Source organism: Lotus japonicus, chromosome 1 (assembly GCF_012489685.1).
Source record: "Lotus japonicus ecotype B-129 chromosome 1, LjGifu_v1.2".
NCBI lineage: Eukaryota > Viridiplantae > Streptophyta > Magnoliopsida > Fabales > Fabaceae > Lotus > Lotus japonicus.
Genome location: NC_080041.1, coordinates 120,200,384 through 120,336,649, shown reverse-complemented (window position 1 = coordinate 120,336,649; position 136,266 = coordinate 120,200,384). Strand labels below are relative to the sequence as shown.

The following is a 136,266-nucleotide window of genomic DNA, read 5'->3' as shown; positions in this document are numbered from 1 at the left end:
AAAAATAAGATTTGGTTATTTCAAAACAACTGAATAAGGCCAAGTCGTGTGAGTAGTGCATGACCAGACATGTTGTTCATAAGTGCATAATTTACCTAATTTTTCATAGTAATTTAGGCACTTATCATGAGAAATTTCTATCAAATTGACTCTCCTTTAATTAGATTTGGTATATATATAGTTTTAGTTGTAATATGTTTAATATAGTTAGAATATGCTTTATAATTGTTTTGACTGTGAGCTTTTGATGTAGGAAAAGAGTTAGAGAAAATCCAAGCCAAGAAAAGGGTATTTTGAAGAGAAGAGTTTCGCTTAGCCATGATATATGTCGCTTAGCAAAGGAAGCAAACCTTCCCATGAAGGAAAAGGATTTCGCTAAGGCTCGCTAAGCAAAAGTAAGGCGGTTCAAAGGAGATTATCAGGATTTCGCTTAGCGATCAAATATTTGCTAAGCGAAAATCCACGACTCTGGTTCATTTAAATAGCAAAAGCTCTTCACTTTTTGGACGATTGGAACTTTTTAGAGAGAAACTTCAGAGAGAACGAAGAGGGAAGCTGAGCACATGGATTCTTGACCCTCCGACGAGCTGGACACAGTTCACAGATGTCACGGATCATCACTGTCATCTTAGTTCTTCTCTTGTAAGCTTGAAGGAATCCATGAGAATGAGTTTCTAAGTTTCTCTTGTTGGATTTGGATGTAACCTTTAACTATGATGTGTTCTTCTTGATTTCTATATGTAATATAGTTTCTATCACATGATTCAATGGTTGTCTCATGTTCTTAATGCTATGTTTTAGTTTGCGCACCTAGAACATATCTCTTGATTCGGCGTAAGAGCGGAAGCTACGACGTCTAAAGTCCGACCTAGGATTAACCATCTAATAAACCTAATGTCTTGGAATGGAATTAGACTTGTTAGTCATTTAAACACCTAAGCTTAAAGATATCTTAGTTTTTCTATGCATGTGAGGAATCAATGTTTAGGAAAGTGAGTTATATATATCCACTCATGTGAGGAATCAATGAAGTAGGGTAGAAATGGTGTAGATGCATCATAGATAGGAATGAATTTTCATATAGAATCATAGGACCCTAGTAGTTAAACGGTGAACTCCAATTCCAACAGCTTTCTCATCTTGATATCCAATCGCTTTTTATTCTCGCTTTGTTTAATTTACATTACATTAGCATTTGATCACTAAAATCATCAACCTTTTGGAAATCCATTGCTTGAGTAATTTTACTAGAGAACGACATTTGTATTAGCAATTCTCTGCGGATACGACAAACCCTATGCTATACTACAATTGAATCTTGAGGATTTTAAAAGTAGTATCGGTATAGAAAAATCACTCAACAGCTGTGTAGCAGCACTATTTTGGGAAATACAATAAACTGATTGTTTCAAGTAAATTTAATTAGTGGTCTTAGATTAAACAAAACACGATTGATATGTTTTCTTCGTTAATGTATTTTTGCAGTCGGTAGTTATGAAACTAATCTTTCGTTACACTATCAGCACACTAAGTAGTAAGAAGTTGACGAATGAGCTTTTTCCACACAATTGATATTCTAATTTTTTACGAAGTAGCTTTGCTAGGGTTTCAAAATCCCTATTAGGACGCCTAGTTTGGGGCGTGGAGTAGCGCCGACATGCCATGGGCATGAGCAAGAAGAGGGAGGTGGCGACAGAGGATAACATAGGACGACGATGAAGGAATGGTTTTAGGTCAAGGGGAGGGAGGATCTTCTAGAGTCTCGTTGCCTTTACCATGCTCAATGGCGGGTGGTCGTGTAAACGATGTCCTTGGGCGCGGTGGCCAAGGTTTCCAAAAAATGGTGACGATTTTCTCTAGTCTCATCGATATGAGCCCTTTGTTCTTGAGATGTGTTTCGAGCAGCGTATAGTACTTCGCAATGATGCTTCGTCGTGGTGGTTGCCTCTGGTCATGGAGCCTATCTTGCAGGACGAATCAGGGTCGAGGACGGAAAATATGGGTTGGTTGACTCCCTTGCGTCATTGTCGGACATCTATACAGACTTTGTTTTATGGTGGCTTCTTTTTGTGAGGTTGTGAAGTGGCATTTGGAGCTGCCTAAATCTATTGAAAGGTGTTGGTGTAGTTGGGACCGATTTGTGTTTCCCCCTTTACGCTGGCGATGCATGTCTAAGTAGGTGGTCCTGCGCCCAAGAGCATTTGCAAAGGTAGTCAGGTGTCATTTCTCAGCGGGTGTTCAAGTGGAAGAAGATATGGGTCCATCCAAGAAATATAGGGAGCGAGAGCAAGGATGATTGAAAAATATAGTAAGGAATCCCCATCGATAGCGGATTCTATGCTCTTGTAATCGTCTAAACCTTAAAGGACAAGAAACTTCAATGTTTTCACTGAAAAGTGAAGGAAAAATGAAAATGAAAGAGGTATACTTGAAGAAGGGGAGAGTCTTGAGAAATATGATAAAAGCCTTTACAAAAAGAGAGCAAGAGCCACCACGCTCTCACGCGTGTCGCAACTGAGCGTCGTTGCAAAGTTCCAGAAGAATGATAGTCCGGATTCTATAAATAACAAACAATATGGTTGGTTTCTCCTCAAAATAAACTAAATAAATAAATTTCATCAAAGGACACACACCCTTTAAACAAGTTACAACATGAATTATTATTTTGTCAACCACGCATGTAAAGGCAATAATATAAGTCGAACCCCAACGAAATATTCTGTTAGGAGAAACTTTCACAGTTTGCGGAACGAACTTACATGAAAGAAGATAGGAATATATGTAGGGGGTAAGCGGGTACAGTCCAATCCGTGAATCCGATCAAACCGTTCTGAACCGAACACATTATGGTGGTTTGGATTGGATCATTGGTTTGATTCGAATTTTTTTTACTGCATCCGATCACCATCGGTTCGAGTATCAGATTTGAGGATTAAAAAATCGATCCATTCGAACCAACCTTATGAATTGAGAATTGTTATTTATATTCAGCCCACACACTCTAGCCCATTACATTACATATTTATAGTTGTATTGGAAATGTTGATTTTATTTGGATTATATGGATTGTCATTATCAAATATTTTGTTCTTTGGAAATGTTGGATATTTCTACATTTTTATAATTTTTTGCGTTTTTAGAATAATTTTCGTGTAAAATTCTAACTAATATTTTTTATTTCAAAACCGACCATCCGATCCAAACCAATACAATTGAGAATGAGTTGGTTTTGTTTGGGTTTAGAAACATTAATCAGGAAATCCGAAACAACCCAAACTAAACATTTTTTATTGGTGCGGATATTTAAAACACCATAAATCCGAAACAATTCGGTCTGATTACACCCCTAAATATCTGGTAAAGATTTAAAAAACAAATAATATTGAAATATCTTGTCGGAAATAAGCATATAAGTATTTTAACACCTCCCTTTTGTTTCTTGAAAATGCTTGACTATGGCATTGTCAAGAAAAAAAAATGCTTGTCAATTAAATATATTTTTGTCTTGTCATGACTACTATTATTTTTTTGGTGCATATGACTACTATTATTAAATGTATTAATCTTAAATAAAATAAATTTCAAATATTACGTGCAAACTTTGCTTTGAATTTCTAATTGACACATGACATGACCACCTATTTTGTAGTAAGTGCAGATTCGCCCACGCATCGACAACAATCCTCCAATACTGAAAAATTATTTTACGCCACTTTACATGATTAAAATTTAAAATTAACAGATCAGTGATTTGAAAAAATATTTCCAAACAACAAAAAAGAAAAATCAAATCGAATATAGTTTTGAAACCCTAATACATGGGTGGGGATCTCTCAATTTTATTTCTCTCAATTTTCTTCATTAGACATTTGTAACGGTTTCTAACAGCTACAAAATGTTGCTAGACGGACACAAATATTGCTGCAAAATATTAGTAATATCTGTGGAGCGTTTTTCAATATTTGTGGCGAATAGAAATCGTCACAAATGTCCACGGCAAGAGTAAATAAAATTGAGAGATCCGCTCCCCTAATACATGAAGTTATATCTTAATTAATCTTTAAATAGTGCATAAGGTACTTATTATTACTCATTGATTCTGGATTACGTGGCATTGAAATTCCACCTACCCCTGCATTTGCATGACAAACAAAGGCACCTTTACACCTACCAAAGCCGCCATTTTAGGACAAACAGAAGGGTAATATGGGTATTGAATCATAATTAATTAATTATACGAATTAAATAATAATTAACTACATGAGAAAAATACAATCTAAATTGAAAATTCTAAACAAGCATCGTGCTAACAAGTTTGGACCATGGGGCTCACCACCAATTCCCCACCACCACCAACTTTCATTACCAACCCTCATGGCCCCACCCTACTTCCCAAACACTCACACTTCTTTTGGTGAAAACCAAACACTCACATCCCATTATTTAATATATTTATAATAAATGTTATTTATTTATTTATATGAGAAGAGAAATAAAATCAATTAAAACTAAAACGTGGAGATAACTTGAAAGATAGGAAACAAATGAAAATTAGAGAAAAATGTTAGGGTATTTTTGTTATGAGAAAATATTTTTTGTTTCTAGTTTTTTATTTTCATTTTTTAAAAATACCTTTCATTCCCAAAGTTACCTTTTATTTTCACTTTCACTATCGCCGCTACTATCAACCTCCAACATCACCACTTTTCATCTCACTGGGTGGTAGTAACAGCAGTGATAACCTGTGGTAGTGACGAAGATGGTAATGAATAATGACAGTAATAATGGCAGCGGCAACAATAACAACAATAGTGATGGTGGTCAGGGTGTGACCATGGAAGTGATGCATGTAGTAATCTTTTTCAACAACTGAATTTTCAGATTTCATACCAAGACATTATGTTTGATAATTAAGAGTGATTATTCGTATTCAAATTTTTGTCGATGAGACTGAGGAGTGTCGTTTACTAAGCGTGATGCTACATTGCCACAACCCATCCGATTGGTGGTTTGTGAACGTGTATAACAGATGTAGCAGTTTTTTTGGAGGATCACCATCCGTGAATTGGAGGAAAACGAAGTGTCGTTAACACATGTCATGCACCTAGCGGAGGAACTAAGTAAGAAAGTACTAACTTGATAAGGTGCTACTACATATTTCTAGTTAAATAATCATGTAGTAAGAAATGACAACAGTGCATAAAAGTGATAAATGATAAATACTGATATTTTGCTTTATACAGTAGTTGAATTGTAGTAATTGGTAGCTTATAATTTTTGTAAATTTCTTATTTTGTTTTAACTGTTAGCAACGAACATATATAACGAGCATTTTTATGTGTCTAATAATAGAAGAGAACAAACAGGTAACGGCTATAACAACCTTTGCCCTTTAATTTGGAAGTTCAAGCTTCTAATATCAATAGATGTATAATTAAAAGTTAGTTTATTTGCAATGTGATGAAATAAATATATGACCTTAAAAGAGATAAATTAAACATGATTTAATATAAAGTGTGTTGTAATTTTAACAATAGTTATGATGACATTTGTAACCAGAAAAAAAGTTATGATAACATTAATTAATTTCACATTTTGGTATATATTAATTAAAATTTAAAAATGATTCCATAATAATATATTTAATGCACAAAGTGGAAATAAGACTTATATACTAGGTTGACCGAAGTGTTACATAAAATGAAATTACACAAATTATTTTTAAATCTCAACTTTTTATAAAAAACAATTCTTGGTCATATAATGAACTTTGTTTAACTTTATCACTTCACTCTCAAATTAAATGTCAATGCTAATTAACAAGTACTACTAAGAAGTAAAAGAAGCTTTTACCAAAAAAATAATAAAATAAATTAGTGCTTATGTAACATTAGCTGAATCCCGCATGTTCAAGGTTTGAACCTAGGGGTGCACATGGGTTGGGTTGGATAGATTTTGGTCAAAATAAAATCCGAATCGATCAAAATTGGCTGGGTTGGGTTGGGTTGGATTTCACAAATTTCTTCTTCGGACCCGATCCGAACCAACCCGACGAAGTTTGGATTGGGTTGGATGAATTTATTGGGTCACTATATTAAAATAATAATATATCTGAAATATTAAAAAATCTTGTAAAAATTATTATAAATTCAGAAAAAGTTATAAAAAATACTAAATATGTTATAATACTAAATATCATGAAAAAGACACAAAAAATTATATAAATAATACAACATAAATGACATATAGCCAAATATCATGAAAACATAAAATTTCATTATCAAATGACATGAAACAATCTAATATAAATAGTATCTAAAAAGTGAAAAACAACACTAAATGTCATGTCATGACACTTATAACTTAGATGTCTCCAACATGCCAAATAACTACATATAAACATGTAACAAATAACTACGAACAAATACTCTAAGTTCAAATATGACAAATAACTACAAATACTTAAGTCTCAAAGTTTCAAAAAGTCATCACTCCGATACTAGCACTCCAAGTATGAGTAAAATTATAAAAATTATTATTATATATATGGATTCTGGGTTGAGTTGGATGGATTTGAGCTGAATCCGAAATCCGATCCGAACTTGGTTGGGTTGTAGTAAAATCCATCCGACTAACCCGATTGCCCGATCCAACCCGCATTTTTTCTATTGGATCGAATTGGGTTGGGCGGGTTCATTGGATTTACCCGGCCCATGTTCACCCCTGTTTGAACCCCCTCAACTTTTTTTGTTGTTGAAGGGTTTCAATTTAATATTTAAAATTTAAATAAATATACATGAGTTTGGGTTCGATCCCCTCTGAGGTAAAAAATAATACCTTTGTGGCAAGGGACATGACTACCGTATCCCGAGCCAGATTAGTCACGTGGGGCCCCTTTCCCCGTGGAGACTGGTGGCCAAAGGACAAAAAAATATACATAAGTTTACATCATTATTATTATTATTATTATTATTATTATTATTATTATTATTATTAAATTACTTGGTTCAATTGACAAAGACTTATTTTGGCACCTAAGTTTTAGGTATGAATTATCTCCACTCATATTTTATAAAATGATGAATTTTACATTAGAGATTAAATTGGCCGATGTTTGTCACTGATAAAATTATGAATTTTACATTAAGGACTAAATTAATCATGTCAATATTTAACAACAATATTACCTTTTTTAGCTGACCGAAATTGACGTAGGGACCAAATTTGATTTACATCCTTCTACTTTCGAGGACTATAAGAGCTATTTTAATCCGGGATCAACTTATGCCAGTTAAGGACCAAAATCCTAATTGACTATTTATCCAAAAGTGAATGAAATGAGATAGAAGAGAAAATGAAATGTTGTCGAGTCATTATACTTAATAAAAAAAACCCTCAAAATATCTTCAATATTTTTTTTCACATCTCCAAATCCATGACCGTACATGAATTAAAAAAAAAGCAAAAAAGGTAAAAACAAAACAAAATTCCAATATTCTATTTCTAAAAGGCAAATTCATTATTAATTAATTAATAAAAGAAAAGAAAACATGGAGAGAGAGTTGGTGTGATCTAATTCATTTTCATTCTCACTCACTCAGATTCAGATCTAGACCAAACGGCTATAAATAACCCGAAAACCTCTCCTTACAACTCGCCTTCTGTTCTCTGCTTCAATCTCTCCATAAGGAAGAACGACCGCAGAAAACTGGTCTCATACCCCTCTAACCACCGTAACTCAGGTGCGAGACTCTCTCTCTCTCTCTCTCTTTCTCTCTCCTCGCCGTCTTTCTCTCTCCTCCATCCATTCCTCTCCCTCTCTCTCCTCCTCGATAAATATCATCACCCTTCCCACACTTCTCATTTTCCTCTCATTTCAATTCTTCTCGCTCCCTCCCTCCCTCCCTCCTTAGATCTATTCTTCAACGTAATTCTCCCTTTCCAGATCTGGATCTGAAACTTCACAATCTTCCTCCACCATTTTCCTTCAATTTTCAAGATCCTGTGTTGAATCCCTTTGATTTTGCTATTATCGTGAAAATTGAGTGTTGATTTGTTGTTGTTTTCAGAGAAATGGCGTCGCATATTGTTGGATACCCACGAATGGGACCCAAGAGGGAGCTGAAGTTCGCTCTGGAATCATTCTGGGATGGGAAGACCAGTGCTGATGATTTGAAGAAGGTTTCTGCTGATCTCAGAGCATCCATCTGGAAGCAGATGGCTGGTGCTGGGATCAAGTATATCCCTAGCAACACTTTCTCTTACTATGATGGTGTGCTTGACGCCACCGCCACTCTCGGTGCCGTTCCTCCCAGGTACGGCTGGACCGGTGGCGAGATTGGCTTTGACACCTACTTCTCCATGGCTAGGGGTAACGCTACCGTTCCCGCTATGGAGATGACCAAGTGGTTCGACACCAACTAGTAAGTAACTGTGATTGATTGCTTGGTAATGATGCTTTTGTTGTTGTGGTGTGATGAATTGAATTGAATTGAATCTGATTGTTGATGATGCTTTGTGTTGATTGATCCAGCCACTTTATCGTCCCTGAGCTTGGACCTGAGGTGAAATTCGCTTACTCTTCTCACAAGGCTGTTGATGAGTACAAGGAGGCCAAGGCGGTATGTGTTTATTTTTGGTATATCTATAGCATTTAGCTCAGTGTGTGATCTTTCTATTTAGATCAGGGTTCAAGTTTGGAAGATCTTTGATTACTGGGTACCCTTTTGGAAATGATTGTCTGTTTGTATTGATTTGCCTTTTGTTTGAGCGTTTTGTATTTATTGTGGCCAAATCAGTGCTTGAAAGGGTAGACAGGGTAGTGTTTTGTTAATGGTAGTTGTGTCTGCATGAGGTACTGTGTGGATCATTATGATCAAAAGGGTTATTAATGATTAGCCGTTTATCTATGTTGATGTTATCATTGAGTATTTGATTTGTCCTGCAGCTTGGAGTAGATACCGTTCCAGTCCTCGTTGGCCCAGTGTCATACTTGTTGCTCTCCAAGCCTGCCAAGGGTGTTGAGAAATCCTTTTCTCTCCTCTCCCTGCTCCCCAAGGTCCTTGCTGTCTACAAGTAAGGATTTTGTATTGTTTTCGGCTATTATTATTGTATTCCGTGCGTATTCGTGTTATCTGACGTGCTTTAAACTGTAAACTCAGGGAGGTTATTGCTGATCTTAAGGCAGCTGGTGCTTCATGGATTCAATTTGATGAACCTACACTTGTTTTGGACCTTGACTCTCACAAGCTTGCAGCATTTACTGAGGCATACTCAGAACTTGCATCTTCTTTGTCTGGTTTGAATGTTCTCGTTGAGACCTACTTTGCTGACATCCCTGCCGAGGCATTCAAGACCCTCACATCTTTGAGCGGTGTCACCGCTTATGGTTTGGATTTAGTCCGTGGAACTAAGACTCTTGATTTGGTCAAGGGTGGATTCCCCAGTGGAAAGTACCTCTTTGCTGGTGTGGTTGATGGAAGGAACATCTGGGCTAACGATCTTGCTTCTTCTCTTAACACACTAGCGGCTCTTGAGGGCATTGTTGGCAAAGGTATTCATAAATATTCATTTAGTAGGAAATTTTGGTAGGGTTTTGCAATTACTATTGTCATTTGATGTATCTACATTTTAAACCGTATGCAGACAAACTTGTTGTGTCCACCTCTTGCTCACTTCTTCACACTGCTGTTGATCTTGTTAATGAGACCAAGTTGGACGATGAGATCAAGTCATGGTTAGCTTTTGCTGCCCAAAAAATTGTGGAAGTGAATGCATTGGCTACTGCATTGTCTGGCAAGAAGGACGAGGTAGTATATATTCTTTTAGTTGTTTTCACATTTGATGAAATATTTTGTTCAAATAATTTGTTCGTGTTCATACCGAGAAACAATTATGCTATCTTAATTTAGTTGGGGGAAATTTATGGATGATAAAAGTAAGTTTTCATTAAAATAGTTGATGTAAATATTGATTAAAAAGTTACGATTAGTCTATTATATCGGTATATACTATAACTATATATTGTATTAACAAAGTAATTGAAAAGTTTAGTTATTTTATGAAGTGATGAAAAGTTTAATAGTTGATCCAATGTATGCATGAATAATTTCAGAACCATCGGCTCTGGTCATGGACAATTTTAGAACCATGGGAACAAAATTTAGTTTGTGATTTTTTGAGGGTTTCTGATGGAGTTCTCATGAAAATGCAAATTCCTGTTTGTTTCATTACATAATTCACTGACTCAATGTTTTCTGGGTTCATTTTCAGGCCTTCTTCTCTGCTAATGCTGCAGCTCTGGCTTCAAGAAAGTCCTCTCCAAGAGTGAATAATGAGGCTGTTCAGAAGGCTGTGAGTGCTTATTTTTTCTTGTCTATGTTCAAGTGCTAACTATATGTTGTCAAAATTATTCTGCAGTTGCTCATGGCTTCTTTCCTTTTCCCTCGCAGGCTGCTGCATTGAAGGGTTCTGACCATCGCCGTGCTACCAATGTCAGTGCCAGGTTGGATGCTCAACAAAAGAAGCTTAACCTTCCAATCCTCCCAACCACCACCATTGGATCCTTCCCTCAGACTGTTGAACTGAGGAGGGTGCGCCGTGAGTTCAAGGCTAACAAGTAAGAAAATGCCAAGACTGCTAGTCTCTGCTTTGTTTACTTGAAATTGTGCCTTCCTTTATTTGACCTTGATGTTGTTTTGTTCAGGATCTCTGAGGAAGAGTATATTAAGCAAATTAAGGAGGAAATCCGCAAAGTTGTTGAACTTCAAGAAGAGCTTGATATTGATGTCCTGGTGCACGGAGAGCCTGAGGTGAGCTCTCCTATTCTCATTATGACTAACTATTAGTATGTTGAAGTTAAGATAGTATTAATGCTCTTGCCAGATTTTCTTCCTTACTGTGAGATTTCTGATCCTAATAACTGTACTTCCAACTAATAACTGTGAATGCCTTACATTGCAGAGGAATGATATGGTTGAGTACTTTGGCGAGCAGTTGTCAGGCTTTGCCTTTACAGTTAATGGGTGGGTGCAATCCTATGGATCTCGTTGTGTGAAGCCACCAATCATCTACGGTGATGTGAGCCGCCCCAAGCCAATGACTGTCTTCTGGTCATCTCTTGCACAGAGCTTTACCAAGCGCCCAATGAAGGGAATGCTTACCGGCCCTGTCACCATTCTCAACTGGTCTTTTGTTAGAAATGACCAGCCTAGGTATAAACTCAAAGCCCCTTATAATGTGTTGTGAAAACATAAATATTAATGAGCCAACAAGAGAAATTACCAATGTTCACCGCAAATTCATATCTAACCTGGTGTATCAATCTATTTGTAGGTCTGAGACCACCTATCAGATTGCTTTGGCCATTAAGGACGAGGTAGAGGACCTTGAGAAGGGTGGCATTAATGTTATCCAGATTGATGAGGCTGCATTGAGAGAGGGGCTCCCACTAAGGAAGTCAGAGCAAGCTCACTACTTGGACTGGGCTGTTCACTCCTTCAGAATCACCAATGTTGGTGTTCAGGACACCACTCAGGTATCTTGAATTACAAATCATCGCGTTACAATTTCTTTCCTTCTTCATTTTTATACATGTTATAATAAACTTTGGTATTGACAGATCCACACTCACATGTGCTACTCCAACTTCAACGACATCATCCACTCCATCATTGATATGGATGCTGATGTTATCACCATTGAGAACTCTCGCTCCGACGAGAAGCTTCTGTCAGTGTTCCGTGAAGGAGTGAAGTATGGTGCTGGAATTGGCCCTGGTGTCTACGACATCCACTCCCCAAGAATCCCACCTACTGATGAAATTGCTGACAGGATCAACAAGATGCTTGCAGTGCTTGAGAAGAACGTCTTGTGGGTGAACCCTGACTGTGGTCTCAAGACCCGTAAGTACACCGAGGTGAAGCCAGCCCTCACCAACATGGTTGCTGCAGCAAAACAAATCCGCAACGAGCTCGCCAAGTGAAATGGTATAAGAAAGTAGAAGAATCCCAGCAGTCATATTGGCCCTGCTTGATTTACACAAAAAGGAATATTTTGTATTTTGGTTGTTTCAATAACTGTGTGTGGAAAATTTAGGTGTTTAGCATGCTCTATGAGCCATTGAAACCCCCCTCCCCCCTCTTTTTCCCCTGTTTTCTTAATTGTCTATCTTTGTGGCACTGCCTCAATCCTTATTGATATGCAATTTTTGCCAGTTTTGTGCAAATATCCACCGAGTATTGTACTATTTTTATAAGCGATATTGTTGCCTCTCCGGGAACCGCAGTCCTTATTACCGGTTAAATCTAACAAAGAACAATAAATATTTGAAGCCAAGTACCTATACTAAACAAGCTTCGATATAAGTTTAATTGATGACATATACCGATTTTGATTCATCTAATTATTTAAAAAACACAAGAGGAAGTTAATATAAAAAATTAGAAACGAAATTGCATGGGAAATATTATAAAATCCTTACGAGAAAAACAGTGACAGAAAATATTATCTACTCATTAAGTCAAGCCAATTAGGTTCGACTGCTAGTGTTGTGACAAGACAGGCCTCCAACGTATCCAGACCGTCAACCCAAAGTCCCAAAGCAACAAAATAAACACTAGGAGGACTATGATATCCGCTGCTAGGTTTTAATAACGGAAATGATCAGAAGGCATACGATTTTGGTTGACCACCATTTAATGCATAATTTTGCTAATATTTGCGACGGTTCAAAATTATCATTAAAATGTATGATTATTGGGTGTCTAGTAAAAATGGATGCCTATATCATCACTCTAATGATGATATCCTCCTATCCAAATTCCTACTGCAACTATGTTCTTGCACTGAAGTTTTCTAACTTAATTTTAATAATACTGATTTTGATTAAAAGTAGATTTGACTGAATTGATTATATAACAATATTTATTTAAAAAGTAAGACTTTTCATAAAAATAGATTTGACTAAATAACATAAATTTTATTCACATCAAAATTGACAAAATAATACTTTCACAAGTTTAAAGGGTTATATTTACTTCAAAAAAAGGGTTATAATCATGTCTAGATTCAAAATTAAATTTAAATCAACAATAATAACATGTTCTGCAATGTTGAAAGCAAAGTTTACTCTTTAAATAGGATTTAGGATTTCCTCTTCCCTTATCACAAGCCAATTCGTATAGGGCTTTTGTAAAAACCACACCAATGTTTTCTGAATTTTTATCACAAGCTAGATATGGGTTTGATCGAGGACAGAAGAGGCTGAGCTTGTTCATTTTTCTACGGTCTGGAAATTCTGGTTTGAGTCTTAAGAAAAACTCAAAGATGATGCCTTGATTGAAGGTTAGGGATTTTGGAAATCTGAAAAAAAAAAATTGATTTTTTTGTTTTTGTTTTGAAGAAATCGGATTTTATGGAAAAAAAATTAAAGAATATGATGAAGATGATGGAAGGGGTGTACGGAGAAGATGAAGAAGTGGATGAATTTTCTTGAAAATCCAGAAAACGTTAGTTTTTTTGATGGAAACGTGAGGAGGGACCAAAAAAAATTAACGGAAGGTAACGTCGGAGAGACATTATGCTATTTTTTAAGTTTAGGTACCATATTTGCACACAACGCATTTGTGAGGACCAAAAGTGCTTTTAAGCCAATATATTAATTACAATTATTTTAATAAATTATTATTATTAATTAACCTTGTATATAAATTAATTTTAAGATTCTAACATTTTAACAATTATATTTAATTGAAATATCATTAAATGCTTTCACAAGTTTTAGCTCAAGTCAAAATTTGTTTTATAATTTTTAAAAAGGTTTTAACATTAACACTTGATGATTTCTTAATAAGACAATCCTTTCAGATTGTGATAAGAGATGTAAAGCCCTACACATTGATGGACAAGGGTCTTGTGACTTAGGTCTGTGCTCTTGTTATTACACTTGTGGGCCTCCATCTCCAAGCCCACCAGTAACTCCTAAAACGTGCACTGCTGATCTTGGAGTTTGCAGCTTCCAGTGCAGTGATAACTCAATCAGGGTACCGGATTTTGCAACAAAGTTGGTCCATATACCAACTTGTGCACTTGTCAATATCCATGTGGAGTGGCATGAGTTTTATGGCACATCAATATCAATATCAATATATATTAGAAAAGAACAACTTATAGCATGACGTGTCGCTCTCACAGGGCAAGTTAGTGATGTGTCGCTCCCAGATTAATTCTCACCTAATATTTTACATGTAAGCTCTTTCTCCTTGGCCCCACTTGCCACATGTGCCCTGATTTTTCCTTACCTTATTTCTCCTTAATAAAAAAAATACATTTTTAAATTTTAGATTTGATTAGGATTTAGGTTTTTTATTTCTTGATTTTATCTTAATTTATTTTTGATTTATTTTTAGAGTATTAATTAATTTTTATGGTATTTTTATTGAATTTTCGGATTTTTAATTAATTCCGGATTTTATGAGTTTTTATTGTGATTTGCTAGATTTTGATAGTTTTTATCTATTTTTATTTAGTACATTTTTAAATTTTAGATTTGATTAGGATTTATGTTGTTTATTTTTGTATTTTATCTTAATTTATATTATTATTTATTTTTAGAGTATTAATTATTTTTTATGGTATTTTTATTGAATTTTTGGATTTTTAATTAATTCCGGATTTTATGAGTTTTTATTGTGATTTGCTAGATTTTGATAGTTTTTATCTATTTTTATTTAGTACATTTTTAAATTTTAGATTTGATTAGGATTTAGGTTGTTTATTTCATGATTTTATCTTAATATAAAATCTGTGATAAGTGATTTAAATCAATAATACATCCCATCAGCAAAAACCCTCTTAAAACCCTGCCTACCTCCACTATCTCCTCCATGGAATTCATCTCCTCTATGCAATTTTCATCTCATCTCTCCACTGAACGGAACCACCCCCACAAAATCGTCTCATCTCTCAACGGAACCACTTTGCCATCGACTTGCAATCGCATCCCTCCGATTTGCTGCCTTGGACTGATTGGGAAGTTTGCAGATGGAGGTTTCAAATTATTTTCTTCCTTTGCTTGCATAATGTGTTATGGTTTTTTTCAATTTTATTTTACTTTACCTTTAACTTTCATTCACTCATGTTTGACTTCAAGGTTAATTTCGTTCATCACTTGTCATGCTCAATTTCGTTCATCACTTGCCATGCTAATTTCAAATTCTTTTCTTCAGGTTTTTTTTTATAGATATTCCACCAAAAGAGATTCTTTGGAAGCCATGGATGGTGAGTCCATTTTATATTCTATATGGAATTTTGCAATATTTTAATTTGTTTTTTATGTTTTCTGATTCTCCTTTGTATGTGATTCTATTTTATTCGTTTTTCTTAATTTGCATCTAAAATTTGTGTCCTATGTTATAGGAGGTGAAACATTGATTTGTGTATGTTTTGATTAACCTAATCATTGTCAGTGAAGTGGATTGAGGGAGTGAAAGAATTGAGGGGAGAGAAAGGAGAAGTTGTAGATTTTTTTCCTTGCAACTTTTTTATTTGGTAATTTTTTCTTTTTGCCTACTTCTTGCACCGAGGAAATTAATTATTATTGTTGGTGCTTGCCGTTACAACTACAGAACTACATATCATGGATGAGATTTTACTGCTTATCTTTGTTCGCTCAAGCTATACTATTGAGGTTAGACTTTTAAAACTGGTGCTATCCTTTCTAATATGCTAAACGCCTAAACCAATGTTCTAACAATAAATTGATTTCCTTGGCTTCCTTGGAAACATTTGACATGAATTTATCCGTAGGTACAGAACGACAATGAGGTGCATACCTCTTTCTGACTACACTCTCTGATTCTCAGCTAGCTGAAGATGAAACATGATTGATGACTCAAGATCTTATCTTGCTCTCATTTCAAGTAAGCCACGAAACATGCGAGACCAGTACTCATGAATGTTTTTCTCAGTCCATTATATGTATATATTCACTAGATAAGAGATAGAGATGTGTGTTTGGTGTTGCACTACTGTGATGCATATGTATATATTCACCAGATAAGAGATAGAGATGTGTGTTTGGTGTTGCACTACTGTGATGCATATATAGTTTTACTGACTTAATTCATCAATTCTACATCTATCTATCATCATTACATATATTAAAAGTCACTTTTCGAAGGCAATATTAGATTTTATAATTAATCATTGTTCTACTATGGTTCAATTAATCAAACTTTAGTGTGATTGAAAGCCTTGCTTGCATGAGTGTGTAATTATCACATTACGATTTAGTATCAGCATATGTTTTTGATTTGGTTATTGTACTTTCAACAACAGTGCTACATAAAGCAAAGAGTTGTTTTAGCCGTTCAACAAATATAATGGGTCTAAAATTTCTAGAGGGGTTTTCTTCCATTCATCTTCTTTAGTAGCATGTGATTAGTTTCCCCTTACAAATAGATCTGATTGGTTATGGAAACCACTGGAAGGCCATAGCCAAAAAGTGGCTTCAATTCATTCTTTGGCTTTCATATCTGTCTAGATCTGCAAATTTGATTGCTATCTTTGCACTATCATAGCTAGATTGATGTTGCACATATTGTTATTATGTTTGGTGGTCTTTAGTCTATCCTACTCTAACATGTCTATCAATCTCACTTCATGAGTTCTTGATTTTCTGTTACTTAGAATGCAGATACGGCTGGAAGCTGCTGATTTGGAAGCAAGTTTCATTTGAATTAGCATGAGTTCATATTAATTCATGTTAAAGTTGGACAACAATCAGGAATAGCACCTAGGATTGCTGCTGATTTGGAAGCAAGTTTCATTTGATTTTTTAATTAGAAATAAATATTTTAATGATTTAAATTAAAAATGTGATACCTTCTTACTTTATGAAGTGCTTTTTTATGCCAGAGAACAGACTCTGGTTGCAGTGAAAACAAAATTTGCATATGATGTTAGGTACTGTGTGGAATTTGTGAGTGTGTTTGTAGATAATTTATAAGAAAAACGGTGGTGATAGTGAGGTAGAGAAATCTGAGAGAGATTTTGATGTAAATGGAGATTTTTCTTTCTTATGAGATTGGACTTTTAACCCTTATCCACACCATTCGAAATTTCCATTACTATTATTTTTGACACTTATGTCACTGACAAATAATAATTAGGTTCTGATGTAATGTATATTCTTTGTAATGGAGAATTAAGTAGTTGTTTTTAAGAGTCTTTTATATATAATTCAGATGCAAACAGTATGCACTCAGCTATCACTTGAGCACTAGAGCAAGTAAAGGGAGCATACTACGACTGCTTTACTATTCTGAATTTTTTTATCGCAGAAATGCTCCGGTAAGTACAACAAGCTCAAAAGCAGAATAACATGATGAAACTACTAGATATTATTAATGAACCAAACCTTTCAGTTCCAAACTGTCAAGACCTTCGCTAGAAATTTGTTCTAAAGTACGCCCATTAGTACTACTATAAGAGCAAAGCAACATGCTTCTTATATTGGGAGATAGACAAAAGCAGAGGTTGCCTTAGTAAGCTTTCTCACCTGGATCAACAGAAAAAGCAACTGAAACTCGATCGATGAAAGTTGGAATGGCAAGGTTTACTCTTAAAGTCTTCGGCAGGAGGAGGATACAAGAGATCGGCCTTGAAGCAAGCAAGGTATGGTGGGTGTCATCATCTTCATCGATATTACCCACCAGATAGACTTGAGAAAAGACTTTCAGGCATCCTGAGAGTAAGGAGAAGCTGGATCTAAATGTATTAGAAAGAGCCTAAAAGCTTTTACATATAGGAAGAATATTTTACATGAAAATACTTCTACATAAAAATAAATGTTAATAAGATTTCATCGAATTTTTTTTTGTTACAAGAAAAACATAATATAATATAGTTTGATGTTAATTTTTTACTACATAATAATATTGTCCACTTTAATTTTTTTGTACAAATTATTATAGGAGTTAAATTCTCCTACGGGAAGAAATATATTTTAACAAGAAAGTACCTTCATTAAGTATTAATTAATGTATCAAATACAATAACAAATTTCGCGGTACATTCTTTTTGCGCTTAATACATCAGAAGACCCCTGAAATTGTAAAGGGAATCAGTTCCAGGGCCTGAAAAAATTTCGCATCAAATTGGGTCCCTAAGAATTTTTTTTTAATTCAATTAAGGACAAATGTTGCCAGACTTCAATTTTAGCCTAGTCAGCAATTCCACGTGGCTTTTTTTTATTTATTTTTAAATTATAAAAATTATTAAAAATTTATTTTTAATTCCAGTTCATTTATTAAGTCAGAAAAAAAATTTAAAAAACTTAATAAAATCCTAATCTAATAATCTCTTAACAAAACAATTACATAATCTAAATAATAAACTAACCTAATAATCTAATTATAACCAATCCCTGATTAAATCCTTTCATCCCCAAATTGAACCCATTTACAAAACTTCCCCATCCCCAAATTGAACCCAGACAAGAAACCAAGTTCTCCTTCCTCCTCCATCACTAAGAACAACAACCAAAAATAAAATTCCAGCAAGAAACCAAAAATACCCAGACAATACTCAATCTCTCCTTCCTCCTCCATCACCAAGAACAACAACCAATCTCAAAAAACCCAAAGCAAAGGTGGGTTCTGGAGTTTGCGATGGAAGGTGCAAGGCATGGTGGTGGTCCACCGTCTCTCGATCTCGCTTCGCTGTCTCTCGGCTCCTCGCACCGCGCCCCTCTATCCCCCCTCCGTCTCGATCTCGATGGAGGTTGGGGTGTGAGGTTTCTATCGGGGGTTCTCTGTCTCTCTCGATCTCTTTCCCTGGATCCCTCCTTCTCCTTCTCTTGTCTGTTTTTCTGGGCTCTGTAGAAAGGGTGAAGGTTGTGGGTTGTGGTGGTGGAGGCTGTTGTTGCTGTCTGTGTTCATGAAGGTTGTAAGGTTGTTGTGTTGCTGGGTTTAGGGTAAAGATTGGAGATGCAACCGTAAACTTTGGATCTACGAGAAACCCTTGCCTCTGCTGTTTCTGCTACTCTCTACCGTGGGTTGCTGCAAAGGAAAGATGGAATTGGAGCTTGGCTGTGATGAAGCTTCGATAGTGGAGGAGGGGTTTTCTTGTGCTTTTGTTAAAGAAATCCTCCGTTTAGATTAGGGATTGATGGAAGAGAGAAGAGGAGGTGGTGGTGGTTCTGGATTGCTGGGTTTGATGGAAGAAGAGGAAGTGGAAGATGAACAGAATGAAGATGAAGATGTGGGTGGAAAATAAATTTTGGGGTTAGATGAGTTAATTAGGGCTGGATTGATTTATTAAGTTTTTAATTTTTTTCTGATTATTTAATTGAGCTGGAAATAAAAATAATTTTTTATTATTTTTGTAATTAAAAAATAATAATAAAAGCCACGTGGAATTGATGATTGGGATAAAATAGTCTGCTGACACACTTTGGCCTTAATTGAATTAAAAAAAAATTTGTAGGGACCCAATTTGATGCAAAAATTTTTTAGGCCCTGAATTTGATTCCCTTTACAATTACAGGGGCCTTCTGATGTATTAAGCCTTCTTTTTTTTCTAAGATTAAAATGTGTTCTGAATGCTTTATTGGTGATTCTTCATATCTATAATTTGTGTTATTATCTTTAGGCTCATGAATAATGTGAAACGACTTCATGTTGATATGGGTCAAACTTAGTTTATTTTATTGTGTAAAAAATGAACTCGCATAATCACGTACATAAATAATCTTTTCTCTTTTTTTCACTGTAGATTAAATCAGCTATTGTTTATTAGCCATCATTAAACCACACCCCCTAATATGTTTTGCATAATTTGAGATTTGGTTAACTAATTTTTTTATTAGTTATTCAATTGTACGAAGTTCAATCTATGCAACAAGGGTTTTAATTTAAGACTTTTTGTCCACTTTGCTCATCATTTCATACTCTTCTATTTCATCAGTTGTTTATTATATTTTTAATGATCAAGGTATTAATTGACCTATCAAATATAATAGATGTATTCCCCGTGCAACGCGCGGGTAAAAAACACTAGTCATATATTCGTCAAATTTCTTCCTAGCATTGTATCCACCTCTAAGATAATTAATATATTGTTATGGATAGGTTAAGATAAAACTTTATCCTTCTTTTAAAAAAGTATTTATGGAATTCCAAATTTACCCAAGTTTACGTATTTTTGTTTAACTTTGGATTTAAATTCGTTAATAAATTCTTACAAGTGAAATAAATCTGGGTTAAAAAACTATATATACGAGTGTTGCGAGTGAAAATAGAGAATGTAAGCGGGGCTCTAAGAGATTAGTGTAAAAGTTAAATTGAAGAAATGTTAAATATTTGGAAAAACACTTTACAAACATGGGTGTTCGGACACCACTAATAATTCATATATCACCGTTAAAAAAAAAGTACATGAATGTTGTCAAAGAACATATATATATATATATATATTATATTTAGCGCATCTTATTATGATATTCAAAGCTAGACTATATTGGCGGCAAGAGTGCATCATCAACTAATTCACGTATATATGCATATAGATTTTTCATCTTTGATATAATAATAAAATAAAGTGTTAGAGAAATAAGAAAAAAAAAGTTGAATTAAAAAATATACGGTAGGTGAGTTTGTGTATTGTCCATGATTCAAACTGAAAGAACTCTTGCGTGAGAAAATTTTTTAATACAATTTTATGGTCCTTACCTAACAGTTTAAATTGGTATTTTTTTTATGGTTCGTATTCCGGATTGGGATCATCCCTGGGTTTCGTTGATTAATTTGGCGTTTACTCTTATGAATTAATAGGAGGCGCGCGGTTTCATACATAAAAAATTGCTCATTGTTTTTTCTAGACAGGCGGACTGGTTCGATAATAAAAATTCCTTTTTCTATAAATTCTTTTTTTTTTCTTTTCTGAATCCTGTAGTTAGCAACTCCAGCTCTGTATCAAGGTTACGGTCGATATCGTCACTATCATTACTATCATCAATATCGTCAATATCGTCACTATCATCAATAAGAAAACCCTTAGGCTTGTTATCCAGGAACTTGTTCAGAAATACTCTAATGAAAGGTCCTTCAAAATTCAAACTTGATACAGATTTCCTTGAAAATTTAGTGATTATTAAGTTAAAAAAAAATAATGTCAGTTAGGGACCTTAGCTGGTGATCTGGGCTGTTTCCCTCTCGACGATGAAGCTTATCCCTCATCGTCTCACTGGCCGACCTTGACCCTTATTATTTTCAGGTCATATCTAGTATTCAGAGTTTGCCTCGATTTGGTACCGCTCTCGCGGCTCAGAAATATTACCATATATAACATAAAACTTCTCCGCCGATTTTTTCTAATCGAGCCTCTCGATCTGTTATTATACCCCTCGAAGTAGAAAGAATTACAGTCCCCATACCTCCTAAAATTCTAGGAATTTTTTGATAGTTATAATAGATTCGTAGACCGGGGTTGCATGACATATATGATGACTAAGATTAAATGAGTAAAATGACTAAAATACCTATAATCTTAACTCATCCTTTATCCTTCCCTTGGGGAGATATATAACTTTAAGGTAATGTTTTGCATGTAATATTTGAGTGTTAAGTTTTCTTTAAAGTGTTCATGTGTTTATTGTTAAAATGGGCTATGAAGATATTTGATGAATAAAATCACTAAAATACCCACTAACCTTAACTCATTCTTTCTCTTTCTCCCCTTATGGAGATATATACTTTTAAGGTGTTATTTTGCATGTATTTGAGTCTTAAGTTTTCTTTAGGATGTTAATCTCGGAGTCCTTTATTGTTAAAATGGATGTCTTTGTCATACTTTGAGAATGAGTAGTTCTCAATTTTTCAATATTGGGAATTGTTAGAGTCTCACATTAGCTAGAGATATGACCAATTAAGTGTTTATAAAAGGTAGAGCATCCCTCAACTCTTAAGATAGCTTTTAGGTTGAGTTAGACCTCCCTAATTCTAATATGGTATCAGAGTCTATCATAGATCCATTTGTTGTGGAAACCTTTCATATTTGGGCCACCCGTTGATGTTCATTCCACGCTCCAGATGTCTAGCCCTGGGCATGAGGGGTGTGTAAGAGTCCCACATTGGCTAGAGATATGGTTAATCAAGTGCTTATAAAGAGTAGAATAACCTTCAACTCTTGAGATAACTTTTGGGTTGAGTTAAGCCTCCCTAATTCTAATATGAATAAATCGTATTTTGTATTAAAAAAACAATAGATCATCATTAACTTATCTCGATTACTGCAATACTATTGGGTAGACTCACTAATTCTACATCAGAACTTGGTGTCTTTTTTGCTAATTCGAAGACTGCTTTATGTAATGAGTATTTGTTTGGTCTGCATGACACAAGCCATGAATGGGGAATCCTTTATATTTCAACACAAGCCATGAATGGGGGATCCTTTATATTTCTACCGTAGGGTTCTCGACCTCAATGAAGAAGGAGTTACATTGGCATTGACAAGCTAAGTTCAGAAAAATTCCCAAAATAATTGGTAAAAAAATGTGTTGGAGGTGGAAAAGTTCCAAAATTTAGAGTGATGTATCATTCGCAGTGGAAGATGGATCAGGGATCGAAAAAAACAACAAAAGCATATAGGCCGATATTAAGAGTAACTTTTTTTATAGGCAAATGTTAGTTGTTAATTGTTAGTAAGTTAGTTCCTTCGCCGGGATTTGAACCATGGTCATTCACCCTGCAAATCCCTTCATTAATATTTGCAAGATTGTCTACTATATATCTACATAACAATGACATTAATGGTAAGAGCTAGGAGACATATGATTTGGGATGAGAGAGGTTCGGGGATCAATTTCTAGATGGTACAATTTATCTTTCCGATGTACTAAAAAAAACAATGACATTAATTCAATCTCTGAAAACTTTAGAAGCCAAAGAAATTTTATTAGAGTTTGAAATTTAATATGAAAGGTAAGCTCTGTTAAATGAAGCTTATAGTTTCTAATGAATTTAAAAAAAGGAGAACCTAATATGCACCATTTTTAGGTGGTGTAATTTTACACCACCTACTTTGACCGGGTATAGCAGATCAACACATTATTTTTTTTAAGAAAAAATATCAATAAAAATTTGTCATATATTAAATTTCTTTAAAAAAAGATGTGTTGACCTGTTATAGCAGGTTAAAAAAAGTGGTCTAAAATTAGACCACTTTAAAAGTGGTCCACATTAGGGGTCACCTTAAAAAAAATGATTAAACCTTGTTTTCCTAAGTTGTATTTGCTAATCACTTAATTTAGATGAAGCTTTTTTTTAGATGAAGTTTGAGATGGTTAATAGCTGAACTTTTAATGGGCCTCACATGTTACTGGGCCAGATATTAAAGTTTACTATATTTAGTTATATTTCGTGTTAGTTATTCATTTCCATGTTCTAGAAACTTCCTTTTATTAAAATGGTGCCTCATGACATGTATGACCCTCATTAGTTATATGGTTAAGTATTCTAACCTATTTCAATAATTCTTTTTTTGGTTACATACCTATTTCAACAATTGACAAAATATGAACAGGGAGCCTTATAATTATTATTAGGTACCAAGAAAATGAAAGGAAGTGGATAGTTTGGTTCTGTACAAGACTGCAACACCAATCGCCAAAAATTTTAAACGACTAACTTTCAACTCTACTTTCATATATGAAACTCATTTCAAAAAAAAAAACTTTCATATATGAAACCGGTTGCATTGTATGATGCTCTTCATTTTCCATTTAAAGTACTTAAAAAGTGCAACTCATCAATGCAATTTTCACTCAATTTTTAAAATGTTCTGCTCAAAACTTCTGACTAGAAAGTAGAAACATCACCAATGCATTTACCTCAGCTTTATAAAATTAAGGCCTTTACCGAAGTAATATTACATATTCTTGCTGCTATGCATATTTGACTATCACTATTTGAACACAATGCTGATTCAAAAGGATATCCAGAAGAATGATTTAAATAAATTTTGACACTGCTATAAGCTACAAAATTGGGTGTTATTTAAAATTCACACTCACATCAGAATCCCTTCCATATTATTAAGAGCTCTTCTTGCCAACTTAAATTTTTGAGTTAGAGCTTTATTAGTTTTCACAATGTACTCCTTAATGAAAAACTCAATGCCTTGACGAAGACCTTCAAGTTCAGGGGTCACAGCTGCACGAGTGAATATATTCCATACCAAGCTCTCAGGATACTCAAAAATGGCCTCAAACAGTATGCGGAAATGCATAATCCTTTTTGGTGTTAACAGGCTGATATCACTCAGATCCAGTCTTCAAAGCTGCAAGGGAGAGAGTGAAAGAGGAAACCATTTCGGCCACGAACTTTGCAAGGTGCATTGACCTCAGAAGTGGCATTGATTCCAGCCGCTTAAAAAGTGGTCCCACAGGCAAAACTGCAAATCAAAAGGCACAAACAAAATTAATATTCTAAAAACCTGCGAACCAAGTTCCCCTTTCAAAGCAAGGATTGTAAAGAAATAATAGGACATGAGAACATGCTCCAGTAGTTGAAAAGCCAATATATCCATATACAATTTGGAGGTGTTGAGAAATCTCACATCGACTAGAGATATGGCCAAATAAGTCCTTATAAAGGGTGGAGCAACCCTCACCTCTAAGCTAGCTTTTTGGATAGAGTTAGGTCTAACCTGAATTCTAAGGGTGCAATGTCACAATTTTTATTTAGAAGTTTCTTCCCTCCTATCTTTCCTTTTGGAACATTGGACGTGCAAGCACTTGCTTAAGATGTAATTATAAACTTACAATTCAATAGTTATCATGCATCATATTTCTAATAATAAGTCCTCTTGTCATATTTTCCCTCAATATAAGTAACAAAAATGTAACTAATTTGACTCATAAGGTGAATATTACCCAAACCGACTTCAAATGACAAATTACTCATCTCAATCCCACAACAAGGAGTGAGAAAACATTACCTGCAGAGTGAACTTATGATTTTTGTCATGCTCGCACAACTTCACAGCCAGCACTGTATAATACTTGTTAAAAACTTTCTCTTGCAAGCAACACTCCACAAACCCTCATTATATCTCTGTCCTGTAGCACATGAAGGAAAAATATATCACGAGATGGAAGGCCTCATAATTGGAAGAAGACATTATTAAACTGGAAAAGAGGCTGACCTGCTTGCCTGGTAATTCCAATCTTAGAAGCTTCTCAAATGCATCAAGATAGTCCTCCCCGCTCATTATAATACAAAAGATTGCCCTTCTGGCATCAGTGTTCATCTTTTGAGCAGCAGCAAGCTCCAGCATTCTTTGTGTTTCAAGAACATCTTTGTCTATTCTGCCAGCAACTTCTTCAACATTATCGGCTGCAGAAGCTACATCTCCAGACAACCACCATTGGCCCTTCTTATCAGGATCAAGCAACTTGCTCCATTTGAGCCCTCTAATCATAATGTCAACAGCTCTTATCTGGAAACAAAATTTAAATTAAGAATTTGAGGGGCATATGAATGCCTTTTGAATAACAGAGAAAATCAAAGCAATCCTGAAGATGAATTGCCTTTTCAATAATAAATGTGCTAAGTAAACGGACAAAAGACATAACAACTAGAATATTCATAAAGCAATATCAGAGCTGCTAGGCAGAGGAAATCCAACAAAATTAGTAAATAAGAACATCTTTAAAAAAAGAGGATGATTTTGTCAAGAAAAAACCAACACCCTTGAAAGTTATTCAAAATCGTCTGTTTTAAAATTACCCACATCATAAGAATTAAACTCATTGCCTTGTCTCTCAATAAGCAATGAGCTTCAACAAAATCCTAGAGCCATAGAAAGAAAGCTCAGAACTTCAATTATATATGTTCGAATAATTCCATAAAATAAAATGCATAATTGGGTCTTATAAAACAAGGATGATCAATCATGTAGGAACATCATTTCTGAGCTGATCGTCTTGTTTAACTACACAAAACAGCACACTTATCAATGTGGGAAATGCCAATATTAAAACCTATCATAAGAAAGTTGGCAAACTAGCTAAGTACCAACTACACAATTTTTTTTTGTTCAATTAAGGAATCCATTTTCTTTTGAAAATAAGCTGTAATTGAACAATAACAAGTAATATCTTCGCAGAAAGGAACTTCAAGAACAAAAAAGCCGTAAAATATTGGTACCTTCTGTAACCACTTCTTAATCCGAGTATGATGTGCAGGGTCCTCTTTTGCCCTGCTCTTGTTGTTCTTGATGTCACATATGGTTTCAAGCATGAACTCCATCTACAAGTGTTACCAAGTAATTAGTGCTGTATTATGTATGTGCAGAAAAACTACAGTTTTCTGATAAATAAACATAGCATGCTCACTCTTTTACTGTATTTCTTTTCATGGTCATCTCCAGAGGAAGGCTTCAACTTATTTGACGTATTCTGAACACTAAGAATGAAATTTTTCATGGAAGTTGGATCATCAGCCCTTATTTTCATCCCACAACCTATCAAGACAAATACAATAAAAAGTCAAAGGATGTGATAGAGGCCCAGTTATTAAAAGGGTGTATACTAAGAAGAATAGGCGCAATGCACAGGAACATAGCCGTTATAGCCCTATAACTAAATTGTAATGTGTTGCGCATACACTCATGACACGGGGGCAGGGAAATTATATTATGAGGGAGAGGGAGAGTGAGAGAACAGGAAAGGATTGGACTAGACTTGAGGAGAGTTCAGGGTCTCTCGAATACCCTGAGTTTTGTTCTCTTTTTTTCTTAGTTAATCCAATAATTAATTTTCATAATTTCTCTTTGCTTTCTTCAGTTTTTCCACTGTTACTGATTTGAGTCTATCAGGAAGGTTCAATACTTTGGCTAATTATTTAGCGAAATACAGCCATGGTACTGTAATTACATGGAATTATCTGTTCACACAGCAATGGCAAAATAGTGATAAAAGCAGAAGAGTTATATATAATCTCGCCCTTTCAGCTGCTGATATCATCTGGATCCAGACCTGGCTAGGTAGGTCACTGCATTGTACCCACTCCGTCCATTTTTTTGACAAAGCAAAGCATTTTTGCTTTGTGTCATGATCCGGTTATGCATGCTAGAACTGAACACATGGAGTTGGATGTTTTTTTTGTCCAAGAGAAGCTAAGTCACTAAGGGCCTCTTTGTTTTTCTTCCTTTTTCCATTTCCACTAGAACAAAGTGTGTTAACATGCATCCTAACATGTGCTATCCTATTTGTTTATTTTTCTGTTAAGAGTGTGGTTTCAAAATTCAAACATTAAAAAGTGTTCAGAAAAAGTATGTTCATAGATATTTTTCCTTCTAGTAAAAGTGTGTTAAGTGTTATTTTACAAGATTGCCCTTTTTGAGACTTCACGTTTATAGTATGAGTGCGCTTGTTTAAGATTATTAAAAAATGATTTTTAGCTGTCTTAAAAAAGAGTTTTTTATGAAAAACAAGCTTATTTGTGTTTGGTTACTAATAAGAAACATTTTACTTCAATTTTTATTTTCTGTCTCATTTATCGCAATAGCTCTGCTTGATAAGCTAGTGAAAGTAGCTTTTTCAAATAATCTTATTTCAGCTTTTTTGGAATAATGAATATTTTTAAAACCTAAAACAAACAAGTGAAAAGTTGAAAAAAAATGATTTTCTAAGAACAGGCTGAAACAAACGAACCAGTGATTCTCATGTTCCAACACATGAAAAACGGCAGATATTCATACTAAAGCTCTTATAAGCAAGTTTTGAGAACTAAGACATAAACAAAGGTCTAACTAAATACGGGAGTGAGAGATGTTTACTCGGCACACTTCATCTTAAAGTTTATTAGTTTGCTTCAGTTAATAATTGCTTCTTTAGTTAGTTTTTTGCATTGTTAAGAACTTAAGATTGATATGACAGCTCCCATAGCAGACTGAACTAAGTTAGTGTTTAGGCTGGTGGAATAGCTTCTAGCTGAAGCATGCTGTTAGGCCAGATCCTAAAGCTTTTCCTCAGTAGATATTACCCTTACATTCTAATCTATCTAATGCATTCATAAAGGAACCTGGCATTTTATTGAAAAGAGTAAGGAAAAACCTCTTAATTTACAGAACAGAACTCTGAAGAAGCTTTGCACCTCCCTTCCCCTCACATCATTTATATCCTCGTATTCCTCTCACTTACTAACTAACTCTAAGTAGTTAACTAATAGTGGGGACTCCTAACAAGACTCCCCCCCTTAACAGTCACCTTAAAAAGTAGAAATTTAAACATTCAGCTCCTTAATGTCAAAGTTGCCCCATCCAAACCCAACAAAACAAAATGCATATGAGATCAACGAAGTAGAAAAAGACAGAATACTTTGGGTGAAGACATGAACATTTTATATTATATTTCTAACAACCTTTACAATTTACACCAGTGGAAGCTCTAATTAGAACTGAATAAAACCAAACACATAATTAAAAAGACAAAATACTTACATTGTAACACCGCCAAAATGATAGAAACATCCATCTCAGCTAACCGCTTGCTCAGCATTATTAGAAAGTCATATATTAAATCACTGAAAAGCATTAAAAAGAGGTATTATTTTAAAAAGCACTTTAAAAAGTTGTTATACAAGTGCTCTGTGCATTACGCTATACCCACCTAGAACAGACTCCAAATATACATAGATAGGATAGGAGAAGAGTAAGATTCCGCAAAGAGAGATTGTCTTCTTTATGGTACTCATCCTGTGTCAAAAACATATGAAGATTATAATTTCTGTAGTCTTCAAACACTGCCTTGAGAGCAAATGCTTATCTGGAGAAGAAACTAAAACTGAAAAAGGAAACAAATAAAAAACACTTCGATAAACTAGACTTTAGTTTATTTGTTCACAAGCTATACCTCAAAGCATTTAGCAAAGGAAGCCATAAACTTTGCACTGAAGTCAATACCAACCAAACAGGCCATTCCTGCAACAAATGCAGCAAACACAGCAGCATACCTTCACAAGAAAAAAATTATCAGTTCCCATGAACACTACGTAAAAAGGCCAGAAAGATGGACACCAGAATAATTCACAGGAGTTGGTATTGGGGACAACACACAATACTCAGAGTTATTTCAGAGAGAGAATATGAAATATCCCAGGACAAGCAATACTCTGAATCTCTAGACTTCACAAAAGGAACAATAACACTCACACTCAAGATTAGTTATTCTAAACTAAATAGAATCCTGCATAACAATATCTTTAGCCATTCAATCATATTAAATACATATTTTCTCAGATAAGTTTTATTTAACCATTCCCTTTTCGTTTTGACAAAGAATGTTCTGAACATCTTGCTTTTCCTATGTTTTCATTCTTGTGAAATTTAACTCCTCCGGCAATCTGCATCTAAGTATTTAGTTTATAACTAAACTAGAAATCACTATACAATCAACTTTTAATGGCTTAACCATTTACTATTTGAGACTACAACTAAAATTGATTGATTATCTTTATTAGTGTTCTGGCTTGGTCATCATTGTTATTTGTTAAGGCTTGGTTGTTGTTTTTGAATCTTTATTTATTTTCTGACCTTCCCATACCACCACAATGATGCAAACTTAGCAACTTCACAGAGGAAGGTAGGAGTAAAATAGGAAGGAAAAGAAACTTACTGTTCATTGCCACGGGGGCCACTATAACATGATGCTAAAATCTCTTCAATCGTAATCCGAGATGCAACACTACGAGCAACAGACTGCATAGAGATTACATCTTAGAAGTTGCTGTTATAATTCCAAAAGAAACAAACTGTTTTTGTTTAACAGAAGCAACTAGTCTACAAAAAGTAAAGAATAATGCTACCAACACTCATGTTAACACTCTCTTTCCAACACTCAATCTTTTATTGGTTGAAATTCATGTGGGCCCACTAAAAATATGGGTCCCACTTCCAATTTAATGAATTTCAACAAATAAAAGAGTGTTGAAGTGAGTGTTACTAGAACTCCTCAAAAGTAAAGCTTCACAAACATAGGCATATATCAAAAAGTTGGCAGAGAAATGTCTGCTTCACCAACATAGGCATCTATCAAGAAAGTTGGTAAATAAATGTCTCAAGCCCACAAGTCAAGTAGTTGGACTAAAAGTTAAATACAAAGTTAATAGGAATGAAAAAAAAATGTGCAAGACTCCATATAGTCATTTACATTATCTTTGTCACCTCTTCTTTATCCATTTCAAAAGGAGATAATATATGTTAGATAACACAAAATCAGTCAAGAATCCATATTGGTCAATTGTCACACAATTATAGGAGTTGCATACCTGAAAGATCAAGGACAATTCTCCAGTAATTGATTCAACATTAGATTCAGAAAGCCTGTTAAGAAGGCCTGCAGAAACAATTTGGAAGAAAAACTATTAATGGTACGCAGTTAAATATGTGAAGTCAAAACAAAGTCGCTGCTCCAGTGCTCCTTACCGCGCACACGTCTTCGAATTTGAGTATGCTCTTCAGGTTTATTGCCAGCGCGAGCTCTCAAGTGAGGTGCTATATATTTTTCTTTGGCTTTCTTCACCAGAACTTCAGCAGGAGCAACCTGTGATGTCACCTCCGTCCCACAGGATTCTGGAGGCTTGGACATGTCACCAGCACCATGCTCGACGCCATCTTCCAGCAGTTCATCTGGAGATTTTCTTTTCTTATGGTTCTTCCTCGAAGGTACACTGTCAGGAACTTCTGATGCTACGTCTTGATTATAAGTTTACAGGCCCTGATGCACCATCTAATAATTGTGCTTCAACCTTTTCCTTTGACAACTTATGCTTCTTACTCGACAAGCTCTTCTTCTTCAACCGCTTCACAGGTAATTCATCGGTACCAGAATCCTCCCCTTCTCCCATTAAATCAGCAAACGACGACATTCCTTCAAGTAACACATTCAGCCCGTCATCCATCCCTCTCAATTTTCCTTCCTTCACCTTGAGCTTCTTGGAAAGTTTTCTTTCCAATTCTATATCCTTATTGTCATCTACAGAAACATCCATCACACTCAACTTAGCCCTCTTCTTCCTTAAACTTCTTTGAGCATCCTAGCTCATTTTCTTCGGTACAGAGCCACAAATTTCCTCTGGCACATTGTATTCTTTAGCAGCCTCATGTTTCCCAGAAAAAGACTCCAACTTCACAACTTGCTTTTCATGGGGATTTGGACTAACTGACCGGTCTAATTCACTTTTAGTTTTTAACTCTGAATCATGGTTTCCTCCTTTAATAGCAGCTCTAGATTTCTATAAAACAAAAAAAAAATCAATTTTTTTGTCATTACTTTGATGAGAGAACAAAGCTAAAAAAAAAATGAGTGCTTGTGCAAGTGTTTGGGAGAGCTTATGTAAAAAGTTTGAGCTTATTTTCATAAGCTACTCAGGATAGCTTATGAAAACGAGCTTATGCTTATATACAGCTTATTTTCAATTTAATTTAATAATTTTTTTTAAAATAGCTTATGAATAAGCGTTGATGTCATAAGTGCTTATGGACTTAAGCTGTTTTCCCAAACGGGGCCTAAGATTACCTGGTGGTTGAGCCAAGATTGGTGCTTTGATGCATTTTTCGCCAAGCGGGACTCTTTCCTTCGCTCTCGGCGTGATTTCCCAGCAGCTTGTTCCTCTGAAAACAGGAGAAACAAAAAAGTTGAAGTCTGTTAAGATTCAATGCAAAACTCAAAACTCAAAAAAAAAAAAAAATTTCCGAAGAATGAGGATTACCCATGTTTCCAATCCAAGGTTCACAGAGAGAAGCAGTAAGGATCAAACGAGAGAGTGCAACTGGAACAGGGAATCTAAAGCTGAAGAAGCAACGAAGAGAAGCGGTTTAGTGGCGGTGGGTATGCGAGACGAATCGACGGTGGCAGCGGAGAGGAAGAGAGTTAGGGCTCGTTCCTTGACAACAATGTTTTTTGTCCAGCCCCTCATGCAGCAATCTTGACCATTAGATGTATCTTATGGTTCAAAAAATTATAGTACTGAAAATATGCTAATTACATTTTGAAAATTAATCTCAACTGTGAGATCAATCTAAAGGTTGAAATCAAATAGGGTTTAATTAATGAAAAATCCCAAGCCTCAAGTTCTTTCTCCCTCACCCTACCACTGTTTGGTAGAGGGAGGTTTGGATAGAGACAGATGGAGAAGAGAGAGTTAGGAGGAAGTATATGTGTTTGGTAGGTGAGAGGAGGGAGATAGAGGGGAGGTCCCACCACTTTTTTGGTCTCTCCAAATTGAAGAGAGATTGAAGAGAGATGAGTGAAGGCTTGATTTACACTATGTTTGGGGTCTCTCTCTTCTCTTTAAATCTACTCTATTTCTCACTTATTTCTCTCTACTCAACTTCTCTCTTCTCTACTCTCTTTTCTCTATCTCTCTCTTCTCTACCAAACAGAGTGTAGACCCTCCTCCGTTGTTGGTGGTCGATACTTGATAGCAGGGCCGGCCCTGGGCCTGTGCAAGCAGGCCCACAGCCCAGGGCCTCCAAAAATAAGGGGCAAAAAAAAAATTATCATTAAACTTTCCCCTAAAATAAAATTTAGTTATAATAATTAATGTTCAAGATGTTATTAATGACTTGAGTTAGTGGTTACTAACTGTGTATGTTACGCGTTGCTTGGATTCGAACACGCGACCCCTGACGGGCTGCAAGAGGCCAGTTGCCAAATGAACCAACATAATGGTTCTGATGAAATTTCGAACGTTAAAATTATTAGGGGTCTATTTTTATTATTTGCCCAGGACCTCCAAAATGTCGGGACCGGCCCTGCTTGATAATTTTTATTCCCCTCTGTCATATTACATGTGTATTGTTTATCCATTATCTTCTTTGTATTCTTAGCTAAGATCTGGTACCTGCAACGTTACTTTTTTCTTGCACTTTTTTTTTTACAGACAGAGAACCATAAGCTTATGAATGCAATTGTAATAATTGGAATTGGTAAATTTCGACAAATTGTGTCAATTGATTTGGAACTGATACTTGCATGAGGCACAGCAAAAAATTAAAAGCAGAGGAGTCCTTGGCGCGCACAGATGTGAGGGAGAAGGAAACGTGAATACAATTTTCATTTCTTACTGGCTTAATGTATACTTCAATTTTCAGAGTTAAAAATAGGGTTACAAAGGATATTTTGGTTATTTTAATATTTAATCTTAATTATCAAGTATTTTACTTATTAACAGCCAGCATGCAAATTCAGTATGAAAGCTCTCATTTGAAAGAGAAAAAAAAAAAGCAATAGCAAATATTCCATGAACTTCTTTTATGTGTCACAGTTCCGGGTAGAAATAATAGATAAAGGGTAGTGAAAAAATAGCTTTCCTAGGAGCATATATATCACAACTTTATTTTGATTGTTAAACAAAAGTTGACAATAGTAAACTCCTAGTGCAAAGTTCTTCATCTCCTCATAAACAGTCATCAACAATCAAAAGTTGACAATAGTAAACTCCTAGTGCAAAGTTCTTCATCTCCTCATAAACAGTCATCTTCAACCTTCATTCTTGTTTAAGTCTTCCAATTCACCATTTGATGGGTATCTACAAGCAACCATTTTGATATTTAAGAGACATACACATAACAGAAGACAGCACACGAGATTTCACACTTTATTTCTTAAAGAAATGCAAATTATAGTCTACTATATTATATGTAACAAGTAATTCCCACGGAAGACATAACCATAACCGAAGACAATATGCAGAAGCACAATAGTTCAAAATCAAATAATTTTTTTATAAAAAATGTACCCGGAATTGAAGACTTGTTATTGTAGATTTCAATAGATTATCTCCAACTATCAACCTCAGCTCCTTCACAAAATCATCACGGGAAATGTGTTTTGCCTGAACGAGAATGACATGATATATTAGAGACATTTCATCAATGGAGGCATTCATTCATCGATCACAAATTAGAGTTACTATACATACCTTGTATAGTTCATAATGTGTTTTGATAAGATTCATATTACTGGGAGGAACCATGTCACAGATAGCAGATATAAGGATAGGAAAAGGCAACCAAGGAGATTTCGGAATTTTTGGAGTGCTTGCAACTCCACTAATAGCTATTCCCTGAGATCTCACAGTAAAAAAAGTTATTCATATGAGCATTAAAGAAGAACATTATAGGATTTAAAACTAGAAGGTGAATCTAAAAATCACAAAGCTCCTGCTAGTTGTACATGAATACATGAATATATTTATCAAGAAACCAACCTAACACATAACACTAGACTAAAAAAATGAGTTTATAAAACAATGATGACTTAAAGAGGTACCCAATTGACAACAATTTGCTGGTTCCACACAAAAACTCTTCCACAAAATAAAGGTATATCGGGCTAACCACTTTTGATTTTCTTAACAATAGAACAACCACATCATCTTTATCATCAAGAGAAACTAAAACTATAGAAATGATATTTAAAATACAAGGTGAAGAGGTGAAATTCTTAGATGAAAACAACTTTTAAAAAATTGCTATTAAAATTGGCTTTCACATAGAAACCATGGAACAACTTCAAATAAAAAATTCATATCAAGTAACATACATTATCCGCTAAAGAGGATGACTCTAATAGGTCACCAGAACCATGAATAGCTGAATTGTTCCCATAAACATAATCCTCGCCCGCAATTCCACAAAAATGGCCTGTAAAAAAGCATCATGTATTACCATTTATCTTAGCAGTAAAAATGGATGGTTATTTCGTTGAACCATAATGGAGAGATCAATATGTTAAATAATATAAGCACAATCAGATAATTAAAAAATTATGGATGAAGCCTTACTTTCCAATACGAAAATTATTAATTAGAATGTTTTTCGTCCAAAAGGAAATAATATATATATATATATATATATATCAATTATTTTGCCATTGATCAACCCATTGAGTACTAATTAGATATAATATGAAATATACAACTTTTTTTTTTTTTTTTGGGATAAGCATGAAATGTACAACTTATTTTTGTTAGGAAAACATATGTATGTCAATGACATATGTTAATATCAAACAAATAAAAAAACTAAAACAGCAATGTATATTACCTTTAACATCCCCAATGACCTTGAAACTAACAACAAAGTCCGAATGAATGTGAGTGTTTATATTCATATTCCATACTATATAGTATCTTGGGCATTGGATGTCATCCACCCCATTATCATATTCACAGTTGCTGGGTTGGAATTGGTCAGTGTTGGTGCTAAAGACAGGATGGAGAAGTTCCATGTTCCCCATTATTACACGACAAAGGACCAAGTATTGAACACAATTTTCATCAATATCACAATAACGCGCACTGTAAATATAAAAAATTTAAATGTTATTATTAGTACGTAAAAGATATCACTTTTCAAAGTTTATCATATGAAAACCAACCTAGCATAAGGGCAGGTAACAGCTGCAAAATGAACACCAACATTATATGTGCATTTGTTTGTAGATAGTCCACAATGCCCTACTCCATACTCCATCATTATAGATAAATCTCCTTTAGAAGAAGGAAGCCAAGCATACCGAACATTAGCATCCCCATGAAATTCTTTTGTAATTTCAGCTTGTTTCTGGAATAGTTGCAACCTAGCTTGCATTGATGCCCCTAAGCAGCCATATATCTGAACTATCTCAAAATCAATATTGCCAAAACTACCCATTCCATTTAGGAACAACTCTCGTACAAAATTGAAATTTAGTTTTCCATGTACAAAGTCAGTGTAGGGAACTAAACCCAACTCTTGGTTTTGTTCAATGTCTTCACTAACATTTCCATATTTCATTATGTTCATCCTATTTCCAACTTTTAATTGAGCACCCTTAATTAAATAATTGGACTCCCCAAAACTCTCCCTCAACTTAGACTCATCAACCCCATTCACTTCGATTTCAATATGTAGTTTCATGGTCTCTTGTTTAAAGAAATTATAAGATTCTTCATCCGAAGCAGAACAGACTTCAGGGAAAAAGCAGCACCCGACCTCATCAATCCAAGCAATGGGTTGTTGGGAACCAGTTTTCAAGTCCACTTGACACATGTGTAAAAAATCTAGCACAAGATCTCTATCATAGATCCTTATCTGATGGCACCCGCGCGGGGCGGGGAGTTGCCCCCCATCCCCGTCCCCGCATCTCTCTTTTGTCACCGTCCCCATCCCCATTCCCCACGGCGGGGTAAATTTTCACCCCATCCCCAATCCCCACCTCTCCACGGGTCCCCACGGGTCCCCATGGGGACCATTAACACATCATTAAAAATATAATAAAACTAAATTAAATATAAAAAATACACAAATTTCTTCCTGGACCACAAATGTATAGAAACCACGGATGAGAATAGAACATGTCAAATTCCATGAAAATGTATATTGAAGTTCAAATAACATTGATCAAAATTCATAACATTAAGTCTACAAATAAGAAAATTGACATATAAATTTATTACCTATATAATTTTTTTGAACTCTATATAATTGGCTATGATACTTTATATTTTTTATTACCTACTTGACTTTGATTACTAAAGGTATTATCAATTTTTTACATATATATATACGGGGCGGGGTCCCCGCGGGGCGGGGAGGGTGATCCCCATACCCAAATTTGTTTCGGGGGGATTTTTGTCCCCATCCCCACCCCCACAGGGAAAAATTCCCCAGGATCGGGGCCCCAAACGGGGCAGTCCCCACGGAGATCCCCATATACAGGTGGAAATTGCCATCCCTAAGTCTTATCTTCACTAGTGCATTTTTTATTTCATAATCTTTCTTAACCAAGTCAGCATTGTCTTTAGGATAGTCCAACCATTCGCCATTCTTGTAGAACATTACATGATTAGGTCTTCCACTCTTCTTATAGTTTGAATAATACTTAAGATAGGATTGTCCACTACAAGGACCAACAATTGTCCCTATGCTTTCATAATCATCTAATCTCATGTTTTTGACAACATTGGTTGTTAGTGATGCAAATGATGGTTGTTGAGATATCACTGGTTGTGAAGCTTCCTTAAGATGTGCAACACATCGAGCAACCCTCTTTTGCTTTAGTGGATTCGTAGCTTCCATTTTTGTATCATAGATGAATACTATAAACACGCTCGAATGTAAAAGTTCAAATGCAACAGTCAAATAGAACCCTAGAGCTTGAGTATGCTTAAAGATATTGTGGTAGCGATATGGTGAAGACAATGAGAATTGAATTCTGGGCAGTAGTTCCTGGATGTTTAAAACTTTTGAGAATAATCATAATATATAATATCATGAATAAAGTTAAGAAAATGAATAATGAGGAGTTAATTAAAATAAACAAATTCTCTGTATCACAAAACAAGTAATTTGAAACACTAGCACATATGTAATATTGAAAAATTACCATATCCAAAAAGATATGAAAAAAACAAAATAGCTACCTTATAAAATGGACAAAAGTGCAATTAATATTTAATAGCATCCAAGTTCTATGTTAATTTTAACTTTCAAAGCTTAAAACATGAACAATTTCAATGAACATGATAATAGTTTGTTTGAGTAGAAAAAGAAATGAAAGAAATTTGAGGGAAATGAATGAAAAACCAAGTTCATCGATCCTATTTATCCCTTCATCTAAAAAAGGCTAACAAAAAAACTTAGGACTATTTTAATACAGTAAGTACCTGTAATTGCAGTCTTAACTCTTTTCCTCTGTTTTCCTCAAAAATAGTGAAAAGCAAAATTTGATTCCCATATGTTGAACTTGAGCCCTACATCGAAAAATAAAACATATATACATTTTCTTTTTTGCAAAAGACATGAAGTCACTCAAATTCTAAATGAAAAAAACAAGGAATAGAAAATATGAGAGAAGAATTTAGAATTATACCTGAAAACCTTGAAAACCTTTCACCACTCTTTTACTAACTGGTTTCAAAGTAGAGGATCCTATGTATGAACTAAAACCTTAAGGGAGACGTCAAAAAATAAGTCAGATATGCAAGCAACTAAGACTGAAAATGAATATGGTGGTTTATATAGAGTGCTAGCTATTTCCCTCTGTTTTTTATTTTTGAATTTTAATTTGCTTTCTCTATTTTAAGAAAAAGTCAACAAAGTCACAAATTTATTACTTTTTCATTTTTCCCTTAATGTGTGTTTTTATTTTTTATTCCTCGAATAGGAATATATTAAGTGCACAATATTTATTCTTATGTTATGTTTTAAATGTAATTCTCTATTTCATAATTTATCTATTTTCAAATTTTTCCTTTAGTCATAAATTTATTTACACATATACGACTTTTCTTTTGGTAACTAAAAAAAATTTGTTTACATATACGACTATCATAATGAATTTCGTTTACGCTAAAAAAAAGTTTATAACAAGCCATGATTTGCTTTAAAATTTTCTAAAATATAGCAATATATTTTGACAATAAAATTTCTTTTCTCTAAACTAGACAAAGTCAAATATTGATTTATTAAAATTTTTGTTTTCTCTAAATTAGACAAAGTCAAAGTCATCTATTTGTTTCAAATAATGCTATTCCAAGCAATATTTTTTTGACTTTTTCTTAATTTAGAGAAAGCAAATTAAAATTCAATTGTCAAAATATATTTCTATATTATAAAAAATTGAAAAACCAATCATGGTTGTTGTTATGATTTGAAATACTTGTAGAGCACTTTCCGATGAAGCAAAAAAAAAAAACAAATACTTGTAGAGGTAATACATAAATTAATGAAATTTTTGAAAAAAAGATTGAAAAATAAAAAATTAATGTGAAACTTTTTTAAAATAGAGCATATATTAAAAAAATAATATAAGAATAAGATTGTCCACTTAATATATTATTATTTTATGAATGAAGATAAAAAAATACCCAAAGGTAAAAAACGTAATAATTTTGAAAACAAATCATGATTGTGTTGTGGATTGAAATAGTCGTTTAAATAAAAATAAAAATAACATAAAAACATACATAAAGGTAGAAACTTAAATGGAACAAATTTCAAAATATAGCATAAAACTAAAAAACATGATTTAATTATAAAAGAGTAAACATAATTAATATAGAATAATAATGGAGTATGGACTTAATAAAAAACTTATGAAAAATAAAATGAAAATTGAATAATTTAATAACATGAAATTTATAAAATATATTTTTCATTTAATATATAATGCTTCACGGAATAATATTTAAAGCATTAGATCTTTTACTAGATAAGTATTTGGCTTTTCAAATTTTATTGAAAGAAAACTTCGATTTTCAAATTTTATTAGTAATATTATAAACATTTTAAAAGCCAATCATGGTTGTTGTTATGAAATACTTGTAGAGGTAAAGAACTAAATACAATTTATGAACAAGCTGTCAAAAAAAAAACAAAAAATACAATTTATGAACAAGAATAAAAAGGAAAAATATGAAAATGAATATATTATAAAATAGAGTATAAAATTTAAAACTTAACATAAGAATAAAAATTGTGCAGTTAATATATTCTTATTTTATGAATAAAAATAAAATATACTTTAAGGTAAAAGGTAAAAGGTAATAAATTTCAAAATAATATTAAAAACAAATAATGGTTGTATTATAGATTGAAATAGTCTCTGAAATAAACAACTTTATAACTTATGAACAATAATGAAAAGGGAGATAAAATACTAATTTTGTTGGAAATTTCAAATAAAAATATTTTATAAATAAATTTATTTGATATTTTAAGAATAATTAAATTTATTACAAATTTAATTTTCTAAAACAACTTTTAATTATTTAAATTTATATTCACTAGTGTTTTTTACCCGCGCGTTGCACGGGGAATACATCTATTATATTTGATAGGTTAATTAATACCTTGATCATTAAAAATATAATAAACAACTGATGAAATAGAAGAGTATGAAATGATGAGTAAAGTGGACAAAAAGTCTTAAATTAAAACCCTTGTTGCATAGATTGAACTTCGTACAATTGAATAACTAATAAAAAAAAATATAGATAAAAATGTACTAAATAAATATACTAAATAAATATAGATAAAAACTATCAAAATCTAGCAAATCACAATAAAAACTCATAAAATCCGGAATTAATTAAAAATCCGAAAATTCAATAAAAATACCATAAAAAATAATTAATACTTAAAAATAAATAATAATATAAATTAAGATAAAATACATAAATAAACAACATAAATCCTAATCAAATCTAAAATTTAAAAATGTACTAAATAAAAATAGATAAAAACTATCAAAATCTAGCAAATCACAATAAAATCTCATAAAATCCAGAATTAATTTAAAATCCGAAAATTCAATAAAAAATACCATAAAAATTAATTAATACTCTAAAAATAAATCAAAAATAAATTAAGATAAAATCAAGAAATAAAAAACCTAAATCCTAATCAAATCTAAAATTTAAAAATGTATTTTTTTATTAAGGAGAAATAAGGTAAGGAAAAATCAGGGCACATGTGGCAAGTGGGGCCAAGGAGAAAGAGCTTACATGTAAAATATTAGGTGAGAATTAATCTGGGAGCGACACGTCACTAACTTGGCCTGTGAGAGCGACACGTCATACTAGAAGTTGTTCTTTTCTAATATATATATATATTGAATATATATTGATTGATTCTAATATGGCTTGGAATTGAAATTTTCAATATGATTTTACTCTCAATTTAAAATTTATTTTAAGGTTTGATTTGAAATGAGTGATTATTTTTTTTTGGTGCAAGAATCAATACGTTTTTAAAATGTATTATAATTTATTGACATGAAGTATACTTATTGTTTAAGATTTATATTAACATGTATTTATTTTTGGAAAAAAAAACTAGTATTTTATCACGTGCAAGATACGTGCAATTTTTTTCCTTTTTATTGTTGTTCATAAAATTTCATGAATTTATTTATGTCTAAGACTATAATTTGGGTCCAAACATTCATGATTTGTTTTCAAAATCAATTTGAACTTTATTACATTTTAAAATTTACCTTGCACAATTTTTTTTTCTTATATTATGTTTTACACATTTATTGCTATATTTTGTATTTTAGTTACATAATCAGCATATTTACATCTCTACCTTTTACTTTTTAGTTTATTATCTTGCTACCTTTTAGTTTGTGATCTTAATTTCTATAAACAAGCTAGCTTATTCACATATCTCTACAAGCTAGCTTGTTGATGAGCAATATTTTACCCATTTTACATAGCCTTAATTTGTCATTATTAATGATTATTCGTAATTAATTGACCTTGCTTGACAATGATTTCTATTATTTGGTCTAATTATATTTATTCTTATTTTCAGGTCTTATTTGACATCAAGGGCATTTTGGAGAATTGCGGAATGAAGATTTAATTGTGCTGGAGTGAAGATTGTATTTTAGGAAATATTAGGATTTAGTTTCGGAATAAATTAAGTTTGTTATCTTTAAGATTCAAACTTATTTAGGTTGTTATTTTAAAACTCTATCTTTAGGATTTATTAGGATTTATTGTTATCTTTTAGGATTTGATTTTGATTAGGATTTGTGATCTCAGCTCTTATTTAAGGGTTTGTGCTTAGAGAAACAATTACCTTAGACCTTCTGCTTATTATTCAATATAATTTCGTTTTTCAGTAGTTATTAGAGCTCTGCTAGGGTTTATGCTTTCTCTACTTCCTCCAATTTAATTGCTGAATTCGCCCCATCCATGGAAGGCTAATTCCCTTCGAACGAACTCCTTTGCAAAGTATATCGTGCTCTTGAGGTATAGTGCTTAATAGAATTCGCCTGATTAGTTTTCTTCATCTCTACTTCTGACTTAGGTTTGCTTAATTCCTTATGATTAGAAATAGAAGATGATACATGTTCGCTTAGTCATGTTAGGTCGTAACCGGTTCTTAATCGCTTAGTTTAGGAATCTGTGAATTAGTTATCGCTTAGTTAATTAATTCTCACGATCTAGGAAACTAATTACAAGAATTGATCTTTAGATACCCATGATTGAGCAGCGATATACTGAACAAAGGGATTCGTCCGTCTTTACTTGATTATATTAATTTGTTTTTACTCTCTGCTAGTCTTTGAAACTGAATCACAAAACCCCCTTGAGTGTGTGTGCGTTTGTGCGTTTTTAATATTGAATCGGTGTCGAAACATAATCCTTGGGAAACGACCTAGGAGTCACTTCCTAGTTACTACAGTTTTCTTAATTAATTATTTGTATCGGGTACGGCCTCGATCAGTTGTTTATAGAAATATATTTATTTATTATAATTTAGCCCGTTTGCAAGTAAGTCTAGTCTCTTTATAAATAGATTGTTGGCATATGTAAAAGTCTTATTATGAAACATGCTTTTATATATGATATCATGGCAAACCTTACTTTCCTGAATGTCAGGCTAAATCCGATTGAAAAACAACCTGACGGTTTAGGCATAAATTTTTTTAAGTTGGTCAGACTTGTTTATATAAAGTCTAGCTGGACCCAACATATTCTTGTCCTTTTTTCGCTAGATTTCTCTTGCACCCCCTTTTTTTCCAAATCAAAGTTTAGATGTGAAATTAAGATCACATTAGGACTGTTCTCTCTGCCTTGCCTTCTTATGTCATGCAAACAAATTTGTTATTTATCTCCCTTTGCAGACTGCAGTAGTATTGATAGGAAAAGCAGGGATTTCCTGTGGGGTGATAGCTCTAATAGTAGGAAGGTTCATCTTGAGACAAGGTGTGTTCTCCTACTCTTAAAGGTGGACCGAGTATTATTAGAGTTACCAGTAGGGGTGTACAAGACCCGACCCTACCCGCCAACCCGTTCCGGCCCAAGTCTTTAGGAGTTAAAAGAGACCGGGTTCGGGTTGATATTTGAGTTACCCGACTTCGGGTAGGGTCGGGTTCGGGTTGATACTCGGATCACCCTGCCCGTCCCACATATATATTTTATAAAATTTTAATTTGTTATAATGATTAAAATGTGATACATGGTGCTCAAATTTATCTTCCATGTAGATGAAATTAAAATGTTTAACATTTACCTTATGAATTAAATAAACGTTGCTCAAACTATTGACACTTTCATGCTCAAACAAGAGAAAATCATGTGTGTGTATTATGCATATGTGGGACAAGTGAAGAAATGATCAAACAAAATGTAAACCTCTCAAGTGCAATAGATTATGAAAGAATTGGATTCTTTCAAGTTATTTCTTCTAAAAAATAGTTCCAACTTATAACTCTTTTAGTATGTTATTATCTTTAAATTTTACAATTAGTATCAAATAGTCTTAAACTTATTGTCCCTCGGGCCAACCCGGTCCCGTCCTACATAGACCCGTCCTAAATTGGACCCGCATAATGTCGGGTTGCTTCGGGTCTAGGGACGGGTTAGGGTCTATGAATTGACCCGATCAATATTTAGGGTCGGGTTAGAGTTAACCAAAACCCGTCCCTTGTACACCCCTAGTTACCAGGTTAGCAAACAAGGCTTTTATGATGAAAGTGTGTTAGGGTATATACAAGAATCCTGAATACAAATTTGGTAACAAGTGCTTAGATCTAAATACAAATTTGGTAGTTGTCCAATATAATTCATTCTCTTTGACATCCATTTTCTAAGAAATCTTGCTAGAAAATAAAATGTTACTTAAAATTGTTTTGCATGTTTAAACATGCCAATAAGTGAAACACTGACTAGTTGGCACTTGTTTAAAAGCAGCAAAATCATTCATTCAATCAGATATTGAGTGGTTCTTCTTCTCTCCCCAAGGAAGAGAGTACTCAAATGGTTCCTAACAACTGAACGTGGTGTTGAGAATTTTCAAGTGTGAGTAAGTCCCACATTGGAAGCTAAGGATAAGTTTGAGTGGTTTATAAGTGTGAGGACCCATACACCCATTGCCTTAAGGTTTTGGGTGAAAGATGTGGTGTCTGATCCACTTATGGTTTGCTCTTTATAGCCCAATGTGGAGTTTTATCCCCCAATTTTAACCATCTCCTCTGTTTGAGTCTTTCTTTGGCCCAAGTGGTATCAAAGCCTAATGTGGCACTTGTTGGGGAGACAGGGGAGCCATGGGCCGAGGAGCAAGACACCAAGAGATCTCGACGCAACATCTTAACCCAAAACCTTAAGGCATTAGGTTTATGGGTCCATCTCCTTATAAAGTCTTATCCTCACCCAAACTTAACCAATGTGGGACTCCAACTCCGCACTTGAATTCTCAACAATCTCCCCCTCAAGTGCGAGTCACCTCCACATTATCATGGCCCCACATTATCATGGCCCCCCTCCGCGGAAGCTTATCCACTCTTGCACCGCCGTTCGCTTCACCGCATCAACGGAACCCGCCGCCTAGCCACACCGCTAGGAAGACTTTCGACATAAGGAGCCGTAACTATGGCTACACCAACCATCGGCTCTGATACCACTTGTTGGGGAGACAGGGGAGCCCATGGGCCGAGGAGCAAGACACCAAGAGATCTCGACGCCACATCTTAACCCAAAACATTAAGGCATTAGGTTTATGGGTCCATCTCCTTATAAAGTCTTATCCTCACCCAAACTTAACCAATGTGGGACTCCAACTCCGCACTTGAATTCTCAACACGTGGCTAGTGGAAGGCCAAGGGAAAAGAAGGCAGTGTAAAACCAGGTTCTATATCTTATATAGGCACAAAGCAGACTATGTATTCCACTTGAGGCGTGCACCTAAACGGGATATGACTGAATGGATTATGCACGAGTAATGCTACAATGACAAGTAGAAAAGAAGATAGAGTCTCATATAGCAACAATGCCATGCTTTTTGTATCATTATTTCCTGTATAAATTAAAGTTTAGATGTGATATTAAGATCGAACTAAAATAAAATCATCATAATTCATGAACAAGCTTAAAAAAATGTGGCAACATCAACATCTCGCCAATGAGTTAGCGGAAACTCTTGTTTTTAAAACCAAATTAAGCTTGAAAATTGGCATTGTCTCTCATTCAAAGATAATTGTGATGGCAGCCGTAAGTGACATGATGATGACCCCAAAGACAGATGATAGCACAGAGTGAGCAGTAGAAGAAGGAGCAGGTGCAGCTTGTGCTTCAACATTGATCACAAACTTCATTTGACGAGCAATGCAGTGATCAGCCTTCCCACAAATGTACCATTTCCTTCCTTCAGTTGTCAGTGGAATGATGTCCTTTCCAGTGGAGAGTGCTTCATTTGCTGGTGGAATGGTGCAATCTTTGAAAGATGCACCACTCACTTTGAACACATTGTGCTTCGCATTGTCATAATTGAACACTGCACAAATATAATTAAATCATAAATTAATTGTTTCAAAACAAAGACACTAAGAACATGAATTCAACTACTGCACAATAAAACAAGTTGCTAGAAGTAGTGATTGTTCTGTTTTAGTTACATACCAAGGTTGTCACCAACATGGAAAACCTTGTCCTGAGTCCACTTAGTGTAGTTGAAGTCCACAGTCCAGCCCTTGTCATCACCCACCATATGATCAGTTGCTATGGCAATTGAGGAAACCAAAATCATTGAAATGGCAAAGAAGGCTACGTGAGAAGAACCCATTTGATTTGAACTGATCGATGAGAGTTAATCTAATTAACAAGGACTACTAGCTTGCAAGTTTTATTGCTTAGATCAATTTGCATTTCAACATTCATCTATAAGCATATTTATTGGACTTGTAAATTGATTTAATCAAGACAAATGGATATGGAAACATAGCAAGATGAGAGATAAGGTCGGCTACTGCAGATCTTTTAATTGAACAATTCTTTTGACTAAGTCATTGAAGTGGACTGTTATAAGTACAAATTGTTTTTAGTTTTTACAATACTATATACTTTTGTGCAATTTTCAAGTACTAACAAGTAAGCTTCATTTGTTTTAAGTATGGCGAGTTCTACAACATATATTCCATGTTGGAAGGTGTCAAAGGGAAATATAGGAAACATGTAAATTTGTTCCAATGGCCTGCCTTAGCTCTGGAGTACTGTCGTGTTTCTGCCTCCAGTTGATTCGCAGGCTTGCAAAAGTTCATGAACAAAATGTGTAAACACCACTTTCAACAGCATTGTTGTGGAGTTGTGGACGAAAATGACAACAGGTTTGGCGGGTAGAATGTAGGGTGATAATAGGCTTGACCGAGTTAATCTTTGTCTAAATAGGTCTGCCTTATTTAAAGGTTTTAAGATTTAAGTCTGGTCTGGTTTGTTAGATGTCATACATTTTTTTAGGTTTGAGGGACCTTCTTGAATATTGTTTTTTTACTATATCATTCTTTAATAAGACAAAAGCTTCGATGATCCAAGTAATTTACCAAGACATAAAAGAAGAAATGACACTCTTTTGGATACTTTTCAAAGTTTTTAGAAGTCCAAATTTTACCAGCATTGTACAACCTGAGCCATGATGCTAATAGGCCATGCATTTTAAGTTTTTTAATTTTTTTTTACTCTCATGGCATTTAAGAAGAAAATGAAGAATGAAGAGCGTAAGGATTTGAACATGATTTATTGCACATTTTGAGTAGAAGGTGAGAATGTTCTCAACACTTAGTTGAATCATTCTTTTCATTTATTACAGAGTATTCCTAACATTTATTTCTCAATCATTTGAGATAGGAATTTTGTAAAACTTTCTCAAAGCTAAACTTCTACGACCCATCCTCAATTATTAAGTTGGACAAGTTCGAGATAGATTAAAACTTGTAGAAGTTTGTATCTACAAAACCAAATATTTGAGATAGTTTGAAGAGGCTGCTAAAATTATTGTGTTAGTCTGAAGAGGCAGTGTCAGTACTTATAATTCGTCAGAAGTTAGTGGAAAATCCCCAAAAAGAGTTATGAGACTGAACATTTTTTTTTTGAAACTGAGTTATGAGACTGAACATAATTCACGTGATTTGTCGAATCACGATAAATATCATTTGTGATCTTCTATCCATTTATATTTGATATATTTTGTTGAGCTAACTTGAATTGAGAGCTGAATTAAGTTTACAAATGATCACTTTGATTTATTATACAACTTATTTCCGCTTTAGAACTTCTAATGTCGCATTCATGTGTTGAACCTTATAAGTACGTGTCACAATATCAAAGCACATTCTATCTTATAGCACATACTTGGTGTTTTTTATAAACAAGGGTCTTCAACTATCTTTTGAAGAGATTTTCATAAAAACAGTTCAATCCTCATTCTTATGTTACTTTGGTTATTTGAATCGGTATTTGAGCTCAGCCTATACGGTTGAACATCTGACCACTACAAGAAAAACACATACTATTGACAGCCACAACCTTTCGGTAACTACCCTAAATCTTTGGTAAAGCCATTTTACCGATGGTAAAAAATTTATCGATATTGGGCTTGTCCTGAATTTCTACCTACAAATTACTGATGACTCTGAATGCTAGTGCATTGACGGCAGTTTCAACCATAGGTACCTCACTGTCACTGATAATCAAAGTCGTTGGTAATTTCTCACATATTTTTAATTAAATGATGAAAGTCACTTCTTAGGTTGGAAATAATATAGTTTACTGAAATTGTCTACATGCACAACAATAGAAAAAACACTTATCATAATGTGATAATATACATTTGCACGAAACACAAACATTCACTACCCAGTTTACCATCATGCTCCACATGCCCTTCATTTATCTTCCTAGACCTTAATCATGGTGACAAAGACTAATGATAAATAAGATTAGCCTAAATAATCCAATCTCATTTTATTACTAGACACGAAAATGAATACAACCCCAATCTAAGAAATACAACAACTTTATTAAATCATAATTTATCATTAGCAAACCTTACAAATGCCATCAATCAAAGTGATGGCTTTTATGAAATAAATAATATCTCAGTAATGTCAATACATGCACTCGCTAATACAAACAAAAGTGAAGGGGAAAATTATTATAGTAACTAGAAAAATAACACCTCTCATGGAAACAGAACACATCAACTAATTAAGATCCAATCCCAGACAGCTACTGAATTTTACTGAAACAATTTGAACAGATTCTTTGGCTTCCATCCAGTAGGAGTCCATGGTGCAGGTGCAGGTGCAGGTGTGAGTACTACTTCAACGGGTTTTGATGATGGTGCAGGTGCAGGTGTGAGTACTATTTCAATGGGTTTTGATGATGGTGATGGTGAACGTGAAGCAAAGGGGGAAGGTGTTGGAGACCACCATGTTCCTTGTGGTGGCAGCACATTTATGAACAGCTTTTGGCCAGATTTGCAGTGATTAGCAGCACCAGAAATGTACCATCTTCTCCCTGGGCTAGTCAACAAAATTGTATCATGTCCACTATTCCACACTTGTGCTGTTTTTGGAACAGAGCAGCTTATGAAGTCACTTCCATTCACTCTGATCACATTGTCCTTCCAAGCAGAGTACTTGAATGCTGCAAATTAATCAAGTTAATTAAAGTTTAATTTATACACATAGACAAATTAAACATGTTTAAGTACTTATTGACCAAGGTAGAAATTGAATTGAATTGAATGAGCTTACTCAGTGTGTCGCCAACACGAAAGACCTTGTTTGCAGTCCAAGTTTTATAATCAAACCAAGTTGTCCAACCATTGTGATCACCAACTATGAAATCTTCTGCCACAGCCATGGTCGAGAAGATAGAAGCTATGAGAGCAACAAGGATGAGGGCACGAGAAAGAGCCATGCTTGATAATTCAATGTATGAAGTATTAATTATAGCTCTTGTTCTGTTTTTGTGACATATGATGCAGATTCAATACCAATATATATAGACTTGTCCTAAGGGCGAGGTTCGCCACGTACAGCTACAGATTTGCATTGTAACAGGTGGCTAAGGACGGCATGGCAGAATTATTTTTTGGCAAATTCTAGCTAGGGTGCCACCTTCTGAGAAAGTGCAACAATGCCTCTCTTACATGTCCAATAGAGAAAGAATAATAGTTTGTTACTTTGTTTACACCCCTTTTCCACCTCCACCATGATAAAATACTCAGAAATAAGTTATCAATAGGAATGCTCACTCAAATATATATAAAGATAAAAGAGTGAAAAAAAGATAAAAAATAAAGTGATGTGTGAATGAATCATTACTTATTTTGAGAAATGAGTAGTGTATTTTTTTAACAGGTCATCAATTTTACTAAAAAAAAATCTGCTTCTCATTTTTAATCCCGATACTTATTACAAATTCTCATTTTTAGTCCCAGACTTTTTTAAGATTAATTATCATGTAATTTTTTTTACATTGTTTTAGAAAATCAAAATTCAATACCCTACCCATCGTCGTTGCTGTTCATCTTCTCCCCCACCACCAGAGTTCCCCCTTGAGCATCTAAACTCTTATTTTTTTCCTTATCTAAGGTATTTCATAATCGGTGGGCGTCAAATAATCTCTAGTCCCTTTTGTCCCAGAGTCAGCGCACTATGTGATAGAGACTGATCGAAGACTTCTTTTCCATTCACAAAGTTGAGAATCAAACCCATAGCCAATTGTTTAAGAGATGAAGTGCTAAATCACTACCTCAATCTATATGGATGACACGGTAGAATTTGAATATTTTTCTTAAACAAACGACATATATTAAGAAAAAGAGAGTCAACATTATCACTACGACGCACAAACTAAACAACGACAATCGCCAATAATAGAGTCAAGGTAAAATGCTCCCCAAGATGTTCGCATCCACCTCTAAAAAAGTTGGAGACAGTAAGTCTCAAGACAAACAAAATGAAAACTCAACTCTGTGGACAAAACAAGAGCTCATCCCAAAGCCTCCACAGGGAAGAGGTCGTCGAAGCCAAAACCAAGTCATCACCATAACGTGCAACATAACCTAGACATGCAATCCGAGAAGAAGAGAGTGAAGTGTCGAAATTGACCTTCACAATATCCCCATCAGGTCGAGACCAAACGCAAGGAAGAGAAGCTGTGGAGGCAACCACTGTAGCTTGCATCATCGCCGAGGGCAACAACATCTGGACTCGGGTCAGTACATACCCAAGGGTCGACGGGTCACAACGGAACAAGCAAACATTCCTAGCTTCCCAAACACAATACAAGATAGACCCGAATAGGCCAACCACAACAACATCAGCCTCCTCCAAAAACACCCGCAAGAACTTAGAAAGATTACCTCCTAGATCCCACTACAAACCGAGGGCCGAAGTGAACCACAACCGCTGGACCTTTGGGCCAAGGTTAAGTGCATGGTAGATGGACTCCGGATAATTTAATCACTAATAGTATATTACGTAATATAATAAGGTAAATAATTATGTTGTTTGTACATTTTGTTCATGAACTTTTGCAAGCCTGCGAATCAGATAGAGGCAGTAAAAAATCTATACTTTTCATATTTCACTTTGACATTTTCCACATGGCAACGACAGTCCGGTTCATGAGTATAATTCTATTCGATCCATGAGTACTTACAAGTTACAAGTTGATTACAGCAGTCCAGTTCATGACTAAGTCAAAAAATTGTTTAATTAAAAAATCTGCAGAACTGCAAATTCATTATATTTCAAAAAGCCGACCTTATCTGATACCCCTCATCTTGCTATGCTTCTATGCCCATTTGTCTTGATAAAATCAATTTACAAGTTCTATATGTATGCATATAGATGAATGTTGAAATGCAAATTGGTGTGAGTTAACATTAATTCATCTAAGCAATAACACTTGCTTGCTAGCTAGTAGTCCATGTTAATTAGATTAACTCTCATCAATCAGTTCAAATCATCAAATGGGTTCTTCTCACGTAGCCTTCTTTGCCATTTCAATGATTTTGGTTTCCTCAATTGCCATGGCAACTGATCATGTTGTGGGTGATGACAAGGGCTGGACTGTGGACTTCAACTACACTCAATGGACTCAGGACAAGGTTTTCCATGTCGGTGACAACCTTGGTATGTAACAAAAACAGAACAATCACTACTCCTACTTGTTTTATTGTGCAGTTGATGTTCTTTGTATCTTTGTTTTGTATGACTTCATATTTGTGTAGTGTTCAATTATGACAATGCGAAGCACAATGTGTTCAAAGTGAGTGGAGCATCTTTCAAAGACTGCACCCTTCCACCCGCAAATGAAGCACTCTCCACTGGAAAGGACATCATTCCACTGACAACTGAAGGAAGAAAATGGTACCTTTGTGGAAAAGCTGATCACTGCATTGCTCGTCAAATGAAGTTTGTGATCAATGTTGAAGCACAAGCTGCACCTGCCCCTTCTTCTGCTGCTTACTCTGTTCTATCATCTGTGTTTGGTGTCACTGTCATCATCATGTCACTCATTACAACTATCTTTGCATGAGATCATGAGACAATGCTACTTTTCTCTAGCTTTATTTTCTTTTAGAAGAACAAGAGTTAATTTATGCTAACTCATTGGCGAGATGCTTCCATGTTTCTATTAGCTTGTTGAATGAATATTAATTCTGATGATTTATTTCTATACTTTTGTACTGTGATTACAATATAGCATCCAAAACATAACTTGGAAAAAAGGATGGTGAGAGTACAAAAAGCATCAAAAGCCTCATTGATTCATTTTTTATTCTACAAAAAGTCATTTAATTGAGTAAATAAACCGAAGTTTACGGTAGATGCCAATTCGTGTGTTTTAGGAGGATCAATAACAACTTTAGATGGAGCATGGTTTTTGTTGTGATGATCAGACAAAGTCTAACCAAACACTTAGAGAAGTGTTTAACTTATTTGATGGGGAACGATGAAAACTGATCTATAGTGCTTTTGGGCTTTACTTTGATCTAGATGGTCTTCGCTTCGTGGTGTAGACCTTCTATCAGTGTTACCTTCGAGGGGCTCTAACACTCAAGTTACTAAGGGATGTGTTGAATGATGAAATTAATCCAAGATCAGAAGATGTCTGGTGGCGTTCTAGCTACCTCGTTCCTTTAAGGTGACATAGGTCGAAGGGGTTGAGGTAACAATGAAATCTTTGGTTGTCTAGAGTGTGGCTTGTTCCTCGGTCATCCCTCTAATCGTCTCATTAGCAAGATTTCGGATGGTGAGGATTCCTTCGGTTTCTGTTCGGGGGTTAAGGTAATGTCAATGTCACTTTATTTCCTTTGCACACACGCATTGCAGTCAACCGTCCAATCTCCTGTGCTTGTCATGGTATCAGGGGAAATGAATGGCAATCTGGTGTCAGTCCATCCTCAAGTTTGGGAAGCAGTCTCGTGCATTATGACGTTGACTTGTTTTGAGCGGGAAGGATTTTTAAGGGGCTTTAGCGTGTCTTATCCTACTCATGAGATTTGGTTTGGGGTTTGGCCAGGTGCTACAAATTGCTAAACTAGTTATGTGGTAGTGTGATATTTAACTTAGTGTTGTTAGGTCAGTTTATGCTCACAACTTTATTCTAGGGTGTGGGCCGCCCTACCACTCATGAGTCGGTTTAGTGCTTTATTTCTCGGAGTAGTGAGATATATCATCTTTTGGGAAAATTGTCTCAAATGTGTAAGTTGAATATTTTATGTCTTTTATGATTATCTCGAGTGTTTATATGTATGAGTCAACCAATCTGATTATCTCGAAGATTTTATGTATAAGTTGGTTGCCATGTGATTAGGGTTGACGTTATATAGGTTGAGTCATTCAATGGGAAAATTAGGTTTATTGACTATATCAGGAACATCTTTGATCAACTTCAATTGTTGGTGTCAGTGTGGCCTACACTCAATTAGGGTGTGTTAAAGGTATCTGAGAAAGTAGTCTCCTAGCCCTGGCCAACAATGTTGCAGTTGGTCGGAGCTAGATTAGCTAAAGAGATTTGAGACATACGAAGTAGTAGTCCCCTAGTTGTGGCCTGCAATGTTAGTGTTGATCAAAGTTAGATGAAGAGTGCCGACTTGAAGAGATTTGAGACATACGAAAAAGTAGTCCCTTAGTCGCGCAAAAAACGTCGTTCTTTGTCGGCAGAGTTTTATCCTTCCTAATAGTGTGAAACGATCTAATCCCTTCCTGATATCAGTCCTGGATTACAAGAGTAAAGGTCTTTGAGGCCACCCGATTGGATAAAATTCAGCAATCAATGTTATAATGTTAAAGAAAATTAATTATGAATAATGATATTTAAGTCAACATATGGCCTACGAGAAAATCATTGGTTTGCCATCATCATCAAAAACATTCTCCTTTGCCCTGTAATGCTGAGGACCTCTCTATTGAGCTCCTTAGAATCCTAAATTTCATATTCACCATGGTCATTAATACCATTATAGATGTCATCTAGTGATGGAGTTGAGTCAAGTACGTGTGATGAGGGCCATGTTATTGTCAGACACTTGCCTTCAAATCAATCATGCTCTCCTCATATACAAGTATGTTGAATAAGACATACCAGAACACCTCAATTTCCTTGAACCAGAGAGACTATTTTGGACATTGGCAACCTAAGTATCCTCATACCTCAGATACTTGGTATGGGGGGGAGGGGGACTTTTTCCGAATAATATTGTAGGCTCATTACATTGACTCAATTAGAAGAGGTTCTTCATAACTAATGTAATAAACATTACTAATTTAGGTAATATCTACTATCACTTGCTATATTTGTTACGAGATTACAACATATTTGGCATGATCGTCACTAGGTTTACAACAATCCTACGTATATATACGTAAAAGAGAAACATTTCTCCAGTACACACTTATTATATCCTCATCTTAAGTCTCTCAATCTTCCTAGCTAACTTAAACATTGAAGTGTCTTATAGATTTTGGCATCCAACGCCTATCGCCATCGCTTTGGATACTAGAAGAATGAGACTTTGCACATAGGAGCATTCCAGTTTGTAGGATGCAGAGTCTTGATCACAATCAATATAAAGTCTTGATCACAATTAATATAAGATTCGATATTTCTAACCCGCACAATAGGGTAAACTAGTTGTTTTGGGAGCTATGAATTATTCACACTCTCATTTCATTTCCACATTCATTTTTTATCCATCTCTCTTATATTTCAATTAAATTACCTATCACATCTTTACTTTCGAGTTATGATATGTTAAGGGAATTGTTATTCAGACCCCCCCGATAGCTATTTGAACCCTGTTAAATTCGTAAAATCCGAAAAAGCCCTTTCTAAATTTTTTTCGCTCGCACTTTCAAAGTGCGTCCGTCTCGGACTTTCAAAGTGCGTCCATCACACACTTTGTAAGTGCGTTTTGGTCGTACTTTCACAGTGCGAGCGGAACGCACAAATTTCTTTCTTTTTTTCCTGTTTAATTCCTAGAAGAAATTTGAGACTGAAACTTCTTGGTAAAGATAATAGGACCATTCTGAACTCAAATATGCAGTCAGAATCTCCAAAATCCTACACCTTCTAGTAGTCGCTTCACAATCAGGAGGGGTGCGATTTGGAAAAGTAGACAGTTTTTGGTGTCGGATGCTCAGGCGACCAATTGCAAAGTTCAAGAGAAAAATCAAACGATCATACCTTAGCACCTTCTTCGAAAGTCCTAAGATTTGTGTAATTTAGCCAAATTCCTTCATCTAGTATTTTATTTTGAATTTTAAATTTTTTTTATTCTACCATAAATCTCCAAATATTCTATCTTAATTTACTATGTAGTCTCATAATTTTTAAAAATCATTTGATATCAGTTATGTACAAATTTGCAGCAATTCGCTTTTTAAAAGTGCGTTCACTTCGCACGTTTAAAGTACGTGCACTTTTAAAGTGCGTGAGTGACGTACTTTAAAAGTGTGTGCGTAACGCACTTCTAAAGTGCGCTTATTTGCAGAAAAAAATTAAAAACGACAAAAACAACTCTCTACAGTTGGAAGTTTTCAAAAACGACAGAAGATTGAGGTGGTGGTGGTGGTAGCATCGGTGGTGGTTGTGGCGGCGGCAGTGGTGGCGGCGGCGGTGGTGGTGGTGGGTGGAGGTGGTGGGTGGAAGAAAGAGGAAAGAGGTAAGGAGAGAGGAAAGAGGAGAGGGAATGTGAGGTGAGGATTTTTTTATATTTTTTTTCCATTAAGGGTATTTTAGTATTTTTACACTTTTTCAGGGGTCCAAATAGCTATCGAGGGGGGGTCTGAATAACAATTCCCTATGTTCAAACTCCACTTTCGCTTATAATTCATTTTCACCCACGTTTTTTCATGTCTTTCTACTGTTTCTATCATATCACGTGTCATATCATGAATTTCTCTCTCTTCATCCCTATATCTCTAAAAGCATAGAGATGAAAGATGTTAACAAAACTTAATTCTCTTTCTTTTCTTCCTATTTTTCTCCACTCTATTTTCACTTATGTGGAAGTTTAAGTAAAACTTATATCTTATCCTTGTTTTGGTGTTTGTACATTTTGTCCATGTACTTGTGCAAGCCAACGCGAATCAACCAAAGACATTATATAACACTTGAGTTTTGATTCATTCACACTCCACTTTATCTTTCATCTCATTTTTACTTATTTCTCTTCTTTCCCCATAACATTACTCATCATATCTCATATTTCACTCCCTTTTCTTCATCCTCGACTGATAGCTCAAGTGGTAAGAGCTATAAGACATATGAGTTGGGTGAAGAAGGTCCAGAGATCGATCTTTGAAGAATGCGATTTATCTTTATGATAAAAAAAAACTCTCTTCTCTTAATATTTCTACTTAGTAGAGAGGGATGGTTTGTGAAAATTTTATTGTTAACACTTACACAACAACGCAGAAATAAAGGCAGGCCTAGGCCACAAATCTAGCCTCTTAATTTCTTCCTTCCCTTTGACACGTTCCACATGAAACGTATTGAGAGGTGATTTAAAGGTATCGAGACATATTTGTTATATTGAACTTCATGATTAAATATAGGTTCAGTTCTGCATTGCAAATTAACTCAGAATATATATAATTACTTAATTAGAAAAGCCGACCAGATCCGATTACGCGGCTTCCAAGTTCCATCTATCTCGATAAAATCAATTTACAAGTCCTATATATATATATATTGCCCAAGGTGAAATGCAAACATGTATAACAATTCATCTAAATAAGCAATAACACTTGCTAACTATAGTCCTTGTTAATTAGATTACTTATATAGCTTTAAATCTCCACCATGGGTTATGCTGCCTTCTTTGCTGTTTCAATGATTTTGGTTTCCTCAGTTGCTATGGCTACTGATCATATTGTGGGTGATGATGATGGCTGGACTCTTGACTTTGACTACACTCAGTGGGCTCAGGACAGAGTTTTCCGTGTTGGCGACAATCTTGGTATGTAAAAACTAAAAACACAAATAGTTGCAACTTGCTCAGAATTTGAACTGCATCTAGCTATTTGCATAGGGAAAATGATTTATAAACTCTAAACATTCAATCGACATATGCGAGTTTTAACTTTGTAAAACTGTCGGTAACATTTAAAGTTATAAACACTACTACTAGAAACTAATTTCTAGAATGTATTTTTGAAAATACATTCGGGAATTCATTACTTGTGACTTATAATAGCAATTAAAAGATGTATAGAGAGAGACGAGTTGGATTTCAAAGGAAATAACCCAATTAGTGTAGTTCAGATAGATATCGGATTCGTGAAATACAAACCCTTAAACCCGATCCAAACCAATCATAGGAGAAAAAAGGTAACTTAGGGTTACAATTACATCACCTTTCATTCTAATTTTCCCACATCAAGAAAACGTTGCCACCTTCTCCCTGTCTTCCCCTCTCTCAAGCTTGTGTCTGGTGGTCGTTTTTTACCAAATCGTCTCCGACCCGTGTGCACTCGTATTTTCCAAAACTCTCTACCACATAGTGAGCATAAATCCTCATCGAGCTATATATACATGCATGCTGACTAATACAACTGTAAAAAATGGATGTATATATAATAACATGTAAATTGTTGTTTCTATTTTTTATTTATTTCGAAAGATATTTTTCTTTTCTATATATATAACTTTCAATCTAATACCTCTTTCTCTTTGATCACCTAATTGTGCAGTGTTCATTTATGACAATATCTCACACAATGTTTTCAAAGTGAATGGGACGATGTTTAAGGACTGCACCAACCCACCAGCAAATGAAGCACTTTCCTCCGGACATGACATCATTCCACTCAAAACTGGAGGGAGGAAATGGTACATTTGTGGCGTGGATGATCACTGCGCTCGTGAAATGAAGCTTGTCATTAATGTTCAAGGGGAAGGTTCACCATCTCCTGCTCCTTCTCCTGCTCACGGATAACACCACAACCATCTTTGTGTTAGAGACAATGGCACTTAATTTTCAGCTTTGTTTTTGTTTTATAGATATGAATTTGCATGGACCTATTGGCGGGAGATTGCAATAGTTGTTTGAGTTTGTTCAATGAATAATGATGAATTGTTTTATTCTGATCTAAAAGATGTCTATATTTAATTTGGACGGTGTTTACGTGTTAAGTTTATCCGGGACTATACATGATATATGTTAAGTTAAATGCATTACACTTACACCAATCCCGTGATAAATCCTCTTTGAAGTTGAAGCGGGTCAGCATGCCTTTCTATCTTCACGTTTAGTGGCCCAATGAAACTTGCTAAGCCAGAACTTTGCGAAAGTAGAGATTTCCAATGACCTAGTCGCTTTTATATAAATCGAGCGAGCATCCCTAGTACTAAAATACCTTTTCCTTTTATATGGAAAGGTGTGAAACCCTAAATCTGGTCTCAGATTGGATTCTTGGGCCTCATACAATAATGACCTAAGAGCCCGTAAATACTGTCAACTACACTTGGCCGCCCTAATGAGATCGAAGCCCTACAATAAGGAATCAACCTTAGCTATGCCTTGATCACTGAAGGCTTGCCTTGAGGTCAACTGTCGGGGACCCTTTGCTCACCACGTACAACCACCATTTTGAGAGGGATCGCCTCGCTTAAGCACCATTAAGGTGAGCCTATAATATGAGAAGTTCTTGACCACTCCACAAGTCCATAAGACATCGTGCCTGGAGTATGTCTTCAATGGCTCACACCCTTGTACTTCTTATTAATACATCTTTGGTCTTTCAGAAAAAACTTGGGTTAAATATGTTGGTGGTCCCTGGACTTTAACAAATTATTAGTTTTTTTTTATAAGCAAAGAAATGCATTAATGGGAGTACAAGGGGTACTCAACCCATAATACAACAAAGAGAGTCTAGAAGGAAAAATAAAAACAAACACCAAACCTCAACAGCTACCCCAGCAGATACCTGATACAGTAAAAGCCACAAACAACCCAATTCCGTTGCCTAAACTGATACTCAAAACCAATATCCATGGACTCAACACTGCAAGGCCAGTGACATTACAGTTCCTTCAAACAAATAATGGGGTAAGAAGACCATTCAAATAAAGAACAGCTAAGCCTTCCAGTCTTACGCTTTATCCAAATCCATGATCTCCATTTAATCACTTCCATAATTGTAGGAATATCCAGCACCCCATTCCTAAAAATAAGTTCGTTCCTCATCAACCAAATTGACCACACCACCGCCAACCAAATTGAATCAGCGCCTCTCTGTTGTTTCTGATCCCCGCCAAAATGAAATTGCAATAAATGGTCTCTGGAATTTCTTGGCAGGACTGTACAGATACCCAACCACCGGTAGCACTCCCGCCAAATATCCAAAGAAATTGGGCAAGAGAACAAAAGGTGAGCAGTTGATTCCACCTCCAAAGAGCACAGCTTACAAATCGTTTCTTCTTGAGTCTGTAAAACCTTGCGCTTCCTCAAGTTCAAGAGGCAAGGAATTCTATCCAATAAGAGCCTCCACGAAAAGCCTTCACATTGGATGGTGTAACTGATTTCCAAACCCGGGCAAAAATTTGATCAGTAGGTAATAACATCGGTGCCTGCAAAAAAGAATAGAATGAGTTAACTGTAAAACCACCATCTGTGCCTGGGAGCCAACACCACTTATCAGTGACCCCCTCCATAAGACTAATTATCCCCACTTCAGCTAGCATCATATTTAACCACTGCAATTCTCTCCCCAACAGTGGCCTCCTCCATCTCAACTTCCAACTCCAAGCCCCATCGACCCATTCACCACAATTTTGTACGCTTTCATATTTGAGCCTGGACAAATTATATAATCTATGATACTTAACACAGAGCTTTCCACTAGCAACCCAATCATCATGCCAGAATTTTGTATCATTTCCTCCCCTAACAATCTTTTGAGCTCCCAAATCAAACCAGTCACCATCATCATCACAACACGAAGCCTTCACATCTTTCCACCACAGAGATTCCTTCATAGTTGACATTCCACCATACTTAGCCTTAATAACCTGACACCAAAGGCTCTAAGGCTCAGTAAAAAATCTCCACCTCCACTTGCCCAACAGAGATTTATTAAAAAGGTCCAAATCTTTTATACCAAGACCTGCTGCTTCTTTAGGCTTGCAAATAGAAGACCACTTCACCCAAGCAATCTTCCTCACCTCACCCCCACCTCCCCACAAGAAATCCCGCATGATCTTATTAGTATTTAAATACAACTTTCAAAGAAATCAGTCCCTTAACTTGTTATTGTTTGAGGTTTTCATTCATCCATCCATTTGAGAGTTGATGTGTCACATGCCCGCATGTACGTTTTTAATGACGTGTAATTTTTATTCCTTATATATTAATTTTTTTCTACAAGGAGCATAAAGCGACTAAATTTGTTTTTAGCCATCTCCAATCATCTTCATTCTCTTCCCCCCCCCGTTCATGAAAATGCAGAACCGAGAAATCTAAAAGAAAGAAAAAAAAATCTTTCTTCATTTTGAAAACCTAGCACACGTCTTCGAAATTTCCAGAACCTATCTAAAAGAAATCAAAATTTTGCTATGACAACAAAATCAAAAAATTCAGAGCCATTTTGAAACCCATAACCTATCTCACAAAAATTTCCTTTTAAAAAAATTCGAAAAACCTAGTATATGAAAACCCAAAATCTATCTCCATTTCCTGCTTCTTTATCCTTAATCATCACACAAAAAAAATTCAAATTTTTTTCCCAAAAAACCCACATCTGAATCAATCCATATCGTCACGAATGACTCAAGAGCTGAGTGACCATGTCGCTATTTTAGAGTTACCTAGAGGGACCCCGATCGATCTCACCGGATAAGTGGCAGGTGTGTCGTTGTTTTTGCGAGCATGACATTGAGAAGGAGGAAGGGCACATTTTAGGGAAAGAACAGGAAGGAAAAGGAAAAATTGAGCCTCCTAGGTCTTTCTCTAAGGTTGTGTAATATTTTTTTAGAGAGAGATAGAGGAGGAAGTTGACGGATGCGCAAAGGAGAGAAGATTTAGGGGAGAAAGTATTTTAAAGGTTAGGAAAGGGTGACGAGACTGATTCAGGTGTACGTTTTTAATAGAAAGGAAAGGTGTTTTAAAATGAAGGAGAAGAATTGAATATTTTCTAGGTTTCATTTTCAAATGAGAAAGATGAACAAAGATGAATTCAGCATTAGGAAAAATTAGGGGTTTTTTAATAAAAAAATAAATAATTATTTTCTTGGATTAGAAATATCTCTCGAATTATTTTTTAAGTTTAAGGGTTGAAGATAGAAAAATACGGTGAAAGATAAAGATGATAGATTATGATGAAAAACTATTTTAAAAATAATTATTTTTTGATTTTGGTCCCTATGGGTTCCACGTGAGTATTTTAAAAAATTCACATCATTAAAAACTTACACGCGAGCATGACATTGACATATCAACCTTCAATTGGGTGGAAGGACGAAAACTTCAAACAACAACTTAAAGGATTTATTGCATTGAAAAACAATTAGGGATCTATATTAATAATTCGAGCGGTTTTGGCCATCGCAACATTCACTCAATCGAAGAGCCCGCATGAGGTGGTCCCAAGTGCACTAGAATGAGAGTTAGGATCGAATTCCAGTCGCACAGAATGCGGATCGGCAATGTGCGTCCCAAACGTACAAGAGGGGGATAGATCCCTATTAACCACATGGGGAGTGAAAGTGGGTGTTGCAAATTGCCTGACCTCTCAAAGGTGAGGCAAGCAGGGAGCCAGGATGAGGGTGTCCCACCAGAGCATGATTTGAGGAGTTCTTGGAAGGATCAAGCGAAGGTGAAAAGAGGAAGATGGAGAAGGTATTGACGGGGTTTTGGGAAGAAATTAAAGGATTTTGGCCGTTGGTGAAGAGATTGTGAAGCTGAAGCGGTTGCTAAGCTGGAAAATATGAATGGTGGAAAGGAATACGTGGACAAATTTATGCTTCACATGGGATTTGGAAAGGAAAGCACAAGTGACACGTGAGATTATAGTTGAGGTGGCAAAATTAGTATGAGAATTGTTATTCGGACCCCCCAACAGCTATTTAGACCCTGTTAAATTCGTAAAATCCGAAAAAATCCTTTATAAATTTTTTTTCGCTCGCACTTTGAATGTGCGACCAAAACGCACTTGCAAAGTGCGTCCATCACGCACTTTCACAGTGCAAGCGGAACGCACAATTTTTTTTTCCTGTTTAGTTTTTGGAAGGAATTTGGGACTGGCACTTCTTGGTTAAGGTAACAGGACCATTCCGAGTTCAAATATGCAGTCGGAATCTCCAAATTCCTACACCTTCTAGTAGTCGTTTCACAACCAGGAGGAGTGTGGTTTGGAAAAGTGGACAGTTTTTTGTGTCGGTTGCTCAGGCGACCAACTGCAAAGTTGAAAAGAAAAATCAAATGATCATACCTTAGGCCCTTCGATACCTTCATCGAAGGTCCTAAGATTTGTGTAATTTAGCCAAATTCCTTCATCTGGTATTTTATTTTGAATTTTGAAATTTTTTTATTCCATCATAAATCTCCAAATATTCTATCTTGATTTATCGTGGAGTCTCATAATTTTTAAAAATCATCTGATATCAGTTATGTACAAATTTGCAATAATTCGCCCTTTAAAAGTGCGCTTACTCCGTACGTTAGAAGTGCGTTAACGACGCACTTTATAGCGCGTGATGGACACACCTTTAATGTGTGTGCGTAACGCACTTCTAAAGTACGTTTATTTGTAAAAAAAAATTAAAAACAACAAAAATAACTCCCTACAATTGAAAATTATCAAAAATGACAGAAGATGGAGGTTATGGAGGTTGTGGTGGTGGTGGTGGGTGGAAGAAAGAAGAAAGAGGAAAGAGAATGTGAGGATGGGGATTTTTTTTATATTTTTTCATTAAGGGTATTTTAGTATTTTTACACTTTTTTAGGGGTCTAAATAACTGTGGGGTGGGTCTGAATAACAATTCTCAATCAGTATGTGTCTAAAACGTCAACGTAGCTCGAACCTCAATTTTAATGTATTATAAATAGATTGACGACGATGCTTTATGTAGTTCTTTTGATTGGCTACATTTTGCTCAAAACATGATATGCAACCATATGTTCCAACATCTGGAGCAACATGTTGTGTTTACGTATGTTGGTGGTTCAATCTCTGAAATCAAGATGTTTGTTTGGTTGCTGACTGTATGGGGTTTCAGAAGACTTATCCTATGCTGTGCGTTTTATGCTTTTGTTATCTTCTGAAGGATTGTTTGTTTTTAATCTTGGCTGAAGTAACAAGATTGATAACGTGTGAACCAAGTCTATCTCAAAGTTTGAATTCCGTTTTACTTGGTTCTGTTACTTTATTCTGGTAAGATTTGATTCCTTGAAGATTCTTTCCAGAAGTTTTGTTGTGGACTCCTTTGTTCGTTCAAGCCCATCAAAGACAAGGCTTGAACAACTGATATTTAAGAAGACCTAAACCTAGTTGCTAGGTGTGCCTTTGGTTGGAGAAATTAGGGTTTCATATTCGTGAGTTCACACCGTGTTTCTGTTGTTCTCTCAGCAGCTTTATGTTCTTGTATTAGCTGAGAGTTGTTGCATTAGTTTTTGATCATGAGATCTGTCTTTCAATCTCTTGTGTAAAGGATCGGTCACTGTGCCAGTGATCATTAGGAGTTAGGGGAAGTTTCCTCGTAGCTTAGAGGGAAGGGCTAAGCTAGAATCACTAGTTGTAATAGTAGTAGACATTGAAGAGGCTCTATACTAAGGGTGAGTACTTAGGTATAGGAGGGACTTTCATGTATGACCTGAGAGCTATTACTAAGATAGTGGATTGACTCCTGGATTGGTATCCTCCAGACGTAGGTGATGTTCACCGAACTGGGTTAACAATTCTCTGTGTTTTTTTAGTGATTTATTGTTGCAACTGTGTTGTTTCTACTGTATTAAACGTGTGGCTTAATTTCTGTACTGTTGTGCAATTGTGGAACCGATTGTCCCAACATCGCGTTCGACATCTGTTCTGTGCGAGAACCAGAATTTCACTTTAGTTAAAGAAAAATTGGAGTAGTTTATTAGGTGTTGTTTTTACGTTTTCCTTTGATATTTGAATTGAATTAATTAAAAAGTTCATAAGAGTATAATTAAAAAGATCATAATTAATTTATATTAAGTTAATTTATAAACACATGAATAAAAGCTAAGCATATTCGTCAATGCTATATATTGCTTCAATGTTTAAGTCTATTCGATAAAAACCTTGTACTTCCATTTGTCTCCACTTCCTCACTTAGTCAAAGAATATTTGATTAAACAACTGTTTTGGGCTGCAACTTCATTATCATAGTAAACTGCTAAAAGCCGATCTTATCCGGCACCCCGATACCTTGTGAAGCTTCTCCATATGTATATATTTCGATAAAATCAATGTACGTACAAATCCTATATATAGCTTAATGGGTTGTGAGTTAAAAAATCATCTAAGCAATAACACACAATTTGCATATATAGCATTTGCTATATAACGAGTCCTACAAGTTATTTGAGATTTTAAGTAAGTGACTTTAATTGACAATTATTAGTTCAAATCAAATGGCTTCTTCTTCTGCTCGCGTTGCTTTTCTTGTCATTTCCATGGCTTTGCTTTCCTCCGTTGCAATGGCAACTGATCACATCGTGGGTGGTGACAAGGGTTGGACTCTTGATGTTAACTACACGCAGTGGGCTCAGGAGCAATTTTTCAGAGTTGGTGACAACCTTGGTATGTAAATTACTCCAAAATCATTGAGATAGAGTAGACTTTTATGTCATGTACCAAGAAAATTATTATGTTTGTTTGCAATTTTTAAAAATTGTTTTCTGTTTTTAAAAGTTGTAAAATTTAAAAACTATATATTTTCATAACCTGTTTTCAAAATCAGTTTTTAGAAACAGTTTTAAAATTAAAATCTCAAAACAGGTCAAAAATATGTCCTGAAACATTCAAACAGTTTTATTTTATTTTTGAAAAAAAAAATCAATTTGTTTCTAAAGTCAGATAAAAGTCATAAAACAAGCTTTTTTTTGTTTAGTTATTTTGCGTGACATTTCTTTTTGTCTAAGATGAATTATGAATGATTTATCTTCTACATCTACATTTGGCAGTGTTCAACTACAACAACTCCAGGCACAATGTGTTCAAAGTGAACGGTACATTGTTCCAGAACTGCACTGTTCCACCAGCAAATGAAGCACTTACCAGTGGAAACGATGTGATTCCAATCAAAAGTGAAGGGAGGAAATGGTACATTTGTGGCAAAGCAGACCACTGCAGTGCTCATCAAATGAAGTTTGTAATCCATGTTGACGCAGAAGCTGCACCTGCTCCTTCTCCTACTTCAGCTGCTCACACCTCTGTGGTCTCATCAGTGTTTGGGGTTGCCATGGTAGCCATGGTTACTATTGCCGCCATCTTCGCGTGACAAGCTATGGGAAATTAAATTCTTGTTCTTGAGCTTTAATTTGTATTGCATTTAAAATTACCTATGATGAGTTTGTGTTGGCTACAATGCACGAGAAATTACCTTAATTTTTATGTTTTGTGTTAATGAAATGGATTATATACTATAATTTATTCTTAATGTTGTTGTACTACTATCTCAATAAGATGTTACAAATTTGATTTTGTTGAATTCCTTGTTCTTTTGTTTTCTCTCACCAAATAAAAGGGTTTTTTACTAACCTCAAGCAATTGATGTATTGGAACATAACAGAATCTCGTACCTGATTATTTTGCGAAACTTTTGTGGAAGAAATATAATAACATGATAGATTTGAATTTTTGTTCCCAGTATTAAAATTTACAGAACCACCTTAAACCAGAGCCTCAATTAATTCTGTAAATATGATTGAGCTTGAGCCATGATGCGTTTGCTCATGTCTGCTAGGTAGCTCACAATAAGCAAAATAACAATGATCACAACCATGAATTTGAAGGCAACCTCTCTAGTAGTTTCAAGTGTTAACCCCACATCATTTTCTGCTAACTGGTTGTCTATTGAGCGAGCTGTTTCTTCTGCTACTACTTCTCTGGCTCCATGTCCCATTTTCTGATATGCCTCTTTCTCCTTCTCCTTCTCCTCCTCCTCCTCTTTCTCGTGTTCAAATTCGGGGATTGGTGTTTCATGATCCTCTTGAGGAATTAGTGGAATTTTCTTTGGCAGTACCACAGAAAGAATGTTCTGCATGAAATTGCCATGAACTGCATCTTCATTACAGTATTTTGGTATTTCAAATTCTTTCTTGAAACGTCTCCATCTAGTTCCACTCAAATGATGCTCCCCACTTATTACCAAAAGACCAACATGATTGATCTTGATTCGTACTTGCTCTCTCTTAAACGCTGAAAACAAATTAACATGGACCAAGAAAAATTTAGTTCACAAATTAAAAGAAACAGCTAATACTCATGCAATTTAATTAGACAAATGCAACATGCCTGGAAGATAAAGCTCAATGGTGTCACGGGTCTCTTCTCTACGCCACTTAAACACGGGATCAAAATCCTCATAAGTCCGATTATGTGCATGCTTGGCTTCCATTTAATTGCTAAAGTCAATATAGTGTGTGATTTGGTTTTAGATTGAAGGGGACCAATTAATGTTTGGATGTCTCTCTGAGTTTATTTGATAGAATGTATAGAAGAGATTTGAATGTTGGAATAAGGGGCTTCCAAGTTGCCTTTTGATTAGAGTTCATCACATGAAATGAACAAGAATTATTCCTTGTTAACCTTTCCAAGTATTGTCAGCTTGAGGGTTAGTAATTTGTTTTGGCTTATGTATTTCAATATATGTAATCTTCCTTCGTGTGCTGAGATATATTTATCTGAGAATGTAGGAATGGGATCATTCATTTTGTTCCATTCGTGGTAGCAAGGAATGCAAAGTCTATATGATGAAGCAAGCCCATAGAATTGGTTATTTTTTACACACATTAAGGGAAATACATTAGGCTATGTGATGACGCATGTAACGAAATGAACTAACATTTGCTCTAAAAAGAAAAGGATAAACTATTTCTATTAAAGTGTGGCTAAAAGATGAGGCCCCACACCAAAAAGCTTAATAAGTGACAATAAAGTCAAAAAGTTGTGGTGGAAATGTTTAGTTTTTGTTCACATTTTAGTCACAGAGACTTTAGCTATAAATAATTATGGTTAAGGTCATTTCAAAACACCTCAAAACTCCAAACTCTGAGTTTGGGGGTGTATTGGAAATTGAAATTATCTCAAGCATGATTATTTATAGACAAAGTTCATGATTAAGGTATGGTCCAAAATTACCACAAATTTTTGATTTTATAATAAACACTTATCAAACCTTTGGTGGGGCGGAAAGCGGAATCAACGTCACATCTTTTAGCCACACTTTGATAAATCTCCACCTTGGTGAAAAGATTATTATAGCCACACTCCTTTTCCTCCAGGGTTTTTGAACTCTAATGAAGTACTCCATACAATTTCTAAACTTTTGTCATCATGTTTGTTGGGTCATTTGTAATGGTATCTTCTTAACTCTAACAATTCATTTTCCAAGATATAAAGAAGAACGTTTTGTCCTACTTAGATAAGACTTCATCTCATGTGAAGAACACATCGTCGTAGCTCATATGTGAATACTTTGCCTAAGGGTATGAAAAACATTTCATCTAATACAAGAAGAACACTTCTTCTATGATCCATTTCGTCTTACCAAATACAACCCAAGACCTAAACTTGGTACAAGTCAAGATTGATGGTGAACTTTATGAGAGAACCAGAGGTTGGACGAAGAGCCTACTCATCAAGGTCAACCTTAGACGTTCAAGTACATCATCTTCTAGAAGTCTACTCTTTGTAGATCATATTTGGCAAAAATCAAAGCTAAAACTGCATTGAAGATTTCATTGTACACAAACGACCATATATTAAATGCTTTGCAAAAGTTTGTTTGAAACTTGAAGAGAAGAAAAGACTTAACCCTAATAATAAGACTTAACCACAATGTTCGTATTGGATTGGACAGGTTGATTAGAGCGCTATTATAATAATAATGTGAAATATCCAAAAATAATGAAAATTGGAAAGAAAAAAAAACACACAAATTAGTAAATATACTACCTATAAAAAATAGCAGGAAAATGAAAAAAAAATTAAGATTGGAAAAAATTAATATTATATATCGGGTATTGAGTTGGTTCGAATAGATACATTCGCAAACTCGATGCCCAAACCAGATTTGCTCGGATTGCATCAAATCCATCCGACTAACTCATTTGCCCAATCCAATCCACATTGTTGGGTTGACTTGAATTGTATTTACCCGGCTATGTGTGCCTATTTAATTATAAATAATTTAAAATGTACAAAGAATAGAGGTGAAAAATACCGTAAATGTTTTTTTTTTCATATCATATAGACGACATCGTTTCCAGTGTGTTTGGCAACCTTGTCACGGTGATTAAACCCCGATTTTCGGGGTGTAACGTGGCCTGCAACCGTCTTCGTCGTCGGCGCTAGGGTTTTCAGAGAAACGCGGTGGCGGTTCCGTTCGAAATCGAAACCGGAGAAGAAGCGTAGACACACAGTGAGAGAGAGAGAGAGAGAGAGAGAGAGAGAGAGAGAGATGGAGGAGGAAGAAGTGAATTCGAGGCACAAAATCCGCAACATCTGCATCCTCGCACATGTGGACCACGGCAAGACCACTCTCGCCGATCAGCTCATCGCCGTCGCGAGCGGCGGCATGGTCCACCCCAAGGTAGCGGGTCGGGTCCGCTTCATGGACTACCTTGACGAGGAACAGCGCCGAGCCATCACCATGAAAAGCTCCTCCATCGCCCTCCGCTACAACCACCACACCGTCAACCTCATCGACTCCCCTGGCCATATCGACTTCTGCGGCGAGGTATCCACCGCCGCGCGTCTCTCCGACGGCGCACTCCTCCTCGTTGACGCCGTCGAGGGCGTCCACATCCAGACCCACGCCGTTCTCCGCCAGTGCTGGATCGAGAAACTCTCGCCTTGCCTTGTTCTCAACAAGATTGATCGGTTAATCACCGAGCTCAAGCTTACTCCCTCTGAGGCTTACTCTCGGTTGTTGAGGATTGTTCATGAAGTTAACGGTATCCTCAGTGCGTATAAATCCGAGAAGTACCTCTCCGATGTTGACTCCCTCATTGCCAGCAGCAGCAGTGCCGCCTCCGGCGGCGAGTTTGTCGAGGATGACGACAATGAAGACGTATTTCAGCCACAGAAGGGGAATGTGGTGTTCGCGTGCGCGCTGGATGGTTGGGGTTTTGGGGTTCATGAGTTTGCGGAGTTCTATGCGTCTAAGCTTGGGGCTAGTGTGGGGGCATTGCAGAAAGCGTTGTGGGGGCCGAGGTATTTCAATCCGAAGACGAAGATGATTGTTGGGAAGAAAGGGATTGGTGGTGGTGGTGGTAAGGCTAAGCCTATGTTTGTTCAGTTTGTGTTGGAGCCCTTGTGGCAAGTTTACCAGGGTGCTCTTGAGGGGGATGGAGAGTTGGTTGGTAAGGTTATAAAGGCCTTTAATTTGCAGGTTCCGGCGAGAGAGTTGCAGCATAGGGATCCTAAGGTTGTGCTTCAGGCGGTTATGAGCCGTTGGCTTCCTCTCTCGGATGCCATTTTGTCAATGGTGGTTAAGTGTATGCCAGACCCTGTGGCCGCACAGGCATTTAGGATTTCACGGCTGATTCCTGAGCGTGAGGTGGCTGCTGGGGATGGGGTTGACCCGAGGGTGGTGGAGGAGGCGAAGCTCGTGAGGAAATCTGTGGAGGGGTGTGATTGGGGACCTGAGGTTCCTTGTGTTGCCTTTGTGGCCAAGATGTTTGCTGTCCCTCTTAAAATGATTCCTCTCCAAGGTGGGGAGATTGTGAGTGATGAAGGAGAGGGTGATTCTGATGAGTGTTTCTTGGCGTTTGCTAGGATCTTCAGTGGGGTTTTGTCTGTGGGGCAGAGAGTTTTTGTGCTTTCTGCTTTGTATGACCCCCTAAAAGGGGAGTCAATGCAAAAACATATTCAGGAGGCTGAATTGAAATCCATGTATCTGATGATGGGACAAGGGTTGAAAGTAGTGACATCGGCCAAAGCAGGGGATGTTGTTGCTATTCGAGGCCTTGGCCAGCATATATTGAAAAGTGCTACCCTTTCTTCTACTAGGAACTGTTTGCCTTTTTCAAGTATGGCATTCCAAGTTGCCCCAACATTGAGAGTTGCAATTGAGCCATCTGACCCTGCAGAAATGGGTTTGCTGCTCAAAGGATTGAGACTTCTGAATCGAGCTGATCCGTTTGTTGAGGTCACAGTGTCTGGAAGAGGAGAGCATGTTCTCGCTGCAGCTGGTGAAGTTCATCTAGAGAGATGCATAAAGGACTTGAAGGAGAGATTTGCCAAAATAAGCTTGGAAGTCTCACCGCCCCTTGTGTCCTACAAAGAGACCATTGAGGGAGAGGTGTCCAATGTAATGGAAAATTTGAAGGCTCTTAGTAGGAGCTCAGACTATGTTGAGAAAACAACCCCCAATGGAAGATGTATTATTCGTGTGCAGGTGATGAAACTTTTACCTTCGCTTACAAAGGTGCTTGACGAAAGCTCTGATTTACTTGGAGATGTCATTGGAATAAAGTCCGGACAGACAGTAAAAAATATGGAGACCCGAAGACCTAGTATTCTTGAGGATGATAATTCAGCTGAAGTGCTAAAGAAACGCATAATAGATGCAGTAGAGAGTGATATATTGAGTAGGAATGAGAATGACAAGGACCATGCCGATAAATGTAAATTGAAGTGGCTAAAACTTTTGAGTAGGATATGGGCCCTTGGACCAAGGCAGATTGGTGCTAACATTCTCTTCACTCCTGATATTAAAGCAGAAAGTACTGATAACTCTGTTCTCTTACGAGGTTGTTCTCATGTATCTGAAAGGTTGGGCTTTGTGGCAGATTCTAGTAACAGTAACTCAGTTTCTGAGACATCTTTAGATGACAACGAAGCTTGGTACATGGATGCTGAGCGTCTTGAGAGTAGTGTTATAACTGGGTTCCAACTAGCCACTTCAGCTGGACCCTTGTGTGATGAACCTATGTGGGGTTTGGCATTTGTTGTTGAGGCACGTATATCTCCATTTACAGGGCAGTATGATGAATCTGAAACACACCAGCAATCTGAGCAGTATGGCATCTTTGCGGGGCAGGTAATTACAACTGTCAAAGATGCTTGTAGAGCAGCTGTACTTCAGAATAAGCCACGGCTTGTGGAAGCAATGTACTTCTGTGAGTTGAACACGTCTACTGAATATTTGGGTCCCATGTATGCTGTGCTTTCCCGAAGACGGGCCCGCGTTTTGAAGGAAGAGATGCAGGAAGGTTCATCTATCTTCACTGTGCATGCATATGTTCCTGTTTCTGAGAGCTTTGGTTTTGCGGATGAGCTTAGAAGGTGGACTTCTGGTGCTGCAAGTGCACTTCTTGTCCTTAGCCACTGGGAAGCACTACCTGAAGATCCTTTCTTTGTACCCAAAACAGAAGAGGAAATTGAAGAGTTTGGAGATGGTTCTAGTGTTCCTCCAAATACTGCGAGAAAGTTAATGAACGCAGTCAGACGATGTAAGGGCCTTCCAGTAGAGGAGAAGGTAGTACAGCATGGAACCAAGCAGAGGACACGGGCTCGTAAAGTCTGATGTTTTCCATCATTGTTGTGTACTTAGCTGTGAAGAGAGCATGTAATTGCTGAATGTGAGTGTAGCCCATACTTCATACAGTGTATCATTAGGAACAAATTTTCAGCATTAGTTTCTTTTTATGTAGCATCATTGAAGTTTTGTCACATACAATTAAGTTTTTATACGAACGAGTATGATTGATGACTTGATATTTCTTTGAGAAGAATTCTGACTGGCAGAAGGACTGGAATCCTTCCATGGCTTTCGTTGCAATTCTTGCCCTATATGTTGTTTCAGGTTTCTAAGGTGATAGCCTGATAGGGATGTAGAGATTTCTTTTATCATTTTTATTTTGTGCTTCCCTTTCCTCATCTTCAACCAGGCCCAAAACCCAAGGCTAATAAGCTTGATTTAGAAGGTTTCTGAAATCAGTAACGGAATTGTTACCCACCAATGCAGGATCCACTTTTAGCTAATTGGATCTTAGTTTTGAAGCAGACTAACTACCAAATGATTGATGTTTTGTAAAAGGTATGATATTTTAACACTGCTGCTTCAATTTTGTGCTTCTGAGTTTAATTAATACTAACAATTAGGTTTTTGGTGTCAATCCCCATTTCCCCATTAATGTCATATGTTTTAGTTTGTTTATGTTCTTTGGGTGAACTTGGGGTCCCAAGCTCTAGGGCACAGTCTAAGCTTAGGACCTGTGAATTAGAGCTAGAGTGAGATGATGATTTTCTCCTAGCTTCTTGATCCCTCTTATAGGCTCTTTCTTGCCTCTTAGACTGCTAGAGGTTTCTCTCCATCATTATGCACATTATTGCCTTATAAATATGATGGTTATGGCTTTTATTACTTGACAGCCATTTATTGCTAGAATTATAATGTGAGACGTTGTCAGTTACTGGGGGGTTAATGCCCGGGGAATCCTAAGGGCAACAGGCAACAGCCAATGATTGTTCCGGGGAAGGGTTTCTCGGTAATTCTGCCGAGACAGGGGGTCATATCCCTCCAAGCCCTTAAGTGTGTGCACGTATTGGGCTTTAAGGTCCAAATTCGTTCGGGGCGTCCTATGGCTCGTCTTATATGACGATCATCTTAAGTTGTCGAAGCATGACTCGGCTTATCGCTCGAGTTTGGAAGCATGTGTCTTGTGAGTTTCACTCGGCCTGTGGCTCGAGTTTGGAAGCATGACTCGTCTTGGAAATATGACTCGTCTTGGAAATATTCGCTCTTCCTCTTCGTTTAGATCTGCTGCTCCATTGTATTTTCACATTTCTGATCACAATCACTGGTTTTGTGTGTAAACAGTACAAGGAATTTCTGTACCGTGTAATTAGAATATCCAAAGGTATATTGGGATTTTCGTTGATGCAATTGACAAGCTCATACCAGAAACCACTGATACTGCACAGTTCATGAAGATAAATCCAAACAAGGAAGTTGGTCAATAATTGGTTATATTAGTATTTATGTTAATTGCTTACAGTTTGAGTAATTCTTATTGCTACTATCCATCTACTTTGCAATGGTCCCTGTTAGGATCCTAAATATTAGGGATTTAGTTTATTTGGTATAGGTTATTTCTATCTTTTATTTTAGGACTTTATATTTTATTTTGAGGAGCTATCTTTTGATTTGGTTAGTCTATCTTATTTATTTCTTAGGGGTTAATTTATCATTAATAGGATTAGTTTATTATAAATAGGAGTACCCTCCTCAGGTTAGAGTAAGCATGTGATTATTGATAAAAAGGTTTATACCTTGGAAGAGTTTTCCCTTGTTAAGAAGTTTTCCTTCTTGTGTCTTTTATTTTAATAATTTATCAGCTATTTTATCAGGAAAATCACCCAATTGCCCCTATCTTTTATCTGTTAGGCTGTTAGGGTCTAAGGGAAACACAACCCTAACAGACCCGGAACTTGCATTCCCCTATGTCCAATTGCATTTATATTTAAGGTGTTCACATTCCCATTGTTATTCAGGATGCTAAACTCTAACATGTATTTAACCTTGTGTTATTTTATTTCAAAAGTAGGAAACTCATGAGATTTCATATCCTTCTCATCCAATGTTAGGTACGAAAAACAACCAGAGTAATTGTACTTTCATATCCTTCTATAAGTGGATCACAAAGAAACCCCTCCATTATTTTCCTGTTTGCTTCTTCTAAGAGCTACCTATAAGGGTGTCTAAGCTCATGAATGTTGAATGAACTATATATCATTTTAAAAGCCACTTACTTTTATGTAAAATTTTATTTATCCTCCTATGTAAATCCTAGCATTTATTTCTCCATGAAATGCAGAAATACATGACAACTAGATACATGTCTCCTGAAGTTACTGAATGGTGTAAATATGTGAAACCTTACATTGTTGTCTTTGTACACTATATATTTTCATTTGATGTTATGCTTTCTGCCTTTTAATGATTGGACCATACTTTTTCCCCTTTTTCTCCCACTGTGTTGTTGTATGAGAAATTGTATAAAGATGCAAGTTCCCATGGCTTCTTTTCTGTTTCCTATACTTTTCATAATTATTTGTAAAATGGCTAAATGGTGCCATCCATTTTGTCCTGTCTCAGCTTCCCAGTTTCAATTCTGTCGCTGGGGTGTCTCTACTCTAGCAGCAGCTGTGATGTCCTTTCAAAAAAAAAAAAAGCAGCTGTGATGTCATTGAGGTACTTCTTGATCTCACAATGGTTTTAGGATAATTGTTTCATAACAGTTAAGGATAGTTACTTACTCCTGATTTAGATGGAATATGGACATCCTACAAACGGAGAGGATTTGACAAACAAATTTAGACATGAAGTGTGCAGCAGAACTTGGAAATCATCAAAATAACACAGCATCTCTTTGATATTCTCAAGAATCAAGTTCATGTAGGTTCCTCCTCCCTTAGATGCATACCAAGCATTCACCAAGATCAAGCAATCAGATTCAAACATTACTTTCCTTAACCCATGGTTGATGCATAGAGTTGGAGATGCATCCCACAGCAAGGAGCACAAGCAGATGCAACCAGACGTGCAGCAGAATCACTTTTTTTTTTTATTATTATTATTAGATTTTCTTTCACATAAATGAAGAAGTGATACGTTGTTGTAAGTAAGTTGTTCTTCTTCCACTTGTAATTAAGTTTTTTTCCTTAGTTTTTAAAGAACTTGTAAATATGCCGATTGCTGCTACTAGGCTGAGTAAAAAATCACTCAAAAACAACCTAACATAGTGGGATGAGAGATAGTATTGATTGTTGACTCGTGAAAAAGAAGATGAAGTGGAAATGAGTAGACAATTTCTGGGTGAATGAATTTCTGTGTTAGAATATGATTTTCTAGGTTGGTACTTGGTAGGTTTGGTTATGGAGGAAGAGGAAAAAGAGGGAAGAAGGTGGAAGAGGAGGGGTTAAAAAAATTTACATGGACTAAAACTGATATGAAAAGTCCTTGTGATCAGCCCTCAGTTGATTAGACTAACGTGTATTGTTGGATGATCAAAATTTATGACATGTAGACAGAGTCTATTATAAATAAAATAAATCTATTGCAAAGAAATATTTTATAAGAACCAATTTAGCTTCCTCTTTAAAAGTCAGTGGCTAAAAACATATTTAAATCATTCTTTTATTTAGCATATAGGTCTTGGTCGAGATACAGATTGAGCATAGTTGTACACATCTAGATGTTAAAAATGAGTGAAAAGAAATAACTTTGTTCAAATGAGCTAATCAAGTTTATAAAATTATTCAATATAAGAATATTTTCGTCCTCACACTCTTTTTCAATCAAAGAAAAGGATAAAAGTTTTATATTCTTTCATCCAAATAATATATTAGTTTTCTCAATTTTTTATTTTTTCAATGTGCTTATAGCTTCTTAGGTACCGCTGACTAAAAAAATCTCTCGAAAACAACCTAACATAGAGTTAGGAAGATAGATAATATTGAGTTCAAAAAAAAAAAAAAGAAAAAGGAAGATAGATAATATTGATTGCTGACTGGTAGTTGCACTCGTGGAAAAGCCAACCATTACCAATATGTGAATGTTGTGTGGTGGTTAGACATTCTAAAGCTGTAACCTCTTCCTCTTGATCCAAACCATACAAATGGACAAAACATACCTAAATAATATGAATGTAGATATATATTTATGGAAAAAAATTCCCTAACTAACTCACAAGAGTTATTTAACTCCATCACAATAATAACATTTAAGGTAAGTGAGTTCAATTTTTATAAGGAGTTGTATAAATGAATATGGATAAAGTTTAGATTAAATTATCACGGTTTTATATTGACCAATCATATTTTATTACTTATATCAAATATCATTAATCACTTTAAACTATGGTGTTTTAACTCAAACGAATTAAGAATAGAAGGGAGAGAAATGATAAAATATGATGAATGATGACATGATGTGAATCCGAGGAAAAAAAAAATAATGAAAGTATATGACGAAAAAATGAGTAAAAATGTGACTGAACCCATAAGTGAAGTGTGAATGGATAAAAACATGTAATTAAAAAAAAATTGACAAAATAAGGCCAAGCTTTTTGCTTTTTCATCCTCCTAAAATCTCTCACTTTGCATGTCATATTTAAATTTTAATCAGCCTCCTCCTATTTTCTCTCTTCTTTTTAGTAGGCACATTGGGTTTCTTGGCTATGTCTATACAACCTTCATCCACCTCGACCGTTGAGAGAGATGGACAATCCAAGAATTCCAGGAAACCCAAATGTAATTTCATTAATTTTCTCTCCAATCTTGTTCTTTATTTATTCATTTTATTTTTTGTTTCTGTAAATTTCATGTAGAATTTTGTCCCTGCCAAAACAATGAGCCATTTCCATGCTGTTATAGGGTTTTGGTAATCAACAAGAAAGTTTTACTTTAAACTGGTTCAGGGATGCTTATTATGTTAAGTTTGGATTTTCAATTTGCAAAAAAATTGGTTCATATAGGTTTCTGGAAAGGATTTGAATCCCCTATGATGTTGTTTGATTGAATCCCATATAATGAATGATGTTAATAGTTTTCTTTATAGTCTCTCTATGATTCCAGACTCTCTGTGTGTGTCCTCTATAGCATTTATTTGGCAATGTGACTCATGAATTTTTTATTTTTTTCATGTTAGATTCTAGATTCACCCAGCAAGAACTTCCTGCGTGGCAACCGATTCTAACACCAGGATGGGTATAGCTTCCAACAACATAACTTGTTTAGTTTTACAACAGAAAACTAAACTCTGATTTTCTTACGCTAACTCTGATTTTATTTTTTGTTTTCCAGGTTATTCTAATATTTACAGTTATAGGAGTCATCTTCATCCCTATTGGTCTTGCTTCATTATTTGCGTCGGAGCGTGTAATAATTTGTTTGCATATATATAGTAGTATCACATGGAATTTGGGAAGTACTCAAACTGATTATATATTGAATGAGAATTTTTAACGCAGGTGGTGGAAGTTCCGTTCCGGTACGATGATCAATGCCTTCCACCTGCTTATAGAGACGATGCAGTGGCATACATTAAAGATGATAGCTCTAGCAAAACTTGCATAAAGAAATTGACTGTGAGTACAATTCCTTATCATTAATGTTTTGTGATGAAAATATGTGTTCTCCATTTACTCAGCAGTATTTTTTTCTCCTTGTTTGATATGATATGATAGCTTAAGCTGCAATTGTTGAGAAGTAATTTGCTGCAAACTTTGCAGGTTAAGAATAAAATGAAAGCCCCTGTTTATGTCTATTATCAGCTTGACAACTTTTACCAGAACCATCGCCGGTATGTTCAATTAACTAGCAAAATCTTTTTCCCTTTTTTCTATGTATCAGTGAAATTGATTCGGCATTTTCCCCCCTTTTTTAACTTGAAAGGCCTATTGATTAGAGTAACCAAACATGTTTGTTACTTTCTGATTATTTGTAAGAATTAGGAAAGGATGCATGGATAATATGAATCAAAATGTGAAGCTTGATGTATCTGTCCGATAGAAACAGCAGATCTCTATTAAATACTAGTTTCATTATGTTTCTATACATATACCAGTAGTGGTAGTTTTACATTAATATGAAGAAAAAAAAAAGTTGAAGGGCTTTCAAGCAACGCATTAACTTTAAGAAATGCAACTTTGTAGGGCTTTCAAGCATATGTGGGATAAGTATCATAATTTGAGTTTCACAGGGAAAAAAAAAAGCTCCAGACTCTTTGGTTGAGTTCTCTCTCTTCTTTCCTCTCTAGAGCTCACACAACCTCACTTTCCCTCTCCCTCACCAATCTCTGAATCCTGTAACTAATATCCATTTTTCAATTTCTACAGGCAATGAGTTTTGTCACAGGGTTCTATATTCTTATTTTCACACAAAATCTCTTTGCTCTGTGCCGTTCCCCCCTCCTGCATATTAAAATTAAATCTGACTAGATAATATATTGATTTTATGGTCTTCTATTCATCTTTTACTTTTCTGGTTGGAGCAATAGGGGGGTATTAGTAAGTTTTAGTTCTAAGATTAGGAACTGCTTCAGTTAACTCATTTATCTGTGCAATCTCTTTATCCACAGATATGATCCCGCAAATCTTCTGTCGATCCAAGATGCTTCAGATTAGCATAAAATTCTCCTCGTATTATAATCAGCTGTTTCCTTTATATTTCTCTCTTTTATCTGATAAACTCATCGTCACTTGGACTTGTACAATTCAAATTTTTACGGAGTTCTCAGCTTAATTGAGTGTGTCAATTTTGACGTGAAGTTTTTGGCTCTTTCGGTGTCTTGATCACTTGCAAGTTGTTAGTTACTGCTGATGCAGATCCTTGTTAGTCTTTCGTGCACTCATGTATGAATAGTCAACTTTGTGTCATAATCCTTTTCAAGACAATCTTCAGAATAAACATGGATTTCAGATTCCAAAGTATGATAAAAATGTAGTTTTATTTTATGTCATTTCAGATTTTGTTCATGGTGAATCTTCATCAAGATTGTTATGTTTTATTTATATTCTCCTTCCATATTCCATTATAGAATTTCAAACATTAATATTTGAAAGACCAAGGACTGTAAGATCACAACTATCAATTCTCACTTCAGCTATAACTTTACCTGATAGGCTAATCTTTAAGGTTGAGCTCACTTCAAGGTTTGAGTCATAACACTACTTTGATCTCCATTTCAACCATGTTATGAGGGTTTATAGATACTAAAGGGGAAAGTTCTTTTTCCTCTCTCTTTTGCTTCTACATTCAAAAAGACCACTCATCTGATATCATTTTCCTGAATCTTATGTTTGTATATCTATAGGTCCATTATATCATTGTATCTATGAAAAACTGCAATGCAGTCCATATTTCAGTTCCGGAAATTATATTTCGTAGATTGGGTTTATCTCATACTGTACAAAAGTTCCCAACATATGATGGTAGAAAATATAGTAATTCTCTTTGTGAGTTTGCTTCTTGTAGAACCACTTCTTTTTTCCCTCATTTAGTGCTCAATGTTGAAATTCTTTCCCCTACCTAGATTTTGGATGACATTATTCGCAGATACGTTAAAAGTAGAAGTGACACTCAACTGAGGAGCAAGGCAGCTGAGTATGATGTAAGCTCATGTAGTCCCGAAGACTATACACCAAGCAACTTGGGTCATCAACCAATTGTTCCTTGTGGCCTTATTGCATGGAGTCTGTTCAATGACACATACAGGATTTCAAACAATAATAAGGATTTGGTGATCAACAAAAAGAACATAGCATGGAAGAGTGACCAAAAGGCCAAGTTCGGGTCGGATGTTTACCCAAAAAACTTTCAAGCTGGAGGTTTGATTGGGGGTGCTAAACTTAATCAGAGCATACCTGTAAATATATCTATCTACATTGCTGTTTAAAATTTCTATTGATGTTCACTTTTTTTGTGAAAAATCCTCTTATACTCTTTTTGATATTTAGAGAAATTAATCTTTGTTATCATGTGGCATGCACCAGTTGAGTGAACAAGAGGATCTCATTGTTTGGATGCGAACAGCAGCACTGCCCACTTTCAGAAAACTATATGGGAAGATTGAGAATGACCTTGAAGTTAATGACGAAATAACAATGGTAATAGAGAACAATTATAATACATACGAGTTTGGAGGAAAAAAGAGCCTGGTTCTCTCAACCACAACCTGGATTGGTGGAAGAAATCACTTCCTGGGAATTGCATACATTTTCATTGGGGGGATGTCCTTGTTATTTGCTATAGCTTTCCTTCTTATGTATGTGATGAAGCCAAGGTGAGTAATATATTGAACATTCTCCCTTTCTATACTTAATGGCTAGGCTATGCTTAAATACATTGCAAATTGGCATTAACACTCACTTCGAATCTTTATGTCTATATATTCTGAACTAATAAGCTGAGATTGCTATACATGCAGGCCTCTTGGGGATCCAACATATCTGTCTTGGAACAGAAATCCAGGAAGTTGGACCAGAATATTTCATCTTATGAATTGATTTAACAATTCACTATTTCCCATTTATGAAGAAAGGGATGTCTCAAGGAGGCTTGTACCTGAGTGATCGAGTTGAAGAACTTCAATGTAACATCTGAGTTTTATACACACATAAATGCTATATATATTGAATACCACATGCATACATGTTGGGAAAAACTCTTCAAAAGTGACCTCTGTCTCAAATGAAGACTAAAAGTTTTGTTGACAAACTTGAAAAACTCATCCCAAATGGTTTATTATCCTACAAACTCAAGTCCACTACTTTAGAGTTACAAGGAATAAAAGACTCTCACAAGAGACACTTCCACACTTGCAGCTTGCTTACTTTTCTACATCTTGAATATCTCCACTCTTAACAGACTCTCACAATATTGAATTTCAAGAAATAACAATTCACAGGCATTGCGATTTCTCACTCACATCAATTAAAGGTTGTCAAGCCTACAGAAGAATGTTGGTGGAATAAGCTCTAGAGTAATTTTTATACAAAAAAATTGTCGAATTTAATACTACGGAATAGAATCTCTTAAGTGAACTGATAATGTCAATTGAAGCATTGTGTCTATCTCTCTTTTCATTAAATGTTCAAAGACACAAAAGCTAAATTTGACTTGTTAACATTGACCTACCCGACGCCAAACCGACGTAAAGCTTAAAAAAACTCGTTTAAATGTAGCATTGTCTTTCAGCCAATTAGTGTCGGTTCAAACAAATGCTAAAATCGCTGGTTGAATAACATCAGTTTATGCCTGACGCTATATTCACTAGTCAACTTAGTGTATGTTGACTCCGACACTAACATAACTGCATACGGTCGAATTTACAAGCTCCAATCTCCGCCACTTCTTCAACATAAGCCCTTTCTCATCCTCATTCTTCAAACCCTAACACTCAATCTCTCCCTATATCGTCCTCTCCTCCTCTGCCATCCTCACTGCCGGTCCCTCCCACCTCTCTTGTTCACCCTCTTCTTCTCCCTCGGCCCCTCCCTCCTTCTTTGTCACCCTCACCTTACCCTCCCTCTCCGACAACACCCTCACCCTCAGCCCCTCCCTCCTCCTCCGCCACTCTCAACCTTACCTTATCCCTCTGGCGACGCCACCCTTACCCTAACCCTCGTCCCCTTTCTCCTCCCTTTAGTGCTCGGTCCACTGCGAGGCCGCCTCCCCATTGTCGCGCCACCACACATTGTCACGCAACCGCGTCGTCGCACTACAATTGTTGCCCCATAGTCGTTGCCGCCCACTGGCACTCTCGCCACATTACCTATGTCGCCTCATTGCTGGACCGCCATTATCACTCCACTTCCTCCTTAGTATAGGCACTACTGCTTTTATTTGTGAGTTTTTTTTCTTAAGAGATTTGTCAATGTTGATTTGTGATAGACGTATTCGTAACTTGTATTTGTGAAATAAAATTATTTTTTACTAGTCGCATAGATATCTTTTGAAGAGACTAAGAAAGAGAATTAATGAAGACTCTAATAGAGAAACTGTTGCTGGGGGAGTAGCTAGAAACAACGAGGATCGAGTGAGGTAAGTAGAAGAAACTGCCTATACTCTTGAGAAATGACTTTTGAAGATTTAAATATTTATTCATGAGCTTAAAAGTTAAAGCTGTAAAAAATGATGAAAGTATCGGAATGTTATGGAACAAAATAATATTTGTAGCACGATAGTTAAATGACTAATATAAGCTTATGATTGTTATTGTTGTTTGTTATCGCAATAGTGCCAAATTCATGTTGGAATTGATAATTATTGATCAATTTCATTTCTTGTTTGTTTTTCAGAGGTAGATAGAGCTGAATAATTTTTTAATTTTTATCATTGAAATATATATATATATATATATATATATATAAATGTTTTTTATTTGTCACTAAATACTATACATCAGGGAATTAGGTTTGGCTGGTACAGGCAGCTTGAGAATTTACCATGAGCAGCCGTCGGGGATGTCTTCCGTGTTGTTTTCCGATTGTGCCGGAGTGATGACTCTTAGGAGCTAGTTTTGTTTTCTTTGCTTCTTTGTAGGGTTAATATACTGGCTTGACCCAAAACCGACATAACCGAACAAAAAAGAAGCAATGGGTCGGTCTGGGTCGGTCCAGCGGGTAAGACGGAAAGGTGAAATGGTCTGAAACGAGTGAGAACGGTCGGGTGCGGGTTTGAAGTTCAAAATCCGTCGGTATCTGCACCTACCCGATAATAGATATTCCACCATTAAAAAATTACCTCGAGCTTTGTTGTTTATATATTCAAAGTAGTTTACTTTTTATGTTTGTCTTTATCACCAAGTCCCAAGACTAGTAGCACATGCTTGTCAGACGCAAAGGCACAGCTATGTTTCCAATCCGTCATTCAATTGTCATTGAATGTTTATTTTAAAAAAATTTAAAATGGAAGTAAGATTGATCTTCTCCAAAATACCCATTTTATCTCATCGTTTCTGTCATTTTCTGCAGCCTCCATTTTACATTTCTTCACCTGCATAACACAACTTCCTCCCACTATTTCTCATTTGATCACTTCCTTCTCTTGAATCGAAGACTCCCATTCGTGCCTCCTCTTGTTCATCTCTCTGTTCAGTTCTCTCCTTGTTCATCTCTTTGTTTAGGTCACACATGCGATTGACCTGAAGCTGTGGAGCGGTGAATCTGAAAGTGGCATCAGGTGGTTCTGTTGCTTAGATATGAACAGATGGTGGAAACACGGTGTCATAGATCTGGACCAAAATTGCAAATTTGAGACATGCAATGATGAAATTTGGTTATATCTCTGTATTTTGTTTTGGTTGATGATCTTCTGGTTGATTAACTCTTCATTTGGGGGTGCCCCAACCCGCCCCAACCCACCCGAGCCACCCGTCAACCCGGACCCGACACGCCCGAACTTAATCACGGTCGGAATCAATGTTGAATAAGTTGGATTAAAATCCGCCCAAACCCGACATGCTTCACCCGAGCCCGCCCGAAACCGACCCGTGCTCAGCCCTACTTCTTTGTACCAAAAAAATACTACACATCGTTATTATATATGCTTTGAATTAGATCTTGTAACTTGATCATTTTTTTTGATAAGCCAAAATTGCATTAAAAGGAGTACAAGGGGTCCCACTCACCCATAATACAAAGAAAGAAAGAAAACAAAATAAAAACCACAAAAGCTACCGCAACGATTATTAAAGTTGATTTCGAAAAAGCATACGATTCGATCAGATGGAGTTTCTTATTGTACATGTTGAGAAGACTGAATTTTGGCGAAAAATGGGTGACATGGATTCAAGGTTGTTTACAGTCGACATTTGTTTCTGTGCTAGTAAATGGAAGCCCAACCGGTGAATTCAAGATGGAGAAGGGTATTAGACAAGGGGACCCGCTTGCCCCATTCTTATTTTTAGTGGTGGCTGAAGGATTGAGTGGACTATTAAAGCAGGCAGTAGCGGGGGAGGGGGTGAGTGTGGACTTACTGCAGTTCGCGGATGATGCACTTTTTCTTGGTGAAGCTAGTGCTGAAAATGTGTTAACCTTGAAAAGTGTTTTGAGGAGTTTTGAATTAGTCTCAGGAATGAAGGTCAACTTTCACAAGAGTAAACTAGCGGGCATTTCAATTCCTCAATCCACCACAAACAGGTTTGCAGCAATGCTGAATTGCAAAACTATGGAGGTGCCATTTACATACTTAGGGCTGCCAATTGGAGCCAACCCGAGGCGGATTTCTACATGGTCACCAGTGATATCAAAATTGGAGAAAAGGCTGTCAAGTTGGAAAGGGAAAAATCTCTCCTTTGGTGGGTGAATTTGTTTAGTTAAGAGCGTACTAACTGCTTTACCTCTTTATTTTATCTCTTTTTTTAGGATGCCGAAGGGGATTATTGATCGCTGCAAGCAAATTATGATGCGCTTCTTGTGGGGAGGATCAGTTGAGGTCATCAGGAAGATCGCTTTGGTGTCTTGGGATCTGATATGCAAGCCGAAGGCGGAAGGTGGCCTTGGGGTTAGAGACTTGAAGGATTTCAATTTTGCTCTCCTTGGGAAGTGGAGGTGGCGTCTCCTCCATGAGCGTGACAAGTTGTGGTGCCGCTTACTAGCAGCAAAGTATGGTGTTGGTGCTGGTTCTAAACACTCCATATGGTGGAAGGATCTGCTAGCTTCATGCATAAAGATTGATGGTTCATGGTTTGATAATGCTGTGTGTCGCAGAATTGGAGAGGGCGATGACACGCGGTTTTGGCTTGATAATTGGCATGGAAAAGGTAATTTTAATGAAACATTTGATTCATTATTTCTCCTGTCTGATCAGCAGCAATGTAAAATAAGGGAGATGGGTTACAGCTAGAGGATAATTGGGTTTGGAACCTTAGATGGAAGGGGTTGATCACTGGTGAGGATGTTTTGAAACTTGGGGTGATGAAGCAGATTATTCTTTCTTTTAAGTTGATCAAAGGGAAAAAAGACACATGGGTTTGGATTGGGGAAGGGGATGGTCAATATTCTGTAAAATCTGCTTATGATAGGATATCTGATTTGGACACTACTGTTGGCTTCACAGTATTTAGTAAATTGTGGAAGGCATGTGCACCCTCGAATGCAGTGGCTTTGGGTTGGCGTGTGTTGCTTGATAGAATTCAGACGAAGGAAAATTTAGTACGCAGGCATATTCAAATTGATAATGCTTTCTGCCCTTGGTGTAATTTAGAGTTAGAATCTACAACACATCTATTGTTCACTTGTAGTTTTGCGTGGAAGATGTGTTGGTTTAACCTGTGTTTGGTGCTTGCTGATGGTCCCAGTAATCACTTTTTGCAATTTGTAGAGAGCTGCTCAGTGTCGAAAAGGGGTGGCCTTTCTTCAGTTTGGTTAGCTACTGTTGTGGTGCTCTGGAATGGGAGAAATGGCTTAATATTTAGGGGGGAGACTGCTGAAAGTTCAGATTTGATGGACAAAATAAAATTAAAAGCTTGGAATTGGCTCCGGGCTAGACAAAAGGATTTTAAATACTCTTATTTTGAATGGTACAATGAACCGATGCAGTGCTTATCTTAATTCAATTTGCTGATTACTGATGCTTGTTGGACTATTATTGTGCCCTTTTATTGTGTGAAACAGAGGTTGGCTGATTATGAACTCATGCTGGTTGAGTTTCATGGTTTATGGGACTTGGTGGAGTTGCTGCGGTTATTATATTTTTGTAATGGATTGGTCTGTAGCTTTGGAAATGGAAGGCCCTTGTATTATCATGACTTTGGGGTGGCATTTGAGGTTGGTGATTAAGGTGGAATGTACCAGGTGTACTCTGTTACTTTGTGGAGCTTGGTTTGAAGGCTTGTGTTGGTTTCTTCTTCCTAGTAGTCGTGGAAGGATTTGGGCAGCTGCTGTGTTGTTGATGTATTATGTTCTTGTTGGTTTTACTCCTTGGAAGGGCCGTTTGATCTTAGTTGGAGGTACTCTTTTTCCTTCACTAGGTTTTTCCAAGGGGGTTTTTCCTAGTAAGGTTTTAATGAGGCTTCTTCCTAAGATCTCTCTTCCTTGGAGGGGTTGGGGGTGGGTTAGCATATGTTTCTGTCTATGCATTCTTTGTGCTGCTATTTTCTTGTAATTTTCTTATACTTTCTTCCTTTTTGTATTGAGTTGAAATAGCCCTTGTACTTCTATTCAATATATTAATCTATTACCTATAAAAAAAACAAAAGCTACCGCAACAGATTACAAACGAATACAAGCCAAAGGAAAACATGAAACCCCCCACTGGTAACTTGGTCACTTAATCATTGTTATTTATCTATTCTATGCTGTGTACGTGTCTCCATTCCCTATCTGTTATCACTTTGATTAGTGTCTTAATGACATAAGAAAACTGACGTGGTAAAAAAAGTTTGATTTTGACTTCTCATTAAAACATGTTACATGTCACATCATTTCTGCCTTAACCTAGCATTGACCAATAATATTTCTTACACACATTTTTTTAGGTAAAAGAAGTAGAATAAAAAGAAATAGGAAAAAAATAAAAAGTAAAAAAAAAAAAAATGAGATGTGATATATAATAAGAGAAGAGAGATACAAATAAAAAAATGTGAAAATAAAGTATTTAAAAAATGAGATGTGTATATATCATATTATTTTTTGAAAAGGTGTATATATCATTGTTGAGCAGGAACATCGGGGGTTATTTTTAGATGAGGACTAAAAATATGGTGTTTCTATAAACGCAGGAATGGCAGGATAATCTTGCAACTTTACTCCTATTAGGAATGAAAATCAAAACACACTCTATTATACAGAAATAAAAACTTATTTAATCCAAAATAAAATTATATGGGAGAATTGGCGTCACATACTCCCATCAACTGTAAAGAAGAAAAAGAAAAGAAAAAAAAGGACATTCAGCTATACATTAAGTTCATTTGATTTTTTGTTTGATTTTATTATTAAAACATCATTCAAAGATTGAATTTATTTTCTCCCGTAGAAAAGTTATTGAAGAAATTTCTGACCGCCAGGAGGCAATTTGAATGGTTTAAAATATGGATAATATATTAAATTATATTTTTGGAAAGTGTAATTGTCTCTGTAAAAGTAAGACTTTCTCTGGGTTCGTGACTTCACCTTTATCGTTGAGGGTCTAGTTTGCCTATCACTATAGACTAATACCTTGTAGGAATGATGAATTTAATAAAATATCTTCATTTCGTCTAATATTTAAGAAAAAGTTGTTGACCCACTGTCGGTATAAAATTCTTCTTCTTTTAAGTTTTAAAAAAAAAAGTATAAAATTCTTTTACAAAGATATTTAATATGATCACTGCAAGAATTATGTGTGATTCGAACAACGACGGTAGATCTAATTCTTGACCATAACTTCCCACAACTTCCTTATGCGGAAGTTATTGGTAAGATAGAGATTTTAATTTGGTATGTAGCTGATTAGCTTGCTAGTGCATCTTTGCTTTTCCCTATTGGGGTTCATGTTTTCTCCTCTCCATTTAACGGGTGCAATCATGTTCTTAGGTTAGATATTGGCGAGGATTTATCCTTTTGCCCGTTTAATTTGAGCTAAATGCGAGCTGTAGTTTTTCCTTGACTTTTTTTTTACATCGGTAAGATAAATTGCACTCTTCAGGAATTGATCACTGGACCTCCCCACCCAACTTATATGTCCCCTAACTCTTACCACTTGAGCTATTATTCGGGAATAAGTTTTTCCTTGACTTAGCCCGTCACAAAAAAAAGGACTATTCTTCCTAAATGAGAATCTGCTATGGTATTTAATGAATTTAGGAAGAGGACCTTAATTATTTATTAATTAATTCGTAGATTTTGTAGAATAATTTATTAAGTCTTTAAGTCTTATAAACACGTTCAGAAAAAAGTCTTACTCCTTAATTATTAGCTAGTAAATTACTTTGTAATTTCCAGTGTGAGAGTAGGATCAGGACAGGACAGTGAATAGAAAATTTAAATTTGAATGGGAAGAGAGAAGAATAAATTACAAGAATAACTCTCTAGAAGGTAAACTAAGGAAAAAGAATAAGTTTTGACTAACTATGCAGAGCTTTACATATACTCAAAAGTGAAACTTAGCACAACTTAAAACTGAAAAAACATAAAGAGCAGAATGATTAGAGACGGCAGTTGAATTAGGAATTTTGTGAAGTCTGGACAAATTTTAAAACCGTAAATTCAAATATAACACAATATATAAATAATTATAAACTGAAATAGAAAAAGACTCGTCATTTTACCAATAAAAATATAGTTAACCTGGGTTACATTTCATTTACACGTGACACGTTCAAAAATGACAATACAAGACAAGAAAAATTAACATACCAATAGTACGTGGTAAAACCACGAGGCAAATGTCTTCCTCACTTCGTTTTGAATATTCGGAGCATATTCATCAATTTGTTTCCTACGACCTGGATCACGAACAATTTCATTTGGATTAAACTCATTAACAATATTAACGGCGACTCTACTTTGGATTCTGGTTGCACAACATTCCTAATATACTTGCTTTATCAACCAAAAACTTCATCATCTCTGAAATTTAATGATCTAAAGCTAATAATGAGAGAATTGATATACGCATAAAATTAATAATGATTTAACTTTAAAATGAGAGAATTGATATACCACACATATATACAAATAAAGTTAATAATGATCAAATACAACAAGAAGAAGAACGAGAACAGGACTGCACAGTGCAAAAAGTTAACAATGATCAACTACAACAAGAACACTTTTTTTGTCAAATGTTTCAAGTTTCATAAATAGGTCTGAAAGTACAAAATCAACATTGGTGGCCCATCAAAGCTGGACAAACACAAGCTAATGGGAAAACAAGATAGTCAACAGTCATAGGCATTAAAAAGTTATAACAGAGTGAACAGACAATGAAACAAGCACTAGTGGCCATATAATATAAAGAAATTAAAAAGCTTTTCAGATTGCCACTTGGTGTGAATACCAGAAGAACATTTCGTTTGCCCAAGCAAGCCGGGTGGTATATATTTATTGCCATTTTCGAGATCTTATGCAATCTGATAAAGATGATAGAAACAAGTAACAACCGAGACATTACATAAGAATTAACGAACGGCGGTTGTGTAAGAAGAATGTCATTATTAAAAGTTAAAATCAACTTGCTCCTAATTAAGTGATGATAAAAAAAACTAGTTCCTTAATCTACGGTTCGATTCATAAATCATTCATATGAGAATTTATGGGAAGAGACCTACCGATTTAATATGATTTTCAAATCTTAAGATGATTAATTTCATAATGTATACAATTGTCAGAGAGGAATTACTCTAACGAATTAGTATACTGGCTGCTAAAATAAAATAAAAAATTACATCGATTAAATAGTTCAAAGTTTAAACGGATATACTACGACTTGATGATCATGCATATATTAACATTAGCAATATTAAATTATCTGATCAAGTGAAACACGCGTTTGAACAAGTACGTCGAATTGGAACAGTTTTTAATTTTTAATATGGATATGGATTCCATGCACGAAAGAGTTGAAAACTGAGTTGCACTTCCCTATATATATGGACACATCACTCATGAAATCAAATCAAGCCTAGCGAGCTAAGGAGATACATACTTTCATCAGAGAAATTAATATCATTCTAGCTAGCTAATTGGACTTAATTTGAAACTATGGATAGAGAAATGGTCACGAAGCTTGCAACATCTCTGGCGGTTCCTTCAGTGCAAGAACTTGCAAAGCAACCCATCACCAAAGTTCCTGAACAATATGTTCGTCCAAACCAAGAGCCTCCTGTTATATTCAATACAATCTCTTTACCACAAGTTCCAGTCATTGATTTCAATAAATTGTTTTCTGAGGATGATGGAACTGAGCTAGAGAGGCTTGACCATGCATGCAAAGAATGGGGTTTCTTCCAGGTTTGGATTATTGTTGTTTTTCTTTTTATTGTCATTTGCACTAGTTAAAAAAACGTACAATTCCATCCAAATTAGTTAAGAACAAAATAATATTAAATTATATTTATATGTTACAACTCCTTGTTACACATTATATATTATGATAAGAGACAAAAAAAATCCAAATGCATATTATTGAAAGTTAAATTGTTGTATATCACAAATTTTAACTTTTGTTTGGACTATATGTATTTTACTATTTTTATTCTTAGTCCGGCCCTTTAAAAGTTTTGTAGATTTTTTATAATTTTATTCTGACCCTCAAATGGAAAGATGCTGGAGACGTCCCTGGTGACAGGAAAATTTAAGAGTCAAAGATAATAAAAGAGATAAAGAGTATAATATAATAATAGGTATATAAAAATAAATTAACTCATGAGTATAATAATAGTTAAACGGCTCTAGACTTTTTTTTTTAATAAGCCGCCCTAGACTTTTATATTATATATATATATATATATATATATATATATATATATATATATATATATTTGCGACAGACTATTAGTATGTTTGGATCAACTCTATTTTACTACAATCAATTTAACACTCAGAATCTACCTAGAAACTCTTCCTTGAATTGATTCTGGCTTCATAATTAAAATAGTATCGCCTCATAGTTGCTACAAAAGCTCTCCTCCCATTCGCATACTCACATATTTCACAAAGGAATTTTATTTTATGTTTTGGAATTATTGTCAGCTGATCAATCATGGAGTCAATCCTTCATTGGTGGAAAAAATGAAGATGGATGTTCAAAAGTTCTTCAACCTTCCAAAGGAGGAGAAGAAAGTATTTTCGCAGAAACCAGGGGAGATAGAGGGACTTGGCCAGATGTTCATTGCATCCGAGGAAACCAAATTAGAATGGGCAGATTTATTCTTTATTGTCACTCTCCCACAAAACATAAGAAATCCTCACTTGTTTCCAAATCTTCCTCAGCCATTCAGGTTTGCTTGTTTGCGTGCATGCTAATTGTTTGTCTTAATTACAATATATCATTGATTTCATTTGCAATTAACAAGAAAAAAAATTCCATTGCAGAGATCATCTAGAGAGGTATGCCTTGGAACTGAAAAATCTCTATGTCACAATCCTTGAGTTTATGGCAAAAGCTCTAAAGTTTCAACCAAGTGAATTGCCAGAGCTATTTGAAGAAGGATGTCATCAAGCAATGAGGATGAATTACTACCCTCCATGTCCCCAACCAGAAAAAGTTATGGGACTCAATCCTCATTCTGATAGTTCTATCCTAACCCTCCTTCTCCAAGTTAATGAAATTGTAGGCCTTGAAGTAAGAAAAGATGGAAGGTGGATTCCTGTTAAACCTCTCCCGAATGCTTTTATCATCAATGTTGGAGACTCGTTGGAGGTAACTAGTGCAAACTCATTCACAAGTCCTTTTTCTTTCATGTGACATAAGTAATTATATTTTAGCAATTTAAGGATTTGATTTTAAGGTTTTTTAATTGTTTGGCAGATAATGACTAATGGTATTTATCGAAGCATCGAACATCGAGCAACAGTGAACTCTGAGAAGGAGAGGATTTCCATTGCCACATTTCAGACTCCAAGATTAAATGCATTTATAGGTCCAGCACCGAGCCTTGTCACCCCTGAAAGACCTGCAATGTTCAATAGAATCAGTGTAGAAGATTTCTACAAAAGATACTTTTCAGACATGCTACAGGGGAAATCGCACATTAATGCCTTGAGGAACAAAAATGAGTGATCATGAAACTATGTATGATTGGCTTTCATGGGATGGAAAAATAAAATAAGAACATATGAAATAATCATGTGATTATGTCACGTGTGATTGGTTGTGTATAATAAAGCCACCATGTAAGCTCATTTGAGACAACAAAGTTTCATTCAGTATTGGCTTAAATATGTTGGAGGTCCCTCTAAAATAGAGGTACTTTGGTTTCGGCCCCTACAAAATATTTTTTTTGGAATACATCCCTACTTGAAAAATAATATGGAGTGATAAGCCCGCCACCGTTACAAGAATTGTTAGTTTTTTAACAGAGGATGACGTTGTAGTCACATCATCAGGCCACATCATCAACGTTGCCAAGTAAGCACATGAGCAAATGTTTAAAATAAAAAAAAACCTGGATTCGAACACAGGTCTTGTGGTAAGTATCTTTAATTTTAAGTTGCAGGCCTTGTGTTCGAATCCTGGTTACATATTTTTTTTTATTTTAAACATTTGCTCATGTGCTTACTTGGCAACAATGATGACCTGACCTGGTGATGTGGCTGTCACGTCGTTCTCCGTTAGAAAACTAACGATTCTTGTAACGTGAGGGCTTATCCCTCCATATTATTTTCCAAATAGGGGTGTATTCCCCACACAAAAAATTTGTAGGGGCCTAAACCAAAGTACCCCTATTTTAGAGGGACCTCCAACATATTTAAGCCTTCAGTATTTGTATATACCATTTATAAATTCGGTTTGTAACCATGAATAATAAAATTTATTAAGTAATGACTAAAATTTGTGACTATATCTCATGCTTCTTCCTAGACTTTTTTCATTCTCCATCAATTTTTAGAACTTCAAGGTTGAAAAATTGGACATCACTTTTATAAAATTAGGGTTTAGGGTTTAATCATACTATATCCAAGCAATCCCTCAAATAAGTTTCCAAATCAACAACGGTAAATACTCAATGTGGTTGGCTCTGGCTTTACAATTCTTCACAGTGGAGATGAGGGACTGAAGCCTTCCTGCCGGTAGTACCTGCAAGGACATTCCGACATCCAAGTCAGCAAGGGAAATGAAGATGATTTTAAACCATTTGAAGACTACAGAACATACATTTCTCCCTCTACTTGATCTCTTTAAATAGGACGAGGTCGGGGATGCTGAGGTATTGTCAACGTCTCGCTTTACCTCCCTTATAGAGTCCTTGCTGGAATCCCTTCGATCTTCTTGGGGTTCAGATCGAATGGTGAGGGGCATCTAGATCAGAGTGTATACTAAGGGTGCAGTGGCCGTGTCCATGTCACTCGTTTATTTAAGCGTGGGGTTCGAGGGTGTCGAGGATGTCACCTCGTACCTGTGGGCGGCGCACTTCGCGACTGTCACGTCTCTTCAATCATGCGCGTTCCCCAGGTTCAGGAAAATGGAGGGCGAGGATCTAAATATCAAACATTATATTTTGAGTAATTAATTTTGTTAACTTTTTAAAACATATCATGTGTTTCCTATTTTATCTTTTACATTGTACTTTTTTCTCTCCTCATTTATTATTCTCATAAGGGCATTATATGTAAAAATATCAATTAATACTCCATTGAAATTTTAAGTTGACAGTTATTGTAAAACAAACTTTTTCTCTTTAAGTGGATAGTATGAAACAGAGTGAATATTTTTACATTTGATGAAATTGTTCAAAATTTATTGAGTGTTTGAATCGGTTTACTTTCATTTGTAAAAAACATTTATACATCATTGAATTGTAATGAACAAAATTGTGCATCGGCTACCTGATGAATTTGTCTTAGTATAATTCTACTTTCTCCACTTGGTTTGTTATAATTTGTGTTAGGCGCCCCTTGGAAAAAATGGGATTTGATACTCGAATCTGTTTTTTGTGGAAGGCAGTTGCGGGGGCGATGGAGGCGAAGATGAGGCCAGGGGCGGTGGCAGCACTGTCTCATGTGAGCTTGTTGTAGGTGGTCTTGGGGACGAAAAATAAAGGTGGAGATGAACTCGAAGGGGTTGTCGCACGAGGTTTCTAGGCTTGGGATCGGAGTCCCAAGGACACTATATTATAAAAGTGATATGGTCCTTGAGGCTATATCATTAGGCCGTACAACAACACTTCCACAATTACTATCTTGATCTTGTCCTGAGTCAACTTCGACAAGGGCTATAATTAAAGATTGTGGTTGCTTGCGACGAATGGCTAGAGATGAGCATGACAAATGGATCCCCTCCTCCTGTGCCATGGTAATTTCCTCAGTGATAGAGGAGGTGTACCATGTCACGGCAGAGGGATGATGTCCCCAAGGGTTAGCTCAAATAGTAAGAGTTATGAGACATAACGGTTGGAGGGAATGAAATTTGTAAGAGTCAAGACTGGTGAATGAACTATTTACTAGCATTACTAACAACTAACATTTTCCTATAAAAAAACAGAGGAATGGTGGTGCTGCAAGATGATTGTCATTATGATAGGGGCTAAATTGTAATTAAATAAAATTAAGGATTACTTTTTTACACTTTCAACACGTAAACCAATTAATCCTCTTATACTGATCTTTTTGATATTTGAAAAATTAATCTTTAATTTGTTATCATGTGGCATGCACCAGTTGAGTGAACAAGAGGATCTTATTGTTTGGATGCGAACAGCAGCACTGCCCACTTCCACCAGAAACTATATGGGAAGATTGAGAATGACCTTGAAGTTAATAGAGAACAATTATAATACATACGAGTTTGGAGGAAAAAAGAGTCCGGTTCTCTACCAAAGGTCTCTGTCAGTGGCCTAACCTACTTCCATCTCTACTAAGGATATAGAATTGATGGCATATGTAAGGTTTGCTAATGATAAATTATAAATTAACAAAGTTCTTGTTGTATTTCTGAGATTGGGGTTGTTTTCATTCCTATGAGATTGAGTCATTTATAGCTAATATACGTTATCTACATTTATTTATTATAGTATATAAATTTCAAAGCGCTAACAACTCATCTCTTTAGTCTCACATGAATTTTCCATTTCAAATTTTAGAATGACGTGTGAGCTTTTCCCTTCCTTCACAACTCTTTCTTTGCATCTTTAACCTTTTTACATGTCTTTTTGTCTTCTCAAAACTTGATAATTATCTATTATTGAAATTTATTATCGTCCATCATCCTATCAGTAACGTATTGAAGGGTTAATACTCTATTAATATTTAGTAATAATTACTTAATAAAATGTTTTCTTGTATCAACAGATCTTACTCTATTGCTAGAAGTTTGTTGCGTTAATCTGAACCTTGTCGATGGAGCTGCGAGGAGACATGGACAAAAAGTCTCAGTACAATAAGCATTTGAAGAAATAAAGTCATGTTGATGGACACAAGTCACAATCAGAGTTAGCTGCTATAATATTCAGGAATCCAACCACTCGTGATGCATCTTTGGCTGAAGCGTTACCATTCAAGGCAGGTGCCCATGGCTTTTATAGGTTGTGTCAAGTATGACTTCGTGTCAAACTATGGTGGTGGAAAGACTGCTACAGCTCCTGCCAACAACCTTAATAAGGAACTTATGTGTTAAGCTTGTGTTCTATAAAGTTTAAGTTGGTGCATTGATAGTATTTTGGGTTTGGCTAATGTGTCAAGCTCTCTGCGGAGAAACAATTGAAGGAACATATATGTAAGGCTTAAATAAGTTTTTGGTCCCTAATCTTTATCAAATGCTTGGTTTTCGTCCCTCGCCGGAGCAAAGGTGGGTTTTAGTCCCTAACCTTTGCCAAAAGGTTTGGTTTTCATCTCTTCGGAGCTCTGAGTCAACACCGGAGCTCCGGTGGCCCATGTGGCAATGCCACATAGGATTAATGAGGCCAGGTGTTATTATTATTTAAAAAAAAAACAGATTAAAAATAGGATCCAGATTCAGTGTCTTCCTCCTCCTTCCCCATCTTCAAATCCCACAATCCAACCTCACCCAGCAACAATCCTCTTCACTCGCTCAAATCCCACAAGACCAGCAGCAGCCACTGATTCTTCCTCAAAATCGCATTTTTTAACAACCCATTCCCCCAAATCCAACCTTTTATTCACTGTCAAAACCCATGGCTATGGCATCCTCAGAGCCCCAACCCAGATCCATTCGAAACCCCATCTCTCAAAGCCCCAACCCAGATCTGGAAACTACGGTGGCTGGCCTCCACGAAGATGGTGGTGGCGACGCGATTTCCACTAAAGCTTGCATCACCGCACCAAGCCACCTCGACGTTCGTCTCTTCCTCCGATTTCAGGAACAAGGACGAAATCCTGGATCTTTGTCACAAACATGTTGTTTGGTAGGTTAATGGGTTGTAGGCGAAGATGATGACGCAAAGGCACACCAAAACGCTGCGTTTGGAAGGCCAAATTGTTTGGGTTTTCAAATTGAGGAATAGAAAAATCCATGTGAGGAAACATGGTTGTTCTTGGCTTCACAGAACGAAGGAGAAGGTTAGAGAGAAATTGGTGATGGGGCTTTGTGAGGCACAAGTTGGAGGGAGTCATTAGGAACCAATGAAGGCCTTGGTAAATTGGTACTCATGTGCTGATACAGTGTTCCCCCACCCCCTATTTTGACTATGTTTCTCTTTTATGTTTCTCATTAGCTATGTTTTTCCCCTGTAATTGGTCTTGGCGTTTTCTTCCTTTTCTCTTGAGTCTGTACATTTACTTGGTTTGGCACTTCTTGTGCTTTTTTATATACAAATTGGCTTATCCAAAAAGAAAAATTGCTCTTGTTATTGCTGTTGTTGAAGATTTGGTTTTGGTGTTGTGTTTGGCGTTGAATGATTTGGGAGGAAGGATCTAGAAATATGGGAGGGGTCTGTTGTTGTTGTTGCTGGGTTCAGTAGATGAGGAAGGATGATGATGATGAAGAAATATTGGTGAGGGCTTTAATTAATTAAAAAGGAGGTTAATTAGTGAGTTAAGGGTTTTTAATTACTGAGTTAATTTCCTTTTTTTAAAAAAATAAAATAAAAATAACACCTGGCCTCATTAATCCCATGTGGCATTGCCACATGGGTCACCGGAGCTTCGGCGTTGACCCAAAGCTCCGGAGGGATGAAAACCAAACCTTTTGGCAAAGGTTAGGGACTAAAACCCACCTTTGCTCCGGCAAGGGACGAAAACCAAGCATTTGATAAAGGTTAGGGACCAAAAACTTATTTAAGCCTATATGTAATATTGTGTTGGTTATCTTGAAGAGATAAGCAAGCTTTCAAAGGTGAAAGCTCATATTTTTTATCAAGTTAAAGGTGTCATGATGGAGAATATAGAAAAGGTACTAATAATCTGTTTAGATGCATTTGTTTAAGAGGAATTTTTTTTGTCTGCTATTTTTATTTTTTCGGTTTAGGGTTAATGGTCAAATTAGTCCCTGAGTTTGTAAGTGAGTTTGATTTTAGTCCCTCTTAGCAAAAATGGTGCTTATGACCGTCATTTTTACAATTACTGACGGTTTTTTACTACCACTGACGGTTTTTTACTACCACTAAACGTCATTTTTCTCAAAGAGACTAAAATATAAATCTCCTACAAACTCTGTGACTAATTTGACTATTAACCTTTTTTTTCCATACAAAGCACAACGGAACTTTAACCCTTTAGACAACAACATGTAACTATAAGTGACAATTGATTACTGGACTGGGCGGGACATAAGGATCCCTTATTCCCACCCAAATCAAGCATTTAGATGAACGAAAGCAGCCATGGCGGGGTTTGCGGAACAACATCGAATCCCGCCCTTCCTTTGGACAAGCCCACACGCCAGTTGGAAGATTCCTTTAGATTTGTCTTATATGTATAGAGGCTTGGGCCCCGGTTGTCAGGCCCAAGTACAGTAAAAGTCCACATCATGATCACTCCCTCTATAAAAGGAGAGGTCAACACCTTGTAAAAAGTACCTTTTGAACATTTAATGAGAATATTCCTTTTATGATATTTCTAGTACTCTGCTAGGGTTTACTTTCTGTCAGTCTCTTACGTCAGATCTCCCTAGTACAGAACATTGGCGCCGTCTGTGGGTCTTACCTCGATCTACTACTTGACGTAGAGGGTGAGCTTTAAGATCCATGGAAACCCGTTCGTGTGGTGTGGGCCGCCGCGATCATCGCCGGAGGGGTGGTGGTCGTCACGGCGGCCGCGGCGGCGGACGATACAACAACCATGAAGTACCTCAAGAGCCGGAGCAGGAGGCTTCTTCGGAAGGGGTTCACTCGGTGGCGCAGTCACCGGTGTCGTTGGTGAATGCAGCTCCGGGGAGACCTTCAGATCTGATAGCTAGATTAGATCTAGGAGTCAGGCGACGATCAGCGCCGCCTGAATACGTGAATATGGACGACCTCAAAAACAGCATTCCGAGAAAAGCACCAGAAATAGTGACGAGAATCACTCCGGCGGCCTTGCAACAAATGTTGGATACTTTGCAAAAAGTACAAAGCCAGAACGAGCAGTTGCAAGCCCAGGTGGAGTATTTAACCCAGCGACAAGACTATAAGCAAGAACAACGGCTCGAGGCCGAGGACGTTGTCGAGTTCCAGCCTTTTGTTCCCGCCATCACAAGGGTGGGTATACCAAAGCATCTGCAAACGATGGCTTTGGACGCCTTTTCAGGCGACTCTGACCCCATGGAACACTTGCGTTACTTTAACACAAAAATGGTTATTGGCGGAGCAACAGATGAGGTGAAGTGTAGATTGTTACCGTCAACGTTCAAGGGGATGGCGATGCAATGGTTCATCCGACAAGCGCCCTTTTCCATTGACAATTTTACAGATTTTTCCACGAAATTCTTAACTCAATTCTCCGCCAATAAAACTACCAAGGCAACCATGTTTGACCTTATCAGCATACATCAACAGCCAGGGGAGAAGCTCAAGAACTACATGGCGCGATTCAGTAAAATGGCGGTTCAATTGGAGGAAGACAATCCGGATGTCTGCCTGGCGTCTTTCAAAAATGGCCTCAGGGCGGGTGATTTAAACCGAGATTTGACTAGGCGACCGACTAAGGACATGATGGATCTTCGTGCCCGCGTTCAGGAATTCATTTTGATTGAGCAAGATGATCAAAAGAAGCAAGAAAGGGAGGAGGGGAGAAAACATGTCCAGCCTGGCGGAGTTTCTCAGGAAAAGAACAAGACTGGAAAGGATACACGGGTAGATCAAACTCCTCGTATTCCAAGACCCGGCCCCTATCAAAATACCAAGCCCGGGTTCCAGAATACGTGGCATAGGAATCCCCAAGGTACCGCGGCAGCCCCGGCTGGTCAACAAGGGGGGGCAATGACTTGAATTATCTTCTATACTAGAGCTTTAGCTCCTTAGCAAGTTCAATGATCATGGATTCTCCCTTTTGCAGAATACTCTCGTGCTTTGCATAAGGTGCTGAACAATCTTCGAGGACGCGTTCTTCTCTCATTGAGCGGAAGCCTTGTTTCGCCATTTCATGTGCCATATCGTTCTTAGTTTTGACAGTATGGTGAACCGAAAGCACACTCTTTGCCAACTCCTGTTCCACTTACTAAATTGAATGCCCCTCTAAGCACTATCTTAAAGGCAGTTGCACAAACAAATACGGTGCAATACCCGCCGCCTCCTAGGCGACCACCAGCCAATGTGGATACAAACCGATGGTGTGAGTATCACAAAACGTTGGGGCACACCACAGATAATTGTTGGAACTTGAGGCGGGAGATTGATAGGTTGATCAAGGCTGGCGATCTGGCAAATTTTGTTAAAGAAGCAGCAACATCAGAGGCCACTAAGGTAACTCAGGGGGACAGGGGGAAAGGAAAAGAGATAGTGGAAGAGTTGGGCGACCCTGTTGGGGAATGCTCATCGATTGCAGGAGGATTCGGAGGAGGCGCTATTTCAAGCAAGGCTAGAAAGCGGTACGTGGCGGCTGTTCATTCGGTGCATGAGGTGTATGAGGGCGAGTGCTGGTTGAATCACTCTCCCATCATTTTCACCCCTCAAGATTTTGCACACGTTATTCCTCATGAAAATGATCCGATTGTAGTGACAATCAGGGTCAACAATTACATGACAAAAAAAGTGTTTTTGGATCAAGGATCTTCGACGGACATCATTTATGGGGACGCCTTTGAGCGCCTGGGGTTGAAGGAGTCGAATTTGAAACCTTATACTGGAACCTTGGTGGGGTTTACAGGGGACCGAGTCAGTGTGCGAGGATATGTTGAAATATCGACGGCTTTTGACGAGGGGGATTTTGTCAAAAAAATTCAGGTGAAGTATTTGGTATTGGCATGTAGGGCCAATTACAACGTACTCTTGGGGCGGGACACCCTCAACAAGTTATGTGCTATAATTTCAACAGCGCATTTAACTGTTAAGTACCCGACCTGTAATGGGAAGGTGGGAGTCCTTCGAGTGGATCAAAGTGCAGCAAGGGAGTGTTACCTTCGCAGTGTGGCTCTTTATGGGAAAAAGGCCGCCAAGGAAAGCCACCATATCACGGAGATTTTTCCACATGAAGGATTTAGTTTGGATCCAAGAGATGACGCTGATGATTTCCGCCCACAACCTTTGGAGGAAACAAAATCAGCACAAATCAAGGATAAAGTTCTGAAAATCGGTAGCGGATTAACAAAAGAACAAGAAGAAAGATTGATCACCCTGTTGGGTGAGAATTTAGATCTTTTTGCATGGACAATCAATGACGTGCCAGGAATTGATCCCAACGTAATCACTCATAAGTTGGCGATACGGGCAGGAGCAAAACCAGTCATCCAACCAAGGCGACGGATGAGCGATGAAAAGAACAAGGCGGTTCAAGTAGAAACTGAGAAGTTGATCAAGGCACAATTCATTCGTGAGGTGCAGTACCCAACCTGGCTCGCCAACGTTGTGATGGTCAAGAAAGCTAATGGAAAGTGGAGAATGTGCACGGATTACACAAGCCTGAACAAAGTGTGTCCCAAAGACTCATATCCTCTTCCCAATGTTGATAAGTTGGTAGACGGGGCTTCTGGCAACGAACTTTTAAGTCTCATGGATGCCTATTCTGGCTACAATCAAATCATGATGCATCCTTCGGATGAGGAAAGTACGGCGTTTATGACTAACCAGGCGAATTATTGTTATAAAACAATGCCCTTTGGTTTGAAAAATGCTGGAGCCACCTACCAACGCCTCATGGATAAAATCTTTTCAAAACAAGTTGGAAGAAATATGGAAGTGTATGTAGATGACATGATTGTTAAGTCGTCCAAGTCAAAGGATCATGGCGACGATCTTAAGGAAGCCTTTGCTCAGCTAAGAAAATATCAAATGAAGCTAAATCCTGAGAAATGTTCGTTTGGGATCCAAGGGGGAAAGTTTTTGGGCTTTATGATAACATCAAGGGGGATTGAAGTAAACCCAGATAAAGGCAAGGCGATCTTAGAAATGAAAAGTCCAACAAGCGTCAAGGAAGTGCAGCGATTAACAGGACGCATGGCGGCTTTAGCACGTTTCTTGCCAATGGCGGGAGATAAAGCGACTCCTTTCTTCAATTGTTTAAAAATGAATTCCAAGTTCCAATGGACGGAGGAATGCGAGCAAGCTTTTTCCAAGTTGAAAGAATCATTAGCAACGTTGCCAGTACTATCCAAACCTACGCCAGGCGTTCCTCTGATGCTTTACCTGGCTGTCACGGATAGGGCGGTCAGCACGGTGTTGCTTCAGGAAGAAGGAAAGCAACAGAAGATTATATATTTTGTGAGTCATACCCTGCAAGGCGCTGAATTGCGATACCATAAAATTGAGAAGGCGACCTTGGCAATTTTGAAGACAGCAAGGCGCCTTAGGCCATATTTTCAGAGTTTCCCAATTAAAGTTAAAACTGATGTTCCTTTAAGACAAGTACTCCAAAAGCCTGACTTGTCTGGGCGGTTAGTCAGCTGGTCAGTTGAGTTGTCTGAGTACGATATACAATACGAACCAAGAGGGCAAGTTACAATCCAAAGCCTGATTGACTTCGTTGCGGAATTAACACCCACGGAGGGCGAGAAAAACCAAGGCGAGTGGATCCTGTCTGTTGATGGATCCTCAAACAACACCGGAAGTGGAGCTGGAATAACTATTGAAAGCCCAGATAAGATGGTCATTGAGCAATCTTTGAAATTCGAATTCAAGGCAAGCAACAACCAATCAGAGTATGAGGCTCTGATCGCCGGACTAAGGCTGGCCATTGAGTTAGGAGTTCAAAAATTGTTCATCAAAGGCGACTCACAGCTGGTTGTTAAACAAGTAAATGGCGAGTATCAAGTCAAGGACCCGCAACTTTCAAAATACTTGGAGGTGGTGCGAAGATTAATGATGGAGATAGGGAAGATCAGAATAGAGCACGTTCCCAGAAGTCAAAACGAAAGGGCTGATGTGCTAGCAAAGTTGGCTAGCACGGGGCGATTGGGCAATTACCAAACAATTATTCAGGAAACTCTCCCTCGCCCCAGTATTGACTTGGTGTAAGTGAAGCTAAAAATAGTGAAGTCAGTTATCGAAGGCGAGCCTTCATGGATGGAGCCAATCAAGATTTTCTTGGAAAATCCTTCAAAGGACGACGATTTGAACTTAAGAGCAAAACGCAGGGAGGCCAGTTTTTACACACTAGTGGATGGTGAGTTGTATAGGCGGGGAATTATGTCTCCTATGCTCAAATGTGTTGATACTAAGGATGCCATTGGAATAATGGCGGAAGTCCATGAAGGAGTGTGCTCCAGTCATATCGGTGGGCGATCATTAGCAGTAAAGGTACTGAGGGCAGGATTTTATTGGCCAACAATGAAGAAGGACTGTCTGGCATACGTCAAGAAATGTGAAAAATGTCAAGTCTTTTCTGACTTACATAAGGCTCCACCGGAAGAATTAACAACCATGGTGGCACCTTGGCCATTCGCTATGTGGGGAACAGACATTCTAGGACCATTCCCAGTAGCAAAGGCACAAATGAAGTATATCATCGTGGCGGTTGATTACTTCACCAAATGGATAGAGACTGAAGCAGTGGCGACTATAACAGCCGCCAAGGTCAGGAATTTTCTGTGACGAAGAATTGTGTGCAGATTTGGGGTTCCCATGGCATTAGTAATGGACAATGGGACCCAATTTACAAGTAATGTCACCCGTGAATTTTGCGCGGAAATGGGAATTGAAATGCGATTTGCCTCAGTAGAACATCCACAAACCAATGGACAGGCCGAGTCAGCTAACAAAGTTATCTTGAAGGGCTTAAAAAAGAAGCTGGATGAAGCGAAAGGACTGTGGGCGGAAGAACTACCAGGCGTCCTATGGGCATATAACACCACTGAACAGTCAAGCACAAGGGAAACCCCATATCGTTTAACTTATGGAACTGATGTCATGCTCCCTGTGGAAATAGAAAACCAAAGTTGGCGAGTATCACAGTTTAATGAGAATAACAACGGGGGAAATTTGATAGCAAGTCTGATCATGCTGCCTGAGGAACAACGAGAGGCACACATAAGGAATGAGGCGGGGAAAGTGAAGGTCGCAAGAAAATTCTCAACGAAAGTTGTGCCAAGAATTATGAGGGTAGGAGACTTAGTGCTCCGAAAAAATACTATATCTGACAAACACAACAAACTTTCGCCCAATTGGGGCGGGCCTTACAGGATTGTAGGCGACGTTGGAGGAGGAGCTTATAAATTGGAACAACTTAACGGTCAAAAGGTTCCACGAACATGGAACGCCTCGCATTTGAAGCAGTATTTCAGTTAAAAGGAACAACAAAGGTAAATGAAGCCGCACTCTTTTTCCCTCTCTTTGGAGAGGTTTTTAATGAGGCGGCATATGTAAAGAATGAAGGGACAATTGTTCCCATGTATGAAAGAAATTTAATGAAAAGATCATTTCAACAGAATTGCTTATTTTTTAATTTATATTATGAGTTCATGCAGTGCAAATCGTACCAAGGTATACAATACCGCGAATAAAACTTTCGGAATAAGAAAGTATCGCCATCAAATGTTAAAAGCCTTGGCAATTCTAGTGGCCACTAGAAACCAAGCCTCGTCGAAAAATCGGCTAAGGTATATAAACCCAAATCAAAAGAAAATTTAGTAAACAACAACTTGAGGTAACAACAGTTGCACTTAAACAAATTTCATTAAAGATGAAAAAAGGGCGAAGCCCATACATGACTTGAAACAACAACGAACAAAAGAGCCAAAGGGCAAAGCCCAAAAACAAAATTCTGACTTAAACAAAATAAAAACAATCTAAATTCAAGCCGGATTCTCACTGTTAGCGTTGTTATCCTGGCTTGCAACAGCTTGAGGGTCTTCCTTCCCTTGACCCTCATTCTTGTTCTGGTCATTCCCATCCTCGCCATTCCCTTCCTCCGATTCGCTTTCAGAATCAAACTGAGGAAGAAGGTCGAGGCCAACGTCATCATCGCCAATCACTTGACCATCCTTGATCTCCTTCAGATACCCGATGCGAGAAAGATCGAAGCCCGGTTCAACCACACTTATTTGCTCTTTGGCCGCCAGAAAGCCTTGAGCAAATTGAAGGGAGGTGCGCCCTAAAATGGAAGCATTCAGGCGTTCATACTTCCTCTCCATTTTTTGGCACTTGGCCTGAACAGCAGTGTGTTTTTCATTAATGGCTTCTTTCAGAGACTTGGTCTTCTGAAGGAGCAGGTCAGAGGCTGCCAAGTCATCAGTTAAGTTAGCACACTTCTCCTCAGCAGACTTCAAATTTTTGTTAGCGGTCTCAGCATCGACCTTCGTTCTCTCATATGCAGCCTTATAATCAGCCGCCTTCTTCTCAAAACGATTCTTGGCCGATATCAATTCCTTCACACACTGAGCCATTCCCGCCACAGTGCTGGCGGCAGAAAGTGCATGGAAGATTGCCAAGGAAGCAATGTTGGGGGGACCTTGACCGGAAACATCTTTATGAATCCGGTTGTCAAAGGTGCGGGTCATGAAGTCCAACCCGTTGAAGTGAGGATTAGATAAACTCAGCAAAGGGGGAGGAGCCTCGCCCCCAATGGCTGAGCTAGTGCCAGCCTGGCCAAATGGAGTTGGCGGTCGGTTGATCATCATGCTTGAATCCTGGTTGGGTGGCGGGATATTGTCATGTCCCTTCTTTTTCTCCGCCGGCTGACTTTTGGAAGTCAAACCAGTTGGATCGAGAGTTGACTGGTGAAGAGGTTTACCACCAGCAGCGCCTGAAGTTTTTTGGCGCTTAGGGTCCCTGACGGTATCAGAGCCCGAGGCACCTTCATTCTTTTTCTTCTGTTCAGCCTCGGCGGCCCTTTTCTTCGCCGCCGCAGCAGACTGGGCGAGGTATTCCTTCATCTTCAATGGGTTAGCGTCAACCTTGCTTTTTCCCATCGTAGCTACATGGAAAGTATAAGTTAGACAAGATACATGAACAAAAGAAAAGCAAGTTATGTGCAAAGATTATAAACTTACTAAAAAATTGATTTAAAGTGCCGGATTTCGACGCCTCAATCAAGTCATGGCCAGAGATTACTGGTAGTGTGCGAAGATAATCGACGATACCTTGCTCAGAATCATCCAGGGCGTCATATGAAACGGATATTTTTCGGCGAGGGTTTTTTGTCCAGTAAAAGGGGAAGAGAGGGTTATTATCGGAATCTCGAAATAAGTTATTTATTTCGGGCGACTCCATAACTTTGAAGTATTTTTTCTGCCACACTTTGTAATGGCTTTTAAGGGCGGTGAATCGGCTCATGTTCTTGCGGGCTAAAAGGGGAACCCACTTGACAGATGTAGGTTTTGTGGTGACTGTCTTATAGAAAAGGAAAAACAAGGGATAGGTGGGAGTGAAACTCAAATGTTCACAGAGAATTTCAAAACAGCGGATAAAACCCCAGGCGTTGGGTTGGAGTTGACAAGGCGCCACGTTCAGAAAGGAAAGAACGTGACATATAAAGGGCGAGAATGGAAGTTTGATATTCAAGTCCAAGAAAAAATAACCATAAACAAAAAAGAAATCGGGCGATTCATCGGATGATTCTTTGCTTAAAAGAACACAATCATCCTCGCCACATGGGAGAACATTCAACAGATGATCTACGTTATTAGAGGTGGCGGGATTTATCTTTGTAAACCCTTGGGAAGATATTCGAAGCGAGCTGATGCTCCCAATACTGCCCCAGATGGAACGCCAAAGACATTTATCTTCAACCAAATGTGCGTTTGAACGCCATTCGGGTGAAGACAAATCTCCATTAGAAGAGAGAATAGAATCTACAGAGCCGGCGGGACCGGAATCCTCGTGAGTAGAAGGCGAGGAATGAATTTCAATAACAGTGAGGGCAGAAACTTCCCCAGTGGGGGCAGAAACTTCCCCCTCCGTAGAGGGTGAAGAGAGTTCTAAGGAAGAAATACTGATATTTTACATCGACATACTGGGCAATTTCATAAAAATAAATAGAAGATGAACAGGTTCAAAAAGAAAAAAGAAGAAGACGAACAGTGTCAAGAAAGAGGAAAGAGAAAGGACTCACCGGAGGAAGAAGTGGAGGATTGAGTAAAGAGGATGTCGGCTATGGGAGAGCACCGCGCAATGAAGACGGCCGGGGTGACGGTGATTCACCGGTGTTCGAAAAGGAGGGGGCAAGATTTTCAGAGAAAGTTTCAGAGATAAAGTTGCAGGAAAGTGAAAAGTGAAAAGTGAAATGTGAAATGTGAAAAGGGGTTTTTATAGAGGAAGAAATAGGAGAGAGAATGAGTGGGAAAGATCGTGAAGAGTCGTGGGATTTGAAATTTGAAAAGGTATGGAGTGAAAAGACGCGATTCCTCGAGACGCACACCCGGAAACTGCATTCATGGCAAATGATGATAAAAATCCCGGAAAACAAGGGTCACGTATGTCAGTTGAAAAGACGTGATGGACGGTTGTGATAAAGGGCGACGCATCAACAAAATAAAGATGGCGTGGTAATGAGTAACATAACGGTGGCGTTATATCACGGAAATGGCGACATATCCACAAACAGAAACGCGGCGACATATCACAACCGTGAAGAACGGCGACGCAATTACCAGAAGCACAAAGTAAATGATAAAAGCAGGCGATGAAGTAGCATATAAAGACATTTCGACTCAACTGACCTGAGCCTCATGTCTTGGGGGCATGTGGACTGGGCGGGACATAAGGATCCCTTATTCCCGCCCAAATCAAGCATTTAGATGAACGAAAGCAGCCATGGCGGGGTTTGCGGAACAACATCGAATCCCGCCCTTCCTTTGGACAGGCCCACACGCCAGCTGGAAGATTCCTTTAGATTTGTCTTATATGTATAGAGGCTTGGGCCCCGGTTGTCAGGCCCAAGTACAGTAAAAGTCCACATCATGATCACTCCCTCTATAAAAGGAGAGGTCAACACCTTGTAAAAAGTACATTTTGAACATTTAATGAGAATATTCATTTTATGATATTTCTAGTACTCTGCTAGGGTTTACTTTCTGTCAGTCTCTTACGTCAGATCTCCCTAGTACAGAACAATTACATACAACTTACTTATTAGGTAATTTGAACTCCGCATCTAATCTAGCTTAGTATGTTCATTTAAGAGGATGTTGCCACAGAAACTGAAGAAATTAGATAGTGTAATTACGTTCAACAATCATTTTTGCCAAGAGAAACTATAAATGTGATATTGGTTCCAAAAATAATGAAGACAACATAACAAAGTAAATGTCAAACTCTCTGAGCACATTTTGAACATCACATTATTTCAGTTTGTATTTTATGAAAAGTTCATACATTGTGCTTGTGAAACTTCAATATTTACATGCCCAGCATAGGCATGTCAGATGTTGATTTGACATAAGTACATCCAACGATCCAGATATTATTTTTCATTACATTTTGTAATTATTATAGATGCTTGTGAGCAGTGGCGGAACTTCAGCAAGATTTACGGGGGAGCTCAAATAAATTTAAATATATAAATTTTAAAATATTTTTGTTAACAGAAAAAAAATATTTCATAGAGAATCATGTAAAGTGTTTTAATTTATATATTGATATTTGATATTATATACTAAAATCAAAATCACATAAAGTGTTGCTAACCATAATGAAATAACTAAATTTTCTTACATAAAGTAGCATAATCAAAGCCCAAGTTAAAAAAAATTGGTACTGTGATGTTGACATAAGTTTTATATTTTTTTCTTGTGTATTAAATTGCTCTCACAATTTAAACCCGTGTGTGGTGAAGGTTAAATATATTTTCAAAAGTGGGGCTCCTAAGAATCAAACACTCAATATATAATTTAAACAATAACTTTTTACTACTGCAACTGATACATGTTATGTATTATATATGTGATTTTACATAGTATAATATATATCCTATATACTAAAATATTTTTTTGCCAAATCTCTGAGGGAGCTACAGCTCCCCTATGTCAACCTTAAGGTCCGCCACTGCGTGTGAGCTATAAATTAGGTAGATATTAAGCTTGGTATTGTAAACCAAGACTTACATTTTGTGTTGAAAATATACAAAATGAAACACTCACATCGCTTAGTTGGAGACAAAATCAATTGAATATAAGCTGGAGAGTTGCAATCTCAATTGCCTTAAGGTTTCTAGGTAAAGCTTTTACTCCAGTGTCACAAGTCCACTCTCCCTGATCCAGGCTCGCACGCATCAAGGTTCATCAACAATTGTTATTCTTCTGCATCTTTTCAGGATCATACAATAATAGTCATATAATTAATAGCATAATACAATATACATATAAACTAGAAATTAAACCCGTGCGTTGCACGGGTTTGTTTTTAATTTGTATTTTTTAATTGTAATATTTAAATTTGTAGAAAGGTAAGAAAACTATTATTTAGAAGAATATTTAGAATATATGTATAATTAAATATAATTGAGTTATGATATTCTCACACTTTCTTTCTCTAATAAGGGAAAAAAGGATCAAACAGGTAGATTTTTTTTTTTTTGCTTCATCGGAAGAAAAAATAGGTAGATTTCTATTGAGATTGAAATGAGAGTACTTTTTTTTTGATATAAAAGAAATTTAATTACTTAATTAGATTAGTATTGAAATGAACGTGGTAGTCTACTATTTTTTTCTAATATTGATTTAGTCGTTGCAGTGATGTTATCAGTTGTGCTAATTTTTTTTTATCAAGATTGATGTGGTTGTTTACCATTGCTGGTGGCATAGAAGTTCTTTTAAAATCACTTTCACGAACATAAAAATAGATTCTATCTAACTGCAGGATGGACGTCATTTGTTCCCTTTGAATGATTAAAGTTGCTATTTTTTTTTTCCATAATATGACAATATTGAGGAGTGAAAGATTCTTATTTCTTATCAAGAATATAGTGAGTACAACATTTTACACTTATCTTTCTAGTGCAGTATATAAATTTATGTGGCTCACACTTTGTTACTTATTTGTGTCATATAAATATAGAAATGATGATATATTTGTATGATTTCAATTGAATGAGAAGAATTGTTTAGTAAATTACCATATATGTGAAACTCACAGTTTTATTTTCCAATCATCTGCAACGGGGATATATCACTAAGTAATGTGTGTTTCTTGTTGTTGTTGTTGATGATCTTTCTCCTGCAATAAAGAAATAAGAATGAGAAATTAAAAAAAACAATTTTGAAATTAACTAAAATAATTAAAAATGACATACTTGTTGAAGTAGTTAGAGACAATTGTCATTTTTTTCTCACCAGCAACTGAAGTCTAAGAAATATGAATAATTTGAGTTTGTGAGTTATTTCACTGGTTTGTTTATATAGAGATATAATAGATGCATGGTTCAATATAATACATTTCATTATTTATTTATTTAATGTAGATAGTTGAATATCCTCCTGACATTAACAATTTTATTCAGTTTTTGACACTGGTATTGCCATCATGCCACTATTTTTAATTTAATGTTAGTTTTTCTTCGGAGTTACTATGTTAAGGAATTCTAAAAATTTGTGAGTTTAAGAAAAATAGACATATATTCGTGCAGAAAATTGGACAGCAAACTAAGACCATTGCATATCAAGATTCATTTTTTATTGTTAATAGTTTTTTTTTCTTGGACTAAATTGATATTAGTTTAAAATTAACATTAAATTTGATTTTAATTTAAGGTACTGTGTTAAAACCATTTGCAGATATAACTTTGTGGTCTGTTACACTTTTGGCATGGATGTTACTCTTTTGCTTATACATTTGATATTTATTAAGTTTAAAACTGAAATCATTAGTGCACAAGTTTCCACTACCTGTTCATTCACTCACTAAGTTATCTCATTAAAACACCAATTTTTTTTACTAATGTATGTAGGTTTTCACGTGTATTTGTACTTAATACTTAGCTCAAGTGAGCTTTACTAATATATATAGATAGATAGATATTTTTTTGGGAAAAACCAAATATATATATATATATATATATATAATTACTTTGGGAAATAAGAGTCCCAAGTACAATATAGATAGATATATATTGATAGAAATTTTTTTATTTTAAAAGTATTTTATCTAAATTATTTATTAATAAATATTATTATGATTTTTTAAATTTGTCAAATGCAAAGCTCAAGTCAATTTTAAGTCTGTGAATGTTGTTATTTAATATAAGTAGTTGAATAGGTTTTTATAATACAAATTTTTTTCAGTTTTTAGTTTATTAAATTTTTTATTTTTTAATGTATTTAATATAAAGGTATGTGAGCTTTTATGGTTTAATACATATGTGTATTTGTCTTTAATACTTAGCTCAAGTGAGCTTTACTAATATATATAGATACTAAAAACTGAAAATTATTACCTAAAGTTCATAACATTCATAATAACAATAATAGTCATAAGTTTTAAACCCATAACACCCTAACAATAACCCTAAATTTAATTTTTTTAATATTATTAAAATAGTTAATTGAATATGAAAGAGATTATCTATAAGTATACAGTACGTGAACCTCTTATAAATTATTTTTGTTAGTAATATGTAATATTGTTTTTTATAGAAAAGAGTCCCATACAGTATTGTAATAAATCATATACTAATATAATAAATGATGAATCGTGTAATAAATGATATTTTTATATAAATATGTTATATCACAATTAAATGACATATTATAATATTAATTATTATTTAATATGCTAGATTAGAATATCATTTTATTGTTTTGTTATCTTATTTTATACTATATATTGTTTCTGAAACAAAAAAGTAGCAACTCTGATAAGTGTCACCCCTTATTCTATGTCTTTTTTCATAAATTTTATCTCTCATACTATAATTAGTTTCTAGATATGTTGTAACACCCCCTTTTTCCCATTGTTTTATTTAAAAACGTTTATCAGAGTTTAAAAACATATCAAGGGAGTATTACACACCTTCACGAAAACTCATTAAAATTAACACTGATTGTGTTTTAAAATTTATAAGTTCATATGCTTTCCAAAGAATGAATTATTTCTGCCAATAAAATATCTAAACCAGTCAGATAATCCTAAGATGCATAAAATCACTTATTTAAATAGGTTTATCTTCCTTGATATTCCAATAAAATTCATCATACTCAAAACTGAATTTCATAGGCACTTCGGCCATCAACAGTACGACATCGCCATAATTTAGAAAATTATTCAACAACTTTCATAAGGAGAGATTATAAAATCCTCTCAACAGAAGTGTAAAAGTAACATAAATATCTACCCAGTGTTACATTACAGAGCAAGACACTTACTTTATTATAATAATAATAATAACATAAACTAAGACTCTCCGAAGCTACTCCTCATGAGCCACATCTCTACCTCCAGTACCTGAGCGATGTCGCATAGAACATCATTCCAACAGAAGGGTAAGAACTTACATTGTATAAAATATAGCATAACAAAGAGCAAGTAAACAATTCAGATCCTGCTTTATAAACTCTTCACATTGTCTTTAAAATTTGAGTGATTATAATATTTTCTCTCAAGACAGTTTCACAATTCTTATTAATGTTTCGAAAAATTATAAGCTTAAAGAAGAATAATAATTTGACTTTACCACAACAGCAAAACAATTCACCAACAAATCACCAAACACATAAAACCACTGAAAACGTGAAACTTAGTGTGTGAGACTCTAATGTATGCATGTGGTACCAATTGTTAACCTTAGCGGTATCACCGCGTCCACTCCAGACAGTTAACCACCAATGAAGTCCACTCCAGACTTCCAGAACCACGCCAGTTTTGGGACAAACCTCAGTTTTCCGATGAAAACCGACACGTTGCCTCTTGACTAAATGAAGTGTATTTCGTGCAAAAACTCATAAATTAAAACATGCAATTTGAGACCACTCCAGCCCCAAATATATAACATATTTTCTCACCAAATTCCATAACGGAAATCACACCAAAATTGCACAAGATAACACTTCAATACAATTATCAAATCATTCACTATTCCACTGACAAAATAGCAACACAAAATCATCAAATGTCTCATATCAATTACTAGAATCAGTTTCAGAATCAATCCCAGAAATAAGCAGAAACATAGCAAACTTGCATATAATTCTGGTACTAAATGAGCAGTCCAAAAATTATGAAAATTTTACCAAACATATCCTTATACGTTAGCTTTCATATAAAATTGGTTTCACCCAATTTGGAATTCTGTAGAGAGAGTTATGTTCTCTACAGCACAGGCTGTTAGGGTGTCTGCGAGCAGAAATAGAGTTAACTTGCAGATAATTCTGGTATTGAACCAGCAACCAAAAAATTACAAAAATATTACCCAATATAACCCTATGAGTTAGCTTTCATACGAAATTGGTTTCACTCAATTCGGAATTCTGTAGAGAGAGTTATGCTCTCTATAGCACAGGCTGCTAGGGTGTCTGCGGGCAGAAACAGAGTGAACTTGCAGATAATTATGGTACTCAACCAGCAACCCAAAAATTATGAAAATTTTACCCAACATAAACCTATGAGTTAGCTTTCATACAAAATTGGTTTCACTCAATTCGGAATTCTTTAGAGAGAGTTATGCTCTCTACAACACAGACTGCTAGGGTATCTGCGGCCAGAACAGAACCCAATTCTCCCCATAACCTCAAATTCGTTCAAAATCAATTTTGCTCACCACATATTAACACTCAACACAGTCTCTCAGTTCTGAATTTTCAAAGAAGTTGGGGGTTCCTTCATGTTAAACTCAACCTGTGTTATTCTACAATTATACAAAGTAAATTCAAACCCTTACCTTCTATGACACCGGTACAAAGCCTCCTTGACCCTTTTCTTCTTGAAGATCAAATTCTAGGTTTTCTCCACCTTTTCTCCTCTCCTTCACCTTTCACGTGTTCCTCTGTTCTGCTGCTTCTCTAATCCTAATTTTCTGATTTCTCTCTTTCTAATTCTCTCATAACCCTTAGATAATCTTACAATGGGCCCCACTCCCAACTACTCACTTAAAACCTAAAACCTTATTTATCTATATCACATAATTATTTAATAAAATAAATTAATGACCTTATCATCTAATTAAATCACATAATCACATAATCATCAAATTAAATCACATAAATTATCAAATTACCAGATAACATAATAATTAAAATAAAATAATAAATAACCTAATAACGAAAAGTGGGGTGTTACAACTCTCCCCCACTTAAGAATTTTCGCACTCGAAAATTTTCTTAAGCGAACAACTCGGGACCATTGTCTTGAGAATTCCAAAACAGTATCGATTGTGTCACAAACACATATATCGAATACAAAAGGAATTAAACACGTTAATAAACATGGTGATAATGATAAACCTAGTCTACTGACTGACCATGCTCTGATACCACTAATGTAACACCCCCTTTTTCCCATTGTTTTATTTAAAAACGTTTATCAGAGTTTAAAAACATATCAAGGGAGTATTACACACCTTCACGAAAACTCATTAAAATTAACACTGATTGTGTTTGAAATTTTATAAGTTCATATGATTTCCAAAGAATGAATTATTTATGCCAATAAAATATCTAAACCAGTCAGATAATCCTAAGATGCATAAAATCACTTATTTAAATAGGTTTATCTTCCTTGATATTCCAATAAAATTCATCATACTCAAAACTGAATTTCATAGGCACTTCGGCCATCAACAGTACGACATCGCCATAATTTAGAAAATTATTCAACAACTTTCATAAGGAGAGATTATAAAATCCTCTCAACAGAAGTGTAAAAGTAACATAAATATTTACCCAGTGTTACATTACAGAGCAAGACACTTACTTTATTATAATAATAATAATAACATAAACTAAGACTCTCCGAAGCTACTCCTCATGAGCCACATCTCTACCTCCAGTACCTGAGCGATGTCGCATAGAACATCATTCCAACAGAAGGGTAAGAACTTACATTGTATAAAATATAGCATAACAAAGAGCAAGTAAACAAAATAACGAAAAGTGGGGTGTTACATATATTATATTGATATTTTTTATTTTTTAGTAATTTAAATACTCATTCCGTTCCTATATAACTGGTACTTTAAGGTTGTTGCACAAGTATTAAGAAATAGCAATTAATATTCTTGTTTTACTAAAATTACTATCTAACTTCCAATTACACCATTTATCTCTCTTATTAATTTTAACTTTTCAATTTTTCTACCACCAATAAATAAGGGGTACACTTGGTAAAGTAGAATTAATGCTCTTTTGAAACTTTAAAAGTATCAGTTATATAGGAACAACAAAAGAACCAAAATAGTATCAGTTATTTAGGAACGGAGGGAGTATTAAATAATTTCATATTTTTGAAAATAATTAATGTATTAATATTGCATTTAATAGTTAGGCTAAAAAGCATTTTTTGCCATTGATGTTTCAAGTTTGTACAAATTCTGCCCCTACTCTATTTTTGTCAACGTTTCTACCCCTCATGTTTTCAAACAGTGCACCGTCTACCCCTCCTTCAGTCAGGCTTTCCCATGAGAGGTTCCTGAGTGGATTGGAGAGATGAAGATGAGTATATGAAGTTGATGATGATCAAGGAAATGATATAAATTAAATTTGCTTGATGTATATATCAATTATGTATGTTACTGAACTGGTTAAATGCATGTTTTGCTACTTACAGGTCTTGAGTTTGAATCTTCCATGCCCCATTTTTCCAATTTCACTTGTAATTTTCACGTGGCAGTCAAAAAAATATAAAAAATAAAGTCAAATCAGCTTATTCCGTTATTTTTTTAACGTCTGACCGACGGAGGGGTAGACGGTGCACTGTTTGAAAACACGAGGGGTAGAAACGTTGACAAAAGTAGAGTAGGGGCAGAATTTGCACAAACATGAAACATTAGGGTCCAAAAGTGTTTTTTAGCCTAATAGTTATTAATGACATTAGAATAATTAACAAAAATGAATTGTGAATTTTTTTCAAAAATAACTTATATATTAATTTGACATTCAATGGGTTTTAATGACATTATAATATATTTTTTTGAAAGTGGCATTAGAATAATTAATAAAAGTCAATTGAGACTTTTATATCATTAAGATAAATGCTGACAATTTTTTTAATGATTATGTCTATTTTTTTATATTACAAAATAAAAGGGAAAAAACTTAGATGAAGTTCCTTGTTTCGATTTTATCCATAAAATAATTGAATGGATATTTATATTTTCTAATTTTTTTTAGTACTTTAAATATTAAATAATTTCATATTTTAAAAATAATTAATGTATTAATATTGCATTTATTAGTTATTAATGACATTAGAAAGTCAATTATGATTTTTTTTCTAAATAATTATTGTATTAAATTGGCATTTAATGACTGTAATAATTATTAATGATTTTTAATGATATTAGAAAAGATAATGACCGAATACTTTGAACAAATTTATAAATTTTAATATTTTGACTTATAAATAAAAGTTTCCACTTTCATATTATACAAGGGTCAGACCATTATAAAAACCATTGAAAATGAGTTTTTCAAATCATAATATAATTCACGGCAGATTGTCTAGTAAGGGAGGCCTGCAGGAATGGATCGCTAGTTTGAATGTGGAAGAACCCGCCCTCATTTATTTTTGCATCACTGTTCTTAGATGCTATTAGTTAGTTTTTCTTTGTCGTTAATTTTCCTTCTGAAAAAAAAAAAAAAAAAACTCTCCCTTCATAAATTAAGCTTCTCCTCCAAAGCTATATTTCTGTTCACAAAGGTTAAAGAGACCTCACTAAAGTTCTCCTCAAAAGACATATTCTAGTTCGCAAACCTCTGCCTTTGTTGCACTTTACATTTGGTGAAGAATTGCTCTAAGTCTATTGCGATGTATGTTGCTTCTTTCTCTCTAATTGTGATTTCATGTACACATCTATATCTCTGTTTTCATGTTACGTTTCTGTTTGGTTTCTCTAATTGAGCATGTACTTTTGAATTTTATTTACCACAAAGAATAGTGTCCGGTAGTATTGAGAATGGTGGTAGTGGCGCAATTGTATACATATATTGTGAAACAACCACTTATCCCAAAAGTTTAAGCTATTGGGTAAGGGTCACTTTAATGGTTTTATATTATATTCTAACACGCCCCTCACGCAAGAGCTCTTTGATCTTGAAGCGTGGATAAATGCACAAGCCCACCTACCATGTGCTTAATCAAATTCCAGTTTTTAATTAGAATGTGAGGGGAACAAGGATCGAACTCTAGACCTTTTGACCATAGAGACTCTGATATACCATATCAAACAACTACTCATCCCAAAGGTTTATTGGGTAAGAGCCACTTTAATGGTTTTATATTATATTCTAACATATATTTTCTAGATTTTATAATTTAACTTTGGTCACTACTCACTTGGATTGTTCAATTGAGTTGTTTTTTATTTTGCGTATTTTTGTTTTATGTATGAATTGAAACAATTGTCATTATGAATTTAGAATATGTTGACCAGATTTTTTTTTTCTATTACTACATGATTTTTTTTTCTTTATCTATTATATTTTTTGGTTGTCTAAATGACCCATGATAATGTTTGAGTTAAATAAACCCTAAACCCAAACTTTATCATGAGTCATTTAGACAACTCTTATATTTGCATATGTTTATGTTTAAGTATACTAGTACTCCCTCCAGTTCTTTTTATAATAAAATTTTGAAAAAATCACACAAACCAAGGAAACTAATATTTTTTATAAAATAAATTACTATGTTTAATTTCAATGATGTTTTTCCTTTTCACAAAAACAATCATACTAATTATCATAAATGTTGACAATACCTATTGGGTGCTTGCAATTTCCCTCTAAATTTTTGCATGGAGAATAAATTTCTTTGCATTGGAATGAATTATTTGGCTTAATTTTATAAGAGTGTTTCTTATAAAAATGACAAAAAAAATTTCCCAAAGTGTTTCTTATAAAAAGAAAAAGAACTGGAGGGAGTTTATTTTTAGTATAATCTTACAATTCTATTTACGGTTTATGATTTACAATTTTGCACCTCTCCAATTTCAGTTTTTCACAGCATTGGTTTGTGCTATAATTTCACTGAAAATTTGATTCTTTTATGGATGGCGCAGATTTCCATAATGTGTCAAAGAGTGGAGACTATAGTTTTTCTCAAAGGTTGTTGAAAATTATATAAACATTTCCGAGAAATGTTGAAACTTGGGTTAATTTCTTGAATAACTTTTAATTTGGTATCACTACAAATGGATGTTATTAAGTACTCTGTGTATTTTATAAGTTAAATGTTACTATGTTTTTTCAAATATTTTTTGTGATGGTACTCTTGCAATGTTTCATCTATGCAAGCATCTTAGAATACTTGTTTTATGATCGAAAGAATTCTTTTATTAATTAACTCATCATTATCTATTACAAATTTTGGTGATCTACATGAGCAGCACCATCACCAAGGCACTCATGGAACTGGAGCTAGACGATGATGGAAGAAATCCAAGAACAGGGAATGCTTGGACTGCTACAACGCACATAATAACGGTGGTGATTGGGGCTGGTGTGCTGTCTCTAGCATGGGCATTGGCCCAACTAGGATGGATAGCTGGTATAGCCAGCATACTCATATTTTCATCCATCTCTGTTTTCACTTATAGCCTTGTAGCTGATTGCTACAGATTTCCAGACCCAGTAAATGGCAAGAGAAATTACACTTACATGCAGGCTGTCAATGCATACTTAGGTGGAACGATGCATGTGATATGTGGATTGATTGTATATTTGAAGCTCGCTGGGATCACAGTGGGCTACACAATAACTTCATCAATAAGCTTGGTAGCTATAATGAAAACAATTTGCTTCCACAAAAGAGGACATGCAACTGAGTGCAAATTTTCATATAATCCCTTCATGATTAGTTTTGGGATATTGCAAGTTTTTTTGTCTCAGATCCCAAACTTCCATGAACTCACATGGCTCTCATCAGTAGCTGCTATCACCTCATTTGGTTATGTATTCATTGCAATTGGGCTATGTCTCTCGGTTCTCATCTCAGGAGAAGGAGTTTCAACCAGCATAATTGGAACCAAAATAGGGCCGGAACTGTCTGCAGAAGACAAAATTTGGAGGGTTTTCAGTTCATTGGGAAATATAGCACTCGCTTGCAACTTTGCTACTGTTATTTATGATATAATGGACACACTAAAGTCACATCCATCAGAGAATAAACAAATGAAAAAGGCTAACGTGACAGGGATCACAACAATGACAATATTATTTCTACTATGTGGTTGCCTTGGCTATGCTTCATTTGGTGATCATACACCTGGTAACATTTTTACTGGATTTCATGAGCCCTTTTGGTTGGTCTCCGTGGGAAATGTTTTCATCGTAATCCACATGATTGGAGCATATCAGGTGATGGCTCAACCATTCTTTCGTTTCGTCGAAATGGGGGCTAAGATAGTTTCGCCACATTCGAATTTCATAAACAAGGAATATCCAATCAAGATGGGCAGTGTAACAGTTTATTTCAACCTGTTCAGGCTAATATGGAGGACGATATTTGTGATTTTGGCTACAATTCTTGCCATGGCAATGCCATTTTTCAATGAGGTTCTTTCCCTGCTTGGAGCAATTGGGTTTGGGCCTCTTGTTGTGTTCTTCCCTATACAAATGCACATTGCCCAGAAACGCATACAAAAACTATCAGTGAAGTGGTGTGCACTCCAACTTTTAAACTGCCTCTGCTTCCTTGTTTCATTGGCTGCTGCAGTTGGTTCAGTCCATCAAATAAGCAAGAATCTTCACAAATACAAGATATTCTCGTATAAACAATAGCCCCACATGTAGTGGCGGAGCTTTTGCATGACAGGGGGGAGCCTTGGCTCCCCCAAATGTTTCTAAAAAAATCTTGTTATATGGTAGAAGGATTGATTTGTGAAGTGAAATGAATTTTTTATGGTTGTTACTATGGGCCAATATTTTTACGCTTATCTTCAACTGTGCTGGGAAATATTGACAAGTGTCAAGTAATCTCATAAATTAACATGAGTGAAAAGAATTTAGGTTTCCATAGGTATGTGGTCACGTCGTGGATTTATATTTGGTTCACATCTATTGGTATTGGTTCCAATTAATATAATATCTACATGGAAATGGTGAAGCATGTATCTAGTGCACACCATTTTTTTAGGTGGTTAAATTTTTTGGCGATACATCTGGTTGTGAGTGTTCTTTAATTTAATATGAACTTTCTATTTTGATATTATGTATTGCTATATTTGTTCTAATCTCTCAACAAAGGATGATATCAAAAGAAGTTATATATTTTTTTTCATTTCTTGATGTTGTAATCCAAAGGGTAGTTTGAACATTTAGAGTTCTTTTGGGTTTTTTTAACTGTAACTATCAAGAAACAAGGAAACTTTGTGGTGTAATGAGTTTGGTGTATGTCTTGCTAGCTGGTTTTAGTACTTATGGTTTATAAGCATGGCTCCCCCACATTTTTCGGTCAAGCTCCGCCACTGCCACATGGAACACAATAGCTAGAGTTATATATCATGATTTAGTATGATATATGTTGGAACACGTACTATGTTCTCTACAATACTTTTTTCCTCCTCTATGTTTTTATCCCAAATTGAGTTTTTCCTAGAGCGTTTTATGTCTAGCTTTTCGTAATTTGCATTGTCTATGGTGCTGATTTTATCAATAAATTATCCTTTTAGCTGTAAAAAAAAATTAATACTACCTCTAGCTAGTCATTCCTTATTAGCAGTCATGTAAGATTTGTTTCAGTATTTATACTATACTGCTTTAAATTTAGGGGAAGCTAAAAAAATCTATGAGGAATTTTATACAAGATCTTATATATTAGTCCAATTACCTAAAAAAAAAAATTTAAACATTCACTATAACATTTTTCGCTTTATACCACGCTATTTTGTTCTACGGACAAAAACCTGGGCGCAAAACAAGTATATACGACGGTTTTTTAACCGTAAACATGTTAAACCAAACTTTAAATACGAACGTGTAAACACGTGGCTATACATTTTTAAACCACAATTCAAAAATCGTGGACAAGTTTCGCTCACGGTTTTAACTGTGGGACGTTAACCCAATATTGTTTTTTTATAAGCAAATGAATTATCTTGAAGTGAAGTACAATAGGTACTTCAACCCAATACAAGAAGGAAAGTAACGGCCTGTTTGTTAGAGGAGAGTTTGAGGAGAGGGAGATAACCAAGAGAGAGATAGGGGAGAGGTAGACTTCCCTCCCTTGTTTGGTTCCTCAAAAGTAGAGAAGAGAGGGACTAAAATCATGGGTCCCACGTCCTATTTTCAATCTTCGCAAATCGCGAAGAGAAAGCCAACCACTTCAGTTTTTTATTTTTTTCACTTGTTAACAACTTTGTGGCGGTGCCACACCCTCACTACCTCCAGAAAAAGCTTATGTATATATATATAAAAATGTCTTGTCAACTTTTAAAAGTAATATTTTCTCTCACTTCCACCTCATTATTTCTCACCCCTCTCTCCTTTACCTCTATCATACCAAACAACCTCTAAATCCACTCTATTTCTTATATATTTCTCTCTACTCAACTTCTCTCTTCCCTATTCTCTCTTCTTTATCTCTCTCTTCTCTACCAAACAAAACATAAAGGAAGAAAAAATAACATAACAGCTTATACAAAGCGATAGCAAGATCATTTCCCTAATAAATTAGCCTACTACCCACCACCTCCATTAAAGAATGATTAAGGAAGCATGCCTCATTAAAATCTTATCAAGAAAATCCTCCCTTAGAAAAATTTGGTGAAAAAAAAAGAGTACATCAATTCAATAAAACGTAATCTCCAAGGAACACTATACAAACATAGTTATAAAACTCGGACCGGGCCGGCCGGTTTGACCGGTTGAGCGGGAACCGGACCCTTTACCGGTCCAAGCCGTTAATCAAATCGATCAAGCAATCAAACCGGTATAAACCGGTTTGGACTGGCCGGTTCAAGGGGGTAAACCGACGACTCGGCCGGTTTTTTGATGGACCGGTCAGTCTTTTTTTTTTATTTTGCCTTTTTTTTGTCAAAACTGTGTCATAGTTAGGACTTGAACACAGAACCTAGAGGGAGGAAAGCTAATTCAAATTTTCACTACACCACCTTGCTTCTTGTTAGGAATAATGCATATTATTTTATATATATTATATACTAAGGTTATATTTTAAATTATTATAATTTTTTAATATAAACCGAGTCAAGCAATCGAACCAATGACCTAGTGGTTGAACCATTGACTCATTGACCCAGTGCCTCGACCAAGTCGATCACCAATCCGAGTATGATAACACCGTACTAGTCTGTATACAAGCATATCAATAATCCCACAACCCAATCGTAGCATAAAAGTTTGGGGAAATTGAACCAAACCAACCTCCCTTGAACAGAACTTAACATCGCACACACTACCCCTCTTATTTTGAATATGACACTCGATACCCTTATTTTACTAAACAGTTTACACACAGGAGGTAAAGAAATCTGGTGGGATCGAGGGACGGAGATGATGATGACGGTGCTCCATGGCAGGTTCCGATCTGGTACAGGTTGCGTTGCCTAATATCCAGACGCCGCCACCTCCTTTCCTCCGCTGCTGCTGCTGCAACCCACTATGACCGACTCGGACTCGCTTGCTGCGATATGGAAAGAAATCGAGGTTTCAGAGAGGTAAACTTTGCGATTGCCAAATTGAAATTCACACAGAAACTTGTTACCGCTTCGCTTCTTTCTTATCTTATTTATTGATTCGAAAAAACACAACATGGATTCATTTTTATGTGGTGTTGTTGTTGTTGTTGTTTCAGTTACCTTGTTTGCTCCATGTACGAAGAAGCAGCATCCTTAGCTTCCTCAATTTTGAAACGCTTGTGTGATCCTAGACAAGACATTGCAACTCAAGATATGTTGGAATCAACTGCTATGGTGCTGGTTCAGGCTCTCAACCAACTTGGCAGGTAGGTCAATTACCTTTTTCTTTTCTTTTATTTTTTATTTTCCCCCAATTTGAAAATACATAATAGGATGCAGTTGATTATTACTACTATATATCAGACTAATGATTATGATGAATTTAATTGCTATGGACAAATATTTAAAATGGAACAAATTTGACTGATATGATTGGATGCACGTGTAAAACTTTTTATACTGTCTGTCAGTGCATATAAATTAAATCTTAATTATGAATGTGTGGTGTGCTGCAGGACGCCGGAAATTCTTAATCAACTCAAACTGTATTTCATTTCAGTAAAAGCCTTTCCAGCGCGAGTTCTTCTTACCGGGTATGATTATTGTTGCTTAGCTTTCACTCTGTCTGTGTCTGCTAACTTTGATATCCTTAACATCTTTAGACTAATAACAAAGATGTTATTATATCATCTGTGATTGTCATTTTGCTTGTTTCTTCATGATTCAAACATTTTGGGCTTGCCTGTCTGAGTGTAGGATTTGCTTGCACGCAGCATCCTGGCTGTAGTGTCTGACCTGGGTTAAACTCTTTTTTATGTTATCCATGTAATTATGTCTGCGAACATGGTATTGGAAAGTGACATTATATTCGGATTCAGGAGAGTCGTGTTCACTATTTTCTCCTTTGGTTCAGAGTTTGTTTTCAAATAGCAGAAGGTTCTGCTTCTGGCGTTCGAGAATTTCTTGAGGAGTTTCTTAATGGATGGAGTCTTGTGGATGCACAATATAGAGCTGTCATTGCAGAATCAAATGTAGATCATCAAAGAAGATATGAAACGCAATATGTTCTTGGAATTGAGGAATATTTGGAAATTGTTGAGGTCTATGTCATTACACTTCTTGCAACAGTTCTAAAAGATGTAGACCTCGCAATTTCATGGATAGAGAATGCTTCATTGCCTGAGGAAAATCGACAGGTAAGGGTGATGTCTGCAAGTTAAGTTTTCATGTAATTCTATAAATCAAGATTAAAGACTTTTTAATTAGGCATCCAAACTGGAAATGTGAAAGTTCACAGTGGCATCTTGGTTTGAAATGCTCAATTTACCAGCTGACATGCACTGTGTGAATAGTGTACTAACTGGAATTTCTCTTTATGATACATGTAACTTGAGCAGGTGATGTGGTTGAGTTGTGACTAAACATTAAGTTAACATTATGAATATTCTTGAAGCTGATCACAGCATACATGCTTTGATTTTATATGAATTGCAAGAACTGAATTAAGGAATTTTTAAAAAACTCTCGTTTTTGTTGCTGGCTTGCTGTTGTTGTTCCTTGTCCATATGTCCGTGGAAGGTGGTAAATTGGGTTGAGTTAACTGAACACAAGATTATTTTTGAAAGATGTTATTCTAGGGAAACTAACTGATTCTGACCCTATAACTCATTTTATCTGTATAATTTTTTTACTTAATTCTTATTAGCCTCCCCGGAATATGTCTATAATATCTTACTTACCTTACCTCCGTCAGCCTGAGAGGAATGTTGTGCATATTCATCTTCTTTGAGTGATATCTCTTATATACTTGTGCACGTTTATCTTTCTCTTTTTAGTATTGTTTCTTTGAAATAAAATGGTAGAGTGCAATTTAAGAAATTTAATTATCTATCTTGCTCAAAGGGAATCAGCTGCAAGCTTTTATCAGTATATTGGATTTATTAGCCTATGTCTAAGCTGAGACTATTTTTGAGTTAGCTGTCTTTCTTTTGGTTCTATTTATTTGAGGATAAACTGCTTATTGTGTGCTTCCAATATAATTATCATGGTAATAAGTATTGTGTTGTGGGTTTGATATGTAAGTATGTACAATGAGGAATATATTTAGAGATTCTAACAGGTAAGGAGACATTTAACCAAAATTCAAAGTGTGGACTTTTTTAAAGAAAACTGTAGTGTTTATTATTTATTGGTGTAGAGAGGTTGTTTCATTACTGGAAATTGGTGTTGTTAGATTAATCACTGTAAATATGATGGCCATTCTCCGCTTCATAAAACATACACTAATCTCTACACTGTAATTGCCACACTATCTGGATCTTAACTGCAAAATATTGCCTTTTTGTCCTTGTGTGGTTTTCCCATTCATTTACTAACTATTGGTATGCCACTGTATTTATAGGGACTTCTGAGAAGGTTACACTCTTTGCATTCTCTTAAAAGTACCACTTTGTCTCAAATTTCCTCTCAGCAATCACCTACAAATAACAATGAAGCTTATTCTTTGAAAGAACTAGATGCACGTGAAGGATCGCCTAAAGCCTTGAAAGGCAAACATGCAGACAACAAAACACATCGGTCCCTAGGTGTTTCAAAACTATCTGAACGAGTAGAAACATGTTTCTGGTGCTTCCGTTCTATCAATTTGAAGTTTGGTACTGCTAAGTTTGTCATATCTAGTGGGAAGATTATGCTTGGTTGCTTAATCTTGTTCTTCTATTACGTTTTCAGAAAGAAGCAAGCTACTTTAAAAAGGTAATAACTTTAATCTTGTTCTTCGTTGTCCATATCCCCTCACCCTTGAGGATGTGATCATGAATGGTAGTGAAAAGTAGTTTTAGTTTAAAATAATCTTCTTCTTTCCCACTGTTTCTGGTTGTTGTTCTTTTCTGGGTGGAGGTTACCAGGGCTTTATGAGTATCTATGAAACTATTTAACAGGTTATGTTGTGATTTGTGAACCCTTTTTTCCACAGCCATGTCATTCCAAATGGGTTGACCTATTTGGCACTGGTTTTGTGGCATAAGTTTTTTATTTCTTTTAGTTCTAGGCAGCCGCCTCATTGCAAGGTTGGCCTTATATGTGATTTCTTTTACTTTTGAAGAACACATTCAACTTCAGTTTTACTTGTTATTGTAATATATGCACTGAGGCTTATATTTTTTGCTAAATAGCATTGAGGTTTTTAAGACGAATAATGATATATCCTCCTATAAATCCTCTTACAAATTCTCCTATAACCATATAAAGAACATATTAAATCAAAAGTTAATGCATTTGGTATATTGGAAGTATAAAAAAAAAAGTAATTCCCTATTTAGTATGTAAGAGGATGAAGTAGGAGGCTATAACATTACTCTTTTAAGATATATGTTATCATCATAAGCAGAACTATTTCACTTTTTGCGGTGTCTCATCTCATGGTGAAGAAGTGAGCAGATTTTATTTATTCATAATCATAGGGGCTTTTGAGGTGTCCTTGTTCACCCAAGGGGTCTGTTTTACTGTATAATATATTAATAATTTTCTTTCCGTGCTTTCTTTGCTGTAACTAAACCCTTTTGAATGGATTTGGGAGCTGAATGAGTATTCATGGTTTAGGATTGTAACAAGACAAATGATCGCCATGAAGAGGGCTTTGGTCGATTTTTGGCAGCTTGCATTTTCGTATCAAGTTAATCCTCTGGCAGCTGTCGAACCACTCGCTGCTGCGGCACGTCAAGCTCAGTGATGTGAATTGTTGATCAACTACAAGTCCTTCATAAGTAATCCTCTGTGTACCTTCTTGACTAGCCTGACAGTTTCAGAAAGGCAACATTATATTGTTTGAAGATGCGCTTTGCAATGCTGATACTAATGCCTCAAGATTTATATGCTCTGAATTCATGTGATGTATGCTATTCATGTATGCCATTCTCTGTACTAGGATAGGAATGCTTGAGATAAACACACTCAAAAAATTGCAAAATGGAAACCACATATCCACTGCAGAAAATGTTATCTCAGTGCGATATTGTGCTATGAATAGAAAAGCTATCAATTCGAATGGTTTCTTTCACAAGGTGCTGAAAAGTTGTGTTTTGAACTTCAGATCTATAATGGTTTAAGTTTGAGCTTTTTACCATATGTTATTTACACCTGCGTGTGCCATATATGAGGTAAAAATGTTTTTGCTGTTCAATTTAAGCTAGGTAGCCTAGTGAAGCTCTCCAAATGGAAATGGCTATAGTTTTGGGGATATAAGATCATGGAAAATATTGGGACAACAATTTTACCTTGAGTATTCTTATATAATTATTCCAACAAATTATCCTCCTACTGTAAAGAAAATACTAAATATAAAATTAAATTCATTTGGTATATTGGAAACATCTGAAAGATTTATTATCACTTTCTCTATTTAGTACGTAGGAGAATTTATAGGTGGATTCAAAATTATTTTGATTATGCTGTAACATATATGGAAGCTGACTTTTACATTTGGCTAAAGACAGCACTTTCTTCTTGATCAATCGAGAGGGAGAGGATACTCACCGCTTTCTTTATCTTTCCTTTCTCTATTTATTTTTTTGATGGGGTTCCTTTCTCTAGTTTTTTTCTCATAGGAAACAACCAAAAAATAAATATACTAATTTTTCTCATGATCTTTGACGTTATCATTTTTTTTTCTTCACATATTTTCTTCCCATAACCAAACATCATGTAGAAGAAAAATACAAATATTTTTAATGTATAATTTAAACATTATAAGTCTCCTTCAACTTCAGTTTATACAGCAACTATCTTTGAACAAGATATTGACATATAGTGATTTTGCATGGGAAGAAAAACATTTTTCTGGAACTTATATTGTATTTTCTCTTTTTTTTTTAAACACAATGTGCCAATATCATGTAGATAAAGAAGAAACGAGTCAAAATCAGCATTGTACTGCCACTGAATGACAATATTGAACCAGAGCTGCATTATTCTTTTAGAAAATGACGTTTTTCTTTAATTTATGTATATTGTTACAGTTTGTCGTCAGTAACATTGTTGCCTTGTTTCAAAGATATTGGTTGTTTATATGGTGTATAAGCCGCCACATGTCGGACTACATTAATTAATCACGTTTAATATCTTTTGCTGCATTTTTTATAATAAATTAATAATTAAGTCCAACTCACGCAGCCGAAACAGTAGGGGCATTATACTTTCTTCCACTTAAAACATTTAATCGTTTCAAATTTTAATCATATTTAATTGTTGTTTTTAGATCTTTGGGATATCTTAAAAGTTGCTTATTTATACTAACAATTGTTGGTGTAGTAATAAGTAAGCTAGGCGGATTATATAAAAATGAGAACACAAGTTCGAATCTCTCAATTAAGTTATTTTTTTCTTCTTATATCCATAATAGAATGGGCAGCACCTTTGACTTGACAAAATTAATACGAAGACTAGAAGCACGATAAAAGCATTCCAGCACATCCTAAACCGCCTTCACTTGCGAGATATGCCCTTTGGTAAATAGCAACACATCATCTGCAAAAAATTAAATGGGAGATAGCAGATCCACCCTAAAGAGGAAAACATGCTTCAGCCAGCTCTTAGACTCCACCTACTTCTGGATATCATGCGCAAGACGCTCTATACAAAAGGACAAAAAAGTACGATGAGAGGCGGATCCCTCAAGTAGGAGAAAAAGAAGGAAACCTTACACCACCAGAGCAAAGCAATGTGAGAAGCCGAGACACAAAACATAATGAGATCCACAGTAGAACTTGGAAACCAAAGTGCATGAAAGTATCTCGTAGGAAGGCTCACTCCACTGGTCACATGTTTTTTCCAAGTTCAACCAAAAGATGATACTATTATTCCTCTCCTCATTGAACTGCATACTAAAGAGAGCCTCTTGTAACACAATGGCATTATCCGATGTACCTATCTCTAAAATGAAGCTACTTTGAAGAGGGCCAATATTCACCTGCAAGAAAGCCCTAAAACGAGCAACCATGGACTTCGTAATTAGCTTGTACACGACATTATAAAGGCTAATAAGAAGAAAATCCTTGAAGGTTTTCGAAACATCAATATTCGGAGTAGGCACCACAAGGAATTCTGCCAAAGCACGATCTGCTATCCCTGAAGACAAAGCATCCTGAACAACCCGACAAAGGTCATCCCCCACAATATACCAATACTCCTTAAAAAAGAAAGCATGGAAACCATCTAGGGCAAGAGCCTTAAAGGACTTCATAGACTGCAACTCATGCCAAACCTCCACCCTAGTCACTGAGCTCTGCAAGGCCTGAACCGCCGCCATAGGGAGAGTAAGACAAGCTTCACTATCCATCTGAGAAGGTGTCACCTAACCGGAAGACGTGAAAAGTCCCTTGAAGAAAGTCGTCACTTCACTCCTTAAGATGCTATCATCATCACACTGATCTCCATTAGGAAGCATGAGGGTATAAAAAACCTTATTATTCCGATTTCCCAATCTCATGTGCTGCTCGACCAAGCTCATTCTACAACCGGCTATGGAGACGATCAAGTGAAGAGGAGTCCACCCTCTTCCATAGTTCGCCTCCATTGGAAGATTCTCCCAAAGACCTCCTGATTAAACCGAATACCATACTCTTACACACGAGACAACTTACACACAACGCTCCCATAAATTCCCACGCACAATCAACCACACCTCATAACTCTTCATGGGTGGTCCAAGCTGCCTAAACCTAAACGGACGACAACCCTTAAGAGGTAAGACACTGGAGATTAAAATTGGTATAATTCATATCTTTCAAATGAAAAAGCTTTACTTGATTTCCATAAAAAATAATATCTCCAATTTTATTTGTTGTTTGAAATGAACACACAATAACTAGTTGTTTCTTTTCATGATTCATATTAGTTTTATTTCCTTTGTAATTCAATTTTAGATTACAGCCAATAATTAGTTGACAAATCTTCCTTTTGTACTACTATTTAATAAAGAAATAAAATAAGAAGTTAAGCAGTGAAATTGGTTAAGAAGCAAAGGGACAAACCTGGAAATACAAGATTCATTGCATTCTTGTTTTCTTTCTTTCGGACTTTGACGAGGTACATCATCATTACATTCCTTGTCTCTCTTTCTTTCTTTCTTTCTCTCCTCTTGTGTCTGTCTCTCTGCTTCAATTTCAATGCAACTCTTTCCTCTTCGCTGACACAAAATCACTCTCAACTCAACTCACACCCTTCTCGAATAGTACCATCACTTTCCGCTACGCAAAACCCCTCCTACTTCAATTGCAATGCAGGTTACTTCAACTACCTCAAGCTGCTACTTCTTCTTCTTCTTTTTCCCATTCAAAATCCCATGTTTTTTCACTTTTATGCTTGTTACTTGAGTCTTATTGGGTTTTCTCTTTCTGGGTCTCTCCAATTTTCCTTCATTATTGCAGACTAGGACTGTTCAGGTGAAGCAGGTTTCAGATCTAGCTGGTGAAAGAGAGATTCATGAGTTTTTCTCTTTTTCTGGTGAAATCGAGCACGTTGAGATCCTCAGGTTGGTAATTTTTTGTGCTAATTTTTTTTTTTGCTACCCCTTGAATTCAATTTTTGTTAGTTTCAATCTTCACATCATTGAGGATGCTCAGAAAGTAAGAGTGGAGGGTTGGGGGTTAGAAAAGACAAACAAGAAATCACGGGTTGCTCTGAATTTTTGATTTTAATGATATATAAAAATGCATTAATTACATCAAAATTAAGCAAAGCAGAATAGGACAGGTTAATAGGGGCTAACTAGAATCTAGATAAACTTAGAATTCTGTTTTCTGGAATTTGAATTATTCTTTGGGTAGTTAAATGATCTATGCCTTAAATTTAGCTCATAGAGAAGTGAATTTCATGTTATTATGGTTACATGTTTTGTGTCTGCTTGTTGCAGTGAATATGGGAAATCAAAGACTGCATTTGTGACATTTAAAGATGCCAAAGCGCTTGAAATTGCATTGTTGTTATCGGTAAGGTCTCTTTTCTTTTGATAATTTTGTTAGTGGAGCTGTGGTAAATTACCAGTTGTCAAGTTCGATTAATAGTAAAGAGAGGGATTATGTTTCATTTTCATTTTATGCTAGCATTTTAATTTGGAACAACAGATCTCTTGCTTGCAATTAGAATTACAAATTACAGAGCCCCAACTTTTTCATAGAATAGCTCTATTTCTTTATGAGTATCTATTTGGATTTCTCATTAATATTGAGTCAATTCCTTACTCTTTCTCACCTGTAGTCTTACGTCATGATCATATTTTGATCTTGATATCGAGCTGGAATCCTATATATGCCTTTTCACTTTGTGGTTTGTGAAAGTGAATCTTCTGTTGTCTTTTTATCAGGGAGCAACCATAGTAGACCAGATTGTGAGTATAACTCCAGTTGAGAACTATGTACCAAATCGTGAGATGCTGGTAACTATACCAATAACTTCTCTATTGATGTGCACATATTGATATGAAATCTGAAACTTATCAAAATCAATTTATGCAGGAAGTAACGGTGGTGGAAAATGCTATAAATGTTGCTCCTGAACATGTCTCGTTGAATATTGAGGTAAAGACCAAAGTCCAAATTTAAGATTTTTGCATCATTGTTTTTTCCTAATGAGTTGTTCTCCATGGGCATATGGAGTTAGCTTGAAAGGTATTGAAATTATTTTGTTATACCCAGGGCTTTATTGGTACATTTGAGTGCGTTTTAAATATACCGGATTACTTTGACATTGCAATTCTGTCAAGTTTTTAAGTAAATAGTTCAATGATTATTTTTTTAAGCAAGTTATGTCGGTAACAATCTAACTATTTTTAGGGCTTTTCACATTGGATTTGGCCTGCATTACTTGCTTGTAATCTTCAGCAGTCATTCTATTTTATTTCATAGCTTGATAATAATTACTAGAACTGTTCCTGCTTTATTGTTCTGAGCCATACTGCAACTCTTTCAGGAGGAGAAACCCAGCTCACCCAGCTCTGTCAATGGAAGAGTGTATCTTAGTAGAGCACAAGTTGCAGTTAGTAGTATGCTGGCAAAAGGTTCTGCAATAAAGCAAGATGCCGTAAACAAAGCTAAAGCATTTGATGAAAAGCATCAGTTGACTTCTAATGCATCTGCAAAGGTGATTTCTTTTGACAAGAGAGTTGGATTGACAGAGAAATTGACAGTTGGCCTTTCTGCAATGAATGAGAAAGTGAAGTCTGTGGATCAGAGGCTTCATGTTTCTGATAAAACAATGGCAGCTATATTTGCTGCTGAAAGGAAGTTGAATGATACTGGATCAGCTGTCAAAACAAGCAGGTTTGGTTGAATATGATACTTATGTCCATTGCAGCCTCTGCACTTTGTGTTCTTTATGAAATTGTTATGATTTGTTGGAGAACTAGGATCCCTAGGGAAATATGAAGTGTTAAAGAAAAAAGAAATTTAGATGTTTGTAGAGAAATGACCAAAAATACATAAAACTATTTGGATAAAGAGAAATGTCACTTCAACGTGATTGGCTTAATTTTTAAAATGTCAACACATTTTTTAATTAGAGAAATATGTTGACTATTTTTAAATAGACCAATTATAGGGAGTGTGTTGCTAGCACTCCTCTTGGATAAAAGAGCAAACCTAGTGCTGTAAAGCTGCCCTGTGCATGAGTCCAAGGGGGCGGATCCATTTGTGGATCTAATGTAGGCAGTCTCACCTTGTATTTTGGAAGAGGCTGATTCCACGACTCGAACTTGTGACTGCAAAGTCACATGGCAGTAATCTTACTGTTGCACTGAGGCTCGCCCTCACATCTCCTATTTGGATGTTGATGATAAAATGTATGCTTCTAATTCTAAATGGCTTACTCTCTTCTGCAGATATGTGACTGCTGGAACATCATGGTTAAATGGAGCTTTTAGCAAGGTGGCAAAGGTTGGACATGTTGCTAGTACTAGGACTAGAGAGAAGTTTAATATGGCTGTTTCAAACTTGACAGCAAAGGTATAGGATATGCTCTTGCCATGTTTGTATAAAGAAGAAAAGAAATTTTAAAAAATGTTCAACTAAATTTTCAAGTTTGATTGATTGAGTCCTGAATGATAACTTGGTTTCATTCATTGATGCAGGATTCTCCAGTGGCTGCTGTATAGACCAGAGTTTTGATGATCAAACTTTCTTCATCAGTCTTAAGTGATGATCTCTTTAAGAGCATGCAAACAAATTGGTCTGTCAGATTTCTTTCTGTCCTTCAACAGTTGAAATGCATTTGGAAGTATGGTAATTGGTTATTCAATTTAATCCTATTTTTTGTATTCTTTTGTCCCTCTTCTGTGTTAGTTGTTGCTTCTATGTAATCTAGCATTGGTAATATTATTTTTTGGGTGAAGAGGAAAGTATAGGTGTGATGCAATGTATTTGTTTTTTCAAAGTTCAAAAAATTAGATGTGCGTGTAAGATTTGCAATTTGTTCTGTCATCAACATTTGGAAGATTTATTGGGGAGATTATTATCTTACTGGTTTACAGAATTTTATTTCTTTGCTGATACAATTGATGAAAATTGTAAATAACTATGATGTATTGGACTATTGGCTGAGTTCTTGTGTGCAAATGTGTGGACATTTTAAAAAAAAATGAATCATGGAGATAAGATTTAGCACTTTTGACTATGGTCAAGACTCAAGAGTGGACACTATCATTTGGATCCTATCAGGCGAAATAATGGAAATTAGCGCACTTTTGACCATTGTGATGATGGCTGTCGGGTAATTAAGAATATTCTGAATACAGTTTCAAACACTATCATCTGACATGAGAATCCCAAGTCCTCTCAATCTGGTATCTGTCCCGCCATTTTTTTTATAACTAATTCCAAGTGTTCTCCTTCTTCATCTGACATTCTGACTTAGAAATAGTTAAATAAAAGGATTAAATATATTTTTCGTCCCTGAACTAATAATTAAAGTGAGGATTTGGTTTAATTTTCCTCTTGTAACAAAAAAAAAAAAAAAAGTGAGCATTTGGTTTTTATCCTTTTTGTTTTTCCTCCCTTGGTTTTGTTTTAGCCACTTTGACTAATGATTTGGAGCTCCAGTGTGTAAGTTACATAAGTGGTGCAATTTTATACCACTTACTTTGACCCTTATAACATGTCAACACATTAATTTTTAAAAAAAAAAATATCATTAAAAATTTGTTATGTATTAAATTTCTTTAAAAAAAGATGTGTTGACCTGTTATAGCAGGTTAAAAAAAAGTGGTGTAAAATTGCACCACTCTAAAAGTGGTGCATATTAGAGTTCGCCTATTTTTATTACACGTGTGAAATATTAGAGGGACAAAAAAAATCATCTCTCATCATCTTTATCCGTCTTCATCTGAATCTGGCATGTAGCTTCATGATTTGAAGTGAACCGAGGTCACACATTTCCATTTCCATTTTCTCCTTGCAATCCATGGAATTTTCAAAGATCTTCAACCTAGGTCCTCTTCTTCATCCTCTTCCCAAATCTACCCTCACATTATCTCCTCCAACTTTCTTCCCCACACCAATCCCGAACCCAAACTCCACTCCAGGTCCTTCCTCCTCCTCTCCTTCCCCCGCTTCCTCTCCTCCCTCTTCTCCACTGCCTTCACATCCACTCCTCCCCCAACTTCTCTTCCCCAACCCCACCTTCTTTGCCTTCGTCCTCCACCACTTCGATTCCTGCTTACTCGGCCGCAAGAAGAGGGTCGCAGTGGAATGTGGATCTGGGGCCTGAAGTTGGATCTCGCACGAAGAGGGTGTGGCTTGACTCTTGACTATTTTAACTTAAGTGTTCGTGAAATGCGTCTTACCCTCTTCAACAAAATAGATTTATTTTTTGTTGTGCAGGAAGATGTTCAACAACCTGGATTATCGTTGTACTCTCATTGTATATGTCAAATTTTAATAACTATATTGTCACCGCATTCTTTCTAACAAAACATGCATGCAAATGCATGTGCATTTTAGTGTCATCCACAAGCTAAAGACAAAAACTTCAATTAAATATTTAACATTTCATATTAAAAAGGGCAAATTCAAGTTGAGAAGTGCATATCAATTGTACTCAGCACTCGTTGGCTCATGGTGAAGTCAAAATGATTTTTGCCCCTTAGCCAACCGACATAATAAACTTAAAAAAATTAAATATCCTTTGCTTGTAAAGATTTATTGAATTGAATTCATGGCTATAGTGTACCCTTCCGGTTCTGTGTTTAGATACGCCACTAGTTATCTAAATGAATACGTAGAATCATTTGTTCTTGCCTTTGTTCTTTCACGCATTGATCCACTTCATACCAGGCTTGTTTAGCATGGGAGCCTAATTGGATGGGGCTTTGTGCAGAGCAAGACAAACATCTGACTTAGTAATATCAGTTCTGACTTTTCACAAGTGAGTGACCTTGATAGTCAAGTCATGGAGATCATTGAATTTGGAGTGCACTGTAGCTTCATTGGGCTCAAGGTTTATCATCAACACTGATAACATGGCTACGGTCTCTTTCCATACTCAAAAGAGAGCCTCAATGTGAGTCAGAATCGGCTGGTGACGCTGTTTGACTTTTTTTTTTCAGTTTAAGATCAGTTTTATGTCTTGCGATATTTGGAGTTTAGTTAACTCCAATTTGTTGGCACTTTTAAAAAGTAAAAGGTGTGTGGTAGCTTCCATTCTATTAGACAATATATCAGGACATTTCTTGAAGAAGATTAGGCGTGAGACGTTAGTTAGTTAGTTGTGACATTGCCCTTTTCTCCATGAAAAGCAACATATTATATGCTTGTCTTCATATTCAATATTCAAACTAAAGGGACGTACGCAAATTATTTATAAAGTCATCTATGTCACAATTTCAATTAGTTGGATAACTACCAGGCGATTCACGTAAATATAACATAAAATTTAGCTTATAATTCACAAGTTAAAAAAAAAACTTAAAATGGTTATTCTGCAAATTAATTAAGAGTATAAAAATATATTGTGAACAATAAGTACTAAATATTAGTTGTAAAAATATGGTTTATAGATGAACTAGTTTTAAAATGGTCCACCAAAAACGTTTAATTTGCAGGTTGGTGCGGTTGGTTCTCAAGGGTCGATGTGGCCAATAACATTTACGATAATGCTTTGGACTTGGTGGAGGTTGCACAATGAGGCAAGCGGTTTTTTTCCAGAAAGTCTTGCCGGATTGCCACCGTGCGTGGGCTTACATTCAGGCCACCGTTGTAGATGTGAGCCGGAGGACCTGACTGTGGCTTTGCATCCGCTATAGAAAACATCACAGAGGGGTCTCGCGGTTTTGAACCAGATTGTGACAGGGGCAACAACAAACAAAGAGCGGGATATGCGGCGATGCCAGAAACAATATGTGGGCTGGTGCAAATTTAACATGGATCAAATCAGACAAAATAGCATGTTGTGGGGGAGTGCTATGAAATGTGAATAGGAAATGAATGTTTGGGTTTTGCAATGACTTTAGCACATCTAATCCTCTCCTTGTCGAGTTTTGTGCGATTCGTACAACGATTCAACTAGTTCTTGATCTAAATGTCGCTCATGTGATCATAGAAAGCGATTCTATGGAGGCTAACCTCCTAGTCTCTTTAGTCTTTGTTTTCGACTCATCCTTATGTTGACGTTTTTGAGCTTATTGGCCACGGGTTTTCCTTTCATGGAGAAGTAAAGCTTTCTTATGTTCCTAGGTAACCTAATCTAGTCACAAATTGACTTGCTAGTGGAATTTTTCCTTTTCTTTACGGAACCCATGTTTTTTCTTCACTGTTTGGTACGTAGTTGCATTGCTTCCTTAGGAAAAATGCGGGTGAGGAGTTGTACTCTTGGCCATTTAAGCTCAGTGTTTCGTTTTTCTTTGCATGTAACAACAAAAATGTCCATAATGTTTAGAATTTCAATTAATATGTTATTTATAAAGTTTGACCGGTATATATAGACGATATAGATATGTGCATATACAAGAAATCTCATTACTTTCGACGGTTGAAAGTCGTTGGCAAACCTCAGAATGCGTCAATAATGAATTGTTATCAACGAAAAATCGGATGACCAAAAGTCGTGGATAATGGGATCCTCGATAATTTTTTCCTAGGGGTAATGGTCAAATTAGTCCCTAAGTTTGTAAGCGAGTTTGATTTTAATCCCTCTGGGAAAAAATAACGTCTAGTGGCGGTCAGAAACCGCCAATTTTTGTCCCCCTTAATGTTGATGTTGAGTCATTGCTTCATGTTCTTGGCGCATTTCCTTCCCTCATGTTCGTAGGGAAGCTAACTCGTGCGGGACTAGTTAGCTGCATTGGGTTTACGTCTGCAATGTACTCTTAGAATTTGGTTGGTTCCTCCTATTAGTCTTGCTCAACCTCTTACTTCTTACTTCTGACAAGAGGTGTTGTGTTACTAATGCGTAACGTGTTTTTATTTTTCTTTTTACAAAAAAAAGATGTATGTTAATTTAAGGTTCACTCAATTCTTTTCGAGGTTATTCACTCACTCACTAGTAAGTAGGAGACTACAAACAAGATGTAGCACAACTGGTAGATAATTGAGCTCCTTAAGCATTTAGTCTAGGATTCGAATCTTGAGCTGTGCGTATAAAGAATCATTTATTGGGAGAAGTCTACCCACTTAACATGATCTCAGAATCTCAAACGATTAATTTCATGACCGTCAATTATGGGGATACATTGAAAAAAAAAGTAAGTAGGAGACTAATATTTTGAGATATTATCAAACACCAAAGTCAAAATCCTTTCCAAAATTATTTTTTGTTCATAAACATGAATATATCATCGAATCCAGGAGCAAGAGAAGAGAGCGAGTTCTCCAACTCACATCAACATTTTGTTGGTAAGACCTTCTCATTTAAAAGAAAAAAGCATATAACAAAACAAGGAAAATTAAATTAATTCTAACCTAACCATATCAATAAATTAGTCCTCTCATTGGCTGCAAAAATTTCAACGGATTTGGGGTTTGAACAATTCTTAGCTGCCAATGAGAACAAGTGAACTTAAATAAATAAGCATAGAAAAGTAGAAAACCACTAGTTATTTATATATTTTGAGTATATAGGAGTAAATTTTATGTTTCAGTCAATATTTTTATAAATAAAATCATTAAAAACTTTGCACGTTTTATGAAAATAAGTCAAAATACCTTTTTTATTTATTTGGGATAACCCACTCCAAAGTTCTTCATAAACACGTTTGAACTTCTGACAAAGCCA

General features: G+C 36.0%; 14 protein-coding genes and 1 pseudogene across 14 annotated transcripts; 10 read left to right on the top strand and 5 right to left on the bottom strand.

Annotated features, from left to right (window-relative positions):
- Positions 1-7,575: 7,575 nt before the first annotated feature.
- LOC130729910 (5-methyltetrahydropteroyltriglutamate--homocysteine methyltransferase) lies at positions 7,576-12,226 on the top strand. Its single transcript, XM_057581762.1, has 12 exons — positions 7,576-7,742; positions 8,070-8,423; positions 8,534-8,621; positions 8,948-9,075; positions 9,162-9,553; positions 9,646-9,809; positions 10,273-10,353; positions 10,452-10,618; positions 10,706-10,811; positions 10,963-11,213; positions 11,335-11,536; positions 11,621-12,226. Exons 2-12 carry the CDS (start codon positions 8,074-8,076, stop codon positions 11,981-11,983), a joined length of 2,292 nt encoding a protein of 763 aa, XP_057437745.1. The 5' UTR covers positions 7,576-7,742; positions 8,070-8,073; the 3' UTR covers positions 11,984-12,226.
- An 11,636-nt stretch (positions 12,227-23,862) lies between these two features.
- LOC130729908 (uncharacterized) lies at positions 23,863-32,096 on the bottom strand (annotated as a pseudogene).
- Positions 32,097-33,581: 1,485 nt separating this feature from the next.
- Positions 33,582-35,850, bottom strand: LOC130722369 (inactive poly [ADP-ribose] polymerase RCD1-like). The gene is made up of 6 exons (XM_057573076.1): positions 35,453-35,850; positions 35,119-35,372; positions 34,616-34,716; positions 33,993-34,136; positions 33,810-33,905; positions 33,582-33,599 (listed from the first exon to the last, which is right to left on the bottom strand). Exons 1-6 carry the CDS (start codon positions 35,848-35,850, stop codon positions 33,582-33,584), a joined length of 1,011 nt encoding a protein of 336 aa, XP_057429059.1.
- A 9,020-nt stretch (positions 35,851-44,870) lies between these two features.
- Positions 44,871-45,710, bottom strand: LOC130732552 (blue copper protein 1a-like). Its single transcript, XM_057584576.1, has 2 exons — positions 45,468-45,710; positions 44,871-45,342 (listed from the first exon to the last, which is right to left on the bottom strand). Exons 1-2 carry the CDS (start codon positions 45,628-45,630, stop codon positions 45,032-45,034), a joined length of 474 nt encoding a protein of 157 aa, XP_057440559.1. The 5' UTR covers positions 45,631-45,710; the 3' UTR covers positions 44,871-45,031.
- Positions 45,711-47,854: 2,144 nt separating this feature from the next.
- On the bottom strand, positions 47,855-48,801 carry LOC130732551 (blue copper protein 1a-like). The gene is made up of 2 exons (XM_057584575.1): positions 48,599-48,801; positions 47,855-48,488 (listed from the first exon to the last, which is right to left on the bottom strand). Exons 1-2 carry the CDS (start codon positions 48,762-48,764, stop codon positions 48,079-48,081), a joined length of 576 nt encoding a protein of 191 aa, XP_057440558.1. The 5' UTR covers positions 48,765-48,801; the 3' UTR covers positions 47,855-48,078.
- Positions 48,802-50,761: 1,960 nt separating this feature from the next.
- On the top strand, positions 50,762-51,469 carry LOC130732550 (blue copper protein 1a-like). Its single transcript, XM_057584574.1, has 2 exons — positions 50,762-50,989; positions 51,088-51,469. Exons 1-2 carry the CDS (start codon positions 50,827-50,829, stop codon positions 51,393-51,395), a joined length of 471 nt encoding a protein of 156 aa, XP_057440557.1. The 5' UTR covers positions 50,762-50,826; the 3' UTR covers positions 51,396-51,469.
- Positions 51,470-56,095: 4,626 nt separating this feature from the next.
- Positions 56,096-57,449, top strand: LOC130729907 (blue copper protein 1a-like). The gene is made up of 2 exons (XM_057581761.1): positions 56,096-56,325; positions 57,059-57,449. Exons 1-2 carry the CDS (start codon positions 56,169-56,171, stop codon positions 57,301-57,303), a joined length of 402 nt encoding a protein of 133 aa, XP_057437744.1. The 5' UTR covers positions 56,096-56,168; the 3' UTR covers positions 57,304-57,449.
- A 6,410-nt stretch (positions 57,450-63,859) lies between these two features.
- LOC130729906 (blue copper protein 1a-like) lies at positions 63,860-65,039 on the top strand. The gene is made up of 2 exons (XM_057581760.1): positions 63,860-64,129; positions 64,513-65,039. The coding sequence occupies exons 1-2, from the start codon at positions 63,961-63,963 to the stop codon at positions 64,827-64,829; spliced, it is 486 nt and encodes a 161-aa protein (XP_057437743.1). The 5' UTR covers positions 63,860-63,960; the 3' UTR covers positions 64,830-65,039.
- A 67-nt stretch (positions 65,040-65,106) lies between these two features.
- Positions 65,107-66,156, bottom strand: LOC130729905 (inactive protein RESTRICTED TEV MOVEMENT 2-like). Its single transcript, XM_057581759.1, has 2 exons — positions 65,846-66,156; positions 65,107-65,749 (listed from the first exon to the last, which is right to left on the bottom strand). The coding sequence occupies exons 1-2, from the start codon at positions 65,946-65,948 to the stop codon at positions 65,238-65,240; spliced, it is 615 nt and encodes a 204-aa protein (XP_057437742.1). The 5' UTR covers positions 65,949-66,156; the 3' UTR covers positions 65,107-65,237.
- Positions 66,157-67,812: 1,656 nt separating this feature from the next.
- On the top strand, positions 67,813-71,275 carry LOC130729904 (uncharacterized). The gene has a single exon (XM_057581758.1). It carries the CDS (start codon positions 68,013-68,015, stop codon positions 71,082-71,084), a length of 3,072 nt encoding a protein of 1,023 aa, XP_057437741.1. The 5' UTR covers positions 67,813-68,012; the 3' UTR covers positions 71,085-71,275.
- A 4,380-nt stretch (positions 71,276-75,655) lies between these two features.
- On the top strand, positions 75,656-79,880 carry LOC130729903 (ALA-interacting subunit 3-like). The gene is made up of 8 exons (XM_057581757.1): positions 75,656-75,814; positions 76,212-76,270; positions 76,367-76,441; positions 76,534-76,650; positions 76,795-76,865; positions 78,620-78,929; positions 79,057-79,346; positions 79,491-79,880. The coding sequence occupies exons 1-8, from the start codon at positions 75,742-75,744 to the stop codon at positions 79,567-79,569; spliced, it is 1,074 nt and encodes a 357-aa protein (XP_057437740.1). The 5' UTR covers positions 75,656-75,741; the 3' UTR covers positions 79,570-79,880.
- Positions 79,881-88,657: 8,777 nt separating this feature from the next.
- LOC130729901 (protein SRG1-like) lies at positions 88,658-91,553 on the top strand. Its single transcript, XM_057581756.1, has 4 exons — positions 88,658-89,001; positions 89,743-89,990; positions 90,085-90,412; positions 90,521-91,553. The coding sequence occupies exons 1-4, from the start codon at positions 88,753-88,755 to the stop codon at positions 90,770-90,772; spliced, it is 1,077 nt and encodes a 358-aa protein (XP_057437739.1). The 5' UTR covers positions 88,658-88,752; the 3' UTR covers positions 90,773-91,553.
- Positions 91,554-116,716: 25,163 nt separating this feature from the next.
- On the top strand, positions 116,717-118,110 carry LOC130732549 (amino acid permease 8-like). Its single transcript, XM_057584573.1, has one exon. The coding sequence runs from the start codon at positions 116,723-116,725 to the stop codon at positions 118,094-118,096; it is 1,374 nt and encodes a 457-aa protein (XP_057440556.1). The 5' UTR covers positions 116,717-116,722; the 3' UTR covers positions 118,097-118,110.
- A 2,589-nt stretch (positions 118,111-120,699) lies between these two features.
- On the top strand, positions 120,700-125,136 carry LOC130729900 (protein APEM9). Its single transcript, XM_057581754.1, has 6 exons — positions 120,700-120,990; positions 121,128-121,277; positions 121,527-121,604; positions 121,925-122,207; positions 123,413-123,765; positions 124,612-125,136. The coding sequence occupies exons 1-6, from the start codon at positions 120,935-120,937 to the stop codon at positions 124,739-124,741; spliced, it is 1,050 nt and encodes a 349-aa protein (XP_057437737.1). The 5' UTR covers positions 120,700-120,934; the 3' UTR covers positions 124,742-125,136.
- Positions 125,137-128,066: 2,930 nt separating this feature from the next.
- Positions 128,067-131,532, top strand: LOC130729899 (binding partner of ACD11 1). The gene is made up of 8 exons (XM_057581753.1): positions 128,067-128,291; positions 128,436-128,539; positions 128,921-128,996; positions 129,371-129,442; positions 129,522-129,584; positions 129,976-130,325; positions 130,883-131,006; positions 131,132-131,532. Exons 1-8 carry the CDS (start codon positions 128,286-128,288, stop codon positions 131,153-131,155), a joined length of 819 nt encoding a protein of 272 aa, XP_057437736.1. The 5' UTR covers positions 128,067-128,285; the 3' UTR covers positions 131,156-131,532.
- Positions 131,533-136,266: the final 4,734 nt, after the last annotated feature.

Excerpts from the sequence above, each read along its gene's own strand:
- LOC130729900 (XM_057581754.1), top strand. The coding sequence starts at position 120,935 with ATGACCGACTCGGACTCGCTTGCTGCGATATGGAAAGAAATCGAGGTT. Across the intron at positions 121,605-121,924 it reads GCGCGAGTTCTTCTTACCGG|AGTTTGTTTTCAAATAGCAG; the intron begins GTATGATTATTG and ends CCTTTGGTTCAG. Across the intron at positions 123,766-124,611 it reads AAGCAAGCTACTTTAAAAAG|GATTGTAACAAGACAAATGA; the intron begins GTAATAACTTTA and ends TTCATGGTTTAG.
- LOC130729903 (XM_057581757.1), top strand. The coding sequence starts at position 75,742 with ATGTCTATACAACCTTCATCCACCTCGACCGTTGAGAGAGATGGACAA. Across the intron at positions 75,815-76,211 it reads GAATTCCAGGAAACCCAAAT|ATTCTAGATTCACCCAGCAA; the intron begins GTAATTTCATTA and ends TTTTCATGTTAG. Across the intron at positions 76,866-78,619 it reads TTTTACCAGAACCATCGCCG|ATACGTTAAAAGTAGAAGTG; the intron begins GTATGTTCAATT and ends CATTATTCGCAG.
- LOC130729905 (XM_057581759.1), bottom strand. The coding sequence starts at position 65,948 with ATGGAAGCCAAGCATGCACATAATCGGACTTATGAGGATTTTGATCCC. Across the intron at positions 65,750-65,845 it reads CATTGAGCTTTATCTTCCAG|CGTTTAAGAGAGAGCAAGTA; the intron begins GCATGTTGCATT and ends ATTTGTTTTCAG.
- LOC130732549 (XM_057584573.1), top strand. The coding sequence starts at position 116,723 with ATGGAACTGGAGCTAGACGATGATGGAAGAAATCCAAGAACAGGGAAT.
- LOC130729907 (XM_057581761.1), top strand. The coding sequence starts at position 56,169 with ATGGGTTATGCTGCCTTCTTTGCTGTTTCAATGATTTTGGTTTCCTCA. Across the intron at positions 56,326-57,058 it reads CCGTGTTGGCGACAATCTTG|TGTTCATTTATGACAATATC; the intron begins GTATGTAAAAAC and ends CTAATTGTGCAG.
- LOC130729910 (XM_057581762.1), top strand. The coding sequence starts at position 8,074 with ATGGCGTCGCATATTGTTGGATACCCACGAATGGGACCCAAGAGGGAG. Across the intron at positions 9,554-9,645 it reads TGAGGGCATTGTTGGCAAAG|ACAAACTTGTTGTGTCCACC; the intron begins GTATTCATAAAT and ends AACCGTATGCAG. Across the intron at positions 9,810-10,272 it reads TGTCTGGCAAGAAGGACGAG|GCCTTCTTCTCTGCTAATGC; the intron begins GTAGTATATATT and ends GTTCATTTTCAG.
- LOC130729904 (XM_057581758.1), top strand. The coding sequence starts at position 68,013 with ATGGAGGAGGAAGAAGTGAATTCGAGGCACAAAATCCGCAACATCTGC.
- LOC130729899 (XM_057581753.1), top strand. Across the intron at positions 130,326-130,882 it reads TCAGCTGTCAAAACAAGCAG|ATATGTGACTGCTGGAACAT; the intron begins GTTTGGTTGAAT and ends TCTCTTCTGCAG. Across the intron at positions 131,007-131,131 it reads TTTCAAACTTGACAGCAAAG|GATTCTCCAGTGGCTGCTGT; the intron begins GTATAGGATATG and ends TCATTGATGCAG.
- LOC130732550 (XM_057584574.1), top strand. The coding sequence starts at position 50,827 with ATGGGTTCTTCTCACGTAGCCTTCTTTGCCATTTCAATGATTTTGGTT. Across the intron at positions 50,990-51,087 it reads CCATGTCGGTGACAACCTTG|TGTTCAATTATGACAATGCG; the intron begins GTATGTAACAAA and ends ATATTTGTGTAG.
- LOC130732551 (XM_057584575.1), bottom strand. The coding sequence starts at position 48,764 with ATGGCTCTTTCTCGTGCCCTCATCCTTGTTGCTCTCATAGCTTCTATC. Across the intron at positions 48,489-48,598 it reads TCGTGTTGGCGACACACTGA|CATTCAAGTACTCTGCTTGG; the intron begins GTAAGCTCATTC and ends ATTAATTTGCAG.
- LOC130732552 (XM_057584576.1), bottom strand. The coding sequence starts at position 45,630 with ATGGGTTCTTCTCACGTAGCCTTCTTTGCCATTTCAATGATTTTGGTT. Across the intron at positions 45,343-45,467 it reads CCATGTTGGTGACAACCTTG|TGTTCAATTATGACAATGCG; the intron begins GTATGTAACTAA and ends ATATTTGTGCAG.
- LOC130722369 (XM_057573076.1), bottom strand. The coding sequence starts at position 35,850 with ATGAAATATGGAAATGTTAGTGAAGACATTGAACAAAACCAAGAGTTG. Across the intron at positions 35,373-35,452 it reads GTTACCTGCCCTTATGCTAG|TGCGCGTTATTGTGATATTG; the intron begins GTTGGTTTTCAT and ends TTATATTTACAG. Across the intron at positions 34,717-35,118 it reads GGTCATTGGGGATGTTAAAG|GCCATTTTTGTGGAATTGCG; the intron begins GTAATATACATT and ends GCTTTTTTACAG.
- LOC130729901 (XM_057581756.1), top strand. The coding sequence starts at position 88,753 with ATGGATAGAGAAATGGTCACGAAGCTTGCAACATCTCTGGCGGTTCCT. Across the intron at positions 89,991-90,084 it reads AATCTTCCTCAGCCATTCAG|AGATCATCTAGAGAGGTATG; the intron begins GTTTGCTTGTTT and ends ATTCCATTGCAG. Across the intron at positions 90,413-90,520 it reads ATGTTGGAGACTCGTTGGAG|ATAATGACTAATGGTATTTA; the intron begins GTAACTAGTGCA and ends ATTGTTTGGCAG.
- LOC130729906 (XM_057581760.1), top strand. The coding sequence starts at position 63,961 with ATGGCTTCTTCTTCTGCTCGCGTTGCTTTTCTTGTCATTTCCATGGCT. Across the intron at positions 64,130-64,512 it reads CAGAGTTGGTGACAACCTTG|TGTTCAACTACAACAACTCC; the intron begins GTATGTAAATTA and ends TACATTTGGCAG.